Below are 144,179 nucleotides of genomic sequence, written 5' to 3'. Positions count from 1 at the left end.
AGATGCTGTCTGACCGGCTGAGTTACTCCAGCTTTTAGTTTTCATCTTCGGTTTAAACAAGCATCTGCAGTTCCTTAATACAATACAATACAATTTATTTGTCATTTGAACCCCATTGAGGTTCAAACGAAATGTTGTTTCTGCAGTCATACACACAAGAAAGAACCAAGACACAACACAATTTACACAAACATCCATCACAGCGCATCTCCTCCTCGCTGTGATGGAAGGCAAAGACTTATCTCTCCCCTGCACTCTGCATTCTCCTCCCGATGTCAGAGTCAAAGTCAAAGCCCCCGGCGGGGGATGGTAATTGTCCCGCGGCCATTTACGCCGCCGGGTGATGCAAGGCCGAGCTCCGGGTCTTGTTGTTGGAGCCCCCGGCGGGTGCTAGCAAAGTCCCCCAAGCCGCGCGGGGCGATGATGTAAGGCCCCGCTCCAGGTAATCTTCAACCCCACAACTTGGGCGGGTGAAGTTGCCGTTGCGGAAGCCCCGAAAAGAGGTCTCCCAGCAGGGACCCGCAGGCTCCCAGTGTTCCTGTCTGCCAGACCTGCGGTTGGAGCCTCCGAATCCCCGGGGTCGGGTCGCAGCAGCTCGCCACCACCGCTCCTCCAGCTCCGCGATGGTGAGTAGGTCCGCAGGCTCCGTGACTGGAGCCCCAGGACGTTCCTGCTGGAGGCTGCTCCACGGTGCTAGGCCCCAACGACAACGGAGACCCGACAGAGAAAAGGTCGGGTTCTCCATGCAGGGGATATATTTTTAAAGTTTCCCCACCCCCCCCCCCCCCTGCCCCCCACACACATACCTACACACATACACACAAAAAACTTCCAACACAGATACTGTAAATATAATATGTTACAGACCACTATCATAAACAACAAGAAGACCTGCAGGCAACAAGAAGTTTAAGGTTGTTCCAAGGTTATTTTAAGAATAATGAGTAAGCCATTTAGAACGGAGATGAGGAGACACTTTTTCACACAGAGAGTTGTGAGTCTGTGGAATTCTCTGCCTCAGAGGGCGGCGGAGGCCGGTTCTCTGGATACTTTCAAGAGAGGGCTAGATAGGGCTCTTAAAGATAGTGGAGTCAGGGGATATGGAGAGAAGGCAGGAACAGGGTACTGATTGTGGATGATCAGCCATGATCACATTGAATGGCGGTGCTGGCTCGAAGGGCCGAATGGCCTACTGCTGCATCTATTGACTATTGTCTATTGAAACTAAACATCGATGCTTTACAAACCCATTCTACAACCCAGCAAATTGTGTTTTTATTTTAGGTGTTTCTGGCACCTGTGCTTTTATTTTGTGGTTTACCGATCAGAAGCAGCGTACAAATCTTGTTTTTTTTTAACTGTTGAGTGATTACTGTGAATGACACTTGCTCATTTGTTCGCCCGGCAGAGAAAAAAATGCGGCACGGTGGCGCAGCGGTAGAGTTGCTGCCTCACAGTGCCAGAGATCCGGGTTCGATCCTGCCTATGGGCGCTGTCTGTACGGAGTTTGTACATTCTCCCCGTGACCGCGTGGGTTTTCTCCGGGATCTCCGGTTTCCCCCACACTGCAAAGACGTGCAGATTTGCAGGTTAATTGGCTTGGTGTAATTGTAAATGTTCCCTAGTGTGTGTGTGTGTGTGTGTGTGTGTGTGGGATAGTATTAATGTGTGGGGATCGCTGGACAGGGTGGACTCGGTGGGCCGAAGGGTCTATTTCCGTGCTGTATCTCCAAACTAAAATAAACGTTTAAGAAAGAACTGCAGATGCTGGAAAAATCGGGGGTGAAGAAAAATGCTGGAGAAACTCAGCGGGTGAGGCAGCGTCTATGGAGCGAAGGAATAGGCGAGGTTTCGGATCGAGACCCTTCCTCAGACTGATGAAGGGTCTCGACCCAAAACGTCACCTACTCCTTCTCTCCATAGATGCTGCCTCACCCGCTGAGTTTCTCCAGCATTTTTGTCTCCCTTAAACTAAGCGAAAAGTAATTTGAAAGATTTCCAACGTTTCCTTTGTGCCAGTAACGTGGGAACAATGAGGCTTCTCCAATCTATTTTAAATTCACCCTCGGCAGTGTCGAAGTCTGAAAGAAAAGCACAGCCTTGGATTGACCAATTAGGTTAAATCTAAATATATTATAGGCTGCTGCAGATGTTCCATTGAAATCAGTGTAACTAAGTAGTGGAACCAGAGGTGACTGCCAGATATTGTCATATGGTGCGTTCGGCATGAGGAACAGATGACGCATTTCTACCCCCATTTAAATCTCCTACCAACGTCACATTGAACCAAACAAATTCGAACCAATACATTAACCACAACAACGGTGGCGCAGTGGTAGAGTGTTGCCTTACGGCGCCGGAGACCCGGGTTCGATCCTGACTACGTGTGCTCTCTGTATGGAGTTTGCACGTTCTCCCTGCGACCTGCGTGTCTTCCTGCCACGCTCCAAAGACATACAGGTTTGTAGGTTAATTGGCTTGGTAAAATTGTAAATTGCACCTAGTTTGTGTAGGATGGTGTTAAGGTGCGGGGATCGCTGGCCAGCGCGGATTCGGTGGGCCGAAATCTCAGCGAATTAGATAGAAGCATTTGGCCCTTCGAGCCATTCAACATGATCTTTGCTGATCACCCAAAATCAGTACACAGCTCCTGCTTTTCCCCCATATCCCTTAGCCCTAAGAGCTAAATATAAAGGGCCTGTCCCGCTTATGCGATTTTTTTCGGCAACTTGCTGGCACCCGCCATAGTCTCATCAGCTTGCCGGAAATTTTCAACGTCGAAGATCCAGCAACGACCAGAAAAAGGTACGACTCTTTGAGGCGACTACTCACGACCAAACAGGTGACACGGGTCGACATGTCGCGTGGTGAAGGCTGCATGGTCGTGAGTAGTCGCCCAAAGAGTCGAACCTTTTTCTGGTCGCCGCTGGATTTTCATCACGTTGAACATTTTCAGCCACCTGCTGCAACTATGACGGGTGCCGGCAGTCGCCGAAAAAAATCCCGCAAGTGGGACAGGCCCTTGACTCTCTCTTGAAGACATCCAGAGAATTCCACAAATTCACACCCATCTGGGTTGTGGACAACCCACACCATCCGGCCCGCACACCATCAAGCCAGCACCACCATTCAATGTGATCATGGCTGATCATCCCCAATCAGTACCCCGTTCCTGCCTTCTCCCCATACTGAAGCACCTGTAACAAATGCCGTTTTATGCTGTGGCCATTTTCTGATCAAGAGTGTTTTATTGTCATGTGTCCCAGATGGAACAATGAATTTCTTACCTGCTGAAGTACAGCAGAATTTGTAATCATATTAAATAATGTAACAAAACTAAAATAAAACAAACAATAACAGTGCAATAATAATAATAATAGGCTATTGGAGTTCATCGCTTATGAGGTTTTGGTGTTTGTAGGGTTTGTAGGTCTGATGGTTGTGGGGAAGAAGCTGTTCCTGAACCTGGACCTTACAGTTTCCTGGTTCCTGGTGGCAGGGGTGAGATGAGTGTGTGGCCAGGATGGTGTGGGTTTTTGATGATGTTGGCAACCTTTTTGAGGCAGCGACTGCGATAGATCCCTTCGATGGTGGGGAGGTCAGAGCCAGTGATGGACCGGGCAGTGGTCACAACTTTCTGTAGTCTTTTCCGCTCCTGGACGTTCAAGTTGCCGAACCAGGCCACGATGCAGCCAGTCAGTTTGCTCTCTATCGTGCACCTGTAGATGTTCAAGAGAATCCTCTTAAACAGAACAGCAATTATTACCAATGTGGCCCAATCTAATTACCCGTTTTGTGTTTGATGCTTTGAATGCAAAGGGCAGCATGGCGCTCCAATTACTATAAATACTTTCAAAGGAATCTTAAATGAGCTGCCTTCAAAATGCAGCGTTTCATAGACAAATCAAAACTCCTGGAATCCTGCTAAGTTTCCAAATAGAACACTGAGATTCTAACACTAAAAGTGGAAGTGTAGTAATTTATGCTCTTAAAGACTATTTTGCTGTTCAGTCGGGATATAGGCACTTAAGAAGAAAATGGAATATTGTATTGAAGGGAGACGCAAGATTGCTGGAGCAACACAGTGGGTGAGGCAGCATCTGTGGAGAGAATCAATAACCCGTGCCAGCCTTCTCCCCATATCCCTTGATTCCACTAGCCCCTAGAGCTCTATCTAATAGCCCTGTCCCACGGTAAGAGTTCATTCCAAGAGTTCTCCTGAGTTATCCCTGATTCGAACTCGGAGATTTACGGTAATGGCCGCTTGTCGGTAATCGGGGCTCTCGTGGACATTTTTCATCATGTTGAAAAATCTTACCTGCCGTTAGCGAGTCTTCCTGTGTACCTGCCGCTAGCGTTACGAGCCGCGACGAGACGTCCCCGAGCTCCGACGTACCCGCTACGTTCATTATAGGGGGACGTTTCTTGTTGATTTCTATAGTGTACTGTTCTGTGTCTTTTTTCTTTTTCTTTTTTATTTTGTATGGATTTATTGACATTTAATCTATTCAATTAGTTTAATCAATCTCTGTAAAGCACTTTGGTTCAAAGTGATTTTGTTTAAAAGTGCTATATAAATAAATATTATTATTATTATTATTATTATTATTCTCCGTGCATACCACGAGTTTGATTTTTTTTTTAACTCGGGAGAGCTCTTGAATGAACTCGTACAGTGGGACAGGACTTTAACTCGATAGAAACATAGATGCTGCCTCACTCGCTGAGTTACCCTCAGGTCTCGACCCGAAACGTCGCCCATTCCTTCTCTCCAAAGATACTGCCTCACCTGCTGAGTTACTCCAGCATTTTGTGTCTACCTTTGATTTTACCAGCATCTGCAATTCTTTCTTACACAGAATATTGTAAGGAGTAGATTATTGAGAAAGTTGCATAGAGTGTAGATGACATTTTGAAGTCGGAAAGATTTAAAAAAAAATTGGTGTTGAAGTTGATGAAGTCCATGAGTTCTGCATGGATGCAGGAGGTAGCACCAATGCAGTCATCAATGCAACGGAGATAGAGTTCGGGGATTGGGCCAGTGTACTCCTGGAACAGGGGTTGTTCAACGTACCCTACAGAGAGGCAGGCATAGCTGGGGCCCATGCGGGTTCCCATAGCTACGCCTTGGACTTGGACGAAGTGGGAGGAGTCAACGGAGAAGTCTGAAGAAGGGTCTCGACCCGAAACGTCACCCATCCCTTCTCTCCAGAGATGCTGCCTGTCCTCGCTGAGTTACTCCAGTATTTTGTGTCTAACCAATATTTTGATGCAAATTCAATTGTAGATAGACACAACATGTTGGAGTAACTCAGCGGAGCAGCCAGCATCTCTGGAGAGAAGGAATAGGTGATAAGTTTTGGATTGAGACTCTTGTTCAGACTCATGTGGACTTTCCAGTCCCCCCTCACACCCCACCCCCCCTCCCTTCTCCCCTTCTTCCCTATACCCCATCTGGACTCGCATCCATCCCCCCCCCTTTCCCCCTCAATCTCCAGACACCGTTGTGGGCTCCATCTTTCCTCGATCATCGTTACTTTTTGCGTATCTTTCATTCATCTCTTCTATATCTCTCCACATCACCGTCCATATCGCTTGTTCCCCTCTCCCCTGACTCTCTGTCCGAAGAGGGGTCTCGACCCAAAACGTCACCTGTTCCTTCTCTCCAGCGATGCTGCCTGACCCGTTGAGTTACTCCAGCATTTTGTCCATCTCCAGTGTAAACTGGCATCTACACTTCCTTCCCACTGATGTAGTTGTACTTGGATTGTCTTCATTTGAGCAGTTGTACTTCATTGACTATCATGCATGGTTAAAAATAAATGAATTTTACATTTCTGTTTGTCTTCCATTTTAGTTGGTCTTATTCAACGCTTCCTTGTGCTACAGCTCTGTGTACCAGTGGGACAAGACTTCTCGACAGAATTGCTGTAAGCATGAACCTTGCTCAATGTTTTATGTGTTAAGTCGGTTAATAAGTTTCACCGCAAATAGTGTTCATTAATTGTAAAGTGGTATCTCCATTAATAATGACTTGGGCTGGCTTCAAGTAATTAAACTAATTTAATTCTTGGTTTCAACAACTGGTACATTGCGCGCTGTCTTGGGGATTGAAAGCACAAAACATCTGTTATTGCAGTTACTTTCTTAATTACAATGGTTCATAATGTTTATGTGAATAAAGAACTGTCGTCTCTGCGTGCGTTCGAGGAAAGCAGCGCTAAAAAGTTCTCAATGCAGAAAAGCTGATGAATAAATTGTGAAATGCTTCACATGTTTATATCCGTAAATAGATGGGAAGAATTTGATAGGAGACCATGGGGTAACTTTTTCACACAAAGGTGGTGGGTATAAGGGGTAAGCCATTTAGAATGGAGACGAGGAACCACTTTTTCTCACAGAGGGTGGTGAGTCTGTGGAATTCTCTGCCTCAGAGGGCGGTGGAGGCAGGTTCTCTGGATGCTTTCAAGCGAGAGCTAGATAGGGCTCTTAAAGATAGCGGAGTCAGGGGATATGGGGAGAAGGCAGGAACGGGGTACTGATTGGGGATGATCAGCCATGATCACATTGAATGGCGGTGCTGGCTCGAAGGGCCGAATGGCCTCCTCCTGCACCTATTGTCTATTGTATATGGAACGAGCTGCCGGAGGAAGTAGTTGAGGCAGGGACCATCCCGGCGTTTAAAAAATAGTTAGACAGGAACGTGGATAGGACAGGATTGGAGGGACATGGACCAAGAGTAGGTATGTTACAAAACCTACCTGAATCGTCATTGGGAATCTGCCCACAGCCAGGTCCGCGATTTTGGCGCTGTTTGGAGGGGGCGGGTTTAAAACGCGATTTTTACTAGGCTGTACTAATCGCAGATGTTCAGCCTAGTAAATCATTAACGAAAAATCGCTGCAAGACCCGGTCGCAAAAGGTATTATTAGTTTTATAGGCCTTGATAATATAGTTCTAATAGTTTTTAAATTACTCTCTGATTCCGCAACCTCTCGCAGCCCCAGGGTTTTATAAAGCAAACAATTAAAGGTATGTACCTTATTTTTACATTAAATGGGGCATATATATAACCCTGAATATCAAGTTATCTATAGCGAGTAGTTCATTTTGGGCTTTTTATATCCCCCAGTATTTTTCTCGGCATTTGAGGGCACTAATCCAGCGCTATGTCAACATTCTAAACCAGCGCGTTCACAGAAACCCACTAGAAAGCCGATTTAAATGGGCATTTATTTACAGCAATTGAACACTAAATTCCTTCCATTTGGCCTATAAATTAATGTAAATTAGATATAAAAATCATGTTATATTGTGAATTATTTGTGAATAATCTTTGGACACTTAGGCTATTTAAAAATGTTAATCTTTCCTTAAGAAATGGCCTGTTGACAATCCAAGATCACAGCTTTTTTGTAATGTCCATTGAAAATCAATAGGGAACAAGATGCTAATTTCCGAGTATGAAAATGGCCATAACTTTTTTAATACTTGAGATATGAAAGTGAATTTGGTGTCAAATTAAACTTGTTATGCTTTATCTGATGGGATAAATTGCAGACTTGATTTTTAAAATCTCAAAATTTTGTAACATTGCTACCAAGAGCGGGGCAGGTGGGACTAGTAACGTCCAGGTTCAGGAACAGCTACTTCCCCACAGCCATCAGGCTATTAAACACAATGAATAAGCTCTGAGCTCTGAACTGCAAAAGACGATATTATTATTTGTTATTTGCACTATATTTGTTATTTATTGAACTTTTTCTTTTTTTCCCCCCGTTATATACAATGTGTACATATTCACATATTCTGTTGTGCTGCAGCAAGTGAGAATTTCATTGTTCCCTCCGGGACGTATGACAGTAAAACACTCTTGACTAGTATAGATGGGGCATGTTGACCGGTGTGGGCAAGTTGGGCTGAAGGGCCTGTGTCCACACTGTACCACTCTGTGACTGTAATTTTCTCCCTGATAACTTGCTTAGATTTCCTCACAATGGTATTGATGGATGACATGACCGATTTAATACAACATTTAGAATATGTAACGGAATCACTGGGTAAATACATATGGTAGATACAAAATGCTGGAGTAACTCAGCGGGACAGGCAGCATCTCTGGAGAGAAGGAATGGGAGACGTTTCGGGTCGGGTCGAGACCCTTCTTCAGAATGGTGTCGGGGAGGGGGCAGGGATGGGGAGAGGGAAAGCAAGGGCTATCTGAAGTTGGAGAATGTTATCATGGCTGATCATCCCCAATCAGTACCCCGTTCCTGCCTTCTCCCCATACCTCCTGACTCCACTATCTCTAAGCCCTATCTAACTCTCTCTTGAAAGCATCTAGAGAACCGGCCTCCACCGCCCTCTGAGGCAGAGAATTCCACAGACTCACAACACTCTGTGAGAAAAAGTCTTTCCTCGTCTCTGTTCTAAATGGCTTACTCCTTATTCTTAAACTGTGGTTCTGGATTCCCCCAAAATCGGGAACATGTTTCCTGCCTCTGGCATGTCCAAACCCTTAACAATCTTATATGTTTCAATAAGATTCCCTCTCATCCTTCTAAATTCCAGAGTGTATAAGCCTAGCTGCTCCATTCTCTCAAGGATGACAGTCCCGCCATCCCAGGAATTAACCTGGTGAACCTACGCTGCACTCCCTCAATAGCAAGAATGTCCTTCCTCAAATTAGGAGACCAAAACTGCACACAAAACTCCAGGTGTGGTCTCACCGGGGCCCTGTACAACTGCAGAAAGACCTCTTTGCAAGTGGATATGGAAAGGATGTTTCCACTGGTGGGAGAGTCTAGGACCAGAGGTCACACCCTCAGAATTAAAGGGCCCTCTTTTCGAAAAGGAGGTGAGGAGGAACTTCTTTAGTGACAGGGTAGTTAATCTGTGGAACTCGTTGCCACAGTCGGCGAATGGAGGCCAAGTCGGTGGATATTTTTGAAGCAGAGATGGACAAGTTCTTGATTAGAACGGGTGTCAAGGGTTACGGGAAATGGGATTAAGAGGCAGAGATCAGCCTTGATTGAATGGCGGAGTGGACTCGATGGGGCCCAATGGCCTAATTCTACTCCTACAACTTGTGAACTTGTGAATTACCTTCGTTGCTTCACCATCCCTAGGTTGAAGATGCTGGTGAGTGATGGTGAAACTGTGACATGGTGAAAATGCCATGTCATGGTGAGGACACCATTACTTTAGCCGAGCCCCAGCCAGGAGCAGCCAATCAGTTTTGATGGCGCTCATTTTATTGCATAATAAACCATCAGATTAATCAGTAGCGTTGACCACATGTGGATTTCATGTCGTGCCTGGAAGACTCATTAAACCCAATCAATTAGATGAATTAAGAATCTTTAGACACAAGGCAGATTATTCAAATTTCAATGCCGGCAAATAGAAATCCCTCGGTGTTGACGGCTGGAGACTAAATAAGCGATTATTTAAATGCAGTCCCAGCAGATTTGGGAGTTGCTGAGGGCAAGGCGGGGGCTGCTTTGTTGATGAATGAAACAATGAATGAAAGATACGCAAGAAAAAGTAACAATGATAAAGGAAATAGGCCATTGTTGGCTGTTTGTTAAGTGGTGCGACTCGTGTGGGGGAGGGATGGAGAGAGAGGGGGAATGCCGCGGCTACCTGAAGTGAGAGAAATCAATATTCATACTTCAAATTTGCGTTTAGACAATGGAGGAGACTGAGGACAGAAAGGTCAGTGTGGGAATGGGAAGGGGAATTAAAGTGTTGAGCAACCGGGAGATCAGGTCGGTCCAGGCGGGCTGAGCGAAGGTGTTCAGTGAAACGATCGTCCAGTCTACGTTTGGTCTCGCCGATGTATAAGACCAAATGCTTTAACGGCCTGTCCCGCTTGGTGATTTTTTTTCGTCGACTGCCGGCATCGTTGACTGACGTAAATGTCGCGGCGTGACGCAGCGTGACGCGTGCCGTTTTCTCCGTGTGTCGCAACTTTTTTTTGTCGCCGCTGGATTTTGAAATGTTCAAAGTTTTTTACCGACACTGATATGACGACGAAAAAAATCGGCGCGTGGGGCAGTCCCTTAACTGGATCTGAGACCAAAAAATGTGGTGAGACCATTGCACACCAACGCACCAACCGGCCAATTAGAAAAATCTTCGTCAGCCTGCCACGTTCAAACAATAGTCTGTTTCTCTGCCTTCTGCCATATGCTTAGTGCAGTTACTTTATTGGCATTACCAGGAGTGACATAAAATATAATCCCTCTGCATCACTTATTCTTTTAATGGAGGAGCTCCACTGTGACATGGGGAACTAACTCAGCATTCAGCAGTTAAAGTGTTGTAGTAGAAGCTTGACAAGATTTATCGCTGTCTCAGCACAGTGGAGACTACACTGACAAGACAGATTGTGATTGCCTGTAAGTGGATGCTTTATCCAGAGAATTTCAGTGGAAAACTCTCGTCGCGGAGCGGGCCAGCCCTCGCCGGAGGGGAGCGCTCCGTTCATTGGACCGCGGCAGCCTGAAGCAGCGATCTGCGGAGTTCCAGCTGGCGCGGCGTCCGCAGCCTGGGATCCCTCGTTGGGGACCCGGGAGGAGAACAGCTCCGACCGACGGCCCGCGGCCAACTTCTACCGCGGGCGTGGCGGGGAGTTACCATCAGGAGCGGGGTCCCTCGCCGGGGAACCCTGGAGAGGAGCTCTGACCGCTGGTCCTGCGGTCTGCGGTGCTTCAGGCTGCGGCCCGGCGGGAACTTTAAATCTTCGACCTGCGGCCTGCGGCCTACACCAACCTGAAGCCACAGTCTCCGGTGGGGAAGCAACGATTCAGGACATACCTGGACTTTATCTGGACTTTGCCTTGTCTGGACACCCGCAGCGATGGCCGCGGAGGGTTGAGGTCCCGACCACGGGGGAAAATGGAGGAGGACTGGCAAAATGTTGTGCCTTCCACCACGGTAGGCGGCGCGACTCTCGTCAGCAGCGGCCTCTGGACACCCGCAGCGATGGCCGCGGAGGGTTGAGGTAACTTTTAAATCTCTCCCTGCACGGGAGACCCGACCTTTTCTTTGTCGGGTCTCCGTTGTCGTTGGGGCTGCAACGAGGAGCAGCCTCCAACAGGAAGACCGGGGGCTCTGGTGCCGACTACTCACCTCACCGTCGCGGAGCTGGCCGAGTCCAGAGCGGGTGGAGCGGTGGTGGAGCGCTGCTGCTGCTGCTGCGGCCCGACCTCCGGAGATTTGGAGGCTGCAACTGCGGGTCTGGCTGACGGCGGCACCGGGAGCCCGTGGGTCCCTGGAGGGAGACCGCTTTTCAGGGCTCCCGCAATGGCGACTTCTCCCGCCTGAGTTGCGGGGCCTTACAGCACCGCCCCACGTGGCTTGGAATGGTTGCGGGACTCTGCGAGCGCACGCCGGGGGCTCTAACATCAAGAACCCGGTGTGCGACCTCGCATCACCCGGCGTGGCTTTAATGGCCGCGGGAGAATCGCCATCGCCAGCCGGGGGCTTTGACTTTGACTCTGACATCGGGGGGTGGGGGGAGAGAGTGCAGTGGAGTGATAAGTTTTTTTGGCCTTCCATCACAGCGATGTGATGGATGTTTATGTAAATTATGTTGTGTCCTGGGTCTATTTGTTTGTAATGTATGGCTGCAGAAACGTCATTTCGTTTGGACCTCAAGGGGTCCAAATGACAAATAAATTGTATCTTGTATCTTGTAGTGATGAATGAATGCTGTGGTGGATGTTTGTGTTAAAAAAAATGTTATTGTGTTTTTGTGTGTTCTTTATCATTGTACCGCTGCTGGCAAATTCATTTCACTTGCACTTTATGTACAAGTGACGAATAAAACTGATATTGATTGATATTGATATATTACTGATTTGTTCCAAGCTTGGATGTATGCAATGGGGGCTTTGGCAACCCAACATCGCACATTTAAAAACATTTGCTTTGTTTTAATGTAGGGGGGTGATGAGTGGTCAGGGAGGAGGTGGGTTTGAGGACTATCGTGCAGGTGGGGAGGAGCTGGGGTCACGTGGTTTAAGGGGCACCAAGTCCACGCCGACCCTCGATCACACTAGTTCACACTAGATCTATGTTGCCCCACTTTCTCATCCACTCCCTACACTCTAGTGACAATTTACAGAGACTTCTTCAGAAGGAGGATCTCGACCCGAAACGTCACCCATTCCTTTTGTCCTGAGATACTGCCTGACCCGCCGAGTTACTCCAGCACTCTGTGCCTATCTTCGGTTTAAACCCGCAACTGCAGTTCCTTCCCGCACACGAACTTAGATCTTGTTTGGTGAGAAGATTTGAAAGCGCACGTCTCCACCTCCAGTGTGAAATCCATGAGAGAAAAAAGCGAATGGGGCTTGGAGTTGCATTCGGACACAATCGCAATTATTATTTAATTAGTCGTGTGGGACGATGCTGCATCAGACCGCACTCCCAGGGTTTTCCACATCACCAAGTGATGGTTGCGGTTGGGATAAATTACTCATACTTGATGTTGAAACTCAGCATGTTTGAAGTCTGCATCATCAAAATTGTCCAGTGTGTATCCAGGCGTCGCTCAGATTAATTAAATTGACCACTAACTCGTTTTCATTTCAACAGTTGCGTTACAACTCCTGAACACCCTGTGGATTAAGGTCTGTAATAAAACACATTAGCTTTCAAAGCTGTGAACTCGCAGTGGTGACCCAGTGAGCAAGGGCCTCCTTAATGCCATAATAGTTTAGGCACGGTATTTAATTGCAAGCAAGTTTTTTTTTTTCCGAAGGAACACTGCCACTATGCACTAATAGTCGAACGATAATCAGAAAACCATAATCCTTCCTTAGTATGTTTTCACTATTTTGACCCAAATGGACTATACAAGTATTTTAGATTCTAGCTTACAGGAGAGCATTGGATGATCAGCAACGTTTGAATCATTTTTATGAGACCATACGATAAAGCCAATAAAAAGTAATTGAGTGCTTCTAATTGGTCTTTTACAAGTTCTGAATTCCTGATCCAACAAATTAAGTAGTTGTTATTACCAGTACCTGGCGGAATGTATTATGCATGCGATTGTTACATTCAACTTCAAGCAAGATAATCGCTTCATTTCTCGGCCAGCAAAGCACTAATGAAGTAAAAGGACAGCACTTTTCCTCTCGTCGTTCTCGATTCCAGCGGGGAAACTGGGGCCGACTCTTGCAAAGGGATCTCCGTCATTTCACGTCCCCTTCGTATGTTCACGTTCAAGTTCGCGTTGATTGTCACTTAACCAGCTAAGGAACAGTGAAGGTAGACAAAAGTGCTGGAGAAACTCAGCGGGAGCGGCAGCATCTATGGAGCGAAGTGGCCATTACCGTAGTTCGAATCAGGGCAAACTCGGGAGAACTCTTGGAATGAACTCTCACCGTGGGACAGGGGTTTTACACTTGGATGGAGAGTATCATAGTATGAAGTATCTGTGCTTTTTTAATGTAGTCTGTGATGGATTAGCGGTGTATGTAATCATGAAAGGAGGTGGAACGTGTTTCTAGCTTCAGGTTCCTGGGAGTCAACATCTCCGATGACCTCTCTTGGACCCACAATACCTCTACTCTGATCAAGAAGGCTCATCAGCGTCTCTTCTTCCTGAGGAGACTGAAGAAGGTCCATCTGTCTCCTCAGATCCTGGTGAACTTCTACCGCTGCACCATCGAGAGCATCCTTACCAACTGCATCACAGTATGGTATGGCAACTGCTCTGTCTCCGACCGGAAGGCATTGCAGAGGGTGGTGAAAATTGCCCAACGCATCACCGGTTCCTCGCTCCCCTCCATTGAGTCTGTCCAAAGCAAGCGCTGTCTGCGGAGGGCGCTCAGCATCGCCAAGGACTGCTCTCACCCCAACCATGGACTGTTTACCCTCCTACCATCCGGGAGGCGCTACAGGTCTCTCCGTTGCCGAACCAGCAGGTCGAGGAACACCTTCTTTCCGGCGGCTGTCACTCTACTCAACAACGTACCTCGGTGACTGCCAATCACCAACCCCCCCCCGGACACTTATTATTATTTATTCAAATCGTTTGCTATGTCGCTCTTCCAGGGAGATGCTAAATGCATTTCGTTGTCTCTGTACTATACACTGACAATGACAATTAAAATTGAATCTGAATCTGAATCTGAAAGATATAGAATGAATGCACAGCTTCAGCTGGGATGTGAAGTCAAAACCTTTTACAAGAGAATAATAGGAAAAGGGTTTGGGAAGCCTTGCGGGGCTTTGCATTTGAGACCAGACGGCATGCACGAGTGCTGACACAAAAAAGAACAAGGCTGCTTTCCAATTCAACAGGTAAAGAGAGAAAGAATAAAAATCTTGCATCTTTTGCTCATTTAAATGGAAATAGTACTTAAAAAATAACTCACTTCAACATTAAAGCAATTCCGTAGGAAGGAACTGCAGATACTGGTTTAAACCGAAGATAGACACAAAAAGTTTGAGTAGCTCAGCGGGTCAGAGAGCATCTCTGGAGAGAAATAATAGTGGCGCTTTGGGTCGAGACCTTTCTTCAGTCTGGTCTTTGTTTAATAAATTGCCCAATAAATAAGGGCTATTGAACGAATGAATATTGTAGGACCAACATTCATGAATTTTAAAAAAGGACACAAAGTGCTGGAATAACTCAGCAGGTCAGGCAACATCTCTGGAGAACATGCAGATGGTGATGTTTCGGGTCGGGACCTTTCTTCCAAACTGAAGTCAGACAGGAGGCTGAAGAAGGGTCCTGACACGAAACGCGTCCTATCCATGTTCAAGTTTAGTTTATTGTCACGTGTACCGAGCTACAGTGAAAAGCTTTTGTTGTGTGCTAACCAGTCAGTGAAAAGGCAATACATGATTACAATCGAGCCATTCACAGTGTGCAGATACATGATGAGGGAATAACGTTTAGTGCAAGGTAAAGCCAGCAAAGTCCGATCAAAGATAGTCCGAGACTCTCCAATGAGGTGGAAAGTAACGCACTGCTCTCTGGTTGTGGTAGGATGGTTCAGTTGCCTGATGACAGCTGGGAAGAAACTGTCTCTGAATCTGGGGGAGCGCATTTTCACCCTTCTATACCTTTTGCCCGATGGGAGAATGGAGTGACCAGGGTGCGACTCAGCCTTGGCACATCCTCGGTGCATTTGTGTTCTCCAGAGATGATGCCTGACCCGCTTAGTTACTCCAGCACTTTTTGCCATTTTTTTCTAAATCTGCATCTGCAGTTCCTTGTTTCTACATTCAGGAATTAAAACGATCTCGTATCAATTATAAGGACAATTCACATTTACAGAATTACATGAAGCGGGGCAGTGCAGCGGTAGAGTTGCTGCCTCACAGCGCCAGAGACCCGGGTTCGATCCTGACTACCGCGGCTGTCTGTACGGAGTTTGCACGTTCTCCCTGTGACCTGCGTGGGATTTCTCCAGGTGCTCCGGTTTCCTCCCACACTATTAAAACGTGTAGGTTTGAAGGTTAATTGGCTTTGGTAAAATTGTAAATTGTCTCTAGTGTGTAGGATAGTGCTCGTGTACGGGGCGATCGCTGGCCGGCACAGACTTGGTGGACTGAAGTGCCTGTTTCCACGCTGTATCTCGTCAAAAGTAAAGTATTATTTAACTTTGTCGTTTGGAAATCAGGACCTAGTCCGCAAATGCTTTTCCAATGTGGCGTAAACCTATTTCTGATGTGTGACATACCATGTCGTTATACCAGAAGTAATATACACGTCTTATTAATAATGAAGAGAGCTGTTCAATTCTTCCTAATGTTCTGATGTTCCCAGCTATTTATTGATGAAATGTCGCAAGAACAGAGAGTAGAAACTCTGCAGCAGCAATTTACAGAGATCTAGTGGCAATGTGAGGAGCTGGCATCAAACAGGAGATGGTGGAGGTGGAGATGATATGATGCCACAGTGGTGTAGAGTGTGTTCACCAACCTGCAGGCAACTGTACAGGAAGGAACTGCAGATGCTGCTTTACACTAAAGGCAGCATCTCTGGAGAGAAGGAACGGGTGACATTTTGGGATGACACCCTTCTTCAGACTAATTTAGCTACTGCAAGTTCAAGTTCATTGTTGTCGCCTGTACCAGAGTGCAGTGAAAAGCTTTCTTCTGCATGCTGTCCAAAAATATAAGATAATACTTTATATAGATATAATAATATTATAACATCTTTATATTCTAGGCCTCTGAAAGCGATTGTCAAAGCTGCCACAGCCAGACATAAAAACAGTTTTTATCCACGAGCAGTTGCTCTACTCAACAGCCAAAAATCTGTAGCCTCCCTTTTGTAGATGGCTAGTGCATGTGCCTTTAACATAGTGACCTCACCACTACTAACCACTCCCCTTGTTAGATGTATAATTGCAACCTCCCCACCCATAGTTCTCTCTCTCTAGCTCTGGTGACAGACCACGTACAGCTAGAACAGCAATGCTTGTGAACTATCAATAAACAATTAGTAAAGACACGATGTGTTGGTGAGACTTCTTTACACCTTTGATCTGGTGTTTTATCATTAATGTTTTATTATTATTAATGTTTAGTGTTTTCTGAGTCATTCGTAACTGTCACTGTATGTCATGTTGTTACTTGCGGGTGGACAGTGGCGTAGGGTGGGTTTTGAGCGCCCGGGGCAGTTTAAAATATTGCGCCTCCTCATTAGCGGCTAGCCATGGCCCATGAGCTGTTATAAATCCAAGGGGGGGGGGGGGGGGCACACGTTTTTGGTCTCTTCCTTCGGGGGATGCGACTTCTTTTGTCGTATCCCCCGTCTCCGCCTGCGCCGAGGCCTAATGGCGGAGCTGGCGGCCTCGGAGCTGGGGCAGCGGCGCGGCGACCAGAACTCGGAGCTGGGCAGCGGCAGCAGCAGCGGCAGCTTTGACAGCGGCAGCGGCTGGGACGGCGGCAGCGGCAGCGGCAGCGGTGGCCTGGCCTCGGAGCGGGGAGCAGCGACAGCGACCACACGGCATCGGAGCCGGAGCAGCGGCAGCGGCGGCCTGGCCTCGGAGCTGGGGCATGTTCCGGCGGCAGCGGCCACTCGACCCGACCGCGGGCCCAGTGGAACGACAGCGGCGGCTGGGACAGCGGCAGCGGCCTCGGTCGGCGCAGAGGGAGAATAAGAAGGGATGAGACAAAGCCTTAAGACTTTTTAGGGACGCAAAAAAATTGTTGGATAAAAAAAAATTATAAAATGGCAAAACAAAATTACATTTTATTACAATAATTCAGGGGCAGGCTGCCAATGAGGTGCAGTGTGCCTTTAGAACAAAATATTTTGCCTTTTTATAAAAAAATGTTATCCAACAATTTTTTTGCGCCCCTAAAAATTTAGCGCCCGGGGCAACCGCCCCTCTGGCCCCCCCCCCCCACGCTACGCCACTGCGGGTGGAGCACCAAGGCAAATTCCTTGTATGTGGGCCAATAAACCTACTTACTTACTGTAGTTCAGTGGAGACACCACGACATCCCTTCAGGTGCTGCAGTCTAGAGTGAGCTCTAGATGTGACTGCCCCGACATGGCAGGAGCCAGCTGTCAGGTGGAGTTCAGGGAATCAATTAGTAGCTTTCTCCGTTGTACCTGCCTGTTCTCCTTTGTTGAGTTATTCTTACATAATCTGGCTCGCCCCGTGGCAACAGTCTCAAAGTTTATAAAAAGACACACAGGCTACAATTAACAGCAAATTACTGAATCTTTTTAACTGTTGCACCTTAGATGTGTTCTTTATTTCAGCTCCTGTTTTAAATGCACCATATGAGTTTAAAATGTTAGCAGCCAGAAGGTGTGAATCTCATCAGAAAGCTTAATGAAGGCGTGAACAGATGGCTCCCACACAAAGAGTGGGTGGCAAATGCAGAGCAGGAATGAAAGGTTGACAATGAGAGCAACACTTCAAATGTATTTCTTAAAATTAAGTATCTTTTTATACACCCATTACCAAAGATCCAATAGCGGAGCAAGATCGACCACTCCTGCTAAATGCAATGGGCTGACGTGTAGTACGCAACGGAGCGGAACGTGGACCTTTTCTTCATCCATTTCAGTAACGCGACCCGACCTGACTCACAGTGTAATCAACATTGCAGGGGAACAGTTTGTGTTAATAAATTAAAATTCTGAAAATGAGGAGAAGATTTTTACCAAAGAACTTTTATTGTTACGAGGATGTTTCCGTAACCGGGTTCCGTCTCCGCACTAGTATCTTTGCTCCGCTACGGGATCTTTGGTGCGGAGACGGAAGCCGGTTACGGAAATGGGGCCGAAAATGACCCACGAATCTGCCCATGACCGTACTATGTTTTTTTCGTCGAGTGATCTATCTTGCTCGTTGTAGGATCTTTGCCCATTACTTCACTGTATCTGGAGGTGTGCGTTTTCACACTTCTGTACCTCTTGCCTGATTTGAGAGGGGAGAAGAGGGAGTGGCCGGGGTGCGACTGGTCCTCGATGATGCTGCTGGCCTTGCCGAGGCAGCGCGAGGTGTAGATTGAGTCAGTGGAAGGGAGGTTGGTTTGCGTGACGATCTGGGCAGCGTCCAATTTCACAATTTATCGTGGACCTTAGCCAAGTTGTTGAGAACAAGAAAATTGTTGACATGTAATAGCTGTAATTCTCATACTTATCCCAACTTGTTAAACCTTGAATTCAAACACATACAACGCCGGTATATTGCACAGCAGTTTTTTTAATTCTTTGTGGGATGAGGGCAGCATTAGCAAGTCTAGTTTTCAGTTTGAGAACGCTATGAACTGCTGCAGTCCATATTTAGTCTAGTTTAGTTTAGAGATACTGCGCGGAAACAGGCCCTTCAGCCCACCAAGTCCGTGCCGACCAGCGATCCCCGCACATCAACACTATCCTACACACACACACTAGGGACAATTTGTTTTTGCATTTAACACCAAGCCAATTAACCTACAAACATGCACGTCTTTGGAGTGTGGGAGGAAACCGAAGATCTCGGAGAAAACCCACGCGGTCACGGGGAGAACGTACAAACTCCAGACTGCAGCCGCAGTCGGGATCGAACCCGGGTCTCTAGCGCTGTAAGGCAGCAACTCTACCGCTGCGCCACCGTACCGCTGCGCATTTTCAAACTTCTGTACCCCTTGCCTGACGGGAGAGGGGAGAAGAGGGAGTGACCGGGGTGTGAGACTGGTCCTTGATTATGCTGCTGGCCTTGCGGAGGCAGCGTGAAGGACCTCTGTGTCATTGCAATGTTACGCTGTGCACTGAAGAAGAAAAAACGAGTCGGTTATATTTCATACCATAAAATGTCTGGCGGTTGCAAATTTGCTATATTGTGCCGTGCCTGCCACACCGTGAAAAATGACGAGACTGAAGATTTGGAAGTGTCGTGATTCACGTTGTGATTCATGTTCTTATTCAAAATGGTTGTAGCGGGCGTCCTCTCCCCATTCTCCCGTCTCATTATCCACACAGAGAGCCATCTGACGACCATCTGCAAATCCATTATCATGGACGGATTTGCGGAGATCATTTCTGTTTTCAAGAGCACAGAAACCAACAAAGCGTTTGATGACGTATCAATCAAATCTCTCTAATTGAGATGCATCATTTGTATCATTATCATTGCTGTTCCACTACCGCCATTGTGTCCGGCATTTAAGTATTGTTGGCATCACAAAGAAATCGCACCAGTGAATTATCTTGTACCGACCGCTGTGTTAAATTCTAATTATTCCCGCTCTGATGTCTAAGAGATGATTCATCGAAAGTACAATTTCAAATTGCACTATTGAGTATAATTACATTCCGGAACTCTGCACCGGGGTATTGTGCAGAATCGCACGCAGTTCCTCTTTTAGATTTCTAGCGACTGTAGTAAAAATACAGTGATTGTAGCTAGCCGATTACATCACTAGCTCTCACTGTAGCTGTGAAATCTGTCCGCAATGCTTTCATACTTCACAACGACATGCATGCATTGAGAGATTAAACTTTAAAGAGATCTCTGGAACTCTCTGCCACAGAAGGTAGTTGAGGCCACAGTTCATTGGCTATATTTAAGAGGGAGTTAGATGTGGCCCTTGTGGCTAAGGGGATCAGGGGGTATGGAGAGAAGGCAGGTACGGGATACTGAGTTGGATGATCAGCCATGATCATATTGAATGGCGGTGCAGGCTCGAAGGGCCGAATGGCCTACTCCTGCACCTAATTTCTATGTTTCTATACAACAGCAATAATGCTTTCCCAGAGGCGGTGTCAGTTGCAGGGCCGACACAAACCTTTCAGTTCGGGGGGAAAAGTGCCAGAGGCTGCGGAGGGGTGGGTGGGAAGAATGGTGCGGCGCGGTGGTGCAACTGGTAGAGTTGCTGCCTCGCGGCGCCAGAGACTTGGGTGCGATCCTGATTTGGATAGGCACATGGATGTACGGGGAATAGAGGTGTATGGATCATGTGCAGGCAGATAGGTTATAGCGTTGGCATCAATTTCTGCCTGGGCCAAAGGGCTTGTTCGTGTGCTGTATTCTTCTACGTTCTAACTGTATAGTCAAGGGCCTGTCCCACTTACGCAATTTTTTTCGACAACTTGCGGCACCCGTCGTAGTCACAGCAGGTCGCCAAAATGGTTCAAAATGTTGAAGATCCAGCAGTGACCAGAATAAGGTACGACTCTTTGAGACGGCTGTTTGGTCGTGAGTAGTCGCCCAAAGAGTCGTACCTTTTGCTGGTCACCTCCAGAGAATTGGCCTCCACTGCCAATCCACTCTTGAAGATAGCAGAGTCAGGGGATACGGGGAGAAGGCAGGAATGGGGTACTGATTGTTGATGATCACATTGAATGGCTTGAAGGGCCGAATTGCCTACTATTGTCTATTGACGATTCACGACTCTCTGTGTGGAAAAAGTGTTTCCTCGTCTCCGTTCTAAATGGCTTACCCCTTATTCTTAAACTGTGGCCGCTGGTTCTGGACTCCCCCAACATCGGGAACATGTTTCCGGCTACGGGAAGAAGGCAGACAAATGGAATTGACAAGGAAAATAGATCAGCCATGATCCAATGGCAGAGCAGGCTGGATGGGCTGAATGGCCTAATTCTGCTCCCATGTCTCATGATCTAATGATCTGGGCCAAACAATCGCCAATGTATCTCCGGTGTGAATCTGGCACTGGAAATTGCAGATTGTTTCACACCCAAATGAACAATACCTTTTTTCTTTCAAAATCTGTAACTCAATTCCTTTTGAAGCTTTAAATATTTGCTGGATTTTGCTGGGGACCAGTTATTTACCACAGGGTAACGATGACGTACGCTGATGGCCACTTTTGGACGTTGCTGCTTATCTGAGCACGAATGACTAGCTTTAAGTCCGTTCATCTCAAATGATTGAGTTGCAAATCTGCTGCGTTTTCGTCTCGGTTGAGAAAAGCTGTGAATGTCCTGGATGGGATTTCTACCTTAATCCTATTTCCATTAGTTTAATACTACTGTTGAACATTCATGATGAATGAATCGCTCTCTGCACTCCGTACAGTTGTTGCAAAATAGAAAGTTATTGATCTCAGGGACATTTGCAGCATCTTCGGCACCAAGGGGAATGGGCAGTTTATTGCCATTTAAAGTCACGATGATGAACCATCAGACACTCTGATGTATAATACCCATAACTTCCACTATTATGGAATTCAATGTTAATTGTTCAATTGCTGTTCTGGTGTCATTTACTAAAGTCTAACATCATTTAAATTGTGTCGGACTAGAATCTTATTATCTTGGATTGAGTGAAACATTTATGAAAATGACATGTATTGTAAGCTATACTAATCAAAGAAAATGCTTCTGTGCCACTTGTTTTCAGTCTATGCTTAAAGAAAAACCTACTTAAGTAACACAGTCATCTTTCGAGATGGGAGCAACAATTAGTTATAATTTTATTCGTGTGGTTTGTGTAATGAAGCCTTGGGAGGTGAAGCTTCGTCACCCTCAAAGTGTAGAAACAAAGAACTGCTGGTTTATACCACAGATAGACACACAGAGTGCTGGAGCAACTCAGTGGGTCAGGCAGCATCATCTCATGGAGAGAAAGGTGCATGGTAGGCCATTTGACGTTTCGGGTTGGGATCGGATGGATCTCCAACTCAGTATCCCGTACCTGCCTTCTCTCCATACAGATCCCCTTAATCTAACTCCCTTGTTAGCCAGAACTGGCCTCAACTACCCTCTGTTTCCAGAGATTCACCGAAAAAAGTTCTTCTCATCTCGGTAGATGCAAAGCTGTCCCCCCTTGTCTGGAGTTCCCCCCTCTCAATATCCTAACATAGTAAAAAAGTCTATCTGTCTAATAATAAAAAAGTTTCAATAAGATAATATAAAGATTCTAATAATACCATATATTTTTTTTCATCATTGCAAGCCAGTGCAATGAGATTTAGTATGCAGCCCCAACCGATGAAAAAGAAAGCCCCAACCGATGAAAAAGAAAAGTAAAATAAATAAATAAGCTGTGTGTCGTGACCATCCGAGGGAGACAGTCCAGGGGGGATGGGGGGCACTCAGCAGGGACGGTTCAGAGCCGCTATAGCTCTGGGAATAAAGCTGTTTCTGAATCTGGAGGTTCGGGCGTTAGAAGGCCTTGTAACGTCTGCCGGAGGGAAGTAGTTCAAACAGTCCGTTACAGGGGTGTGATGAGTCTTTATGGATGCTGACGGCCTTCCTGAGGCACCGTGTGTGGTAGATGCCCTCCAAGGCTGGTCGCTCTGTCCCAATGATCCTCTGCGCTCTGTGGACGACGCGCTGAAGAGCTCTCCTCTCCGCCTCCGTGCAGCTGAGATACCACACAGAGATGCCATATGTTAATATGCTCTCTGTGGTGCAGCGGTAGAACGTTGTCAGCAATAATAATAATAATAATATACTTTATTACAGACTCAAGGTCCAGACAAAGGGCAACATTACATTAAAAATGCATTGCATATCAAATATCATAAATATATATAAAATCATGGTATATCACATAAAAATATCATAATTTATATTTAACAAAAACCCACAATACTTAAGTTAAAAATCCAGATTAAAAGATGATCAGTGTTCTACAACGAGACAATGATACCAGTGTCTCCACAACTGGGATTCGTAGCGTGCAGTGCTAACCCTTATGTTTGTCAAGGCCACAATAAGCACATTTTTAGAGTCATTTATCCTGCAAATGAATTTATACATGTGGTGTCTTAGGATCGCTTCTAAACTACTGACTCCTGCAGCCACAAACATATTACTGGCACTACACCATCTAGATTGCCTTAGCAGTGTTCTCATGGCATCGTTATATGCCACCTTTAGTCTCTGCATACTTGTCTTTAAATAGTTCGACCACAGGTGCGCAGTGTAGAGTGGTGTGCAGTATGCTCTAAATAGCGACATCTTCACCACATCTGCACACGCACCAAATTTACGCAAGAGGATATTTGCCTGTACATACAGCATGCGCATTACTATTGGTCTATCGTTCTTTTAATGTTATGGCTGCACGGTAACTCAATATATCACTGTACCTTAAGGAAGGGTGGTGCATGTGACAATAGCATTTTGTGTCTGTCTTTGGGGATGTGGAATCTGAAACCAAAGATCCTATAGCGGAAGATAGACCACTGGGCTCTCGACCCGAAAACGTTGGGTCTTTTTTTCACCTATTAACCTCTGGGGGGGGAAGGTGTTAATAAATTAAAATTCTGAAAATGGAAGCATTTTACCAAAGAACTTTTATTTTTACGAGGATGTCGTAACCACCGTCTTAGTATCTTTGCAGCTACTGAAGAAAGCGTCACCCGAAAATTACCCATGACCCTACTACGTCTTTTTTATCGAGTGATCTGTCTGCTCTCCTTTGGGTGAAACAACTAGGAGGGCGACGCTGCGGGACCCTCCCAGGCACACCTGAAGTTCACTCCGGCATTTTGTGTGGCTCTATCTTCGATTTAAACCTCGCAACTGCTTGTTCCGGCTCCAACACATGAATCCAACAGAGCAGCTGTCTCAGCAGAGACATCCATCTGGATTCTCAGAACCACTTTGATAGCTGGTGCTCTTTGATCACGGTCGCTGATCAGGGTAATATTTCAAATGGCTTTGATGTTCACAAGCGGGCAGTAACATTTGGACCATTAATTAAAAATGTAATTAAACATGATGTCATTTCAACAATGGTGGGGGGGGGGGGTGGAGGTGGAGCGGTGCAACTGGTAGAGCCGCTGGGACCCAGGTTCGATCCCGACCTCGGGCGCTGTCTGTCGTAGAAACATAGACAATAGGTGCAGGAGTAGGCCATTCGGCCCTTCGAACCTGCACCGCCATTCAATATGATCATGGCTGATCATCCAACTCAGTATCCCGTACCTGCCCTCTCTCCATACTCCCTGATCCCTTTCGCCACAAGGGCCACCTCTAACTCCCTCTTAAATATAGCCAATGAACTGTGGCCTCAACTACCTTCTGTGGCAGAGAGTTCCACAGATTCACCACTCTCTGTGTGTAAAAAATGTTTTTCTCATCTCGGTCCTAAAAGATTTCCCCTCTATCCTTAAACTGTGACCCCTTGTTCTGGACTTCCCCAACATTGGGAACAATCTTCCTGCATCTAGCCTGTCCAACCCCTTAAGTTTCTATAAGATCCCCCCTCTATCTTCTAAATCCTAGCGAGTACAAGCCGAGTCTATCCAGTCTTTCTTCATATGGAAGTCCTGACATCCCAGACATCCAATGTCTGTGTGGAGTCCGCACGTTCTCACTGTGACCGCGTGGGTTTCCTCCCACGTGCGGGTCTGTAGGACGCTCGGTCTCTGGATTCAAAGACTGCGTCAAGGAAAACCTCCAGCGTGCGGGCCTAGCCCCAACAGAACCCCCCCTCCGTGCCCGTGACCACTGGGAAGGCGACTGGTCGGCAGTTTCGGAGATAATTGGTGCCAGAGACAGGAGGAAGACTGCAGCCCTAAATCCCCCCCGCTTCATGTACCCACCCCCCCACTGCTCCTGCATGTGCGGCGCGCACACATCGGACTCACGGCCCACGCTCAATCTTCACAAGACACGAGACTGCGCAACCATGATGCCATCGTCTACCACGGGCAAACACCACATTGCTCCTGGTGTGTAGGGAGTGGATGAGAAATGGGACTAACACAGAACCAGTGTGAACAGGTGGTCGATGGCCGGCATGGACTGGGTGGGCCGAAGGGCCTGTTCTCATGCTGTATCGTGTTAATGCTCCAATGATACTCAGAGGCTGGGTGATATAAAAGTTTGGTTTGGCCACATTTGTGTGCAGTTTGTAGTCCCCTAATTTGAGGAAGGACATTCTTGCTATTGAGGGAGTGCAGTGTAGGTTTAAAAGGTTAATTCCCGGGATGGCGGGACTGTCATATGTTGAGAGAATGGAGCAGCTGGGCTTGTATACTCTGGAGTTTAGAAGGATGAGAGGGCATCTCATTGAAACATATAAGATTGTTACAGACTTGGACACGCTAGAGGCAGGAAGCATGTTCCCGATGTTGGGGGAGTCCAGAACCAGGGGCCACAGTTTAAGAATAAGGGGTAAGCCATTTAGAACGGAGATGAGGAAACATTTTTTCTCACAGAGAGTGGTGAGTCTGTGGAATTCTCTGCCTCAGAGGGCGGTGGAGGCCGGTTCTCTGGATGCTTTCAAGAGAGAGCTAGAAAGAGCTCTTAACCTGAAGACTAGAGAGCACAGTCTTCAGGTGAAAGAAGGGCAATGTTTAAAGGAAATGTATGGGTAAGTCTTTGTTCACACAGAGGGAGGTGGGTGCGTGAACACTCTGCCAGGGTGTGGAGATGTGGCAGATACAACAGTGACGTTTTCAGAGGCTTTTAGATGGGCATACGGAACCCGTGCAGTCACAGGTGAAAATGTGCAGACTCCACACAGCCAGCTCCCCGGGTCAGGATCGAACCCGGGGCTCTGGCGCCGCGAGGCAGCAGGTGTACTAGCTGCGCCACCGTGCCACCTTTTTTTCCTGAAATTAATAAGTTCGGTATTCCAACTGAGCATGCCCGGGTCATAGGTCATTCGAGATAAACATTCTCGGCAGCTGAGCTGCTGCGTGTGTACAAACCTGCGTTTCATCCGTAGTCAGGATCGAACCAGGTCTCCGGCGCTGCTCCAACTCCCGATGAACCCGTTCCCCGACTGGCCGGGGCCAGTCAGCTGCAACTCTTGTCCAGCGGCTGCCGGTTAACCGCGTCGGGGCCAGCGAAAGCCGAGCACCGGTCATCGACGGGGGTTCACACAAAATGTCGCAGTAACTCAGCGGGTCAGGCAACATCTCTGGAGAAGGGTCTCGACACCGAAACGTCACCTATTCCTTCTCTCCAAAGATGCTGCCTGTCCCGCTGAGTTACTCCAGCACGTTGCGTGTACCTTCGGCGTAAACCAGCATCTGCAGTTAAAGGCGAGGCGGCGAGAAGAGGGATGGGGGGAGAGGAACTCACTATCACGGCTTCACTGCAGGTCCCGGACACTTTTTTTTCTCGAATGAACTTTGACAAATCCCATGATTCCTTGCGTTTTTCGGAATAACGAACTCGCTTATTGAAAATTGAACTGTTTTCTAAAAGAAATGGAAAGACAGCAAAAACAAATGCATCTTAAAACTCCTCACGTTAGTTGAAGGTCATTATATTGTTCCACGCACAGGAGATCCTTCCTCCCTGTGGCTATCAAACTGTACAACTCCTCCCCCTTCTGTCGTGGGGTAGACTGAGACTGAGACTGACTCCCCCCCCCACCCATCACTCCCCTCCTATACAATCTTTGCACATCCCCCCAGATCTTTTCACTTGTCATTTTAATTTCAAGTTTCATGTATTTTCAAGATTCAAGAGAGTTTATTGTCATGTGTCCCAGATAGGACAGTGAAATTCTTGCTTTGCTTCAGCACAACAGAATACAGAACAGATCAGTGTGTCCATATACCATTGTATAAATATATACACACATGAATAAATAAAACAGATAAAGTGCAAATAAACAGATAATGGGCTATTAATGTTCAGAGTTTTGTTTGAGTTGAGTTTAATAGCCTGATGGCTGTGGGGAAGTGGCTATTCCTGAACCTGGACGTTGCAGTCTTCAGGCTTCTGTACCTTCTACCTGCAGGCAGCGGGGAGATGAGTGCGTGGCCAGGATGATGTGGGTCCTTCATGATGCTGCCAGCGACTGTGATAAATCCCCTCGATGGTAGGGAGGTCAGAGCCGATGATGGACTGGGCAGTGTTAACTACTGTTTGTTGTCTTTTCCGCTCCTGGGCGCTCAAGTTGCCGAACCAAGCCACGATGCAACCGGTCAGCATTTTTTTAATGACTGTTGGCAGATCAATTTCCCTCCTGGGATGAATAAAGTTCTAGCGTATGGTATTGTATGTAGCAGAGTACTAAACTAACCTTGTGGGTGTAGTGAAAAAGATAATGCCATCAATCCAACGCCTGATATTGTGTGTGAGCTGTGTGTTATTTAGTGGCAAACCCATGCAGCTCTGCTGTATAAGTCTTCTCAACAAATTTCACTTGTGCTCACGTGTAAAATGATAGTTTGTAACTCAAGCAGTCAAGGTCAACGCAATGTGATGAATGGGAGGTGGGGAAATAGACTTTAATTGGAATTTCTACCCAGCCGCATAGCACGGAATTAAGCACTAGGCATCTTCAAATGCTCATTATATTGTGGGGAATGGATTGGGTGTATAAGAAGACAAACTGAACCGGTGAGGTATTTTATCTTCCAAGTACTGTAAATGGGGAAATCCGCTGAAGATGTCACCTGCAGACGTTTGAGCCCAAGATGATGAACAGCATGAAGCTTGTTATTTACCATAGGATGTAATTTGATATCTATCAGATACTTCCAATGTCCGTATATTCCTATACATCAACTGGGAACCAAGATACTATTCTGAAAGTATGAGTTTCTGAAAGATATCTGAGGATCATTTTCAAACTAAATGCAGCAATCCCTTGATTTTATGTGAGAAGAAACGAAATATGATTTGAAAGTTACAATTTTATAAACTGGTCCAAATGTGTACCAACCAGGGAACGGTCACGGTGGCGCAGCGGTAGAGTTGCTGCCTTATAGCGCTTGCAGCGCCGGAGACCCGGGTTCGATCCCGACTACGGGGTGCTGTCTGTATGGAGTTTGCACGTTCTCCCCGTGACGGCGTGGGTTTTCTCCGAGATATTTGGTTGCCTCCCACACTCCAAAGACTCCAAAGGTTTGTAGGTTTAATTGGCTTGCTGTATGTGTAAATTGTCCCTAGTGTGTGTAGGATAGTGTTAACGTGCCGGGATCGCTGGTCGCTGTAGACACGGTGGGCCGAAAGGCCTGTTTCCACGGAGTATCTCTGAACTAAATTAAACTAGACTAAATATATGCTGGTACCTAAAAATAAGACACAAAGTGCTGGAGTAATTCAGCGGGTCAGGCAGCATCTCTGAAGGACATGGAGAGGTGATCTATCGGCTCGGGACATTCTTCGGACATGACCCTATCTGTGTTCTGCAGAGATGCTGCCTGACCCACTGAGTTACTCCAGCACTTTGTGTCTTGTTCAAGATTCTAGCATCTGCAGTTCCTTTTGTCTCCAAATGTGACCAATGAAGTGTATTGTGCATTTGTCATAGCAACGTTGACACTTAATCTTTTTTAAAACATTGAATACATCATAGTGCTACCTACGACAAGTTATATTTCAAATATTTATCTTTTAATATATTTCTTGTTAAGCTGACTTTCATAACTGATATTTCGTATCAGTCTGAAGAAGGGTCCCAACTCGAAAAGTCACCTATCCACTTACATCCTTCCTGTAATGAGGCGATCAAAACTGCACGCAACACTTCCGTACACGCACAGCCTGTTTCCTTTATCATCGTTACTGCGGCAAGCGCGACCTGACGTGGTCGCTTGAGCCGTACGGCCTCGCGGGGCCGGTACCACTTGGATGGCCGGAGCCGTGTGGAGTTGCGCGGAGCTGGTCCCGAAAAACTGACCGTGTTCAAAAATTCTGCACGGCAACGGCCTGCCGGCCCGCAGCCACCTCGACCCCATACGTCACGCGCGAACTTCCCGCAGACTTCGCTCGAACTTCATGTCACTCACTCGACCTCCGCGCGGCCCCCGCTTCTGGTTTGGTCGCGTTTGCCGCATAGAGTCGCATGCTCGTGGGACAGGCCCTTAACACTATCCCACACCCACTAGGGACAATTTTTTACATTTACCAAGCCAATGAAACTACAAACCTGCACGTCTTTTGGAGTGTGGGAGGAAACCGAAGATGTCAGAGAGAAGCCACGCAGGTCACGGGGAGAACGAACAAACTCCGTACAGACAGCACCCGTAGTCGGGATCGAACACGGATCTCCGGAGCTGCATTCGCCACAAGGCAGCAACTCTACCGCTGTGCCACCGTGCTGTGTATTTTTCATTCATTTAAGATATGATAGAATTTTATTTATCCCTGGAGGGAAATTGTTCTTTATCTCTCCATATCACTGCCTATATCTCTGGACTTCCTTTCCCCTGACTCTCAGTCTGAAGAAGGGTCTTGACCCGAAACGTCACCTATTCCTTTTTTCCGGAGATGCTGCCTGACCCGCTGAGTTACTCCAGCTCATTGTGTCCATAATTCAAATGCAGCTTAACCATAGCCCTGTAAAGCTACATTGTAATTCAGATTCAGATTCAGATTCAGATTCAGATTCAACTTTAATTGTCATTGTCAGTGTACAGTACAGAGACAACGAAATGAAGTTAGCATCTCCCTGGAAGAGCGACATAGAATATGATTTCAATAAATAAATCTTTTTACATGTATACAGACATAGTGTTTTTCCTGTGGGAGGAGTGTCGGGGGGGGGGGGTGGGTGGTGATTGGTTGTCACCGAGGTACGTTGTTGAGTAGAGTGACAGCCGCCGGGAAGAAGCTGTTCCTCGACCTGCTGGTCCAGCAACAGAGAGACCTGTAGCGCCTCCCGGATGGTAGGAGGGTAAACAGTCCATGGTTGGGGTGAGACAGTCCTTGGCGATGCTGAGCGCCCTCCGCAGACAGCGCTTGCTTTGGACAGACTCAATGGAGGGGAGCGAGGAACCGGTGATGCGTTGGGCAATTTTCACCACCCTCTGCAAGGCCTTCCGGTCGGAGACAGAGCAGTTGCCATACAGTTGTGATACAGTTGGTAAGGATGCTCTCGATGGTGCAGCGGTAGAAGTTCACCAGGATCTGAGGGGACAGATCCTGGTGAACTTCCTGCAGGGTATTTTCAAAACACATTTGCAGAACACACCATTTTTATTTAGCGTTACAGAGTTTCTTGACCCAGCCAATGTAACATTAGATATTCACATCAACTAAATGGGGAATCATCCACTTGATATTTGTGGATGATCTTCCTTGGTGATGGTGCAAATATAGACATTATACACTGCAAACATTCAAGGGGTTAAGACAAATTTTAGGGAAAATGTGAAAAATTATTTTTACTATTGCACAGGCAATGTTTTAAGCCATTGGTATTCTTTAGAGATATTTTAGGGCGTAGAAACACTGAGCCCGCTCCGACCAGCAATCACCCCGTACGGATACTAACACAATACACCACAAACTAGTCACAATTTATTTTTTTACACAGAAGTCAATTAACCTATAAACCCTGTAGCGTGGGAGGAATCGGCAGCCCTTGGTTTAGAATTCCTGCTAGAATTCCTTTCTCTTAACTGTCTGTCTCACATGCAGTGTTAGTTCATGGTGTACATGGTACCTGCCCGTTTCACAGCTAATTAGGCTATCAGCTGGAACCGACTCCAAGAAATTGCTGTCATTTGACTCCTAATTAAGGATTCCAGTGTCATAAATATGTGTAAAAACCTGCTCATCTTGCGGGTTTTCACAAGTATATATTTTTCACCAAGCATTAAGAACAGGGCTTGGCCAGAAAGACAGGGAGCTGTCGCTTGGTATTTAAGGGGAAGAGATTAGCAAGTCAATTACAATTATATATAGTCGCCAATGTAAACTTTAATAGCCCTGTCCCACTGTACGAGTTCATTCCAAGTGCTCTCCCGAGTTAAAAAAAAAATCAAACTCGTGGTAAGCACGGAGAATGAACGTCGCGGGTACGTCGGAGCTCGGGGACGTCTCTTAGCGGCTCGTAACGCTAACGGCAGATACTCGGGAAGACTCGCTAACGGCAGGTGAGCACATGTTGAAAAATGTCCACGAGAGCCCCGAGTACCGACGGGCGGCCATTACCGTAAATCTCTGAGTTCGAATCAGGGCAAACTCGGGAGAACTCTTGGAATGAACTCGTACAGTGGGACAGGGCTTTAACTCTGAAACTATTGGGCCTGTCCCACTTACGCGACTTTTTCGGCGACTGCCGGCACCCGTCACAGGTCGTTGCAGGTCGCCGAAAATTTCCAACATGTTGAAAATCCAGCGGCGACCAGAACAAGGTACGACTCTTTGGGTGACTACTCACGACCGTACAGGCTTCACCCCCGCGACATGTCGCCTGTACGGTCGTGAGTCGTCTCCTCAGTCGCCCAAAGAGTCGTAGCTTCTTTCTGGTCGCCGCTGGATTTTCACCATGTTGAAAATTTTTGGCAACCTGTAACAACCTATGAGGGGTTCCGGCAGTTGCCGAAAAAGTTGTGTAAGTGGGACAGGCCCTTTAAGGAAGCAAGTTCTTCGGAGTAACAAAATAATGAAGTTATCTGCACAGGTAATCGGGCAGATATACAAAGTTTTCTTAGATTGCAGTTTACAGAATGGTCACTGTGTCCTATCGCTTGGAATTGCTTGGTCACAGTGTGGAAACAGGCCCTTCGGCCCAACTTGCCCACACCGACCAACAGTGTCCCAGCTGCACTAGTCCCACCTGCCTGCGCTTGGTCGATATCCCTCCAAACCTGTCCTATCCATGTACCTGTCCAACTGTTTCTTAAACGATGGGATAGTCCCAGCCTCAACTACCTTCTCTGGCAGCTCGTTCCATACACCCACCAGCCTCTGTGTGGAAAAGTTACCCCTCAGATTCTTATTAAATTCTTTCCCCTTCACCTTGAACTTATGTCCTCTGGTCCTCGATTCCCCTACTCTGGGCAAGAGAGTTTAGTTTAGCGATACAGCACGGAAACAGATCACCCACTCACAGCTGTCCTGTGTTATCTCAATAGACAATAGACAATAGGTGCAGGAGTAGGCCATTCGGCCCTTCGAGCCAGCACCGCCATTCAATGTGATCATGGCTGATCATCCCCAATCAGTACCCCGTTCCTGCCTTCACCCCATATCCCCTGACTCCGCTATTTTTAAGAGCCCTATCTAGCTCTCTCTTGAAGGCATCCAGTTGGAATACCGAACTTATTAATTTCAGGAAAAAAAGGTGGCACGGTGGCGCAGCTAGTACACTTGCTGCCTCGCGGCGCCAGAGCCCCGGGTTCGATCCTGACCCGGGGAGCTGGCTGTGTGGAGTCTGCACGTTTTCACCTGTGACTGCATGGGTTTCCTCCGTATACCCATCTAAAAGCCTCTGAAAACGTTTCTATTGTATCTGCTACATCTCCACACCCTGGCAGAATGTTCACGCACCCACCTCCCTCTGTGTGAACAAAGACTTACCCATACATTTCCTTTAAACATTGCCCTTCTTTCACCTGAAGACTGTGCTCTTTAGTCTTCAGGTTAAACATAGAAATTAGGTGCAGGAGTGAGGCCATTCGGTCCTTCGAGCCTGCACCGCCATTCAATATGATCATGGCTCTTTCTAGCTCTCTCTTGAAGGCATCCAGAGAACCGGCCTCCACCGCCCTCTGAGGCAGAGAATTCCACAGACTCACCACTCTCTGTGAGTCTGTGGAATCTGTGCATGAGGGATCTCATTTCCTCATCCACTCCCTACACACGAGGGAGCCGATTAACCTACAAACCTGCAACTCTCTGTGGCATGTGGGAGGAAACTGGGAAGAAACACGTGGTCTCAGGGAGAAAGTACAAACTCCACATAGACAGCAGCCGAGGTCAGGATCGAAGCCAGCTCTCAGGCGTTGTGAGGCAGTGGCTCTACCAGCTGCACCACCGTGTCACCCAAGAGTTACCTGCGACCAGGTGTGTATGTGTGTGCAAGCATGCATAATTCCATAGATTCCTGCTGAGCAGTCCTGAACTACCATCTACCTCATTGGAGACCCTCAGACTATCTTTAAAGAAGGGTCTCGACCCGAAACATCACCTATTCCTTCGCTCCATAGATGCTGCCTCGCCCCGTGAGTTTCCCCAGCATTTTTGTCTACCTTCGATTTTTCCAGCATCTGCAGTTCCTTCTTAAACACTCAGACTATCTTTGATCGGACTTTACTGGCCAAATCTTGCACTAAATATCATTCCCTTGCCATGTACACTGTGGATGGCACGATTGTAATCCTGCAGTGTCTTTCCGCTGACTGCTTAGCACAAAAGCTTCTCACCGTATCTCGGTACACGCGGTAATAAGCTAAACAGGGCACCTGTGAATCCGATCTGGAACTGTATCTCCAAGAACTAAAACAGACAAAAATGTTTTCTGCCAAACTTTGATCCTTTATAAAACGTCAGGTATGTTTTTGAGAATGAAACTACACAACATTTTTTTAAATTTAGCGACACTTTGACATGAAAATTGAACTGTAAAAACAGGCAGGTTTATCAAAGCTTTGTTCATTGTGTGTACAGATTGAATTTCCCCCTCAGTTGTGGACTAGTAAAATCCTGTATCAAGCACAGATATGAATTAGCATGTAAAGTGGTTCCATTATACAGAGGCCTATGGCCACCAAGTTTTGAATGGGGGAATGAAAACTCATTACTTATCTTGTAAAAAGGGGTTATTTTTAAATTCCATTTTCCCATCTCGGCTCTGAATGACCGGAATATAAATGACGGAAATGCAGGCAGTTCTCTTCAGAAAAAAATCCGTCGGATTGACAACGTTTTTCTGATTTCATTCTTTTCAGGATTACTGATTTGGGAAATATCAAGAGACGACTGTATTTATCCACCATCCACAAGGAGTTTTCTACAACTCCACTCCATGCAAAGATCCCACTCAGTATCATCAAACGCAAAATTGTAAGTCATTGTTAAAAATAGTGATTGCTGCAAAATTGTACTGGTTGTGTCTTAATGGTTGCATATATTTCAAGGATAGCACTGAGGGGCACAGGCTCCATACCTTTTTGGAAAAGCTATCTCTCAGATGAATGTTTAAAAAGGAATCCAGCTTGGCGATTTACACTTAATTATCGAAAGTTGGGCTATTCACAGTAGTTATAGTTTCTTGCAGCTTCCTGCCAGCATTGAATCCTTATATACTCTCAATTTTGGAGTTGGACTAGGTTTTTGCTGCATGGACAATAGACAATAGGTGCATGAGTAGGCCATTCGGCCCTTCGAGCCAGCACTGTCATTCAATGTTTAAAAAAGAACTGCAGGTGCTGGAAAAATCGAAGGTAATAATAATAATAATAATAAATTTTATTTATGGGCGCCTTTCAAGATTCTCAAGGACACCTTACAAAAATTTAGCAGGTAGAGGAAAAAAATGTAAGGGGAATGAAATAAATAGTAGAGACATGACTAGTACACAAAGTAAAGACAGAATTCAATTCAAAACACAATACAAGGCAATTAGTGCACAGATGAAAAGGGAGGGGGACGTGGGGCTAAGGATAGGCAGAGGTGAAGAGATGGGTCTTGAGGCGGGACTGGAAGATGGTGAGGGACACGGAATTGCGGATCAGTTGGGGGAGGGAGTTCCAGAGCCTGGGAGCTGCCCTGGAGAAGGCTCTGTCCCCAAAACTGCGGAGGTTGGGCTTGTGGATGGAGAGGAGACCGGCTGATGTGGATCTGAGGGACCATGAGGGTTGGTAGGGGGAGAGGAGGTCAGTGAGATATGGGGGGGCCAGATGGTGGAGGGCTTTGTAGGTGAGGACCAGGATTTTGTAGGTGATCCAGTGGGAGATGGGAAGCCAGTGAAGTTGTTTGAGGACTGGAGTGATGTGATGCCAGGATTTGGTGTGGGTGATCAGTCGGGCGGCTGCGTTCTGGACCAGTTGGAGTCGGTTGATGTAGGTGGAGCTGATGCCAAGGAGAAGTGAGTTGCAGTAGTCCAGTCGGGAGGAGATGAAGGCACGGATGAGTCTTTCAGCAGCGGGAGGTGTGAGAGAGGGTCTGAGTTTGGCGATGTTGCGGTAGACAGTGTCGGACAGAGAGAGGAGTGAAATGTAAAGCCGGAGGGAGGGACATTGGTGGAAGGGGATGGTGAGGAGAGGGGTGGGGGATGCGAAGAAAAAGATTGGTGGGATAGTCAGAGGAATGGGTTGGAAATCGGGAGATGGGGATTCACTGTTTATCGTTGGAAAATTCAGGGTTTGGACTTTAATCTTCATTTTAGAGATATAGAATGGACAAGAGTGGAAACAAGCCCTTTGTCCCACAGAATCCACGCCACTCATCGATCGCCATACACTAGTTCTATCTTATCCCACTTTTGTAATCTACACACTAGGGGCAACTTACAGAGGGCCAATTAACCTACACACCTGCACATCTTTGGGATGTGGGAGGCAACCAGAAAATCCGGAGAAAACCCGTGCATTGGCATGGAGAACGTGCAAACTCATCACAGACAGCACCCATAGACATGATCAAACCTGGGTCTCCGGTGCGGTGAGGCAGTGGCTCGACCCACTGTGCCACTGTGCCGCACTCACGGTCGTTCACAGACTCGACAGCCGCCTGCCACTGTTGCGGGCTGGCAGAGTCTGCGTTCCACGTGTACATGGAGTGTGTGAAGCTGCAGCCCATTTTCCATTATCTAAAGGGGGCTGCTCCTTGCCCCCTGGCTGCACTTCACACCCACCACCACCATCCCTGGACACCCTGTACATAGGGGAGAGGGCAGGGTCGAAGATGTCCTTGTCGGGTTGCTGCTCCTGGGCCTGGCCAAGCTGGCCATTGATTTGATTTGATTGATTTAATTTATTGTCATTGTCTTCAATGAAGAGACAACAAAATTATTTTCCCTTACAGTCGTACAAAAAAAACATTTTTTTTAAATAAAATTTAAAAAGAGACACAAAACACAGAACATCCACGAGTCACGGCGCCAGGCGGTGGAGGTCTCTACCGGAGCCTTTTCCGGGGTTACGTCCGTGCCCGGGTGGTGTTAGAGAGGGACTACGCACTGTCCACGGGCAACCTGGGGGATTTCCGGGACCACTCACTGGTCACCGTGGTGGTTGAATGTATCCTTGACATAGTTCTATAATAGCTTATAGTTTGTTGTGTATGGTGGTGGGTTTACATTTTTCAAATATAAAAATAACCCCTTTTTACAAGATTAAAATAATCTAATGTATATATTATTTTAATAATTTTAATAAATATTTTTGATTCAAACATTTTTTTTAAACTGTGCCACCCTGATTGTAGTTCATTATCTGGGAGTTTTACCGTGTTAGCTGCAGCCCGCGTTATAACCATATAGCCATATAACAATTACAGCACGGAAACAGGCCATATCGACCCTTCTAGTCCGTGCCGAACACATAATCTCCCCTAGTCCCATATACCTGCGCTCAGACCATAACCCTCCATTCCTTTCCCGTCCATATAACTATCCAATTTATTTTTAAATGATAAAAAACTAACCTGCCTCCACCACCTTCACTGGAAGCTCATTCCACACAGCCACCACTCTCTGAGTAAACAAGTTCCCCCTCATGTTACCCCTAAACTTTTGTCCCTTAATTCTCAAGTCATGTCCCCTTGTTTGAATCTTCCCTACTCTCAGTGGGAAAAGCTTATCCACGTCAACTCTGTCTATCCCTCTCATCATTTTAAAGACCTCGATCAAGTCCCCCCTTAACCTTCTGCAGCTCCAAAGAATAAAGCCCCAACTTGTTCAACCTTTCTCTGTAACTTAGTTGCTGAAACCCAGGCAACATTCTAGTAAATCTCCTCTGTACTCTCTCTATTTTGTTGACATCCTTCCTATTACTAGGCGACCAAAATTGTACCCCATACTCCAAAATTGGCCTCACCAATGCCTTGTACAATTTTAACATTACATCCCAATTATCATGTGCGAGATGCTAAGGGATCAGCTACAGACCGGCCAATTCCAATGAAACCAAAAGTATCTTCTCTTTGCAGTGGAGCAACGTTTGCATTGACATGGTCTCGTTTGCCAGCGCCGCTTTCAAAGGTACGGGCTTCCAGTTCCTGGACAGGATCATTGTCTCAGCTAATTGCAAACTTCGGAAGATATTCACAATGAAGTTCCAGCCACTTGATACTACATTTGAGGATGGTACGTATTTTTTTGGGGAAAAATATCGACATCCACAATGCTAAATTAAGGATGATACGCGCAAGAGTCGCCCAAGATGATGCCCAACCCTGGCGACTCTCTGCATGCTCGTCACCGAAGTGGATCCGCAATCACACATAGAAACATAGAAACATGGAAAATAGGTGCAGGAGGAGGCCATTCGGCCCACCGAGCCAGCACCGCCATTCATTGTGACCATGGCTGATCGTCCCCCATCAATAACCCGTGCCTGCCCTCTCCCCATATCCCTTGACTCCACTAGCCCCTAGAGCTCTATCTAACTCTCTCTTAAATCCATCCAGTGACTTGGCCTCCACTGGCCTCTGTGGCAGGGAATTCCATAAATTCACAACTCTCTGGGTGAAAAGGTTTTTTCTCACCTCAGTCTTAAATGACCTCCCCTTTATTCTAACACTGTGGCCCCTGGTTCTGAACTCACCCATCATTGGGAAAAAAATTCCTGCATCTAGCTTGTCCAGTCCTTTTATAATATTATATGTTTCTATAAGAACATCCCCTCATCCTTCTAAACTCCAGTGAATACAAGCCTAGTCTTTTCAATCTTTCCTCATATGACAGTCCCGCCATCCCAGGGATCAATCTCGTGAACCTACCATCTCTCTTACCTACTTGCACATAATCGTAGGATCATAAGTGATAGGAGCAGAATTAGGCCACTCGGCCCATCAAGTCTACTCCGCCATTCAATCGTGGCTGATCTATCTCTCCCTCCTAACCCCAACCTCCTGCCTTCTCCCCATAACCCCTGAGTCTGAAGAAGGGTTTCGGCCCGAAACGTTGCCCATTTCCTTCGCTCCATAGATGCTGCTGCACCCGCTGAGTTTCTCCAGCACTTTTGCCTACAAGTGTGTACAATCTCTCCCTGTAGCTAATACCCCCTAATCCAGGCATCATTCAGATAAAACTCCTCTGCACCTCTCTCCAAAGCCTCCACATCCATCCTATAATGGGGCGATCAGAACTGCACACAGTACTCCAAATGCGGCCTAACCCAAGTCCTGTAAAGGCGACCACATTACTTCACGGCTCTTAAAATGGCCCAATGTATAAAAGCAAGTCCACAAGTCTTCTTAACCATTGCACCTACTCATGTTGCCACTTCCAGGGAGTTCTGGATGTAGACCTGTACATCAATGCTGTTAAGTATCATGCCATTAATTGTATATTTTTCCCTTGCATTTGACCTCCCAAAGTGCAACACCTCATACTCACTCGGGTTAAACTTCTCCTCCCATTTCTCCGACCATTTCCGTACATTGTAACCTAAAAGTAACTGTATCTGGAAAAAAGGAACTGCAGGTGCTGGATTACAAAAGAAAACGACACAGAGTGCTGGAGTAACTCAGCGGGTCAGGCAGCATCTGTGGAGAACATGGATAGGTGACGTTCTAGGTCAAACTGGAGAAGGGTCCCGACTGGAAATGTCAGCTATCCGTGTTCTCCAGGGGATGGCGAGTGTGCGTGCGCTGCTGGAGAGTTAGTTTATTAATGCTTCATTGACTATTTCAACAATTGCATGAAGCTGGGTACATGTCGATACATCTGCTGGGGATGTTATTGCAGCCTGGCCCTGTACATTAAGGACATCTTTCCCTTCCCCAGACATGTACTCCCTGCAATGTATCTCCGATGGACCCACAGACATGATCCCCAAATGCTGCCAGCTGGCCATTGACATTGATCAGGTCACACAGCTTCTGAACGTGGTGAAGCTCAAACGAGGAGAACTACGCATCGGGAGCCAACAGCTCGCTTCAGCGGACTTGGGTATGATTGCAGAATTCAGTTCAAAAGTTTTGCTATCACTTATGATCTTAAGTCAATTTGAATTGATGTAATTTGGCTTGTAGCATTTATGTTTCGTGTAGTTTTCGAACTGCCGATGCTGGGAAAATCGAAGGTAGACAAAAATGCTGGAGAAACTCAGCGGGTGAGGCAGCATCTATGGAGCGAAGGAAATAGGTGACGTTTTGGGTTGAGACCCTTCTTCAGACTGATGTCGGGTCGGGTGGGGAGGGGCGGGAAGAAGTAAGGAATAAGTGGCGGGGGAGCTGGGAAGGGGAGGGGAAGGAGGGAGAAAGCAAGGACTACCTGAAATTGGAGAAGTCAATGTCCCTGCTTTCTCCCTCCTTCCCCTCCCCTTCCCAGCTCTCCCACAACCCACTGTCTCCGCCTCTTCCTTTCTTCTTCCCGCCCCCCCCCCTCCCCCCAGTCTGAAGAAGGGTCTCGACCCGAAACGTCACCTATTCCTTCGCTCCATAGAAGCTGCCTCACCCGCTGAGTTCATTCATTATTTGTGGTAGATGGTCTGAATCAATCTGAGCAGCATGAGGGTTCCAAAATTATTAATTACTCCAGATCCAGAAGGGTGGCTGGTAGTGCCGCTGCCTCACTGCGCCAGAAGCCCATGTTCGACCCTGCCCTCGGGTGCTGTCCATTTGGAGTGTGCACGTTCTCCCTGTTCTCCCGCGTGGGTTTTCTCCGGGCGCTCCGGTTTCCTCCCACATCCCAAAGACGCGCGGGTTTGTAGGTTAATTGGCTTTTGTAAATTGCCCCCTCGTGTGCAGTGAGTGGATGAGAAAGTGGCTTCATGTAGAATTCGTGCAAACGGGTGATCGACGGTCGGTGGGCCGAATGGCCTGTTTCTATGCTGTATCTTTCAATAAATTAACCAATCTCTGACAGGTTAAAATTGTTTAGTTGGTGTTCTTAATCTTAGTCGTGTAGGTGTTCATCATTTTACAAAATATACGGAAAAGTCAGGAAATTTCACGTTTAATTTTGAGGCGAACATTTGCCATAATATCCTGAACAATCTGTGCAACTTAAATTTCACAACATGTGTGTTAGAAATAACCCAATATGCAGATCCTAATCTGCTAGTCGGTATTTGAGACGTGCTTGAAATTCAATTGGAGGTGGGCAAAAATGCTGGAGAAACTCAGCGGGTGCAGCAGCATCTATGGACCGAAGGAAATAGGCAACGTTTCGGGCCGAGAGGTGTCGCCTGTACGGTCGTGAGTCGTCTCCTCAGTCGCCCAGAGAGTCGTAGCGCCTCTTTCTGGTCGCCGCTGGATTTTCAACATGTTGAACATTTTCGGCGACCTGCAATAGGCCCTTTAGTCGGAGAGAACGATCCTCGGATGGAAACCCACTTCATGGCAGATCTGTAACCAGTCAAATTAATTTGCATTCGTGCGTGTGCTGCTGCAGTCAGGCAATTATTTAAAAATGGAAAACCATCCCTCACTGTCTGGCAACAATCACAGTCTGTTTTTGAGCATGTGGCAAGGAAACGCATGACACAAACGTCTTTCCTAATCAACATTTATATCAAATAGAAAGTTTCATTCATCAGAGGGCGGTGAATCTGTGGAATTCATTGCCGCAGGCGGCTGTGGGGGCCACAAGTCAATGGATATTTTTAAGGCAGAGATAGATTACTGATTAGTGCGGGTGTCAGGGGTTACGGGGAGAAGGCAGGAGAATGGGGTTAGGAGGGAGAGATAGATCAGCCGTGATTGAATGGCGGAGTAGACTCGATGGGCCGAGCGGCCTAATTCTGCTCCTATCACTTATGACCTTATGAAAGGCTCTCAACCCCGAGAATCAATGGAGTGAAAGAAAGAAGATGTAGTTTGAGCATTGGTTAAAGATTACATTGTAGTGCCCGCTCTGTGGATGAAGTTGGTTTGGTTTAAGGGCCTGTCCCATTTGGCCATTCTTTCGGCGACTGTCGGCATCATGGATTGATGCATCAGGTCACCGAAATAGTCGCGGTGTGATGCGGTGTGATGATGTATTAACATATTCCTCAAGTGTCGCAACATTTGAGGAATATCCGTCGCTGAATTTTGAAAACCCTTTAGGGTTTATGATTGTCACGTGTGCCGAGCTACAGTGAAAGGCTTTGTCACGCATGGCTATCCAAACAGACCAGATGTACCATGCATAGATATAATCAGTTCAAACGCAAGTCCAACAGGTGGAGCAAAGGGGAAGATACAGAGTGCAGGATATAGTTCTCAGCATTGTAGCGCACCAGTTCCACAGACAAAGTCCAATGTCCCGCAATGGGGTAGAGGTGAATCGGACAGTGCCCTAGCTTATGGATGGAGCGTTCAGAAGCCGGATAACAGAGGGGCGAAGTTGTTCCTGAGTCTGGTGGTGCGCGCTTTCAAGCCTCTGTACCTTCTGCCGGACGGGAGCGGGAAGGAGGAGGAATGACCGGGGTGGGACAGGGACAAGTCTCTGATTATGTTGGCTGCTTTTCTGAAGCAGCGTGTAGTGTAGACGGAGTCAACAGTGGGATGACTGGACTGTGTGATCATGGGATTGTGTCCATGTGTTCATGGGCTTGGAGCTGCCTGTGTCTTTTTGTAGTCAGTCTTCTTAAAATGCTTAAATGCGGAAACAAAGAACAGCAGATGCTGGCTTCTCTCAAAGATGGACACAAAGTGCTGGAGTAACTCGTTGGGTCAGGCGGCATCTTTGGAGGAAGAGGATAGGTGATGTCTCAGATCGGGACTCTTCTTCAGACTGAAGTACATCTGAAGAAGGGTCCTGACCTGAAATGTCGCCCATCCTTTTCCTCCAGAGATGCTGCCTGACCCGCTGAGTTACTCCAGTGTCCATCTTTGATATATTGCTTGTACCTTTATCCTGTTTCTGTGAGGCACCTGTACTCCTGAAATATTTGCCATGTCTTATTCCCAATCTGTATTGCCTCATCATTCAAAGCCTGACTCTCAAAACCTCTATACAAGTTCTGACTTTTTAGTTTTTAAGTTTAGTTTAGAAACAAAGAAACATAGAAAATAGGTGCAGGAGTAGGCCATTTGGCCCTTCGAGCCTGCACCGCCATTCAATATGATCATGGCTGAGCACCCAACTCAGTATCCCAAACCTGCCTTCTCTCTGTACCCCCTGATCCCTTTAGCCACAAGGGCCACATCTAACTCCCTCTTAAATATAGCCAATGAACTGGCCTCAACTACCCTCTGTGGCAGAGAATTCCAGAGATACCTTCTGATACAGCGGGGAAGCAGGCCCTTTCGGCCCACCGTGTCTGCACCGACCAGCGATCCCCGCACATGTCCCACACACACTAGGGACAATTTGACACCTACACCAAGCCAATTAACCTACAAACCTGCACGTCTTTGGAGTGTGGGAGGAAATGAAAGATCTCGGAGAAAACCCACGCAGGTCACGGGGAGAATGTACGAAACTCCGTACAGACAGCAACCCGTAGTCGGGATTCGAACCCGGGTCTCCGGCGATGGCTGCAAGCGCTGTAAGGCAGCAACTCTACCGCTCTGCCACCATGGCCGCCCTGACTGCTCAAGATATCTGTGGGGTTTAATTTGTTTTGAGCTTAATGTTTCTACTTCAATGATATCAGAACAATTAATTCTAGTTCAGTTATGTGTGTCCCAGGTGGGTACATTGCTCATGTCCACACTTATGTTTATTTGACAGCAGTAATTTTTCAGACATTGCCTGTGCTCAGTGTCTGATTTGATCTGCTATTCTTCCTCATTTTGGACACCTGTTTATATTTGGTTCTGCCGTTTAGAACAGTGGCATGAATTGAATTAAGATTGGCATGTTGATATAGTCGCCCGCTTTTAATTAACTCGCGGAAGTGCTAAGCGGTTAAGTTTGTGGGCGGCAGGAGGCGGCGAGTTATCGTGAGTTCAGCGGAGCATGTTTCTGTTTTACTGCAGACCAGCCGTCCAGCCGGGGCATAGTCAGTGCACGCAGTGTCAGGAACCAAGATATTTCACACATTGCCTTTGGATCAAAAGTACCTGGGCCACCACCTGCCATCAGCAAAAAGGTTGGGACAACAGCACCTAAAGACGTAAGTAGCCAGAAACTCCTAATAGTTCAAATACTAGTCATACAGCATGGAAACAGGCCCATCAGCCCAACTTGCCCACATCGACCAACATCTTATTGAAGCATATGAGATTATTAAGTGTTTGGACATGCTAGAGGCAGGAAACCCTTGTCTACCCTTGTAAGGGTGGGAGTATTGTGTGCAGTTTTGGTCCCCTAATTTGGGGAAGGACATTCTTGCTATTGAGGGAGTGCAGCGGAAGTTTACAAGGTCAATTACCGGGATGGCGGGACTGTCATATGCTGAGAGAATGGAGCATCTGGGCTTGTGCACTCTGTCTGTAGTTTAGAAGGATGAGAGGATATCTTATTGAGACATATAAGATTATTAAAGGTTTGGACACGCTAGGGGAAGGAAACATGTTCCTGATGTTGGGGGAGTCCAGAACCAGGGGCCGCAGTTTAAGAATAAGAGGTAAGCCATTTACAACGGAGATGAGGAAACACTTTTTCACCCAGAGAGTTATAAATCTGTGGAACTCTTTGCCTCAGACAGCAGTGGATGCTTTCAAGAGAGAGCTAGATCGTTCTCTTAAAGATAGCGGAGTCAGGGGATACGGGGAGAAGGCAGGAACGGGGTACTGATTGGGGATGATCAGCCATGATCACATTGAATGAAGGCTGGCTCGAAGGGCCGGATGGCCTACTCCTGCACCTATTGTCTATTGTCTACATTAGTCCCATCTGCCTGTGTTTTGCCCATATCTCTTATAAACCTAATCCATCCATGTACCTGTCTAAATGACCTCCTCTAGCAGCTCGTTCCGTGAACCCATCATCACCCTTTGTGCAAAATGGGTTACCCTTCATGTTCCTATTAAATCTTTCCCCCCTCACCTTAAACCTATGTCCTCTCGTTCTCCATTCCCCTACTCTGGGCAAGAGACGCTGTGCGTATACCCTATCGATTCCTCTCACAATTTCGTATGCTTCTACAAGATCACCCCTCATCTTCCTGTGCTCCAAGGAATAGGACAAGAGGCCTTCGTGATCAAGATAAGACTCTAACATTTTTAACAACCCTGAACTTGAAGGGTACAAGCTAGTGCTGGAAGCATGGTCAAAGCCCTGACCCATTGTACGAGTTCATTCCAAGAGCTCTCCCGAGTTTAAAAAAAATCAAACTCATGGTAAGCACGGAGAATGAACGTAGCGGGTACATCGGAGCTCGGGGACGTCTCTTAGCAGCTCGTGACACTAACGGCAGGTACTCGGGAAGACCTGCTGATGGCAGGTAAGCACGGGAAGACTCGTGAAGATTTTTCAACATGTCGAAAAATGTCCACGAGAGCCCCGAATACCGACGAGCGGCCATTACCGTAAATCTCCGAATTCGAATCGGGGCAAACTCGGGAGGGATCTTGGAATGAACTCGTACTGTGGGACAGAGCTTTAACTCCTGTGTGCTGCCTCAGTGTAATCTACCATCTTACATTCTTGTTCTTAAGTATGATTGTGCCTGTGTATATGCGAGATCTTTACTGAACTGAATGCAGAAAAACAATGTCACTGTTTGGATGTGTACGTGAGAATAGAGTACCATTGAAACATTTATTCTGATAAAGAACTATACAAAGAAATAAAAGCAGCCCTTGAGTTTGGTTTTGTGATACTGTGCGGAAACGGGCGCTGTTGATGCGCTGATTCCGCGCTGACCAACGATCACCCGCACACTAGACGGCAACCTTTCCCGCAATGCCAGCAAGAGGAAGGAGATAGTGGTCGACTTCAGCAAGTGACGTCTCAGCCAGTATATATCGATGGCGCCAAAGTAGAGATTGGTTGAAAGTTGTTGAGTTCCGCAGAATAGATATCACCAGCAACTTGTCCCGGACTCATGAAATCAAAGCAACGATCAAGAAAGTGCCTCTACTTCCTCACACGGCTTCGGAAGTTCGGCATGTCCCCCACCAACTCTCACCGACTTCTACAGATGCGCCGTAGAAAGCATTTTATCGCGGCGCATCACAGCACGGGTTTGGGAACAGCTCCGTCCAAGAGCGCAAGAAACTGCGGAGCTTCACGCAAACCTGCCTTCCACTGACTCCATCTACACACCACGCTGTCTCGGCAAGGCCGCCAGCATAATCAAAGACCGGTCTCACCCCGTGTCACGCCCTCTTCTCCCCCACTTCCCCTCAGGCAAGACGTACAGAGGTGTAAAAACCCCCAACCTCCAGATTGAGGGACAATTTCTGCCCAGCTGTCACCAAGCAATTGAACCATCCTATCAACATCTAGAGAGCGGTCCTGAGCTACCATCTACCTCATCGGAGACCCTCGGGACTATCTTTAATCAGACTCCACTGGACTATCATCTTGCGCTTAACATTAACATTATTCCCTTTGGCCTGAATCTGTACACTGTGGACGGCTCGATTGTAATCATGGATGGTCTTTCTGCTGACTGGATAGTATGCAACAAAATAGCTTCTCGGTACACGTGACAATAAACTGAACGATATTATCACAAAACTACAAACCTACACATCTTTGGGATTTGGGAGGAAAAACCCAGGTGGTCACAAGGAGAACGTGCAAACTCCACACCGACAGCACTCATAGTCAGGATCCAACCCAGGTCTCTGGCGCTACTGTTGCGCCACCATGCAGCTTGCATTGTGAATGTCAGGAGTATCTTTACATAAAACATGTCAATGTTATTAAAGACCTTATTTTCTGTGAAGTAATATGTTTGATGCAGTGCGTAAAGTGCCCTCATCTGAGACTGAAGGCTGTGAATTGAGACAGTGCTCCGCGGATTTCAAAGCATATTCTGCGCCGTTAAATCAGTGTTGTATTGAGAAACGCTGCTCGTTCTATTATGCTGGGGCTTTTACATGAGGCGCTAAAGTGCTTGTTGCCTTGCTGAGTGCGAGCAATCTCCGGGCACCATTTGGGAAAGAGATGGATTGTTCTTCCTGTGTACTTGGCATTTTACCCCGACACCGAACATGACGAGAACAAATGATCTTGTAATTTATCTAATCTCTGTTTGTGACGCAACGCTGTGCTGTGCAAGCATCTACAGTCACGCTTTGCTAGATGCATGCTTCAAAAATACTTAATTATCTTGGGAGATCTCCGACGAAATAATCTCCGAAGGACATTCTTGCTATTGAGGGGGTGCAGCGTAGGTTCATCACATTAATTCCCGGGATGGCGGGACTGACATATGATGAAAGAAAGGGTTGTCTGGGCTTTTATTCATTGGAATTTAGATGGATGAGAGGGGATCTTATGGAAACATATTAAATTCTTGGAGGATTGGACCGGGTAGAGGCAGGAAAAATGTTCCCCATGTTGGGGGAGTCCAGAACCAGGGGTCACAGTTTAAGAATTAAGGGGGAGGCCATTCAGGACCGAGATGAGGAAAAACTTTTTCACCCAGAGGGTTGTGACTGTGGGATTCTCTGCCTCAAAGGCAGTGGAGGCCAATTCACTGGATGTTTTCAAGAGAGAGTTAGATTTAGCTCTTGGGGCTAACGGAATCAACGGATATGGGGAGAAGGCAGGAATGGGGTACTGATGTCCTCCACCGCCACTGAGGGCCATGTCCGAACCGCTCTCTCGTCCCCGGCCTCTGTGAGGATCTCCAGCGGAGCCCGACACACGCGATCCCCCGGCTGGATGCAGGGCCTCCAGTAGCCCCCCCCCCCCCCCCACACCACCCCTCCACCCACGACTTGACCCTCCCCTCCCCTCCCTCCCCTCCCCTCCCCTCCCCTCCCCTCCCACAGCCCCGACTCTGCAGATGTTGCAATCTTGAGCCAAATAAACAAAGCGCTGGAGGAACTCGGTGGATCAGGCAGCATCTGTGGAGGGAATGGACGGGCAACGTTTCAGGTCGAGACCCTTCTTCAGACTGTTCACATGAGTTGTGAGAGAGATCTGGAAAATGAAAGCTTTGACCATTTTTGCATAACTCAAGGTGCCGTTGCTACGGGAGAGAATATTTGCTCTGTATGTTGGAAAGGTTGTGATGAAACGCTTAAGGAAACAAACGCATCTTTTGACTGTGCAACTCTTTGCATGGTCCGCTCTGTTTCAACGGATGCAATCAACCCGGCGGGCACAATCAAATACGATCAAATAGAACAAGTTGTCCTACGACTTTAGGCTGTTCATGCCATACGCAAGAAGAAGAAGAAGATGCAACTCTATAGAATCAGAATCAGATTTTATTCGCCAAGTATGTTTTGCAACATACGAGGAATTTCACTGGCCAGGTCACTCATACCATTAAAAGCAACAGATCACTCAAAAATACATTTTAACATGAACATCCACCACAGTGACTCCTACACATTGCTCACTGTGATGGAAGGTGAAATAAAGTTCAAGTCTCTTCCTAGAAAGATAGAAAATAGGTGCAGGAGTAGACCCTTCGAGCCAGCACCGCCATTCTAAATACTAAATGCATATGCTAAATGCATTTCATTGTCTCTGTACTGTACACTGACAATGACAATTAAAATTGAATCTGAATCTGAATCTGAATTCAATATGATCATGGCTGATCATCTAAAATCAGTTCCCCATTCCTGCCTTTTTTTCCCAATATCCTTTGATTCCGTTAGCCCTAAAAGCTAAATCTAACTCTCTCTTGAAAACTCTTATCATTTGTGAACTAGGAGACGTCCCCTGGGTAATGCAAACACACGCCACTTTTAACAATACATCCAGCTGTAATGTTTCGTATTATTACAATCCATCTTTGAACGCTGGCTTTGTGAGCCAGATCCAAATGTAACACAGTTCACTGGACATTCTCTTTAAATTTACTGATGAATAATGAATACCCTTGAAAGCCTTCGTTCTCAAGTTGTGTGGCATTTCTCGTGCCATTTACCTTATCATGAGCAGTTCGGCAAGGCTGCGTTTCCATCACGTTTCAGTGAGCAACTTCCTGACTTTGTCAAAACTCCGGCGCGCAATTTCAGTTTTTTTTTGCTATTCCCGTTTTTGGAATGTTTCTATTTCGTGTTTGGTTTCTCAGGCTCTGCTTTGAGGCACAGTGGCGCCCGTCCACACAAACGGCCCCAAACGGAGAGGGTTTAAGAAGGAACTGCAGATGCTGGAAAATCGAAAGGTAGACAAAAATGCTGGAGAAACTCAGCGGGTGCGGCAGCATCTACGGAGCGAAGGAAATAGGCAACGTTTCGGGCCGAAACCCTTGGGTTTCGGCCCGAAACGTTACCTATTTCCCAAGGGATTCGGCCCCGAAACGTTACCTATTTCCTTCCAAGGCCAGCAGCATAATCAAGGACCAGTCGCACCCCGACCACTCCCTCTTCTCCCCTATCAAATCAGGCAAAAGGTACAGCGTTGTGGAGTCAGTAGGAGGTCGGTTTGAGTGACGGTCTGGACATTGTGGGCCAAAGGGCCTGTTCCTGCGCTGCACTGTTCTATTTAAGTATCTCGGACCACATTTCGCGGAAATCCACACCAACGGTTCTGTTTCTCGTGCGTGGTTAAGGAAATCGCTCTGTCACGAGCCCTAATGAATAGCAAGATGATTTTCGCTTTGGGCTGATCATTTGAACCCTGTGGCTGAGCGATTAGAGTGTGACATCTCTCCTTCTTTTTGCCTACGACACGATTTATTTTCATCGATGGCCGCTGGTCGGCGCGGACTCGGTGCGCTGAAGGTCCCGTTTCTGCGCTGTATCTCCAATCTAAACGGATTACGCAATATTCAGATATTTTACTTGCAATTTGCTGGATTTATTATACGTTTTGACACTGAAACTTGGAATGGATGAAAATGCCTTTTAATTTTTCAGGTACCAATCCTGTCGGACAGTAAGACACCCAAGTCTTCCGGTCAGCCAGGCTGCAATAAAGAAGAACTCTCAGACAGGCTGATCCACAGGGCAGAAACGCAAGGTTCAAGTCAACCAGAACCAACTAAACAAACAAGGCAGGAGAATATGTGCTTTCCAAAGCACACAACGGAGGCTATAACTTCAGGTAAGAAGCAAAGATAAACTCATTGAACCCAACATGAAGCAAGTGGCTTAAACATAGAAACATAGAAATTAGGTGCAGGAGTAGGCCATTCGGCCCTTCGAGCCTGCACCGCCATTCAATATGATCATGGCTGATCATCCAACTCAGTATCCCGTACCTGCCTTCTCTCCATACCCCCTGATCCCCTTAGCCACAAGGGCCTCATCTAACTGCCTCTTAAATATAGCCAATGAACTGGCCTCAACTACCCTCTGTGGCAGAGAGTTCCAGAGATTCACCACTCTCTGTGTGAAAAAAGTTCTTCTCATCTCGGTTTTAAAGGATTTCCCCTTTATCCTTAAGCTGTGACCCCTTGTCCTGGACTTCCCTAACATCGGGAACAATCTTCCTGCATCTAGCATCTTAAAGGGCCTGCCCCGCCATCACGACCTAATTCACGACCATTTGTTACTCGTGGATATTTTTCATCATGTTGAAAAAACGCCCCGACCTACTTGATGCCACAAGTACCTACGACTAGCATCACGACCTACCTACGACCTCCAACGACCATGCTGCGAGTATGAGTCAAGGGCAAACTCGGCAGAGGTCGTGAATTAGGTCGTGAAAGCGGGACAGGCTCTTAATGTTGCTGAGTTTTTTATTTTATTAACAATATATCACCTATCTTTGGATTCCTTCCTCCATTGCTATCATCATTTCTGCTCGCAATAACTACCTCTTCTGTAACCGAATTAAATTGAAAATTGATTAATTCAGACCGAAGAATTATTGCTCATTTTCAGGGTTTTTTTTTTTAGCATTGATTCCGTTAGTTCATCTTCATGTAGTTTAGAGATACAGCCTGGAATAAGGGCCCTCGTCATGCCTTGTCCACACTGGCCATCGACTACCCCTAGTATCCCACTTTTTCATCCACTCCCAACACGCTAAAGAAACATTTCCGGAGGATAATTAACCTACAATCCCACGCGTCTTTGGAATTTCAGAAGAAACCGGAGGAGGAAACTTCCATGGTCACAGAGAACTTGCAAACTCCGCACAGACTCAGCACCTGATGGTCAGCTGCGAACCCTTGGTCTCCGGCGCTGTGAGGCTGCACAACTGTGCCGCTCCTTTTTGCCATTCCTGTTTTTGATGGCTACAGTGTCTTTTCCATAATGTTTTTTTTTTTAATTTAATTTTTTTTTAATATTTATTTTATTCGAAGCAATTGTACAAGGAGAACGTAATCGGCGTAACACTTATACAATTTCCGTACGGCTTCAGTTTTAACGTTTTGTAAACTAATAAGTGAATCGGAAGTAAAAAAAAGTAAAAAAGGAAGAATGAAAAGGAAGAAGAAAAAATCCCTGAACTAACAAAGAAGTGGAGAAAAAAAGTGGAGAGATATCCCACCACCCTTCCCTCGACCACGCCCGCTCACCCGATCCTAGCGTCAGTTTTGAATTTGTGTTCAACCATTCTGTTGTTGAAAAAATTCAATGAAAGGAGACCATATTTTGGAAAATTGGTCTGATTTGTCAGACAAAACAAGCCTTATTTTTTCTAAATGTAGTGTCTCGGTCATTTCTGTGATCCACATCTTCACTGTGGGGACTGTTATCTTTTTCCAGAATTTAAGTATAAGTTTTCCATAATGTTGACTTGTTCTGAGCACCTGCCTTATGTCTACTGCTGAGAATAGACTTGACACTTGCTCCCTAATTCATCAAATCCCACATCACTCATTATAAACCTTCCAGCTCTGGTGGCTGCTCCAGGTCACCTCCTTAAATCCCCCTGCCTATCCACCGACATCTCCTCTAGAGATGACCAACATTGTGGAGGAAGCAACTGCAGATGCTGGTTTAAACCGAAGATAGACACAAGGTGCTGGAGTAACACTGCGGGACAGGCAGCATCTGTGGAGAGAAGGAATGGGTGACGTTTCTGGTCGAGTACTTTGAGTAATCTCAAAAGTATCTTGAAATGGCTCATTGTTTAAGAAGGAACTGCAGATGCTGGAAAATCGAAGGGAGACAAAAATGCTGGAGAAACTCAGCGGGTGAGGCAGCATCTATGGAGCGAAGGAAATAGGCGACGTTTTATTTCCTTCGAGACCCTTGGTCGCCTATTTCCTTCGCTCCATAGATGCTGCCTCACCCGCTGAGTTTCTCCAACATTTTTGTCGACCTTTGAAATGGCTCAAATGGGTTTGAAAAATTTTCTGCTTGAAGGCAGAAGTCACAAGTTAATTATGCAGGCTGTTTTTTGTCCTGTCTTACTGCTTAGTAGCTCCAAGACGCTGCATTTAAAAAATCTTTTCCGTGTTTTCAAATCCCTCTCTCTGTTGAGCTTAAAAAATGTCATTGAAATTCTCCAGTCATTTGACGTCCAAAACAGTTGTAGACGTAAACAAAATGGTGACCAACAGTAAGAATCATCCATGATACAAGGTCATGTTTGATGAAGATTCAATGTTGTTGTCCCAAATGTGCAGGGAAGACTCCAAACTCCGTCTGCAATTGAGCCCAGATCCACATGTATGGGATATTTTTGGCCTGAAATACAATAGACAATGGACAATAGGTGCAGGAGTAGGCCATTCGCCCCTTCGAGCCAACACCACCATTCACTGTGATCATGGCTGATCATCCACAATCAGTATCCCGTTCCTGCCTTCTCCCCATATCCCCTGACTCCGCCATCTATAAGAGCCCTATCTAGCTCTCTCTTGAAAGTATCCAGAGAACCGGCCTCCGCCGCCCTCTGAGGCAGAGAATTCCACAGACACACAACTCTCTGTGTGGAAAAAGTGTTTCCTCGTCTCCGTTCTAAATGGCTTACCCCTTATTCTTAAACTGTGGCCCCTGGTTCTGGACTCCCCCAACATCGGGAACATGAAGAAGGGTCCCGACCCGTCCATGTTCTCCAGCGATGCTGCCTGACCCGCTGAGTTACTCCGGCACTTTGTGTATTCTTTGCTAAGCCAGCATCCGCAGTTCCTTGCTTCTAGCAATCACACTTGTTGAGGAAGCAGAAATCAATGTTCTCCTGTCACGGCTAATCAGAGAAACTAGTCCAAGGCACTGGTCCTCATCTTCTATGTGAATGCCTTGAGAAACTTAATGATCTAGAGCACATGCTCCGTGTGGAACGGTGCAGCAGGAAGATCAGTGAGAATTGTCCAGGAAGCTCTAACGAGTCAGCACATCGGAGAGATGCTGCACTTTCACAATAAGCATTGATTAGGAAACTCTTACTCAACTCCCGAACAATGCAGCAATCCACGACCCATTACATGTCCGCTGAGTTACTAATGTGCAGAAGGGCTCGATTGATAATTGAGCTACGTGGAGGCAATTCTTGAGAGGTATAATACTTACGAGACAATCACCTGCTGAAACTCCTGCATGTATGAATAAGTCGAGCAGCAAACACGATAAGTTTCAATGAAACTTCACTATGATTCTCAGTTGCAATCAGACAGAGTCCAGACAAAACCACCACTCTTTAATTTAAGGTGGACAAAAATGCTGGAGAATCTTAAATGTCACCCATTCCTTCGCTCCATAGATGCTGCCTCACCCGCTGAGTTTCTCCAGGACTTTTGTCCGCCTTCGATTTTTCCAGCATCTGCAGTTCTTTCTTAAACACTGTTTAATTTAGTTTAGTTTAGAGATACAGCGCGGAAACAGGCCCTTCGGCCCACCTGCTCCGCGCCGACCAGCGATCACCCGCTCAGTAACACTATCCTACACACGCACACAAGGGACAATTTTACATTGATACCAAGCCAAATTAACCTACAAAGCTGTACGTTTGTGGAGTGTGGGAGGAAACCGAAGATCTCGGAGAAAACCCACGCAGGTCACGGGGAGAACGTACAAACTCCGTGCAGACAGCGCCCGTAGTCGGGATGGAACCCGGGTCTCTGGCGCTGCAAGGCAGAAACTCTTCCGCTGTGCCACCGTGCCACCCAGTAGATTGTTCTCATCTGTATGCATAATTTCACTTCATTTATTTTGTTGCGATTCACTGCACATTAATTTTGAGGGTGAGATATATGAATCGTAGATGATTTGAACATGAATTCATCAACTATAACCTTCTGTGGTTTTGTTAGCCAAGAGCCACTGAACTCCTGCGACACTGAGCAAATTGAGTCTGAAGAAGAAGGGTCCTGACCCAAAACATCACCCATCCCTTTTCTCCAAAGATGCTGTCTGACCCACTGAGTTACTCCAGCACTTTGTGTCTCATCTCCTTTGAAACGTTGTCCCTATCACCTCAACACTGTGCCCTCTAGATGTATCATGTCACCTCGATGCTGTGCCCTCTAAATGTATCTAGTCACTTTGACAAGATACCCTGTAATACTGGAATGTTAAGCATTGTGTAAACTTGCCAGCGAATAACTATCCAGTCTAAGAAATGTGTAAAAAATTATCAATAACTGAATCACTTTTCTCTCAACAATTGCTTCTCTGCTGTGTTATTTTCTCAATAAGTAACAGGAAGAAAGAGAGAAACAGAACAGTTCAGTTTAGTTTAGAGATACTGCGCGGAAACAGGTCCTTCAGCCCACCGTGTCCGCGCCGACCAGCGATCCCCGCACCATTAACTCTATCCTATACCCACTACGGACATTTTTTACATTTACCAAGCCAATGAACCTACAAACCTGTACGTCTTTGGAGTGTGGGAGGAAAGCGAAGATCTCGGAGAAAACCCACGCAGGTCACGGGGAGAACGTACAAACTCCGTACAGACAGCACCCGTAGTCGGGATCGAACCCGGGTCTCCGGCGCTGCATTCGCTGTAAGGCAGCAACTCTACCGCTGTGCCACCGTGACCTCACTAATATTAACCACATTGCTTAATTTACTCTTTTTGTAACATAGATGAGCATGGCATTTTCTTAAAAGAAACTCAAATTGGCCAGTCTCGTCTTCCTCATAAGTTGTCTTGCAATAATTATAGGAAGTTGGGTGTTGGCATCGGTAGTAAATCGAGGCACGGCTTAATCAGTGGTAATGGTTTTCATTCTTCGAGTTTTGGTTTCACCCTTGTAATTTATATTTATAAATGTTACCTGCTGTCTGAAGTAGGGTCTCGACCCGAAACGTTACCTTTTCTCCGGAGATCCAGAACAAGGGGTCATAGTTTAAGGATAAGGGGGAAATCTTTTAGGACCGAGATGAGGAAAACTTTTTTCACACAGAGAGTGGTGAATCTCTGGAATTCTCTGCCGCAGAAGGTAGTTGAGGCCAGTTCATTGGCTATATTTAAGAGGGAGTTAGATGTGGCCCTTGTGGCTAAAGGGATCAGGGGGTATGGAGAGATGGCAGGAACAGGATACCGAGTTGGATGATCAGCCATGATCATATTGAATGGCGGTGCAGGTTCGGGGCCGAATGGCCTACTCCTGCACCTATTTTCTATGTTTCTATGCTGCCTGACCAGTTGAGTTACTCCAGCATTTTGTGTCTATCTTTGGTGTAAACCATCATCTGAAGTTCCTTCCTACACAACCACTGTGTAAAAACAGTCATGCCCCACACATCTCCCACTCACCTTCAAGCTATGCCCTCTAGTCTTGGATATTTACTTGATAATATAATCATTTATTCAATTATACTTGCAAACGTTAAGAAAGATGCTTTTCTAAGATTTATATTTCTGACATGATACTGCTGTGCGTAGGAAACTACATTTTGCATGCCATCTGTACCTTGATGGCTCTGGGAGTAGTAGATTTATGACAGGGAAAGTAAAATAATAGTTAACTATTTAACTGCTCAGCGTGAGTTTATTTATTGAACATGGAAGTAGCATGTTTGCACCTTCTTGTTCCTTTAATTTTAACCGCAGAGCAATGATTCTTCCAGCGACCCCAGTCCCCATTAACACCGTGAGTGGATACATACCACGACACCAAGGCCACAGGGAAAACGTGCGCACTCCACACAGACAGTACCCGAGGTCAGGGTTGAACCAGCATCTCTTTCCTGCTTTTGAATCTAGCAAGTCAATCCAACTTTATTTGCCACCTACACATAGAAGATGTGCAGTGAAATGAAAGTGGCGATGCCTGCGGGATTGTGCAAAAACTACAGAACAGAAACAGTATTTACATTTTAGGGAAAAAAAGGACACACCACAGTAAATTATTCCCCGGTGAGATTAGAGTTTACAGTCCTGACGGCCTGTGGGAAGAAACTCCGTCTCATCCTCTCCGTTTCCGCAGCGTGACAGCGGAGGCGTTTGCCTGACCGTAGCAGCTGGAACAGTCCGTTGCTGGGGGGGTAGGGGTCCCTCATTATGTTGCTGGCTCTGGATCGGCACCTCCTGGTGTATAGGTCCTGCAGGGGGGCGACTGTAGTTCCCATGGTACGTTCGGCCTAACGCACTACTCTCTGCAGAGCCTTCCTGTCCTGGGCAGAGCAGTTCCCAAACCAGATCGTGATGTTTCCGGACAAGATGCTTTCTACAGCACCAGAGTAGAAGCACTGGAGGATCCTCAGAGAGACTCTGAATTTTCTCAGCTGCCTGAGGTGGTAAAGGCACTGCCTTGCCTTACTCAACAATGCGGCAGTGTGTGATGTCCATATCAGATCCTCTGTAATACACTTTTTTTGCGATAAGGAACTGCAGATGCTGAAATCTTGAGGAAAACACAAGGTGCTGGAGTAACTCAGCGGGTCGAGCAGCATCTGCACACACGGCGCCCAAGGTCAGGATCGAACATAGGTCCCTGGCGCTGTAATATTAGACCATTTGGCCCATCAGGTCTACTCCGCCATTCAATCATTGCTGATCTATCTCTCTCCCTCAACCATTCAACCCCATTGTCCCACCTTCCCCCCCATAACCCCTGACACCCGTACTATTAAGAACCTATCTATCTCTGCCTTACAAATACCCATTGACTTGGCCTCCACAGCCGTGTGTGGCAATGAATCCCACAGATTCACCACCCTCTGAAATTCCTCCTCATCTTCTTCCTAAAGGTACGTCCTTCTATTCTGCGGTTATGAACTCTGGTCTTAGACTCTCCCACGAGTGGAAGCATCCTCCCCACGTCCCGCTGCGCCACTGTGCCGTCCCTGGATGTTGCGCTAGATGGCACTATTTTAATGCATGATGAGGAACATTTTGTCCAGCGCTTACAGATCGGCTGCAATCTCAGCAGGTGTAACTTCTGATCAATGTTGCAAATGCAGGAAATGAAAAAGTCAGGATGGTGGAATAAGGAATGTGATAAAAGTGAAATTAATGATGTGATCACATTACCGGGCGTGAGTTGTTCATCATTTTTCTCAGATAATGAGGTGACCTCACGTTGAATGTGTATTGGGTTCAGTGAGATCTGGCTGAATAATCTATCTATAACATATAACCATATAACAATTACAGCACGGAAACAGGCCATCTCGGCCCTACAAGTCCGTGCCGAACAACTTTTTTCCCTTAGTCCCACCTGCCTGCACTCATACCATAACCCTCCATTCCCTTCTCATCCATATGCCTATCCAATTTATTTTTAAATGATACCAATGAACCTGCTTCCACCACTTCCACTGGAAGCTCATTCCACACCGCTACCACTCTCTAAAGAAGTTCCCCCTCATGTTACCCCTAAACTTATGTCCCTTAATTCTGAAGTCATCTAAGATGAACATATCTCCTGGCGTTCACTGTGGCGCAGAGTTAGAGTTGCTGCCTTACAGCGCTTGAAGCGTTGGAGACCCAGGTTCAATCCCAACTACGGATGCTGTCGGTATGGAGTTTGCACGTTCTCCCCGTGACCTACGTGGGTTTTCTCTGAGATCTTTGGGTTTCCTCCCACACTCCAAAGACGTACGGGTTTGCAGGTAAATTGGCTTGGTATAAATGTAAATTGTCCCTAGTGTGTGTAGGATAGTGTTAGTGTGCGGGGGTCACTGGTCAGTGTGGACCCGGTGGGCCGAAGGGCCCGTTTCCCTTTTTATATCTAAACTAAAACTAAAAAGCTGGAGTAACTCAGCGAGACAGACAGCATCTCTAAAAAAGTCTGAAGAAGGGTCTCGACCCGAAACCTCACCCATTCCTTCCCTCCAGAGATGCTGCCTGTCCCGCTGAGTCACTCCAGCATTTTGTGTCTATCTTCGGTGTAAACCACCATCTGCAGTTCCTCCCTGAATATTCTATCTGACAGGAATAGCTACTACTAAACCGTTGGGTCCCATGTTCACACAGGAGGGCTGGTCCCCCAACGCAATGTTCCACCTCTCCACCAATTCCAATATTGGTGGCCAGTGTGGGGGGGGCTTTCTGGAGCGCTAGTATGGGTGTTGTGGGTAGAAGGGACTGGTTTCCAGAGGGCTAGTATAGGCATTGTGGACCGAATGGATTCTTGGGCTGGCAGCTCAGTCACTGAGGCCTGGTGAACTAGCAGCTCAGTCACTCAAGCCTGGTATGCTGACAGCTCAGTCGCAGAAAATTCGATTTCATAGCATTTCAAACAGAGTGCAGGCCAGCAAATTCAATTTCATAGCATTTCAAGCAGAGTGCAGGCCAGCAAATTGCCAAACAACTCATTGCATTGTTAATAAGGGCTAACAAATAATTTATTGCAAGTACATTGCAGACTCACAGTTCAGTTGATTCACAGCTTAGAATCACAGTTGTGGACTCTCCCTCGCGATCTTCCAGAGTGACTGACTCCAATGAGGTAGATAGTAGTTCAGCACTGCTCTCTGTTTGTGGTAGGATGGTTCAGTCGCCTGATAACAGCTGGGAAGAAAACTGTTCCCGAATCTGGAGGTGTGCGTTTTCACACTTCTGTACCTCTTGCATGATGGGAGAGGGGAGAAGAGGGAGTGGCCGGGGTGCGACTGGTCCTTGATGATGCTGCTGGCCTTGCCGAGGCAGCGTGAGGTGTAGATGGAGTTAGTGGAAGGGAGATTGGGCTGTCTGATGATCTGGGCTGTGTCCACAACTCCCTGTACTTTACTGCACCCTTGGATGAAGCCATTTCCAATCTATGCTGTGATGCATTTACAAAGGGAACCATTTTCTCGTGTTGGGTTTAAAAGCACATTTGAGGGTATCCAATAACAGAGAGCATTTGCCAGTCAAATAAAATATATAGTTGATAAAATAGACTCTACAGCAAAAATGTAAATATTCTGTCAAAGCTGCAGTGTGGCATAAACAGCAGGTGATTACTTTCAAGTTTAGAATTTGGCAATTATATACACTAACTCTGAGTCTCCTTTCCCAAGGCAGTGCCCTAAACTATGGATAAAACTTCCCCTTTGAATAAGATCTTAACAATTCAGCAGTTTTTTTAGAATTTGTTCATCATTTAATTCCTAAGGAGTTTAATGTTTACAAGATGTCCCCTACATAACCCATTACAGTAATTCCGCGATGCTGTGTGGAAACAAGGAACTGCAGATGCTGCTTTACAAATAAAAAGGAGACAAAGTGCTGGAGTAACTCAGTGGGTCAGGCAGCATCTCTGGAGAACATGGATAGGTGACGTTTTGGGTCGAGTCCCTTCTTCGGACTGGAGAACTTCTCGCAACCTGAAACGTCACCTATCCATGTTCTCCAGGGATACTGCCTGACCCGCTGAGTTACTCCAACTCCTTGTGTCCTTTGAACATGTTTCTTTCCAAATAACCATATAACATTATAACAATTACAGCACGGAAACAGGCCATCTCGGCCCTACAAGTCCGTGCCGAACAATTTTTTTTCCCCTTAGTCCCACCTGCCTGCACTCAGACCATAACCCTCCATTCCCTTCTCATCCAAATACATTTATTGAGTTAGATTGCAGATTGTTAATCAAAATACACACTTTAGGCCCAGGTCACCATACACATTTAGTTTCCAAGTCTAAATGCCTTGAAAATATAGAACACAAAGACAATGCTACATGTTATCCAACGGGACAGGCACCAGTCACTTTTAGTTGCCCCAAGTGTTGTGGAAACTGGCACTGCAGTATTCCAAGTGTCACGCCTACACAAATAGTTCTGGTAAGTAGGATCCCATGTTTACGCACCCTACGCTGCCCCTTAAACTAGGGGGACATCTTGGACCGTGGACCAGCAAACAATTAACCTTTTCAACCTGCACCTACTTTATAGAGCTGTTCAAGAAGGAACTGCAGATGCTGAGAAGATCGAATGGTACACAAAATTGTGATTCGTGTGAGAAACTCAGCGGGACAAACATGGTAATCTCATCAGGATGGAGCAGAAGGAAAATAGGCGACGTTTTCACGCTGCCGAAACCCTTCTTCAGACTTTACGGCCCAGTGTGGTTGCGGTGGGGGATGTAGGCATCCAGAGGAGGAACCAAGGCAGGTCATCGAACGGGTCCCCCCGCCCTTTTTTTTGCAGAACTCCGCCTACAGACTGAGCCACCATGCCGACAGCACCATGAGAATCAGGATGGAATGGTAGACCGTGAATGATGGAAATTAATGCAATCGTTTCGGCAGAAACCAGCGTAAACCCTTCTTCAGCACTGATGGCGGGCAGATGGGGGGGATCAGCGGCAGAAGGGAAACCACATGTCAGGTGCCCTGGACCACGTATCTTCAATGCGGTGGCGCCATGCACTTCTTCAGGCCAGCAAGCTACTACCGGGCCTGCGCATGGCAACCTGTGCCGACAGAGCTCATTGCAAATAAAGTTTCCGCCAGTGCCCGACAGTTTCGCTTTGTGCTCATTCGAATATAGTACTCCTTGGATACCTAAGTTTCTCGCGTTTTGCTTCTTACTTACGATTTTGCTCCGCCACCGAATATCGGCCGTCCTGCTAATCCAATTCCCGCCCTTTTTGTTCTTCCCCAGTTTGCTTGGTGAATTCAAAGACTGTCGTGCGTGTTCCCCCTCTGGTGTCAAGGAACTGCAGACTTACCCCTCGTGACCTGACACCTGGGCCCCTCCGAGCGATGCATGGACATGATGCTCTTTATGTACTCCACCACATCATCAGATGAAGATGTGAATGTGAATTCAACAGCAGCTTCAGCCCCATGCATCTTCATAGCATAGGAGGGTGAACACCTTTGATTTCACTAGGCTTCCGGGCTGCCCCGACATATGGAGAACTGCAGGATGCTGATTTACACCCAGGAAACCAAAGTAGGGCTGCAGCGTAAGGTGTGTGAGTTAGTGCAGTGTGTCAATTTCGGGGGCATTTCTGTTTGTTTATGAGCTCATTCATAGCCAAAACATATTCTGCCGTAATGTAAGGAGCATGGTACGGTGATCTGGGTGGGCCAATGCATTGCCTGTATAGACGTATGAACGAACTGCACCGTGTTCCATGAGATTGAGTTAGAGTAGCGATCCCACCAAATCGCCATTTAGTTTCATTGCATTGCTCCCGAGCGTGCTTGGTAGCCTGATCCCGCGTGTCCCAACGAAGGAGCACAGAGTGAGACATTGGTGGCCGCTGGAGAAAGAAAGATTAGGAGATCCTCATCTTCTTGTTGAGGTCCACCACCCAAGATTAGAACGGAGCTGTTGAACCAGCATAGTGAACTAGCACAATTCTCAAGTCATCTGGCATACAATGACTAGGAAACTAGGAAAGGGGAGAGATTGCAGCCACGCCCTGGGTGTCATGGTACACAGTATGAGTCAGGCATGAAGTAGGCATGCACGGTTTTGCAGGGCATGCAGGCCAGAGCGAAAGCGAATGGTACTGTTAACTTCATTGCAAAAGGATTTGAGTATAGGAGCACGGGAGGTCTACTGCAGTTGACTACATGGCGTCTTGGTGGTGAGACCACACCCTGGAGTATTGGCGTACAGTTTTGTCTCCAAATCTGACAGGACGCGACATTATTGCCATAGAGGGAGTGCAGATAAGCGGTTCACCAGACTAATCCCAGGGATGTCAGGAGGTCTGTCTTACTGCCAAGCAGCTGAGATTCGACTGATCCGCTCTAAGTTTAAGGCATGATTCTAGAATCCTTATTCGGTTCTTCTTGATTTCCTCGAAACTTTACAAAATTCTTAAGGGGTTGGAACACGTTTTTTTCCGACAGGCTAGATTCAGGAAGAACGTTGCTCCCGATGTTACCGGACTACAGTACCTACCTCCAGGACACATTCCGCTCACTTGGTGCCCGTTCCTCCGCAGATCCTTTGGGGACCCCCTCCCCTTTTCACTGAGATGAGAGTAGAACTTTTTTCACACAGAGAGTGCCCACAACGACTCTGATTAGAATTCGTGCCACACCGGAGTTTTAGTCGACTTATCAGTCAGTGCCTTCAATGCTATATGGCTGGTAGTTTGTTAGATGTGGCCCTTGTGGCTAAGGGGATCAGAGGTATGGAGATGAGAAGACAAGATAGGAGATCGGGATACTAGAGTGGGATGATCAGACCTCCATGATCATATTGTCAATGGCCGGTGCAGTGGCTCGAAGGGCCGAAATGGGTCCTAAACTCTTGCACCTAATTTCTATGTTTCTATGGGAGACGGGTGAGACAGGCAAGAGTGGACATTGGGCCGCTGCGAGACTGAACAAGGCATTTCTCTTCTTTTTTTTGTCGATCTCCCCACCAAGATTAGAGGTCTCCGTTTGAGTGAGTCTATCACAGAAGTGAACACACTTCCATGCATCTTCTCATACAATGGCTATTGGCTAGTCTCTTATTGTTCTCCAGTTATTGCGTTGGAGCTTGTCCGGGTTGCGGAGGAGATCTTAGTTTAGCGGATACAGGGCCCGGCGACAGGAATGCCCACTGAGTTTCCTTCTTTACCCCATGAAGGATGGGGTAAAGCGGGGTAGTTCAAGAAAGACAGAGGAATTGAATAAACTTTGCATCAGTCTTCACAGAGGGAATCTCAGGATACTTCCAGTTCCCAGCCATGCGACGTGGACACTTCTGCTATGAAGCCTTTGTACCAGTACGTCTTTGGAGTGCTCTCATTAGTAATTCAGGACTGCTCCACAGGAGATGTAATGGTAGAAACATAGACAATAGGTGCAGGAGTAGGCCATTCGGCTCTTCGAGCCTGCACCGCCATTCAATATGATCATGGCTGATCATCCAACTCAGTATCCTGTACCTGCCTTCTCTCCATACCCCCTGATCCCTTTAGCCACAAGGGCCACATCTAACTCCCTCTTAAATGTAGCCAATGCACTGTGGCCTCAACTACCTTCTGTGGCAGAGAATTCCACAGATTCACCACTCTCTGTGTGAAAAATGTTTTTCTCACCTCGGTCCTAAAAGACTTCCCCCCTTATCCTTAAACTGTGACCCCTTGTCCTGGACTTCCCCAACATCAGGAACAATCTTCCTGCATCTAGCCTGTCCAACCCCCTAAGAATTTTGTAAGTTTGAAGTTTGAAGTAAGAAGTTGTAACGCAGCTTGAGTATTTTGTTGGTTCACATGCTTGATCAATGGTGTTTTATCATTAATGTCTTATTATTATTAACGTGTAGTGTTTTCTGAGTCATTCGTTACTGTCATGTTGTTACATGGGCGGAGCACTAAGCCAAATTCCTTGTATGTGAATACTTGGCCAATAAACATACTTATATTTTCAGACAAATGGCTCTTCTCCGACCAATCGGAGGAAGGTTTCCAGTCCCGTTCCTCTCATCACTCCACACCCAAACAACGGCACGCCAGAAACAATGCGCGTTCAGACGTAAGAGGCCGCAGCGCGGAGAACGGACGCGTCTCAACATGTTTCAGTGACGATGATGAAAGGGAGGATGAATTAAAACTGAAGGACGTGTACACATATTCATCTCAGCCAAGGTCAGCTCCCCGCGGCAGGTTGCACAATGCTTCATCGCAGGGCATCATGTGGACTGTGGAAATGAAGGGTGATGAAGAGCAGGACATCGCAGATGAGAGAGAAGCTCCAATGGAGGAAGATTTCCATGGAACTTACAGCAGTGAGGAGGTACGTTCTATTTGAATCTTGCTCACATTTATTTCGAGAAGGATGAAATGCTGAGAGTGACACAAAATGCTGGAGTAACTCAGCATCTGGGGACAGGCAGCATCACTGGATAGAGGTATGAACATTGACTTTAACTTGAAGTTACCCTTTGCTTTCCCTCTTTCTCCATCCCTCCCCCTTCCCAGTTCTCTGACCAGTCTGACTGTCTCCGACTACATTTTATCTCTTGTTTGCTTTGTGTGTGGAATTCTCTGCCTCAGATGGCGGTGGAGGCAGGTTCTCTGGATACTTTCAAGAGAGAGCTAGATAGGGCTCTTAAAGATAGCGGAGTCAGGGGATATGGAGAGAAGGCAGGAACGGGGTACTGATTGGGGATGATCAGCCATGATCACATTGAATGGTGGTGCTGGCTCGAAGGGCCGAATGGCCTCCTCCTGCACCAATTGTCTATAGTCTATTGTTTTTACCTTCTCCCAACTAACAGCGATCTATTCTACATGTTCCTTGATCTCCATCCCATTTGTCCCGTTTTCACACCTTACACTTCCTTATCTATGTACCTCCCTCTTCCCTGACTTCAGTCCCAACCCAAAACGTCACCCATTCCTTCTGTCCAGAGATGCTGCCTGACCCGCTGAGTGACTGCAGCATTTTGTATCTATCTTCAGTTTAAATTAGCATCTGCAGTTCCTTCCTACACATGTAATGCCAAGGCTATGCAAGGCGCTGATCAGACTACATTTGGAATATTGTGAGCAATTTTGTGCCCCATGTCTGAGAAAGGATGTGTTGGCTCTGGAGAAGGTCTTGAGGAGGTTGATGTGAATGATCCCAGGAATGAGTGGGTTAACATATGATGAGCGTTTGAAGGCACTGGGCCTGTACTGTTAAAATTGTACAAGGCATTGGTGAGGCCAATTCTGGAGTATGATGTACAATTTTGGTCGCCTAATTATAGGAAGGGTGTCAACAAAATAGAGAGAGTACAGAGGAGATTTACTAGAATGTTGCCTGGGTTTCAGTAGCTAAGTTACAGAGAAAGGTTGAACAAGTTAGGGCTTTATTCTTTGGAGCGCAGAAGGTTAAAGGGGGACTTGATAGAGGTCTTTAAAATGATGAGAGGGATAGACAGAGTTGACGTGGACAAGCTTTTCCCACTGAGAGGAGGGAAGATTCAAACAAGGGGACATGACTTGAGAATTAAGGGACAGAAGTTTAGGGGTAACATGAGGGGGAACTTCTTTACTCAGAGAATGGTGGCTGTGTGGAATGAGCTTCCAGTGAAGGTGGTGGAGGCAGGTTCGTTTTTTTTTTTTTTTTTTTTTTTATCATTTAAAAATAAATTGGATAGTTATATGGATGGGAAGGGAATGGAGGGTTTTGGTCTGAGCGCAGGTATATGGGACTAGGGGAGAATACGTGTTCGGCACGGACTAGAAGGGTCGAGATGACCTGTTTCCGTGCAGTAATTGTTATATGGTTACTCGCTGGAGTTTAGAAGGATGAGGGGGGGGGGACTTCAGTGGAACTTACAGAATAGTGAAAGGCCTCGATAGAGTGGATGTGGAGAGGATGTTTCCACTAGTGGGAGAGTCTGGGACCAGAGGGCACAGAATTAAAGGATGTTCCTTTAGGAACAAGAGGAGGAGGAATTTCTTTAGTCAGAGTCAAGTCAAGTCAAGTTTATTTGTCACATACACATACGAGATGTGCAGTGAAATGAAAGTGGCAATGCTCGCGGACTTTTGTGCAAAAAGACAAACAACCAAACAAACTATAAACACAATCATAACACACATACACCTTTACATAATAAATAATGGAAGGAAAAACGTTCAGTAGAGTTAGCCCCTGGTGAGATAGGCATTTACAGTCCGAATGGCCTCTGGGAAGAAACTCCTTCTCAACCTTCTCAACCTCTCTGTTCTCACCGCATGGCAACGGAGGCGTTTGCCTGACCGTAGCAGCTGGAACAGAGGGCGGTGAATCTGTGGGATTCATTGCCACAGATGGCTGTGGAGGCCAAGTCAGTGGATATTTTTAAAGCAGAGATCGATAGATTCTTGATTGGTACGGGCGTCAGGGGTTATGGGGAGAAGGCAGGAGAATGGGGTTAAGAGGGAATGTTAGATCAGCCATGATTGAATGGCAGAGTAGCATTGATGGGCCGAATGGCCTAATTCTGCTCCTATCACTTATGAACATGAACTTATAAGCCCCAGCAAAACATTTCTAATATACATCAGAATGTATTGGGGAAACATCATCCTTCAGAAAGGGAAGAGATTTGCATTGACAAACCTTACACAACATTTCCATATCATCTCCTTAAATATGATCCTGAAGATATCCTTAGTTATCATAATTATTGTAAAGAGTGAGTGAAATTCAAAGCAGCAGAATTCATTTTTCATGTTGCAATTTATATACACCAAGAGCAATTGAAACTAGATTGGAAAAAAGTTCAATAACTTATTTAATTTTGAAAGGAATTACTTTGGTGAATCGCATGCACTGCGTTGTGTAGTAATTGCTTTAACATGCCATGGTGATGGTTGCAGATAAAATAATTTTTAGTTGTATGAAAACATTGTTATTCATTCTGGCATTCATTTTATCACAAAGATTATTTTTGCTTCTACGAATTAGCAGCATTCCCTGAATAACAAGTGAATATTAGCTTCAAAGATTAAATGTAGCAACAATGAACTGCAGATGCTGGTTTATGCAGAGATAAACACAAAGGGACCCTACTTCAGACCCACCTCACATCACGTAGGAAACGTCACGTATCCGTGCTCTCCACAGATGCTGCCTGACCCGCTGAGTTACTCCATCACTCTGTGAAACGTCACCTATCCATGTTCTCCACAGATGCTGCCTGACCCGCTGAGTTACTCCAGCACTCTGTGAAACGTCACCTATCCATGTTCTCCACAGATGCTGCCTGACCCACTCAGTTATGGTGCAGCAGCATCTATGGAGCTAAGGAAATAGGCAACGTTTCGGGCCGAAATCCTTCTGGAAATAGGCAACGTTTCGGGCCGAAACCCTTAAGGGTTTCGACCCGAAACGTTGCCTATTTCCTTAGCTCCATAGATGCTGCTGCACCCGCTGAGTTACTCCAGCACTCTGTGAAACGTCACCTATCCATGTTCTCCACAGATGCTGCCTGACCCGCTGAGTTACTCCAGCACTCTGTGAAACGTCACCTATCCATGTTCTCCATAGATGCTGCCTGACCCGCTGAGTTACTCCAGCACTCTGTGAACCGTCACCTATCCATGTTCTCCACAGATGCTGCCTGACCCGCTGAGTTACTCCAGCACTCTGTGAAACGTCACCTATCCATGTTCTCCACAGATGCTGCCTGACCCGCTGAGTTACTCCAGCATTTTGTACCTGTCATTAGCTTCAAAAATTATCTTATTCGGAATATAATTTCAGACCACGACAAGAAGGTTTGCACTTTCTAATTATAATGGGTTACTGCCAGCTTAGGAAATCCCAACTGAATGCTTGGCCATTTTCCTTAGTTCAGATTTCATTAAAGCATTTTGACTTTTTGACAGCATAATTCACAGGGCTTGCATAGTTTTAGACTCATGACTTGATATCAGCATACTGATGCGGGTGCATTGAGGAATATTGGGAAGCTTGAGGCATATATATATATAACACCACATTACACACATATACAAGTTCATAATTGTGTGGCACGGTGGCACAGCGGTAGAGTTGCTGCCTTACAGTGCCAGAAACCAGGGTTCGATCCTGACTTGTGGTTGTATGTCTATGGAGCTTGTACATTCTCCCCGTGACCCACGTGGGTTTTCTCCGAGATCTCCAGTTTCCTCCTACACTACAAAGAGGTTTGTAGGTTAGCTTGGTCTCATTGTAAATTGTCCCCAGTGTGTGTAGAATAGTGTTAACATAGGATAGTGTTAATGAAATTCTTAAGGGGTTGGACAGGGCTAGATGCAGGAAGATTGGTCCCGATGTTGGGGAAGTCCAGTACAAGGGGTCACAGTTTAAGGATAAGGGGGAAATCTTTTAGGACCGAGATGAGAAAAACATTTTTTACACAGAGTGTGGTGAATCTCTGGAATTCTCTGCCACGGAAAGTAGTTGAGGCCACAGTTCATTGGCTATATTTAAGAGGGAGTTAGATGTGGCCCTTGTGGCTAAAGAGATCAGGGGGTATGGAGAGAAGGCAGGTACAGGATACTGAGTTGGTTACAAGATACATTTACTTGTCATTTGGACCCCTTGAGGTCCAAACGAAATGCCGTTTCTGCAGCCATACATTACAAACACATAGACCCAAGACACAACATAATTTACATAAACATCCATCACATCGCTGTGATGGAAGGCCTAATAAACTTATCTCTCCACTGCACTCTCCCCCCCCGATGTCAAAGTCAAAGTCAAAGCCCCCGGCTAGCGATGGCGATTGTCCCACGGCCATTAAAGCCACGCCGGGTGGTGCGAGGTCGCACACCGGGTCTTGCTGTTAGAGCCCCCGGCGTGCGCTCGCAGAGTCCCGCGGCCATTCCAAGCCGCGCGGGGCAGTGATGTTAGGCCCCGCTCCAGGAGCTCTTCAACCCCGCAACTCGGGCGGGAGAAGTCGCCGTTGCGAGAGCCCTGAAATGCGGTCTCCCTCCAGGGACCCGCGGGCTCCCGGTGCCGCCGTCCACAGACCTGCCGTTGGAGCCTCCGACTCTCCGGTAGCAGCAGCAGCAGCAGCAGCAGCGCTCCTCCACCGCTCCACCCGCTCCGGACTCGGCCAGCCCCGCGACGGCGACGGTGAGTCGTAGCACCTGAGTCCCCGGCTTCTTCCTGTTGGAGGCCGCTCCTCGTTGCGGCCCCAACGACAACGGAAACCCGACGAGAAAAGGTCGGGTCTCCGGTGCAGGGAGAGATTTAAAAAAAGTTCCCCCCCCTCCCACCCCACCCCACCCCCCACCCCCCACACACACACCCCAACAAAAAATAACAAAAACTACATTTAAACACAGACAGAAAATAAGAAAACGCGGACAGACTGCAGAGGCCGCTGCTGACCAGAGTCGCGCCGCCCACCGGATGCGAGAGCCCTGAAAAGCGGTCTCCCTCCAGGGACCCGCGGGCTCCCGGTGCCGTTGATCAGCCATGATCATATTGAATGGCGGTGCAGGCTCGAAGGGCCGAATGGCCTACTCCTGCACCTATTGTCTATGTTTCTAATGTGCGGAGATCACTGGTCGGCACAGACTCAGTGGGCCGAATGGCCTGTTTCCATGCTGTATCTCTAAACTAAACTGATCTGAACTCTGGGAGCAGAATCTTTCCCCTACAACCCCTTTCTCCTGCCTTTTCCCCATATCCCCCGACACCCGTACTGATCATGAACCTATCAATCTCCACCTTAAGAATATCCAAGCTTGGCATCCACAGCCGTCTGTGGCAGAGATGGTGAAAGGAAGGAAAGAATTAAAATAACTGTGTAACAAATAGACAATAGAGGGATGAATTAGCTAAAGTAGATTTAGCTAGTTTATAGATAGACGTCAACAAAGCTAGCAATGAGAAGTGAAAAGAATAAAAAATATTGTAAATTAATGAGGGAATTACAGCATAACGAATAACGCAAATAAAAAGGCAGTGAATTTATGGGTGTTTGCCTGAGTAATGAGGTTGTAATTTAATCTTGAGGTTCGTATTCATTCTCATGGTTTTTTGCATGCAGACTGAATCTTGAAATTAGATTGTAGCCTTTAATTCAGGATTTATCATCTGCTATTTTTGTTGCAAGTTATGTGGTGTCAGTCGAGTGGAAGTGGTATTAATGAAGGTGAAAAGTAGTGCAGAAATGCCATTGATTGAGGAGAGGGCCAGACACTGGTGACAATTGTGACGTTAGTTTCAAATAATACTGCCACGCGTTTCACACGAATCTTCTTTTTACCATCGTGTACACTTTAGTTGTCGCATTTTGTTCGGCAGATGAAATTAAGCCAATTATATTTTAAGTTTTAAAAGGCTTAAACCCCCTGTCCCACTGTACGAGCTCATTCCAAGAGCTCTCCCCGAATTTGCCCTGATTCGAACTCGGAGATTTACGGTAATGGCCGCTCGTCGGTACCCGGGGCTCTCGTGGACATTTTTCAGCGCGTTGAAAAATCTTCACGAGTCTTCCCGTGCTTACCTGCCGTTAGCGAGTCTTCCCGAGTACCTGCCGTTAGCGCTAAGAGACGTCCCCGAGCTCCGACGTACCCGCTACGTTCATTCTCCGTGCTTACCACGAGTTTGATTTTTTTTTTAAACTCGGGAGAGCTCTTGGAATGAACTCATACAGTGGGACAGGGCTTCTACGAACATTTTTTTAATATGGACCAAATTACAACTGTTTTATATACACCTTCATCGATGCATAATTCTTTTCCTGACATTTTTAATAATTCTCATAAAGTGGATTAATATGAAGGCAATTTGATTCAGTGCTGAATTAGTGCATCTAGTCAAAATTCTATTCCCCTCTCTGATTAAAGCTGTCGTATAATTCAAAGGCAAGTATGCTGGGCGCGTTATTTCCCAGTCAAGCAAGCTGTTGAGAAGATTAAAGGAAAATAGTCTGAAGTATCAAAGATTTTTTTTTGTCATTTGTTAGGCCCTTTCAGCAGTATTCAGAAGCAAGAGTAATTAGTAGCATTTCCTAAGGTGACAGCTTCGTTAGATGTTCCTTCAAAAATGTTTGGGTTGTTCTTAGTACAGTGGCTCCTTGGGTGAACAGATGTTTTTTGATCAGCAGGAAAGGATTAAGTCCATGCAGCTCCATTAATTATAGTCATACAGCGTGGAAACAGGCCCTTCGGCCCAACTTGCCCACACCGACCAACATGTGGAGGAAGGAACTGCAGATGCTGGTTTAAACTGAAGATAGACACAAAAATGCTGGGGTAACTCAGCAGGTCAGACAACATCTCTGGAGAAAGGGAATAGGTGACATTTCTGGTCAAGACCCTTCTTCAGACCAATATGTCCCATTTACACTAGTCCCACCTGCCTGCGTTTGGCCCATATCCCTCCAAACCTGTCCTATCTATAGAAAAATAGATACATAGAAAATAGGTGCAGGAGGAGGCCATTCGGCCCTTCGAGCCAGCACCTCCATTCATTGTGATCATGGCTGATCGTCCCATATCAATAACCCGTGCCTGCCTTCTCCCCATATCCCTTGATTCCACTAGCCCCTAGAACTCTATCTAACTCTCTCTTAAATCCATCCAGTGATTTGGCCTCCACTGCCCTCTGTGGCAGGGAATTCAACAAATTCACAACTCTCTGGGTGAAAAAGTTTTTTTCTCACCTCAGTCTTAAATGACCTCTCTTTTATTCTAAGACTGTGGCCCCTGGTTCAGGACTCGCCCAGCATTGGGATCATTTTTCCTGCATCTAGCTTGTCCAGTCCTTTTATAATTTTATATGTTTCTATAAGATTGCCCCTCATCCTTCTAAACTCCAGTGTATACAAGCCTAGCCTTTTCAATCTTTCCTCATATGACAGTCCTGCCATCCCAGGGATCAATCTCGTGAACCTACGCTGCACTGCCTCAACTACCTCCTTCAGCAGTTCATTCCATACAGACACCCACCCATTGTGTGAAAACGTAACCCTTCAGACGCCTATAAAAACTTTCCCCCTTCATCTTCAACCGATGTCCACTGGGTCTCGATTCTTTCTCGATTAATTATTTTAACCCAATTCGGTCAAACCACAATTATATTTGGATCCTGTCTCTATAGTTGACCATCGAATCATACAGCACAGAAACAGGCCCTTCGGCCCAACTTGCTCCACCTACCTACACTAGTCCCATCAACCAAGATGCCCCATCTACATTAGTCCCACCTGCCCGCATTTGACCCATAGCCCTCAAAACTGATAAGGCACAGACAGGGTAGATGGTCAGTCTTTTGTCCCAAGGTGGAAATGACAACTACAGGAGGGCATAGATTTGAGGCGGGAGGGGAAAAGTTTAAAGAAGATTTGTGACCCAAAACGTCACCCATTCCTTCTCTCCAGAGATGTTGCCTGTCCCACTGAGTTACTACCTTTTCTGAGGAAAGTCATGTTAGTGAGAGGTGCCTGAAACTCACTGCCGGGGGGTTGAGGAAGGGAGGGGGGGGGGGGGGGGGGGGGGGGGGAGAATGGGATGGGGAAAGAGTGGGGGGGGGGGGGGGTGTGGGATGGGGGGAGAGTGGGGGGTGGAGAAAGAGTGGGGGAGAGTGGAGGGGGCAGGGGGGAAACATAGAAACATAGAAATTAGGTGCAGGAGTAGGCCATTCGGCCCTTCAAGCCTGCACCGCCATTCAATATGATCATGGCTGATCATCCAACTCTGTATCCCGTACCTGCCTTCTCTCCATACCCCCTGATCCCCTTAGCCACAAGGGCCACATCTAACTCCCTCTTAAATATAGCCAATGAACTGGCCTCAACTACCCTCTGTGGCAGAGAGTTCCAGAGATTCACCGCTCTCTGTGTGAAAAGGAGATACAACAGCAACATTTAAGAGGCAGGGGATGGAGGGATATGGGCAACATGCAGACAGTTTCAATGGGCATCACGGCTTGCACAGAACAATGGGCTGAAGGGCCTGCTCCAATGCTCTACTCTTGTGTGTCCTTAGACAGGGAGAAACTATATCCTTGGCAAAAAAGGGCTGATAACCAATTGTCATCAATGTAAAAAAACGGGAAAAATGACAATAAGGAATTTTGGACATGACCCCTGACCTCTGCTGCAGCATTTTCAGATCCAATTTCAGATTTCCAACATGAGCGTAATTATGCTTCTGATTATTTTTTTTTTGTTGCAATAGTATTGGACACAAAATTAAAAAATAGCAGAGTCACTTTTTTCCTCTCAATATTTCAATGAAAGCAGCAATTCATTTATCTACACAGCTCAGCTCTTTGAATGCCAATAGTCCGCTGCTACAGCTGTTACCTATTCTTGTTATCGATCTTGGTTCATCCTTTGTGCGAGTCTAACCACTTTTACAGATGAGTAGAGTTAACCTCCCTGTCTGTATCCCACAGATACACAGGTCAGTGTTACCTTGTCCAGGGGTAATCATCATGCCTGTAGAAGGGTCTCGACCCGAAACGTCACCCATTCCTTCTTTCCAGAGATGCTGTCTGCCCCGCTGAGTTACTCCAGCTTTTTGTGTCTATCTTTGATCTCAATTCATTTTAATTTATTGCCCTGAGGGGGGATCTTATAGAAACATATAAAATTATAAAAGGACTGGACTAGATGCAGGAAAAATGTTCACAATGTTGGGCGAGTCCAGAACCAGGGGCCACAGTCTTAGAATAAAAGGGAGGCCATTTAAGACTGAGGTGAGAAAAAAACTTTTTCACCCGGAGAATTGTGAATTTGTGGAATTCCCTGCCACAGAGGGCAGTGGAGGCCAAGTCACTGGATGGATTTAAGAGAGAGTTAGATAGAGTTCTAGGGGCTAGTGGAGTCAAGGGATATGGGGAGAAGGCAGGCATGGGTTATTGATAGGGGACGATCAGCCATGATCACAATGAATGGCGGTGCTGGCTCGAAGGGCCGAATGGCCTCCTCTTGCACCTATTTTCTATGTGTACCGAGATACAGCGAGAAGCTTTTTGTCGCTTGCGAACCATTCAGCGTAAAGACAATACATGATTACAATCGAGCCATTTACAGTGTAAAGATACATGATAAGGGAATAACGTTTAGTGCAAGCTAAAGCCAGCAAAGTCCGATCAAGTGTAGTCCGAGGGTCACCAGTGAGGTAGATAGTAGTTCAGGACCGCTCTCTGGTTGTGGTAGGATGGTTCAGTTGCTTGATAACAGCTGGGAAGAAACTGTCTCATGGTTCAAAGGGAGGTTGGCCAGACTTGAATAGATGCAAAATGCTGGAGTAACTCAGCGGGACAAGCAGTATCTCCCTGCATAGCCATTATTGTCTGAAAAGCTATTATTATATCTACCTCCACCACCACCCCCGGCAGTTCATTCCAGGCACCCACCACTCTCCGCGTAAATAAAAACTAGCCCCGCACATCTCCCTTAAACTTTTCCCCTCTTAAGCTGCACTCTCGTCTGGAGTGAAAGGTTCTGACTGTTTACCCTATCTACGCCTCTCATAATATTATGGGGTTGTCCCACTGTACGAGCTAATTCAAGAGTTCCTCTGATACAAACTCGGAGAATTACGGTAATGGCCGCTCGCAGGTACTCGGGGCTCTCGTGGACATTTTTCAACACGAGTCTTCACGAGCTTACCGCGTTTCCCGGGTACCGTTAGCGTTACGAGCCGCTAAGAGACGTAGCCGCTACGTACATTCTACATGCTTAGCACGAGTTTGATTTTTTTTTTAAACTCGGGAGAGCTCTTGAATTAGCTCGTACAGTGGGACAGCCCCTCTACTGCCTCACAGCACCAGAGACACGGGTTCCACCCTGACTACAGGCGCTTGCCTGTACAGAGTTTGCACGTTCTCCCCGTGACCTGCGAGGGATTTCTCCAAGATCTCCGGTTTCCTCCCACACTCCAAAGACGTGCAGGTTTGTAGGTTAATTGGCTTAGTATAAATGTAAATTGTCCCTAGTGTGTGTAGGATAGTATTAGTGTGTCGGCGCGGGACTCAGTGGACCGAAGGGCCTGTTTCTGCACTGTATCTCTGAACCAAACTAAACTAAACTAGTAGAATATAACCCAACTCCCTACTACCTAGTCGCCTGGACGTCTAGGGATGTGCAGTCAGAATCATTCAATGGACCTCGTTGTACCATGAGGCCCAGGCTGGCGGCAATGAGATCAAGCCCAGAGCTTGAAATTAGAAAGTCCAACCCATATTCCTACTCTTGCAACTTCACAAGGTCCCGTCCATATTCAATAACTTACTACCTCTGAATTATCGTTCGGGGAGAGCAACCACTTTTCAAGTTATGCTCCAAGAAGAATTTATTTGCATTATCCGTTGTAAAGTTTCCTTCAGTCTTAGCACTCGAAGCTCCAGAGGGAAATCATTCTCATTGTCACAATAAGTACATGACAGAACAATTATTCTTACAAAATTGATCAATATTCCTGGCAGAAATCAGCATCTTAATTTATCCATGGTTGATATAGATTTTTTTCCTGCTTGTATTTGTTGGACACAGAATGGTGGAGTAACACAGCAGGGCAGGCAGGCAGGCAGCATCTCTGGAGAGGTAACGTTTCGGGTCGGCACCCTTTTCCTGACCCCTGGCATGAACCAGCATCTGCAGTTCCTTCCTACACAACAGACAATAGACAATAGGTGCAGGAGTAGGCCGTTCGGCCCTTCGAGCCAGCACCGCCATTCAACGTGATCATGGCTGATCATCCCCAATCAGTCCCCCGTTCCTGCCTTCTCCCCATATCCCCTGACTCCGCTGTCTTTAAGAGCCCTATCTAGCTCTCTCTTGAAAGCATCCAGAGAACCGGCCTCCACCGCCCTCTGAGGCAGAGAATTTCACACACAAAGCAAACGAGAGATAATGTGTACATTTTCGATGAGAAATGGGTTGATGTAGACTTGTCAGGGAGGAGAGGAAAGATTGATAAAATTGACTTGAATAGAGAGGCAAAAATAGATAATACTAGTTATTATATTAATTACACGTCCATGTCATAAGTAATTCATTCTGCCTCTAATTGATTTTCAATTTTAATCAAAATTTGCAATAAGCAACGAGATTTTATTTTTTTAAATACAGGAGGATTCACTGAATGGAATGACCAAACTACCTTTGGAAACTCTGACGAGTACAGAAGTCTCGGCGGTCGAACACACGTTGGGACCTTTGGAAGCAAGGTCTGCTTCAGTGGAGCGACCCTCGTGGGCAACTCCTGCTCTTCCCAAAATGGACTCGCAACAGTTTCCGAGCAGTTTCACTCCAGTCCAGAGCAGGTCTCCCACCATGCTGGATGTTCCAGACGCTGAAATCAACTTGACAAAGGGGAAAGATGCCCAACCCAGGACTATGGTCAAAACATCTCTGAAAGAAATTCCCAAGGAAGACCCAAGACTAACTACAGAGACATGTGTAAGTTTTTATTTCTGATTTCATTAGATGAATGGGCACTGATATAAAGTTTGGCTCCATTGATAACTTTTTATTTAATAAGTATTTTCATATGGTTTTTTTTTTAAAAGCATTAGATTAGCAAGTTGAAATGTCTTAGGAAGGAACAGCAAATGCCGGTTTACACTGAAGATAGCACACAAAATGCTGGAGTAACTCAGACTGATATCTGCAAGAATAATAGTTCTGTGCTCATTTGTTCTCATCTCTTTTGTTTTCTTCGTTAAAAAAAAAAAAATTAAATTCAGAAAGAATAAAAGCAAGCTCCAATAAGATGGAAATATTTTAATGATCAATTTATTTCGATAATTTGTTGGCAATTTTGCATTCATAATATCTTTCCAGACCAATTTGAAACTTTTATGGCTCTAGTTAATTGCATATTGCTGCTTCACCAATCTTCTGATGCATATAATTTTCAATCGTGTACAGTTATGAGGCCCAGATCTCTTGTAAACTAATACTACTTGTAATCAAGATTAGTGAAACTATGATTTTATTTACTTTCTTATGAAAAGAAATGGCAAAGTAATTACAAAATAAAATGTGACTCAAATAAAACAGCTGGAAAATAGGAGTAATAACAACTGAGGGAACCGTCTGAATGATATGTGGACCCAAGGATCGAGATGTGTAGTTTAGAGAAGCAGGCCCTTCGGCCCATCGAATCCATGCTGACCAGCGATCCCCATACACTAATGGCCCTGTCCCACTGTACGAGTTCATTCAAGAGCACTCCCGAGTGTTAAAAAAAAATCAAACTCGTGGTAAACATGTAGAATGTACGTAGCGGGTGCGTCGGAGCTCGGGGACGTCTCTTAGCGGCTCGTAACGCTAACGGCAGCTACTCGGGAAACGCGGTAAGCTCGGGAAGACTCATGAAGATTTTTCAAGATGCCCTTCTGCCCCAGCACACGGCAGTGAAGAAGATGGCACTGGCCACCACCGACTGGTAGAAAATCTGCAGCATCTCACTGCAGACATTGAAGGAGCGGAGACTTCTCAAAAAGTACAGGCGGCTCCGTCCCTTCTTGTACAGGGCCTCAGTGTTCCTGGACCAGCCCAGTTTACCGTCCAGGTATACTACAAGGTATTTGTACTCCCTGGTAAATTACACATCCACAGCATTGATGGAGATGGAGAGGGATTCCCTTCCTAAAGTCCACCACTAGCTCCTTAGTCTTGTCGGTGATGAGCTGCAGGTGATTCAGCCCACACCACTCGACAACGTTGTTGAACACACCTCTGTATTCAACTTCCACTGATGCAGCCCACAATTGCAGAGTCGTGCAGAGTTACAGAATTGGCCCTGTGTAAATTGCCCTTAAGGCCCTGTCTCACTTGGCGATATTTTTGGCGACTGCTGGCATCATTGACTGACGTTTCAGCTCACCGAAAAATTTGCACATGATAATAGACACTAGACAATAGACAATAGGTGCAGGAGTAGGCCATTCGGCCCTTCGAGCCAGCACCGCCATTCAATATGATCATGGCTGATCATCCCCAATCAGTACCCCGTTCCTGCCTTTTCCCCCATATCCCCTGACTCCGCTATTTTTAAGAGCCCTATCTAGCTCTCTCTTGAAAGCATCCAGAGAACCAGCCTCCACCGCCCTCTGAGGCAGAGAATTCCACAGACTCACAACTCTCCGTGAGAAAAAGTGTTTCCTCGTCTCCGTTCTAAACGGCTGACTCCTTATTCTTAAACTGTGGAACCTGGTTCTGGACTCATCCAACATCGGGAACATGTTTCCTGCCTCTATTGTGTCCAAGCCCTTAACAATCTTGTATGTTTCAATGAGATCCCCTCTCACCCTTCTAAACTCCAGAGTGACGCGGCATGATGACGTATTGACGCCCGCTGTTTTTTCAAGTGTAGCGACATTTTTTTTGTCGCCGCTGGATTTTGAAATGGTCAAAATCTTTTGGCGACCCTGATATGACGCTGGCAGTCGCTGAAAATAAATCCACCAAGTGGGACAGGCCCTTAAGTGTGTGGCGAGCGGGTGTGGGATGACAGATGGCGCAATGGGCTAAGTGTTCGGCTGGCAACCGGAAGGTAGCCGGTTCGAATCCCGCTTGGAGTGCATACTGTCGTTGTGTCCTTGGACAAGACACTTCACCCACCTTTGCCTGTGCGTAAAATGTAATGTAATTATGTGAAGCACTTTGGGGTCAATGCAAGTTGACTAAAAATGTGCTATATAAATAAGATTATAAGATAAGATATAAGAAGGTGGTGATACCGTGGGACCGGTGCGAGCGGGAGATCGTGACGTTTTTTTTCTTTCATTAACTCGCTAGGAATATGACTGGCTGAAATACCAGCCCAAGGATATGAGTGAATCTGACGAAGCGAGGATGCTGGCCAGCTTACGGAGGCAGCAGCTGGAGGAGATGGAGGACGACGGGAAGACGAACCACCTGAACGCGGTTCAGCTGGGAGACTGCGCCTATGGTGACGACAGCATCAGCACGAGCAGTGATGACACCAGTATCTGGATCGCCCAACACACTGGGCTGGTGAGTCCCACAGCACAGCCACAACTGCTCCCACTGTCCACCCACAGACATTGTTTGTTCGGAGAATGAGCCCAGGCGCAGTGGTGCACTCGCGCGGCACGTGCAGGCACGACGCAGAAAAATGGAAGGAAAGGCATGCATTTCCTTTCCGAAGAGCTAGATAGGGCTCTTAAAGATAGCGGAGTCAGGGGATATGGGGAGAAGGCGGTACTGATTGGGGATGATCAGCCAGGATCAAATTGAATGGCGGTGCTGGTTCGAAGGGCCAAATGGCCTACTCCTGCACCTATTGTCTATTGTCTATTATCCCGAGGTCAGGATCGAACCTGGGTCTCTGGCGCTGTGAGGCAGCAATTCTACCCCCTGCAGCCACCACGCCACACAAGTGGTCTTGACTTGGAAATGTATGAAATAATCCTATATTTGACATCAGTGAACCTGAATCTCTGAACAGCACTGAGTACCTTCACCAAGAAGTGCCTCACTACCAACATCTCAAGGACAATTAGGGATGGGTAATGATAGACGACACAAAGTGTTGGGGTAACTCAGCAGGTCAGGCAGCACCGCTGGAAACTGGCTGTAGGTGGGCGGGGGGGGGGGGGGGGGAGGGGGGGAGGGGGGATGAGGGGTGGGAGGGGGGGGGGGGGGGGGGGGGGGGGGGGGGGGAAAGAAAGAAAGATGGAAGAGAGGGACGCTGCCTGACCTGACCCGAATGGCACCTATTTGCTATGTTTCTAATTGTATTTTAATTGAACACTTTAAGCATTTTGATATTTTGGTAAAACTAGCAAATAACTTCTGTCCAAACACAAAGTGCTGGAGGAACTCAGCACGTCAGGCAGCATCTGTGGAGGGAATAGTTCAGGGTGGGACCCTACCTCAGTCTGGACATTGAAATAATCTGGGATATTTTATAATTTCAAGATATTTAACCACATTATTCATAGCTGCAGATTGAGCCAAAGTGGCTCAATCTGCAGCTATGAATAATGTGGTTAAATATCTTGAAATTATAAAATATCCAAAATTCCATTAAAGTTTTTTTTCTTCTGATCAGCAGATTCTCACCCATATTACCAAAATCTTCCAAGTTGAATGTGTCACAGAATATGGTTTAATGCAAGTGAGAACGCATCAATTACATTTTAAACTGTCCATTTGCTGGTTTGTGGAAGATTTTATGAGTCATTATCGTAATGAGTTGAGCAAGCAGTTGAATGAGTGCTTCAATTCATAAAAACAGTCCCGCTTTCACCTGGAATATGGAGTGTACTCAATGTCGAAACTTGAACAGCAAAAGGATGATTAAACTATTTACAATTTAAAACATAGAAACATAGAAAATAGGTGCAGGAGGAGGCCATTCGGCCCTTCGAGCCAGCACCGCCATTCATTGTGATCATGGCTGATCGTCCCCAATCAATATCCCGTGCCTGCCTTCTCCCTTGACTCCACTAGCCCCTAGAGCTCTATCTAACTCTCTCTTGAATCCATCCAGTGACTTGGCCTCCACTGCCCTCTGTGGCAGGGAATTCCACAAATTCACAACTCTCTGGGTGACAACGTTTTTTTCTCACCCCAGCCTTAAATAACCATATAACCATATAACAATTACAGCACGGAAACAGGCCATCTCGACCCTTCTAGTCCGTGCCGAACACGTATTCTCCCCTAGTCCCATACACCTGCGCTCAGACCATAACCCTCCATTCCTTTCCCCGTCCATATAACTATCCAATTTATTTTTAAATGATAATAACGAACCTGCCTCCACCACCTTCACTGGAAGCTCATTCCACACAGCCACCACTCTCTGAGTAAAGAAGTTCCCCCTCATGTTACCCCTAAACTTCAGTCCCTTAATTCTCAAGTCATGTCCCCCTGTTTGAATCTTCCCTACTCTCAGTGGGAAAAGCTTATCCAAGTCAACTCTGTCTATCCCTCTCATCAAATGACCTCCCCTTTATTCTAAGACTGTGTGGCCCCTGGTTCTGGACTCGCCCAACATTGGGGAACGTTTTCCCTGCATAGGTTTCCTGCAAAGGTTTAAGAAAGAACTACAGATGCTGGAAAAATTGAAGGTAGACAAAAAATGCTGGAGGAACTCGGCGGGTGAGGCAGCATCTATGGAGAGAAGGACTAGGTGACGTTTTGGGTCAAGACCCTTCTTCAGATTGATGTCGGGGGGCCATCAACATGAATCTGAAGAAGGGTCTCGACACAAAACATCATCTATTCCTTCTCTCCATAGATGCTGCCTCACCCGCTGAGTTCCTCCAGCATTTTTTGTCTACTTACAATTTAAAAATACATAGAAAGACATTTTTGATATAAATGAAGAACTGCATAGACAATAGGTGCAGGAGTAGGCCATTCGGGCCTTCGAGCCAGCACCGCCATTCAATGTGATCATGGCCAATCATCCACAATCAGTACCTCGTTCCTGCCTGCTCCCCATATCCCCTGACTCCGCTATTTTTAAGAGCCCTATCTAGCTCTCTCTTGAAAGCATCCAGAGAACCGACCTCCACCGCCCTCTGAGGCAGAGAATTCCACAGACTCACCACTCTCTGTGAGAAAAAGTGTTTCCTCGTCTCCGTTCTAAATGGCTTACTCCTTATTCTTAAACTGTGGCCCCTGGTTCTGGACTCCCCCAACATCGGGAACATGTTTCCTGCCTCAAGCGTGTCCAAACCCTTAACAATCTTATATTTTTCAATGAGATATCCTCTCATCCTTCTAAACTCCAGAGTGTACAAGCCCAGCATTGACGGGCCGAATATGGCCTAATTCTGCTCCTATCACTTATGAACTGGTGACCAATGGTTGGTGTGGACGTGATGGGTGGGGGGGGAGGGCCTGGTCCCATGCTGTATCTCTAAAACTGAAAGTGAAAGTCGGTAGATGTCAACTTCAGTGAGCACCAGGTTGGTGAAGATTTGCGTGAGTGAGGTGGGCAAGCTGAACGGTGCCTCCAGCCACGGTTCTGTACAAGCTCAGCCCCATCAGTGATGGTTAACGTCACCTGACTCTTCCACCTGAAGCAGATTTTCCACACCACCGCTTGCTGCTGCAGGACCTGCCCATTGTCACTGGCCCGTTAAGCAGGTGACAGACAGGGCGACAGCTGACAACGGCATGGATCCTGCCTCAGGTTTGATTCAACATTGACGGCATTCGTACTTTAGAAAGTGTTTGTCAGGCTTTTCAGACAAGTGAAGGGTGGGCTCCAGTGGACCGAGATGGGAGACCATCTCCGTGGATGTTGGCCAGAGGCATCATTGAACTTGCTCACCCAGAGATGCCAGTCCTCAATAGCATTGTTCCTCACAGCCCTTGTAACCAGGGCTATCTTCCCCAATCACAACTCTCTCAAACACAATTCTTCTCCAATTTGGCAGACCTGTAATGAGTCTATTCCAGTAGTTTTGTTACATGGATAGGAATGGTTTTGGAGGATATGAGCCACATATGGATGAGTGGGTCTAGGTTAGATGGGGCATCTTGTTCGGCATGGATGAGTTGGGCTGAAGGGCTTGTGGTGTGCTGTATGACTCAATATTTTTGCTGGTGTCTGATGGCTGCCTAGAGTTGACCTTAGTACATCTCTGCCTACACTGTTTCAACGTGTGAGGGATGGTTGATGGAATGTACTGGAAGGTTGATGGAATATAATGAATGCCTGATGGAATGTAATGAATGGTTGATGGAATGTAATGAATGCCTGATGGTAATGGATGGTTGATGGAATGTAATGAATGCCTGATGGAATGTAATGAATGGTTGATGGAATGTAATGGATGGTTGATGGAATGCAATGAATGCCTGATGGAATGTAATGAATGGTTGATGGAATGTAATGGATGGTTGATGGAATGCAATGAATGCCTGATGGAATGTAATGAATGGTTGATGGAATGTAATGGAATGGTTGATGGAATGTAATGAATGCCTGATGGAATGTAATGAATGGTTGATGGAATGTAATGGATGGTTGATGGAATGTAATGAATGCCTGATGGAATGTAATGAATGGTTGAATGTAATGAATGCCTGATGGAATGTAATGAATGGTTGATGGAATGTAATGGATGGTTGATGGAATGTAATGAATGCCTGATGGAATGTAATGGATGCTTGATGAAATGTAATGGATGGTTGATGGAATGTAATGAATGGTTGATGGAATGTAATGGATGGTTGATGGAATGTAATGAATGCCTGATGGAATTTAATACAGAAAAATGTGAGGTGTTGCATTTTGAGAAGTCTATCAAGGGCAGGACCATTATGGGAGCAAGAACCAATAAAGTTTCTGTTGCAGAGGAGGTAAGATGAGGTTTGAATTCCCTCATCGCTGTCTACAGTGAAATTGCCAGCAAGCCCACACACAGCACAGTGACATAGCTGGTAGAGGCCTGGGTGAAGCAGTGGACCCAGTGAGCACACATCTCTTGCCTCTCCGAGCAGGGCCATTCCATTTAACCCACCACTCACACCACTAATAGCCTTGCTTTCCCTCTCTCCATCCCTCCCCTTCTCAGTTCTCCGACCTGTTTTACTGTCAGGGTGCTGATTGTGGATGATCAGCCATGATCACAGTGCATGGTGGTGCTGGCTCGAAGGGCTGAATGGCCTACTCCTGCATCTATTGTCTATTGTCCCCGACTACATTTTATCTCTGTTTGCTTTGTTGTTAACTTCTCCCAGCTAACAATGATCTCTTCTACATTTTCTCCTTGGTCACATTCCCTTTGTCCTATTTTTCACATCTTACACTTCCTTACCTACAGTATGTACTGTATCGCCCTCTCCCTTGACATCAGTCGGAAGAAGGGTCTGGACCCGAAACGTCACCCATTCCTTCTCCCCAGAGATGCTGCCCGTCCTGCTGAGTTACTCCAGCGTTTTGTGTCTATCTTTGGTTCAAACCAGCATCTGCAGTTCTTTCCTACACATTGAATGTCGGCAGCCTGCCACCAACACTGGGGTCATCTCACTGAGGATTAGCAGGACAGGCAGAACCATCCAAAGACACAAAATGGCCACCAGGTTGGTTGGTCATTGTTCCTACACAATGTATCTCGTTGGAGCTAGTGAATGCTGTTCACGGCACTTGCTTTGATTTGACATATTTTTCCGTCGTGTCCAATTGATGGTTAACAACAGAGAAATGGTAGTGTTTAGAATTGTAAGTGAATTGTAGAGTCACAGGCCCATACAGCATAGAAACTGGCCATTCAGCCCATCATGACCGAACTGACGAGTGGGCACCTATGTGTTTGAATCCCATCCAGCTCTTGGTCCCTGGCCTTTCTTCTTCATAGACTCCCCTTCGGTCGTGGCTGACCACGGGTGTCTCCAGATTTGGAGGACGCCTGTGCCCCGTGACCTTGTTTAACGTGGGGAGACTGGTGCACAGACAGCCACCCCACGGTCCTTGACAGATCTGGGTCAGGATCCAGTGGCGTGGAGTCCAAGACGACCAGAGATCCTTTTCTGCTACAGCCTTCATCCGCCTTCCCAGCCGTTGTGACGCTCCACTAAGGTCAGCCATCGTCCTCCGCCTGTTCCACCGTTGAGGTCTTGGTTGGATTGGCTCTTTGTCAGAGACCTCCCCCTCGACCTTACCGCCATGGGTGGCCCTACCAGGAGCATCGCTCCAGACGGCATCGCTCTCAGGATCTCAGGACCACACGAGCTTCTCCACCACCACAAGGTGACGATCCACGGAGTCCCTGGCCTTTAATGCCAAGGCTTTAACATAAACTCCCATGTTCAGGAGCACCTTCTTCCCAACAAGCGACAGGCTATTGAACACTACAGACACCGGCTAAACTGCGAACTGCTAGAGTAACTCAGTGGGTCAGGCAGCATCCCTGAAGAACATGGTGACGTTTCTGGTTGGGACCCTTCTTCAGACAGAAACAATGAATCTGAAGCAGTGTAGTTGTGGCTGGGACTGTCACAGCGTTTAAGAAACAGTTAGACAGGTACATGGATAGGACAGGTTTGGAGGTATATGGACCAAGCGCAGGCAGGTTGGACTAGTGTAGCTGGGACATGTTGTCCAGTGTAGGCAAGATGGGCCGAAGGGCCTGTTTCCACACTGTATCACTCTATGACTATGACCTATCCATGTTCTCCAAGGATGCTATCCCACTCTTAATGTTCTTATTTTGAAAGGACACAAAGTGCTGGAGTAACACAGCAGCATCTGCCTGACCTGCTGAGTTACTCCAGCACCTTGTGTCTTTTTACCTTGTAAACCAGCATCTGCAGTTCCTTGTTTCTACTTCTGAACCACCAACTGTCTTGGTTGTTGGAGCGGGGCCTTACATCATCGCCCGGCGTGGCTTCAACGGCTGCGGGACTTTGCCAGCGCCCGCCCGGGGCTCCAACAACAAGACCCGGAGCGCGGCCTTGCATCACCCGGCGCGGCGTTAATGGCCGCGGGACAATTGTTATCGCCCGCCGGGGGCTCTGACTTTGACTCTGACATCGGGGGGAGAGGGAAGTGCAGGGGAGAGATACGTTTTTTTTGCCTTCCATCACAGCGAGGTGGAGATGCGCTGTGATGGATGTCTGTGTAAATTGTGTTGTGTCTTGGGTCTTTTTTTCTTGTATGTATGACTGCAGAAACAACATTTCACTTGAGCCTCTATGAGGTTCAAGTGACAAGTAAATTGTATTGTATTGGTGTCTTTATGTGTTTGTTTTGTCTTCCACTAATATTGATTTTTCTTTAATTTATTGACCTTTATTTTTAGTTTTGTAATATTATGGTATTATTATGGTGAGTATTGTGGTTACAGCCCCGTGATGCTGCTGTAAGTATGAATTTCATAGTGGCATTTCGGTACATACGACAATGAAACATCGTGACTCTTGAGTAGGTAGAACAGTGCCGCACCAGGTCAGGCCCTTCTACCCACAATGTCTGTGCCAAACAACCATGTCAAGATAAACTGATCTCCTGTGACTACACCTCATCCGTATCCCTCCGTTCCTGAAAAGCCTCTCAACGCCACTATCGTATCTGCCTCCACCACCACCCCTGGCAGCGCGTTCCAGGCACCCACCACCCTCTGTGTAAAATAGTCTTACTCCGCACATCTCCATTAAATGTTGCCCCTTCTTACCTTAAAGCTACGCCCTCTAGTCTTTCACATTTCCACCCTGGGGGGAGAAAGGGTCTGACTGTCTATCCTGTCTATCCCTCCCATCATTTAATGCACTTGCATTAAAGTCACACACAGAGTTGTGAGTCTGTGGAATTCTCTGCCTCAGAGGGGAGTGGAGGCAGGTTCTCTGGATGCTTTCAAGAGAGAGCTAGATTGGGCTCTTAAAGATAGCGGAGTCAGGGGATATGGGGAGAAGGCAGGAACGGGATACTGATTGGGGATGATCAGCCATGATCACATTGAATGGCGGTGCTGGCTGGAAGGGCCGAATGGCCGACTCCTGCACCTGTTGTCTATTGTCTACTGATATGGGGAGAAGGTAGGAGAATTGTCTGTTGTCTCCTCTCTAATCCAGGCAGCATCAATCCTGGTAAAATGTAATATTGTAAGGTTTGCAAGAGCCATGTTATCTGTTGCCATTGAGTCAGAGGGTGGTGAATCTGTGTAACGCATTGCCACAGAGGGCCGGGGAGGCCAAGTCAGTGGATATTTTCAAGACAGAGAAAAACAAATTCTCAATTAGGACAGGGGTGTCAAGGGTTATGGGGAGAAGGCAGGAAAATGGGATGAGGAGGCAGAGATCAGCCACGATTGAATGGCGGAGTGGACTCGATGGGCTGAATGGCCTAATTCTATTGTGAAATTGTGAAAAGATTGAAATATTTTCCATCTCTCGTAAAACAAGCACAATTTATTCAGTGGTTTGTTTAAATATTTGTAGCATAGAGTAGACACCCGTTGTGGAAACTCTGGAAGAATTGCATAAAGTTACATTCCAAAGTGCCGGTGACATCAATCACACATCCATTATCCTTGCCTTGAGTCAATTTGTACTCTCTGAAGTATTCTGCCTGGTCAACAGAAGTTTTATCTGTGCAAAGCTATTTGAAGCTCACTCTGTCTTGCAGTTGTTACCTTTCCTGTTTTGTTAATAATAGATGACAAAATTGAAAATGCATTGTGCCAACCCAACGCTGTTTGCTCTGGAGGAACTCTTCATGTTTTAATAACTCTGCTCGTTGCCAATGGTATTGGAGACGACAAAAACACAAGCCTAATTTTTTTCTTTTTAAATCAAATAAAAGGTTTATCTTAAGGGAAATCAATTTTGCATGTCGAGAGAAAGCATGATCTCAAAGTAAATTGTAATCTCAGTAATGAATGCACAAAACCCAGATGGCTAAGCTCATTAATCTGGAGGTATTCCTTAGCTGGAATCATCTGAATGACTTCACTTGCACTTCTATATCTGCAGAATATACTGACAGCTATCAATAATCACTAAGAAACTTTTTTTAATATGATGTGTGGCACGGTGGCGCAGCGGTAGAGTTGCTGCCTCGCAGCGCCCGAGACCCGGGTTTGATCCCGACTACGGGTGCTGTCTGTGCGGAGTTTGCACGTTCTCCCCGTGACCGCGTGGACTTTCTCCGGGTGCTCCGGTTTCCTCCCACACTCCAACGGCGTACAGGTTTGTAGGTTCATTGGCTTTGGTAAAATTGTAAAATGTGTGTAGGATAGTGTTAGTTTCGGAGGATCGCTGGTCGGCGCGGACTCAGTGGGTCGAAGGGCCTGTTTTCGCACGGTGTGTCTGAGCTTTAATGTAACTCTAGACTACTGTCTACCTCATTGGTGACCCTCGGACTCTTTGATCGGACTTTAGTGGCTTTACCTTCCATTAAGCATTATTCCCTTATCATGTATCTATACGATGTAAATGGCTCGATTGTAATCATGTATTGTCTTTCTGCTGACTGGATAGCAGGCAACAACAGGTTTTCACTGTGTTTAAGAAGGAACTGCAGATGCTGGAGAATCGAAGGTACACAAAAAAGCTGGAGAAACTCAGCGGGTGCAGCAGCATCTATGGAGCGAAGGAAATAGGCAACGTTTCGGCCCGAAACCCGAAAGGGTTTCGGCCCGAAACGTTGCCTATTTCCCAAGGGATTCGGCCCGAAACGTTGCCTATTTCCCAAGGGACTCGGCCCGAAACGTTGCCTATTTCCTTCGCTCCATAGATGCTGCTGCACCCGCTGAGTTTCTCCAGCTTTTTTGTGTACCACAGGTTTTCACTGTTCCTCGGTACACGTGACAATAAACTAAACTGAAAGTGTCATGAACAAGACAAAATAAGCCCTAGTGAGACCCCAGCGAGAGTATTGTGTGCAGTTTTCCTTAGCTGAAGAGGATGGACTGCTTTGGAATAAGAGCAGCCAAGGTTCATCAGGCTGGTACCTGGGAAGGCAGGTGTGTAAGACAAGGTAGCCTTGTGTTTTTGCGCAGCGCAGGGCAAAGTGGCAACGTTTCTGTCTCTGATCTCTAGCGGGAAACAGCAACATTCTTGACGAGAAAAAAATATTTATCTGAGAGAAGTGGCAGGACAATGCCTGGTAGATAGCACAGGTAGAAACCAGAATCTGCAATCCTTTGATAATCACAAAATGCTGGCGTAGCTAAAGGGCCTGTCCCACTTACGCAATATTTTTCGGCGACTTGCCGGCACCCGTCATAGGTGGCCAAAAATTTTTAACATGTTGAAAATCCAGCGGCGACCAGAAAAAGGTACGACTCTTTGGGCGACTACTGAGTAGTGGGACTGGCCCTCAAACGGGTCACCACCACCCGAAACGTCACCCATTCCTTCTGTCCAGAGATGCTGCCTGTCCCGCTGAGTCACTCCAGCATTTTGTGTCTTATCTTTAGAGTAAACCAGCATGCTTACAAAATTCTTAAGGGGGTTGGACAGGCTAGATGCTGGAAGATTGTTCCCGATGTTGGGGAAGTCCAGAACAAGGGGTCACAGTTTAAGGATAAGAGGGAAGTCTTTTAGGACCGAGATGAGAAAAACATTTTTTTACACAGAGAGTGGTGAATCTGTGGAATTCTCTGCCACAGAAGGTAGTTGAGGCCGGTTCATTGGCTATATTTAAGAGGGAGTTAGATGTGGCCGTTATGGCTAAAGGGATCAGGGGGTATGGAGAGAAGGCAGGTACGGGATACTGAGTTGGATGATCAGCCATGATCATATTGAATGGTGGTGCAGGCTCGAAGGGCCGAATGGCCTCTACTCCTGCACCTATTTTCTATGTTTCTATGTTTTGGGTCGAGACCCTTCTTCAGACTGGGATGTCTTGGCCTGAAACGTCACCCATTCCTTCTATCCAGAGATGCTGCCTGTCCCGCTGAGTTACTCCAGCATTTTGTGTCTTATCTTCAGTGTAAACCAGCATCTGCAGTTCCTTCCTGTACATTTCATCTGCAGTTGCTTGTTTCCGCAGCCTAGTATGTGATATTATTTCCAAAGAAATAAACAAATTGGACGGACTCATCTCTGACAGAGAACTATATCAGTATTTCTGGAGACATCCTTAGGCTACAAAACCTCCTCTGGAGAAGAGAAAGACTCGCTAACCTGAAATGAAAATACGATATTAAAGATTGCCGGCAACAGGCTGGCAATATTGGACACACTTTCCCTCGCTGACACCTCGGTCAACCTGCTGTAATAGCTGAAGGCTTGTAATGTTATTTCCCCGTTTTGTGCTGGCCGTGAGCTCGGATGAAAGATCGGTTTACGCTGTGAAAATGAAATAACCTTGAGAGGTCGAATGGAAGATTGGTGCCCGTGGCCGGGGTCGAGTCGTGGCAGCTAGGTTGTTCCTGCGACATCATCCCTCGGTTTGTCAGGAGGTTGTGTTCCCAGCTCCACCCTGCAGGGCTCAGACTTGTGATGTAGCGGCGTTTCACTGTGCGCGACACGGAGGCCCAGCGGTAGAGTTGCTGCCTCACAGCGCCGTAGGCCCGGGTCCGATCCCCGACTACGGGTGCTGTCTGCACGGAGTTTGCACGTTCTCACAGTGACCTGCATGGGTTTTCGCCGAGATATTCACACTCCAAAGACGTACAGGTTTGCAGGTTAATTGGCTTAGTAAATGTAAAAATTGTCCCTAGTGTGTCAATAGACAATAGACAATAGGTGCAGGAGTAGGCCATTCGGCCCTTCAAGCCAGCTCCGCCATTCAATGTGATCATGGCTGATCATCCCCAATCAGTACCCCGTTCCTGCCTTCTCCCCATATCCCCTGACTCAGCTATCTTTAAGGGCCCTATCTAGCTCTCTCTTGAAAGCATTCAGAGAACCGGCCTCCACCGCCCTCTGAGGCAGTGAATTCCACAGACTCACCACTCTCTGTGAGAAAAAGTGTTTCCAGCGAAGACATGAAAATGCTGGAGTGGACAGGCAGCATCTCTGGAGAGAAGGAATGGATGAAGTTTTGGGTCGAGACTCTCTCTCCGACGAGAGTTCAGCACTTCGCTCTCCCTAACGCTCCTGGCAACAGCCTCATAAATCTTTTCTGCACCCTGCTTGGAATCAGGCCCTTCGGCCCACCCACCGTGTCCATGCCGACCATCAATCTCCCATTCACTCTAGTTCTACATTATCCCACTTTCACACCCCACACTAGGGTCTGTCCCACTTACGTGATTTTTTTCGGCGAATTGCCGGCGGCAGGTTGCCGAAAATGTTCAACGTGTTGAAAATCCAGCGGCGACCTGCTGCGATTATGAAGCCTGTATGGGCGTGAGTAGTCGCCCAAAGAGCCGCACCTTTTTCTGGGCGCCGCTGGATATATCCCGGCACTCTAAGGTTGTGCGACATCAGCTCAACCCGCTGCACCACCGTATGAGTGAAACTAAGGTTTGGTTTAGTTTAGAGATACAGCGCAGAAACTGGCCCTTCGACCCACCGAGTCCGCACCGACCAGCGATCCCCGCACGTTAACACTACCCTACACATACTGGGGACAATTTACACTTATACCAAGTATACTAACCCAAGTCAATTAACCGACAAACCTGTACGTCTTTGGAGTGTGGGAGGAAACCGAAGATCTCGGAGAAAACCCACGCAGGTCACGGGGAGACATACAAACTCCAGTAGTCGGGATCGAACCCGGGTCTCCGGCGCTGCATTCGCTGTACGGCAGGAACACTACCGCTGCGCCACCGTAACCGCCCCGGGTTCTGTTTTCTACATAACAATGGCATTTCCTGGCATCGGAGAACAAAACAGCATCAATTAGTTTAGATGCAGGCATTTACTAACATTTTGAGGAACTCGGCTGTTAATGGCATCGCGAACATTTTAAAATTCAGCAAGGAGACTTCACGTTCCGTTCCTTTGAGCTGTTTTTGTAAAGGTGAATTACAGAATAAATGTCACTTACTGAGACTTGTACACACAATAGAGCCTTTTGTAATGGCCACTCATGTAATCTGTGGTTTATCTGACCACAGTCATTTCATGCATGGTCAGAAATGTAAGATTTCAGAAAGATTCAGTAATGTCACTGTGACCACACACAGGATGAAGCATAAAAATGGGCTTGCAGCCCCACCTAGAGGTGCCAGATGTACGCAAGTGAATCGCATCAGTTTGTTGTGAAGGAAGGAACTGCAAATGCTGGTTTACACCAAGGATAGGCTAGAGTAACTCAGCGGGTCAGGCAGCATCTCTGGAGAAAAGAAGCTGGCGACGTTTCGAGTCGAGACCCTTCTTCAGACTGAGAGTCAGGGAAAAGGAAACGAGGGATTATAGAAGGTAAATAGAACAAAGGAACGAAAGATGTGCAAAGAACAAAGATGAGATCCTGACTACGGGTGCTGTCTGTACGGAGTCTGTACGTTCTCCCCATGGGTTTTCTCCGAGACCTTCGGTTCCCTCCCCCACTCCAAAGATGTACAGGTTTGTAGGTTATTTCGCTTGGTGTATGTGTACATTGTTCCTGGTGCGTTAGTGTGCGGGGATCGCTGGTCGGCACGGACTCGGTGCGTCGAAGGGCCTGTTTCCGCGGTGTATCACTAAACTAATCTAAGCTAAACTAAACTAAATATACATGGTGGAGAACATAGTGCAACAACTCTCGAGAAGCTGCAGGTGGAATATACAGTAATTCTGTCAGTGGGCTGGTGATGTTTTGGCTTGGGATCTGACCTGAAACGTCACCTATCCATGTTCTCCAGAGATGCTGCCTGACCCGCTGAGTTACTCCAGCACTCTGTGAAACGTCACCTACCCATGTTCTCCACAGATGCTGCCTGACCCACTCAGTTATGGTGCAGCAGCATCTATGGAGCTAAGGAAATAGGCAACGTTTCGGGCCGAAATCCTTCTGGAAATAGGCAATGTTTCGGGCCGAAATCCTTCTGGAAATAGGCAACGTTACCTATTTCCTTAGCTCCACAGATGCTGCCTGACCCGCTGAGTTACTCCAGCACTCTGTGAAACGTCACCTATCCATGTTCTCCACAGATGCTGCCTGACCCGCTGAGTTGGTACTCCAGCACTCTGTGAAACGTCACCTATCCATGTTCTCCACAGATGCTGCCTGACCCGCTGAGTTACTCCAGCACTCTGTGAATCGTCACCTATCCATGTTCTCCACAGATGCTGCCTGACCCGCTGATTTATGGACCCGTCCCACATAGACGATTTGTTAGGCAACTACAGGCGACTAGTTTGTTGCCACGTGGTCGCCGTGAGTCGTCTCCTCAGTCGCGCAAAAGGTCGTAGCGTCTTTCTGGCCGCCACTAAATTTTCAACATGTTGAAAATTTTCGGAGACAGTGGGTTTGACGCCAATGTGCGTAGCTTGACTTCTCCTGACGTAGGAGCTGTCGTAGGTTGTCGCCGGGATAACGTACGTTGTCACCGGTTTTTCGGCTATGACAGTCGCCGGCAGTCGCCCTAAAAATCGCCAAGTGGGACAGGCCCTGTCGTCCAGCACTTTGTGTCCATTTTCAATCCCGCTTATACAGTTCCTTGTTTCTACTGCTATCATTCTGACAGTCTTAACATAGAAACATAGAAATTAGGTGCAGGAGTAGGCCATTCGGTCCTTCGAGCCTGCACCGCCATTCAATATGATCATGGCCGATCATCCAACTCAGTATCCCATCCCTGCCTTCTCTCCATACCCCCTGATCCCTTTAGCCACAAGGGCCACATCTAACTCCCTCTTAAATATAGCCAATGAAGTGGCCCCTGACCCACTTTCACGACCTAATCGGTGGCCTCTGCCGAGTTTTCCCTTGACTCATATTCGCAGCATGGTCGCCACGAGGTCGTAGGAGGTCTTCGTAACTCTTCCTCACGCTCATGAGTGGTCTCCGCGCACCCGTGGCCTCAAGTAGGTCGCGGCGTTTTTCTTCCAGCCTGATAAAAAATGCCCACGAGTTAAAAAAAAAAAGGTCGGCATGGAAAAAATTGATACTTTTTACTCGTAGGTAGGTAGGTCGTAGATAATCGTAGGTCGATAACTGCCCCGAGAAAAAAAAAATGCAAACATGACATCATTTTATCATGTGAGCATTTCCACTCGTAGCTAGTCGTAGTTGGTCTTAGGTGTGGAAGACTGAGAGGGGGATCGTAGGTGGTCGTAGACATAGTTGTAGGAGGTCTTTTACTTCGGCGAGTTAACACGACATTTTTTCAACTCGTCTGGGGTCTTCTAAACACGTGGATTAGATCGTGCAAGTGGGACAGCCCCTTCACAATTGAGATTTAAAAGAGTAGTATAATTATAAAGAGTAGAAAGAACTATCAGAAACGGCAGCATTTATTAATGAAATATTAATTTAACCATGCAATAATGAACTGTCCACAAGACACTAATGTGATAAATTGTAGTGATGAATGAAACAGTTCTGGCTGTCATCCAAATATAACTGATTACAAATATGTGTTGAAACAATAATTGACTTGAAATATTAAACATTAATACTGATAAGATCAAGGATATCATGTTACAGATAACATAATGTTATATTATGTTCCAGGTAACATAGTTATTGAAGGAACTGCAGATGCTGGTTTACACTGAAGATAGACACAAAATGCTGGAGTAACTCAGCGGGACAGGCAGCATCTCTGGAGAAAAGGAATGGGTGATGTTTCGGGTCGAGGCCCTTAAGGGTCTGTCTCACTTAAGGTGTCGCCACATGGTCACGCCTGTATTGTCGTGAGCCGTTGCGTCAAGTGTCGTGGCTTTTTTTCTTGTCGCCACTTGGTTTTGAAATTTTGAAAACCTCTGGGCGATAGTTAGCTTGACGTTGCGTGACTTCTCCTGGCGTAGGTGCTGCCACCAGGTTGGCGCCCTCTGGCGTTGGCTGTTGCCAGCTGCTGACTTCGGTGAATTCAAGTGGCGGCAGCCTCCGTCAACCGGCGACAGTATTGGCGTGACGGGAAGTCACGTTGCGTCATTTGGAAAAAAGTGCACCGCTCCGCCTGTCTTCAGTCGACGCCATCAGGGTCGTAGCTTGTCGTAGCGTGTCGCGGGCTGACGTCTATATTGTCGTAGGCTGTTGTGGGTGTTGTCGTGGGTTGATGCCGCGTGGCGTGAAGGATTGGGACGCTAGTTGACGCAGCTTGTCGTAGCTTGACGTCCACTAGGTGGCAGCCGGTCGTGGACATTGACGTAGGGAGCCGGTTTCTCACGCCACGACAGTGACTGTCTCCGGAAAAGTCGCCTAAGTGGGACAGGCCCTTTAGTCTTCAGACTAAACATTGAAGCTTTTGGTAAACAATCCTCCATTTCTATGAAGAAATGGTCGCGTATGCCTTCTGCTTGTTAAATACAATTTAGTTTAGTTTAGCCGAGGTACAGTGAAAAGCTGTTGTTGCGGCCTCTCCAGTCAGCGGAAAGACTACATACGTGATTAGAGTCGAGGCGGCCACAGTGTACAGATACAGGATGACGAACAGTATAGGCGGCCATGGTAGAGTTGCTACCTTACAGCGCTTGAAGCGCCGGAGACCCGGGTTCGATCCCGACTACAGGTGCTGTCTGTACGGAGTTTGTACGTTCTCCCCACGGGGTTTTCTCTGAGATCTTCGGTTTCCTCCCGCACTCCAAAGACGTGCAGAATTGTTGGTTAATTGGCTTGGTGTATGTGTAAAATTGTCCCTAGTGTGTGCAGGATAGTGTTAATGTGCGGGGATCGATGTTCGGTGTGGACTCGCTCGCCTGTTTCCATGCTGTATCTCTAAACTAAACTAAAGTAAGAAAGAATTGAATTGTTCTGCTTCGAGACTTGTGACAATAAAACACTCGTGATAGAAGCTGGCAACTCACAGAGTATAGCAACTTACTGATGAGTGTTCTTTAATTCCCTTTTGCACTGTGGGTTGCATTGGCACGGCAATCATTTACCTGCATTTCCATTCACTTCCTTGCTACATCACCACTGACCGTGTGAAGACGGTTCTCTTGCCTTGGTGTCGGGAAGGTAATTCCAGTATCCTCACTCACTCACTCACTGCGAGGAATGCCCAAGGGACTTTATTGTTGTGTGAATCTGAGGTAAACGTCGAGGTGATTGCTTTCCACTGTCCTCTCTCTCTCCTCCTGTCCAGTGCGCCGAGAATCGTACACTTTGTGGCAGAAGCATCTTTGTGATTTTCTTCATCACAATCAGAATAGTACGTGCAACATACAAGGAATTTCATTTGCCGAGTCAGTCATACCAATACAAAACAACGGAGGCCACCAAATACATGTTAACATAAACATCCACCACAGTGACTCCTCCACATTCCTCACTGTGATGGAAGGCGAGAAAAAAGTTCAAATCTGTTCCCTTCTTTGCTCTCCCGGGGTACTGATTGGGGATGACCAGCCATGATCACATTGAATGGCGGTGCTGGCTCGAAGGGCCGAATGGCCTACTCCTGCACCTATTGTCTATTGCCCTTCAGCTAAGAATTGTGTTAAAACTGCAGCAGATCGAGCTGTGAGAAGTCTGTACCTTCCTATTTGGTTATTTGTTTCTATTCTAATTGCTAAATGTGCTTTTCCTCCCCTTTTTAATAACCTAGGATGTTGTAGCTCGCAGTACTTGCCTGGTAACTAATTCCATTTGAAAGATAATGAGTTTCCCAAGTCCCGTCACCAGAGAGAGAGTGCAATTAGATATTAAATAAACTCATCTCACCAGAACTCAGCCCAGGACAAAGGCGAGGATTTTATATTCATCTTCTTCATAAGTCCTTTAGGAAGACTCCCGTCTCCAGACTTGACTTACTTGATTAAAATACAGTATCAATTTATATGAAATGTCATTACCTTACGAATGTCTCTCCCTCCCACAGCCCGCCAACCAAGGCCATCACTACCAGGATGAGATGCTTTTGACCCTGTCTCAGAAAAAAATGAACCCGCTCTTTCTTTCCAACCCACGGTAAGACCAGATAATCAACGCATGTTTCAGTTTTCCAACTGTGTTATCAAAGCGTCATCTTAATGTGTTGCTAATTCTTGCTGATGTGTCATTTGTTCCTGAGCTACCACCGACCCGACTTGTACTTCTGCGTTCTTCTATTGGTGTACTCCACCCGCAGGTGGCACAGCGGGTAGGGCTGCTGCCTCGCAGCGCCGGAGACCCGGGTTCGATCCTGACCTCGGCTGCTGTCCATGTGGAGTTTGCACGTTCTCCGGGTGCTCCGGTTTCCTCCCACATCTCAAGGACGTGCGGGCTTGCAGGTTAATCGGCGCTCCGTAAATTCCCCCCCCCCCCCCCCCCCTAGTGTGTAGGGAGCGGATGGGAAAGTGGAATAATATGGAACTAGCGCGTGAACGCACGATGGATGGTCGGCGTGGACACGGTGGGCCGCGCACAGCGGGGCTTGTATCTCTGCCGCTGCTCCAATACTAAAACTACAACACTTCACTATCGGGCAGTTTGTCCCTGAGAAAACTACAAGCATCAGGTTTGTTACGTGAGCTACATAGAACGCGTGTGAACAGGTAGACACAAAATGGTGGAGTAACTCAGCGGGACAGGCAGCATCTCTGGAGAGAAGGAATGGGTGACATATCGTGTCAAGACACTTCTTCAGACTGATGTCAGGGGAGGGGGCTGGGCAAAGATAGAATGTAGTCGGAGACTGGTGGGAGAACTGGGGAGGGGAGGAGAAGCAGAGAGAAAGCAAGGGCTATCTGAAGTGTGAACTGGTGCTCTGTGGGGAATTGGGGGTGGGGTGAAGGGCCTGTTGCCATGCTGTATCATATCAATTCAAATCAATGTTGCAATTTTGATCTTATTTCTGTTTCAGCTTGCTCCCTTGAAATTCCTCGTTCATTCTCAACCGAGGAATGCAGAATGTTTAAATATTTGGCATGCGTGAAGAGTTGGCCTTTATAGGCCGGGGTGGCGGTTATCACAATATTGCTATGCCTGGGGAAAAGAGACCCTTCTCTCCGCAAATGTTTGTTTGATATTTAATACGCTTTTCTTCCCAACGTTATTGTGAGAAGTCTCTGTAACAGTTAAAGCTGCACATTCAGCACACATCAGTAAGCGGAGAATATAGTTGGCAAGGTATAATCTGCCTGGAACTCTAATGGCTGTTGCTGGCATAGCCCCTGTTCACTAACCTCATTACATGCTTGTGGTGACGCTTATGCAAAGTTTATGGTAATTACTGCAGGTTTAAGGTTTCTACCTGCTGTTAGATGCAGCTGCAGTGAGTTAGGCCACACTGGCTAAAAGACCAATTAAACTCAATATTACAGTCGACCGATTGGAAAATAACTGCAGGTTTCGTATTTTGTTGTTATCTAATAAGTATAACATCAAACAGGAAGTTTCCTAACTTTAAGCTCATAACATGGATTATATAATTGTATTTATATATATATATATGGGTGTGTAAATACATATATGTGTGTGCGCGTATTTATATGTGTGTGTGTGTGTATATATATATATATATATATATATATATATATATATATGTATGTATGTGTGTATATATATATACTCAGCAAAATCAATAACCCCACTCTCACCATCGACGGCACCACTGTCTCCCCATCTCCCCAGGCCCGCAACTTTGGCGTGATCTTTGATTCCACCCTCTCCCTTGAGCCTCACATCCGCCATGTCATTAAAACCTCCTTCTTTCACCTCCGCAACATCGCCAAAATCAGACCCTCTCTCACACCTCCCGCTGCTGAAAGACTCATCCACGCCTTCATCTCCTCCCGACTGGACTACTGCAACTCACTTCTCCTTGGCATCAGCTCCACCTACATCAACCGCCTCCAGCTGGTCCAGAACGCAGCCGCCCGACTCATCACCCACACCAAATCCTGGCATCACATCACTCCAGTCCTCAAACAACTTCACTGGCTTCCCATCTCCCACTGGATCACCTACAAAATCCTGGTCCTCACCTACAAAGCCCTCCACCATCTGGCCCCCCCATATCTCACCTCCTCTCCCCCTACCAACCCTCACGGTCCCTCAGATCCACATCAGCCGGTCTCCTCTCCATCCAGAAGTCCAACCTCCGCAGTTTTGGGGACAGAGCCTTCTCCAGGGCAGCTCCCAGGCTCTGGAACTCCCTCCCCCAACTGATCCGCAATTCCGTGTCCCTCACCATCTTCCAATCCCACCTCAAGACCCATCTCTTCACCTCTGCCTATCCTTAGCCCCACGTCCCCCTCCCTTTTCATCTGTGCTTGAATTGCCTCATATTGTGTTTTGAACTGAATTCTGTCTTTAATTTGTGTACTAGTCATGTCTCTACTATTTATTTCATTCCCTTACATGTTTTTCCTCTACCTGCTAAATTTTTGTAAGGTGTCCTTGAGACTCTTGAAAGGCGCCCATAAACCATATAACCATATAACCATATAACAATTACAGCACGGAAACAGGCCATCTCGACCCTTCTAGTCCGTGCCGAACACATAATCTCCCCTAGTCCCATATACCTGCGCTCAGACCATAACCCTCCATTCCCTTCCCATCCATATAACTATCCAATTTATTTTTAAATGATAAAAAACGAACCTGCCTCCACCACCTTCACTGGAAGCTCATTCCACACAGCTACCACTCTCTGAGTAAAGAAGTTCCCCCTCATGTTACCCCTAAACTTCAGTCCCTTTAATTCTCATGTCATGTCCCCTTGTTTGAATCTTCCCTACTCTCAGTGGGAAAAGCTTTTCCACGTCAACTCTGTCTATCCCTCTCATCATTTAAAAAAACTCTATCAAGTCCCCCCTTAACCTTCTGCGCTCCAAAGAATAAAGCCCTAACTTGTTCAACCTTTCTCTGTAACTTAGTTGCTGAAACCCAGGCAACATTCTAGTAAATCTCCTCTGTACTCTCTCTATTTTGTTGACATACTGTTGAATCCATCTTGCTACTCCACCATTAATACCCAACCATTGAACCTTCTCAACCAACCTTCCATGAGGAACCTTGTCAAAGGCCTTACTGAAGTCCATATACACAACATCCACTGCGTTACCCTCATCAATTTCCCGAGTAACATCTTCAAAAAATTCAAGAAGATTAGTTAAACAAGACCTTCCAGGCACAAATATAAACAAGACCTTCCAGGCATGGTCCTTCAACTCAAGCCGATCCCAAGCGTAAGATTCCAGCATTCCCCTTGCCAACCTTGGCAGCGATTTAAAAAAAAAATTCCAATTGAACTTGCCCTGAGCATTTCAATAGCAATTCGCCCTCCCCCTGCTAGTCTATCCATTGTGACGTCATCAGTTAAAGCCACCATTGTGACGTCATCCGTTGAAGCTGGTCAGTTAGAAATTGAAGGTATTTTGATTTTTTTTAAATATAATCGGTAATAGGTTGAGAAATAAAGCGTAAAATGTTCAATCAAAGTGATCTCTGCCTAGAGGGCAAAAATGTGAATCAGAAATATGTAAAAATCTTGTGAAAGTTGGCATTTTTAAAGCTTTAATCGCGAATAACATGTCAAATATGGGATGAAATCTTCATTCATGCTGGCCTCTGCTTGCTGAGCCATTGTGACGTCATCATTTGAAGCTGTTGTTTTTCATTTCAAAGTCTTTTGATGTTTTTAAACATTAATCAGTAATGTCAAGAAATAAAGCATGAAACGTTCACATAAGGTGATCCCGGCCTCGACGGGAAAAATGTCAACCGGAATATATAGAAATGTTAAGTGTGTGGGGGAGGGGGGTGTGTGGGCGGGGGGAGATGTGGGGGGAGGGGTGCGGGGTGGGGTGTGAGTGAGCTCGGAGAAAAGACGGCCATGGGGAGAGGGGGGCATCATGGGGGAGGGGGGGCGGAGCCAGCGAAGGGGACCAGAGGGGGTAGTGGCGGGAATTGGCGGAGTGATGGGGACTCACAGCGGGTGCTGGTCAGGGCCGGATTTAGATGAAGAGAGGCCCTAAGCTGTTCCACTTGTGAGGCCCCCTCCGCGTTGGTTTTCAGCGCTGGCGGCGAGGCAGCGACCGGACAGCCATGGCGGCCAAATCTCCCACAATTCAAAGCGAGGGAGAAAGTGCCCAGCGCCGACCAGTTGCCGTTGCAGTGCGCATGCGCAGGGCGGCCAATGATGTGCTGGCCGTGGTTGTGCGCATGTGCAAGGCGGCCTGCCGTGCCGGCGGATGAGGAGCGAGCGGAGCCCGGCGGCCCGGACACGGATAGCGGGGGGGAGATGGCGAGAGAGAGAGAGATAGTGAGGGGGCTCACCCAGAGTTGAACGGTAGGTGTTCTGTCTTGGCCGGAGGCCCCCCTAGATTTCGAGGCCCTAAGCTTAAGCTTGTCTAGCGTATAGGTAAATCCGGCCCTGGTGCTGGTTGCCGTTCATTCTCCTCCACCGGGATCAGAGTGTCCACTTTCTGTTTGGCAACATCTCCGACGCTGGGCTGGGCTGCTTGGGGCTGGGCTGCTTGGGGCTGGGCTGGGCTGCTTGGGGCTGGGCTGCTTGTGGGGCGGGACTGCTTGGGGCTGGGCTGCTTTGGGTCCCCCCCGAAAGTCCGGTTGGAAACCTCCGCCGGCCATCCTCAGCTCCAGTAAAGATGTGATGGCGCAGGAAGGGGCGGACCGTCCCGGGGAGTGACAGGGGAAGAGACTAATCCGCGTGGCGCCGACCGGCAGGAGGAGAGATCGATCTGCACACGCGCGGTTTTTAAGATCTTTAAACCTCGCTAACTTTTACGACATTCCACCGATCGGAACGAAACTTGGTGGAATCGCAGCACAGCAGAACGGTGAGTGAACTGGCGAACATAGCGCTGTCGCAAACTGTTTTTGCGCAAATAGCACGACCGCCAAACCGGAAGATAACAAGATCAGAGTTTTAGTTATGCATAGATAGATAGATAGTAACAGGTTTATTAAATGCCAATAATTCCAGGCTGAACTGGCAATGTTTTTCTGCAGGGGAGAAAAGGCAGGAGAATGGGGTTAGGAGGGAGAGATAGATCAGCCATGATCGAAAGGCGGAGTAAACTTGAGGGGCCTAATTCTGCTCCTATCACTTATGATCTAATGCATAAGCAGCACCGATTTCAGGATTCCCATCCAACCAGCCGGCCTGTGTTCCGCTGTTACAGGAGTAGTAAGCGTATTCAATACACTGGAGGTTAATGTACAATGATTTTAATTAATTAATGAGAAGTGAGCGGAAATTATCATTAATAAAACAAATACAGGGGGGGGGTGGGGGGGGAACTGTAGAGTCAATAAATCCATCGGGTCTGGTGACCCTTAGATCCAGAAAGAGGTTTAAAATAAAATATCTCCATTTGAGAATCTTCTGTGAATAAAATATACTTTTTAAAGTGGAGCTGAACACAAGGGCGGCAGGATGGCGCAGTGGTAGAGCTGCTGCCTCCCAGCACCAGAGACCCGGGTTAGATCCATGTACAGTCTTTGACTGGATAGCAGGCGAGCAAAAGCTTTGTACTGTACAGATAGCAACACCACTCACACAGTTCCGGCTGTTTGGTCTCTGCAGCCTCCGACCTTATCGTTCCCCAGCCCCGCACACCCCACTTTTACCTACTTCCCAAAACCCACAGGCAGAAATGCCCTGGCAGACCCATCGTTTCTGCCTGCTCCTGCCCCACTGAAATCATTTCCCCGTACCTCGACTCCATCCCATCCCCCCCCGCCCCCGATCTCGTCACACACACAAAAAAAAATAGGTGTCAAGAAACGTCACCTATTCCTTCTCTCCAGAGATGCTGCCTGTCCTGCTGAGTTACTCCAGCATTTTTGTGTCTATCTTGTGTCTATTTTTAGCCACACATACTTACGGGCCTGTCCCACTTACGCGACTTTTTCGGCGACTGCCGGCACCCGTCATAGGTCGCTGCAGGTCGCCGAAAATGTTCAACATGTTGAAAATCCAGCGGCGACCAGAACAAGGTACGACTCTTTGGGCGACTACTCATGACCGTACAGGCTTCACCCCCGCGACATGTCGCCTGTACGGCCGTGAGTCGTCTCCTCAGTCGCCCAAAGAGTCGTAGCGTCTTTCTGGTCTCCGCTGGATTTTCAACATGTTGAATATTTTCAGCGACCTGCAACGACCCATGACGGGTGCCGGCAGTCGCCTAAAAAGTCACGTAAAAGTGAAACTGGCCCTTAACTTTTATCCAATGACCATTTATTTTGTCCAACTGGGTTTGGCTTTTTGTCAAGCAACCACAAGTTGCGAGTCACCATATATATTAGTGTGTGATTTACCAGCATGTAGCACCACTGTACAGCAAGTCACACTCATTAACAAAGACCGAGTGAGGCTTTTCAAGTTGTCGAGCTGTTTCATTTACAAGATTTGATTGAATATTGGCTGGAGGGATTTATCTACCAATGCTTTTAGATCATCCCAGCATAACTTGTATTTTACCGCAGTGACTGCAGTCTCCACAAGATGTGGGCTTTAAAGAACAAAGGACTCCGATGAGTCGAGGACAACAGTGCAGCTGCTTAGTTTAGTTTACTTTATTGTCACGTGTAACGAGGTAGAGTGAAAAACCTTTCTGGTTGCGTGCTATCCAGTCAGCGGAAAGATGATTACAATCGAGCCGTCCACAGTGCACGGATACAGGATAAAGGGTTTAACGTTTAGTGCAAGATAAATCCCAGGAAAGGACAAGTCTAGGATTATGTTGGCTGCTTTTCCTGGTGGGTAGATAGAGTGATGCAGTGTGGAAACAGGCCCTTCGGCCCAACTTGCCAATGCCCCAGCTACACTAGTCACATCTGCCTGTGCTTGGTCCATATCCCTCCCAACCTGTCCTATCCATGTACCTGTCGCACTGTTTCTTATTTTTTGGACCTGATACCCCAATAATTAGTTAGTCACAAAGTACTGACAAGTGATCAGTAACAGCTGACCCACACCCCCCCCCCAAAACCCACCCTGATGTGGCCACAGAGAATGAAAACCAGTTTTACACACAAATTATTACTCGAACTCTTTGCACTGCGTAGATTCTCACCCTCTTCATTTCTCTCGTCCCGTTGCGTAAATATGTCTTTCGTTTCAAGCGAAGGTTATTTTAGTTGGAGACCCTTTAACTAATTATATCAGGTCTTGAATTAACAGCTGCTAAAGATGGAAGTGCCAGAATATTCAAAGCAAAAGTGTGTCCTGTGGTTTCTGCATCAAACTATTAATACTGCAAATGAAGAATCAAATGAATGAAATGCGTTACTTGATATTAAAAAAAAGCCTGAGGAATACAGCAACTCCACATAAAAAAATGATTTTCAAAAAAATGTTTTATTGGAAATAGGGAGAGAAAATTGGTGCTTACCATATCAGCTATGAAATATGTGAAGTCATGCATTTGTTTATACGTACCTTATCCTCATTGAGCTATTTAATCTATGATTGGAAGAGGTGAAATCTCAAGAGGCCAGCGCGTACATAGATACATTTTCTGGATTATACTGCATTTAAAAACAAATATCTCCGCTTGGGAACCTTCTGTGAGTAAAACATATTTTTTAATGAAAAGCTTAACAAATATAAGACCAGCGAACGGTGGCGCAATGGGTAGATCCGCTGCCTCACAGCCCCAGAGACCCGGGTTCGATCCTGACAATACACAATAGACAATAGGTGCAGGAGTAGGCCATTCGGCCCTTCGAGCCAGCACCGCCATTCAATGTGATCATGGCTGATCATCCACAATCAGTGCCCCGTTCCTGCCTTCTCCCCATATCCCCCTGACTCCACTATTTTTAAGAGCCCTATCTAGTTCTCTCTTGAAAGTATCCAGAGAACCTGCCTCCACCGCCCTCTGAGGCAGAGAATTCCACAGACTCACCATTCTCTGTGAGAAAAAGTGTTTCCTCGTCTCCGTTCTAAATGGCTTACCCCTTATTCTTAAACTGTGGCCCCTGGTTCTGGACTCCCCCAACATCGGGAACATGTTTCCTGCCTCTAGTGTGTCCAAGCCCTTAAAAATCTTCTATGTTTCAATGAGACACCCTCTCATCCTTCTAAACTCCAGAGTGTACAAGCCCAGCTGCTCCTTTCTCTCAGCATATGACAGGACTGACTTCGGGTGCTGTCCGTGCAGAGTTTGCACGTTCTCCCTGTGACTGAGTGGGTTTCCTCTGGGCGCTCGGGTTTCCACCCGCGTCACAAAAGGCGGGCGGGTTTGCAGATGAAAAAAAGAGCGCAAGGAGTGGATGCAAAACCGGGATAATAAGAGATTAGTTTACCACAGCGTTGTGTACAGCATGGACATTGTGGGCCGAAGGGCCTGTGCTGTTCCGTGTTCTAAGTTAGGGGAGGGTTGGGGGGGGGGGGTGAATAAAAAAAGAGAAACGGAAGAATGCTGAAAATGCAAAATCCCCAAATTTATTCCACTCAATATTAAATCTGGAAGGCAGCGCAGAGCTGAGATAAGTGCGACAAAATTTAAAAGGTTGCAGGTGTCCCATGCGGGCAAAAATAACAGGGAAATGTGAGTAGCACAGATGGCGAGAGGAAGGGCTCGCTGAATGGATCAGCGCCAGGTTCAGTTCAACAACTCTGGCTGTTCTTCTCAAGACCCAAGAGCCAAGAGGACCATCTATGAGCCAGCCAGCTGCCTGTCCTGTCTGGCTGGGCACTTTCATTTTTGTCTTAGATTATGCTAGGACTCCACAGTTAATACATTCCAATTGAATGATTGCTAAATTATTCCATCCTCACATTTTCACGCTGAATCTTTGGCAAGTCCCAGTAAAAAAAAATAATAATAACTGGGCTGAGTCTTTCATTTCCTGCTTAATAATTATCTCCTTAACTGAATATCAAACTCTCAAAATAAATGGGTATTTGGAGATGAAAACATGAAGGGAAACATAGACAATAGGTGCAGGAGTAGGCCATTCGGCCCTTCAAGCCTGCACCGCCATTCAATATGATCATGGCTGATCATCCAACTCAGTATCCCGTACCTGCCTTCTCTCCATACCCCCTGATCCCTTTAGCCACAAGGGCCACATCTAACTCCCTCTTAAATATAGCCAATGAACCGGCCTCAACTACTTTCTGCGGCAGAGAATTCCACAGATTCACCACTCACTGTGCGGAAAAAAAATGTCTCATCTCGGTCCTAAAAGACTTACCCTTATCCTTAAACTGTGACCCCTTGTTCTGGACTTCCCCAACATCGGGAATAATCTTCCTGCATCTAGCCTGTCCAATCCCTTAAGAATTTTGTAAGTTTCTATAAGATCCCCCCTCAATTCCTTCTAAATTCCAGCGAGTACAAGCCGAGTCTATCCAGTCTTTCTTCATATGAAAGTCCTACCATCCCAGGAATCAGTCTGGTGAACCTTCTCTGTACTCCCTCTATGGCAAGAATGTCTTTCCTCAGATTAGGAGACCAAAACTGTACTCAATACTCCAGGTGTGGTCTCACCAAGACCCTGTACAACTGCAGTAGAACCTCCCTGCTCCTGTACTCAAATCCTTTTGCTATGATCAGTTCAATTCAGTTCAGTTTCATTTTTCTCTATTGTTACGTGTACCGAGGTACAGTGAAAAGCTTTTGGGTGCGTGCTAACCAGTCAGCAGAAAGGCGATACATGATTATAATCGAGCCATTTGCAGTGGACAGGTACATGATAAGGAAATAACGTTTAGTGCAAGGTAAAGCCAGCAAAGTCTGATCGAGGATAGTCCAAGGTTGACAAAAATGCTGGCGAGCAGGTGAGGCAGCATCTATGGAGCGAAGGAATAGGTAACGTTTCGGGTCGAGACCCTTCTTCAGATAGTCCAAGGGTCACCAATGAGGTAGATAGTAGTTCAGCCCCGCTCTCTGGTTGTGGTAGAATGGTTCACATAACAGCTGGGAATCACATAGAAACATAGAAAATAGGTGCAGGAGTAGGCCATTCGGCCCTTCGAGCCTGCACCGCCATTCAATATGATCATGGCTGATCATCCAGCTCAGTATCCTGTACCTGCCTTCTCTCCATACCCCCTGATCCCTTTAGCCACAAGGGCCACATCTAACTCCCTCTTAAATATAGCCAATGAACTGGCCTCAACTACCTTCGGTGGCAGAGAATTCCACAGATTCACCACTCTCTGTGTGAAAAATGTTTTTCTCATCTCGGTCCTGCCATAAGTTGCCAAGAGCTGAGAATTGACACTGGGTATACTGAGTAACATGCAGCACAAAGGCCGACCACTTGTTTTATCAGCTTCCAATTTATAATAATGGAGAAAAAAGCTAGAATTACTGAAATCAAAGATACTAGCTTAAAAATTGTATTGACGTCTTAATCCCCAACTCTGCCGTTTGATATATCTGCAGATGCTGGTTTACAAAGTGCTGGAGTAACTCAACGGGTCGGGCAGCATCTGCAGATGCACAGACTCTGTAGTGACAGTCTGCGCCAGATTCCTAGCCACGGACCCGCCCCAGACTACGTATAAATCCCACCCACATAATTACTGGCAGATAAAATTAAAGGTAATTGGATATAATTATAATATACTGCGTTCAGCTAAATGGCTGCTGCAGACTCAGTTACTCCAGCACTTTGTGTCATTTTGTGCATCTGCAGTTCCTTGTATCTCCTCTTTACTGCTCCCCTGTCAAGTCGGCTCAAGGCTATATACCTACTTTGAAGAAGGTCTCCCCCTCTCTCCAATCAGTCTGACCCGATGCATCACAGCTATCCATGTTCTCCAGAGAGGTTGCCTGATCCACTGAGTTACTCCAGCACTCTGTGTCTTCTTTGGATATATCTCATTGTTTCTGTAATGTCCGAATATGTACAAATTGTTGATGGGATGTGAATTTGTATTTCAAAAATAATAATTTTAGACCAAATTCTCACTTGCCAGCTTTAGGATTCAACAAGTGATGTGAGATTTCTGCTCACACATGGTGGTCGATGATGATAAACTGGTATCATATCGTACAACGCATAACATGTCCACGTACTGTGCGTGTGTCCGTGGGAATGTGCTGAAGCTCTACGGCAAAAGAACTAGTGATCAATAATAATATTAATAATAATAATATCTTGTATTGTCATTGCACAGAGGTACAACAAGATATGGTATGCAGCTTCCATCCGATGTAATAACTTAATGAACTAAAAATTTAGACACCCAGAGAAACAAGATTAAAAAATACCCCAAAAAAACCCCCAGTAAAACAGTATAAAGTGCAAATAGGTCTGTGCCGGGTCAATGTGTGACATGACCATCTGAGGGAGATGGGGGGAGGGGGCACTTCAGCAGGGCCGGTTCAGAGCCGCTACAGCTCTAAAGGTGAAGCTGTTCCTAAGTCTGTAGGTGCGGGCGTAGAAGGCCTTGTAACATCTGCCGGATGGTAGAGGTTCGAACAGACTATCGCAAGGGTGTGAGGAGTCTTTGTGGATGTTGACGGCCCTCATGTATAGTAGATGCCCTCCAAGGCTGGTAGCTGTGTCCCAATTATCTTCTGCATGGAGAAATACATGGAAAAATATCAGGATATCAAGTGGTAAAGATAGGGTAGATAGTCAGAACCTATTCTCAGCGTGGCAATGTCAAAGACTAGAGGGCAGAGCTTTAAGGTGAGAGGGGCAAAATTTAAAGGAGATGTGTGGGGCAGTTTCTTTCTACACAGAGGGTGGGGGGTGCTTGGAAACGGAGTGCTGGTGGTGGTGGAGGCAGATATGATCGTAGTGTTTAAGAGGTTTTGTGTGCAGTTTTGGTCCCCTAATTTGAGGAAGGACATTCTTGCTATTGAGGGAGTGCAGCGTAGGTTTACAAGGTTAATTCCCGGGATGCCGGGACTGTCATATGCTGATAGAATGGAGCGGCTGGGCTTGTACACTCTGGAGTTTAGAAGGTTGAGAGGGGATCTCATTGAAACATATGAGATTGTTAAGGGTTTGGACAGGCTAGAGGCATGAAACATGTTCCCGATGTTGGGGGAGTCCAGAACCAGGGGCCACAGTTTAAGAATAAGGAGTAAGCCATTTTTAGAATGGAGAAGAGGAAAACACTTTTTCTCACAGAGAGTGGTGAGTCTGTGGAATTCTCTGCCTCAGAGGGCGGTGGAGGCAGGTTCTCTGGATGCTTTCAAGGGAGAGCTAGATAGGGCTCTTAAAAATAGCGGAGTCAGGGGATATGGGGAGAAGGCAGCAACGGGGTACTGATTGGAGATGATCAGCCATGATCACATTGAATGGCGGTGCTGGGTCGAAGGGCCGAATGGCCTACTCCTGCACCTATTTTCAATTGTCTATTGGTTTAGGTTGAGCACATGGATATGCAGGGAATGGAGGCATATCCTACAGGTAGGAACAAAGAACTGCAGATGCTGCTTAACACACCAAAAAAAAAGACAGGGTCTGAAGAAGGGTCTCGACACAAGGCACCACCTGCCCATGTTCTCCAGACATGCTGCCTGGCCTGCAAGGGTCGCTCCAGCATAGATAGACACAGCAGGTCAGGCAGCATCTCTATAGAGAAGGAGCGGGTGACGTTTCGGGTCGAGACCCTTCTTCAGACTGAGAGTCGGGGGAAAAGGGAACAAGGGAGATATAGACGATGATATAGAGAGACACAGGACAAATGAATGAAAGATATGCAAAAAAAGTAACAATGACAAAGGAAGCAGGCCGTTGTTAGCTGTGGGCTAGGTGAGAACGAGTTACAGACACCCAGATGTATTTTGTTTTGTTTTGTTTATTGTCATATGATTAGTGTGTGTCTATTAGTTCGACAAGCCCTGAAAACAGAATTTTTTTCTCCCTGAATAAAACAAATTTGTAAAAAAATATGCAACTTAAATATTGCTACAGATATGCTGCTGTTTTTATTATATAACATAAGGTGTTACAGAATCCCGCTGAAGAGATATTAGACAAGGTACACCTGAAGTTTTTAATTATCTATCGTAAACAAATGCGTTGTCAGCCATTGAACTCAGAAGAAAATAAAGCAGCCAGGGCTTGGAGCTCCTCACATTACAGAAGACAAATGACTGGCTTAATTCAACCATAACTTGTTAAAAAAAAAACACCCTCCGGTCTCACATTAAACTGATAGGAGTCCTGGCTTTGATTTGCTGCAAAATAATTGCTCTTTTCCATTTGTTCTTTCGATGCATATCTGAAGAGCTCGATGTTATGGAAATAAAAAAGTATTGATATAATCGACGAGCTGATAATTGCGACAGGATTCTTGATTAATATGTCGTGTAACAATGAAGAAATTAATGGAGCCTATTCTCTCTTCAACATCAGTGCTCCCAGTTTCCTCCCACATCCCAAAGGCGTGCGGGTTTGTAGGTTAATTGTCCCTCTGTAAATTAGCCCTTGTATGCAGGGGGCGGAGGGGAAAGTAGGATAACATGGAACTAGTGGCAAGGGGGTGATGGATGGTCGGCCTGGACCCGGTGGACTGCTGGGTTTGTTTCTCTGCTCCATCCTTCGATCAATCAGCAACTAAACACAACTCAAAGTGTGAGTGAGCCCTACTGCCTCAAAAGGGCTGTCCTGCCGTTCTTGATGATCACGTGTGATCTTTTTCCTGTAAGGCACCGACCGTGTCAACTACAACAAAACGGCAAAAGGCTGTCGGTCTCCGCGTACTCAGCGACTGGTCTTATTTATGTCGGTGGTGATGCTGGTTTACGCCGAAAATAGACGCACGGTGCTGGAGCCGCTCAGCGGGTCAGGCAGCATCTCTCGGGGGGGGGGGGGGGCACCCTAGTTTTGAGAATCCTCTGCCCTGGGGATAGGTCTGTGTTTGTTCTGGGTGAAGTCGCTGTGCACATGGCAGGCAGGCAGGCAGACATCAGTCGCTTGTCTTTTATTTTATTTTTATAATTTAAATTTAATTGTAATTTCAAGTTTTCACGTACCTCGTGTGTTGGGACAGTCGGCAGAACAATTTCCCTCCGGGGATGAATAAAGTTCTATCATATCGTATAGGAATCATTCCATCCACTGGGGTGGGAGATTGCAACCTTCACGTGGTCCGCCCTGTTTCGACGAATGCAATCAACCCGGCGTGCACAGTCAAATAAGATCAAATAGAACAAGTTGTCCTACAACTTTAGGCTGTGCATGCCATACGCAAGAAGAAGAAGAAGGTCCCATCCACTGAATTAAAAAAAATACATTGAAAGATGTTAATAAGTAAGTAAGTTTATTGGCCAAGTATTCACATACAAGGAATTTGCCTTGGTGCTCCGCCCACAAGTAACAACATGACATACAGTGACAGTTACGAATGACTCAGAAAACACTAAACATTAATAATAATAAAATATTAATGATAAAACACCATTGATCAAACATGTGAACCAACAAAATACCAGATCAAAGGGCGGCCACAGATTTTTGGCTGTTGAGTAGAGCAACTACTCGTGGATAAAAGCTGTTTTTATGTCTGGCTGTGGCAGCTTTGACAGTCCGGAGTTGCCTTCCAGAGGGAAGTGATTCAAAGAGTTTGTGGCCAGAGTGAGAGGGGTCGGAAATGATCTTGCCCCGGAAATGATAGATGTTAGTAATGTCTGAAGGAGGGTCTCGACCCGAGACATCCCCTATTCCTTCGCTCCATAGATGCTGCCTCACCCGCTGAGTTTCTCCAGCATTTTTGTCTACCTTTCTTTTAAAATACATTCCTTGTTTTCTCTCATCTTTGCCCAAACAGATGTTCTTAGACAAGAACAGTCTTCATTGATTATACCCTCATTATTATTCGGGCTACCCCTCCCCAACATCAAGCAAAACACTAAGTGTTGGAGGAACTCAACGGGTCAGGCGTCATCCGTGAAGGGGAATGGACAGACATTTCGAGCCTGGATCCTTCTCCAGATACATTATGGATTTCACAGGCAGCAGCAGCTTCAACATAATGCTTTTTTTTAAATCCAGCTAAAAAATATTGTGGAAATTCAATTTGTCTGACCTTAACCTGTGTTCAAAATCACACAATCTCACCATCACCAACCAGTTTCACCATTTTGAGGTGAATTGAAAAAATATAGCATAATAGACTAAAAATGTACCAGCCAACATATTAAGAGTTTATTTTTTAAAAAACAGTTTCATTTTCCCATCATTATCTCTCCTCTAGTTTTCTTTCCCGATAACATTAAGCAGTCTGCAGTCTTGGATATCCGTATTATTAGCTGAAAAATAAGTCTCTGTAGAAGATGTCTTCCTTACCAGGTTCATAAGGTCATAAGGGATAGTAGATTAGGCCATTTGGCCCATCATGTCTACTCTGCCATTCAATCATGGCCGATCTATCTCTCCCGCCTAACCCCATTCTCCTGCCTTCTCCCCATAACCTCTGACACCCGCACTAATCAAGAATCTATCTATCTCAGCCTTGAAAATATCCACTGACTTAGCCTCCACAGCTGTCTGTGGCAAATAATTCCACAGATTATTGGTGTAAAAAAAAAAGCCCAATATCCCTCATGCTGTAATTCCGGTCCTAATCTTACCCCCCTAGTCTGGTTCAGTCAAACACCGAATATGAGCACTGGAAATCAAACTGGCGTTATTGTACAATACCATGGATCTGATCCTTGTCTCTACTCATTCGACCTCATCAGCCTCGTGCGAATGGAGCAACCCCAGAAGGTCAGCACACTCCAATGTGCTCTCCCCTCTTTTATACCTTTACAGGCCCTCGGCACGAAAATACATCAACCCGAAACGTCACCCGATTCCTTCTCTCCAGAGATGCCGCCTGTCCCGCTGAGTTACTCCAGCTTTTTGTGTCTACCTTCGGTTTAAACCAGCACATGCAGTTCCGTCCTACACATCCTAAAACAGTACCTCCGTTCCTGCTTTCTCCCCATATCGCTTGATTCCGTTAGAGTAGAGGCGTTGATGGCCTTTGTTTATGATTGCATCAATGTGTTGGGCCCAGGACTAGATGCCCAGGAAGTAGAATGAAGGAAGAATTGATGATGGAAGTTTCATAGATCCTTTTTTTTGAGCTTTAAGAAAAAGATAGAAGTAAAGAAAGTAAAGAAAGTGCGCAAGAGTCGTGAAGTGCAAGAGTGTTGGGAAAAGAAAGCCCCTTAGAAAAGAAGTTAGAGAAGGAAGTAAAGTGAGAAAGTAGACCCTAGAAAAGAAAGAAAAAGAAAATAGGAACAATCGCTCTATTATAACATTAAACTCCGCAGAAAGGGGACTACCAACCAAGTCTGTTTTTGTTGTTTTACCTCCCGTTACCCAAAAAAAAAAATGAAGCGGTACAAAAAATGTATTAAGATATATGTGTTGTGTAGTATTGTAATTTACCGTACTTCTAATTTAAAAAAAAAAAAAAAAAAGGGAAGTTTCATAGTTCCGTGGCCTCCAAAGTTGACAGTCGGTTTATTCGTATGGCTGTATGGTAACTCAAATGTCACTGTACCAATTGGTGCATGTGACAATCAATGTAACCTGAACTTGAACTTGGTTCCTTGGTTTTATTGATGTTGACAGCAAGGTTGTTGTTCTGGCACCATTCAATCAGATGTCCGATCTCTCTCTTCTACTCCGACTCATCGTTACCCCTTGAAATTCGTCCAACAACAGTAGTGTCGCCGGTGAATCTAAAGATGGAGTTGGAACTGTGCTTGGCTACACAGTCGTGTGTAGAGTGAGCGGGGCAGAGGGCAGAGGGCAGAGGGCTGAGCACGCAGCCTTGAGGAACCCCTGTGCTGATGGGTACCTAGGAGGAAGCCTTCTTCCTGAGGAGACTGAAGAAGGTCCATCTGTCTCCTCAGATCCTGGTGAACTTCTACCGCTGCACCATCGAGAGCATCCTTACCAACTGCATCACAGTATGGTATGGCAACTGCTCTGTCTCCGACCGGAAGGCATTGCAGAGGGTGGTGAAAATTGCCCAACGCATCACCGGTTCCTCGCTCCCCTCCATTGAGTCTGTCCAAAGCAAGCGCTGTCTGCGGAGGGCGCTCAGCATCGCCAAGGACTGCTCTCTCACCCCAACCATGGACTGTTTACCCTCCTACCATCCGGGAGGCGCTACAGGTCTCTCCGTTGCCGAACCAGCAGGTCCAGGAACAGCTTCTTTCTGGCGGCTGTCACTCTACTCAACAACGTACCTCGGTGACTGCCAATCACTTATTATTATTTATTCAAATCATTTGCCATGTCGCTCTTCCAGGGAGATGCTAAATGCATTTCGTTGTCTCTGTACTGTACACTGACAATGACAATTAAAATTGAATCTGAATCTGAATCTGAATCTGAAGCGTTGCCAATTGGTACTGATTGTGGCCATTTGATGAGGAAGTCGAGGATCCATTTGCAAAGGGATGCGCGGAGACCCAGTGCCCTGAGCTCAGTAACCAGTTCGATGGGGATGATGGTGTTGATCGCTGAGCTTTTTATGCCCCTGTCCCACTTGGGGGAATTTGTAGGCGACTACAGGCGACTAGGCTGTTGCCACATGGTCGCCGGGTGTCGCCTGTACGGTCGTGAGTCGTCTCCTCAGTCGCCCAAAGAATCGTAGCGTCTTTCTGGTCACCGCTGGATTTTGAAATGTTCAAAACTTTTCGGCGACAGTGGGTTTGATGCCAATGAGCGGAGCTTGACTTCTGCTGACGTAGGTTCTGTCGTAGGTTGTCGCCAGGTGCCGACTTTGTTGTTCAAGTAATGATTCTATTTCAAATGTCGAAGGGGGCTCCAGTCTCCAGTTTGTCAGCCACCTGCTACGACTATCACAGTCACCGGCAGTCGCCTAACAATGGCCAAAGTGGGACAGGCCCTAAACTCAACCTCAATGAACAACAGCCTGAGGGACTGCGTTCTTATTATCCAAGTGGTCCATTGCAGAGCGGAGAGCCAGCAAGCTGGCATCCCCCGTTGATCTATCGTGGCAGTAGGCTGTAGATAAGCTTCCAATCAAGTCGAATGAATCACAAGTTGTATGCGTTGGTATTTAGTATTGATTAGGTATTGGTTTATTCGTGTCATAAGTGCCGAGGTACAATGACAAGCATTGTTTTGCATGCAACCCAGTCAAACCCTAACAAGTATGAGTACAACCAAACCACAAACAAGTGCAACAAATAGCGCAAAGATAAAAATACCGGCGTGCAGAGTTCAATATTACAGCGTTGTAGCGACACAGTCACAGAGGGAAAGTCTAAACACCCAGTGCAGACTACAAACACTACATTTGTGTGCAGTTTTGGTCCCCTAATTTGAGGAAGGACATTCTTGCTATTGAGGGAGTGCAGTGTAGGTTTACAAGATTAATTCCCGGGATGGCGGGACTGTCATATGCTGAGAGAATGGAGCAGCTGAGCTTCTACACACTGGAGTTTAGAAGGATGAGAGGGGATCTCATTGAAACATATAGGATTGTTAAGGGCTTGGACATGCTAGAGGCAGGAAACATGTTCCCGATGTTGGGGGAGTCCAGAACCAGGGGCAACGGTTTAAGAATAAGGAGTAAGCCATTTAGAACAGAGACGAGGAAACACTTTTTCTCAGAGAGTGGTGAGTCTGTGGAATTCTCTGCCTCAGAGGGCAGTGGGGGCAGGTACACTGGATGCTTTCAAGAGAGAGCTAGATAGGGCTCTTAAAAATAGCGGAGTCAGGGGATATGGGGAGAAGGCAGGAACGGGGTACTGATTGGGGATGATCAGCCATGATCACATTGAATGGCGGTGCTGGCTCGAAGGGCCGAATGGCCTACTCCTGCACCTATTGTCTATTGTCTATTTGCAATTTGTCTTTTGACCACATCATAATGTTTAATTAACAGTAAAACTTACAAGGTGCAAATTAAAAGGATTTGAGTATAGGAGCAGGGAGGTTCTACTGCAGTTGTACAGGGTCTTGGTGAGACTACACCTGGAGTATTGCGTACAGTTTTGGTCTCCTAATCTGAGGAAGGACAGTCTTGCCATAGAGGGAGTACAGAGAAGGTTCACCAGACTGATTCCTGGGATGTCAGGACTTTCATATGAAGAAAGACTGGATAGACTCGGTTTGTACTCGCTAGAATTTAGAAGGTTGAGGGGGGATCTTATAGAAATGTACAAAATTCTTAAGGGGTTGGACAGGCTAGATCAGGAAGATTGTTCCCGATGTTGGGGAAGTCCAGAACGAGGGGTCACAGTTTAAGGATAAAGGGGAAATCTTTTAGGACCGAGATGAGGAAAACTTTTTTCACACAGAGAGTGGTGAATCTCTGGAATTCTCTGCCGCAGAAGGTAGTTGAGGCCAGTTCATTGGCTATATTTAAGAGGGAGTTAGATATGGCCCTTGTGGCTAAAGGGATCAGGGGGTATGGAGAGAAGACAGGAACAGGATACTGAGTTGGATGATCAGCCATGATCATATTGAATGGCGGTGCAGGCTCGAAGGGCCGAATGGCCTACTCCTGCACCTATTTTCTATGTTTCTATGTTTCTAAACAAAGCCACTTGCTTCAGCACAGAATGTTAATATCTGTCTTGCAAGAATTATTTGGAGATAAGACATTTTCTGGCTGTTTTATTTCAGGCTATGTAAATAAACTTCAGAATAAAAATTGAATAATGTTTTGGCATCACTTAAAAGGCAACTGTTAACAAGATATCTGTATTATTCATGGAACAAATGTTCCATTGTAATAGATCGCAGAGCTTGCAGCGGTTTAGCTAATCACTTATTGCCCAAATAAAGTCTTCATTGAAAAATGTACTTAGCACAGCTATTGGTTTAAAAATGTTAGATGATTTTTTTACATAATGATGTAATTTATGTAATTTGAATGTGTATCTGGTATTGATACTTAATATTTAAACACAATTTTGTTTTTTCTTTGTTGATTATTTAATGATTCATAATCTGAGTTCCATTAAGTCATCGCATGTAGTTAATAAATCATTCATCAAGGTTAACTAACATAATTATTAATTCACATTGTTTTTGAAGTCGTTAGAAAGCAGAAGTATATGAAATTAAGGTAGAGTTGCTGCCTTACAGCGCCAGAGACCCGGGTTTGAACCTGACTACAGGTATATTGTGTTCAACTTATTGTCATTATCTCATAAGAGATAATGAAATGGATTTTCCTTACAGTTAAGTAACATTAAAAAAAATATTTTAAAAAAGCACAAACACAGAAGTCCATGACACAACACAACCCCACAGTGGCACCAAAGTTGAGGAAGGTACCATAGTCCAGACAGCCTCCCCGCCGATCTTCCCAGATGTTCATCCGTGGTCGAGGCCTCCCGAGCACCCGCAGTCGCCGCCACGGGCGGCCCGATGCTCAGACCCTCACGCCGGGAACGATGGAACGCCGACGCCGAACCCCGACGGAGAACACCCTCAGCGGCCTGGACCTCCAGATCAGCCGCCTCCCACCGGAGTCCGCGGCTCCCGAAGTCCACAGGCCAAGCCGGGCGGAATCGCAGGACTCCGCGATGTTGGTCAGCGCCGCCCGCGTTGGGAGCTCCGCGAACCACAGCTCCACAATGTCGGTACTCCGGGGCTCCAAACGGCAATCCCCGGTAAGGCATCGCCCGCCCCGCGATGTTTCCAGCGCTGCGCCGCTGGGGGGGGGGGGGGGGGAGGGAGTGACTGAAGGACGCTATCCCCCTTACTGCACCCGCTTCCCCCACATAAAGACATTAAAAAACCCCATTAAAAAACGCTCTTCAAACATAACAAAAAAAAACAAAAAGATACCGGGCTGAAGGCGGAGGCAGCTGGCAACAGCGCCACCAGATGTCCTGCTTGTCTGTGCGGAGTTTGTACGTTCTCCCCGTGACCTGCGCGGGTTTTCGCCGGTTGCTCCGGTTTCCTCCCACACTCCAAAGACGTACAGGTTTGTAGGTTAATTGGCTTGTTAGTATAATTGTAAATTGTTCATAGTGTGTAGGGTAACGCTAGTGTACGGGGATCGCTGGTCGGCACAGACTCGGTGGGCCGAAGGGCCTGTTTCCGCACTGAATCTCTAAACTAAAAAAACGAAGACATCGAGTGTGACAAATAAAAAAGCCAAACTAAGGGATGATGACCAGAGATAGGACCACAGGTATGTTTGCCTTCATCAGCGGAGGCTTGGGGTATAATTCAGTAAGTCATGTTGCAACTTTATGGGACTTTGGTTCATCTGCATTTGGAGTATCGCGTGCAGTTCTGGTCACTCCGTTACAGGAAGCATGTCGGGGCTTTGGAGAGAATGCAGAAAGGGTTTACCAGAATGTTGCCTGGGTTGGCAAGCATTAGATATCGGCAGAGATTGGACAGTGCTAGATTGTTTTCTCCGGACTGCCAGAGGCTGGGAGGGATTTTAATAGAGGTATATAACATTAATGAGAGGAGGCATGGATGTGGTAGACAATCAAAACCTTTCTCCCAGGCTGGAAATATCAATGGCTAGAGGGCAAAGCTTTAAGGTGAGAGGGCCAACGTTCAAAGGAGATGTACAGGGCAGGTTTTATACACAGATTCCTGGAACACACTGCCAGAGGAGGCAAAATACATCAGTACATTTAAGAGGCTTTTAGCTTCTAAGAGGCACATGTATATGCAGGGAATGGAGGGATACATGCAGGCAGTGAAATTGGCATCATGCTCAACATGGACATTATGGGCTGAAGGGCCTGTTCCTGTGCTGTACCGCTCAATATCTGTGTTTTGAGTAGGTCCACGTGCATTCGACTCTTCCCTGCTGTTTAACAAAATTCTGCTTTAATTTCCACCGCAGTGCCAGAGAGTCATAGAGTGATACAGCAGGGAACCAGCCCTGTCGGTCCAACTTGCCCACACCAGCCAACATGTCCCAGTCACACTAGTCCTCACTGGATCGCTACTATTTCCGCTTCCCTTTTTATCAATTCCCCCATCTTTGTAGATGAAGGATTCCCCTCCCCCCCCCTTCCCCTTACCTGCATCCTCCCATCACTCGCTGAAAACAAGGAACTGCGGACGCTGGTGTACAAGAAAACACGCAAAGTGCTGGAGTAACTCAGCGGGTCAGGCAGCATCTGTGGAGAACATGGATAGGTGACGTTTCACAGAGTGCTGGAGTAACTCAGCGGGTCAGGCAGCATCTATGGAGCTAAGGAAATAGGCAACGCATCTATGGAGCTAAGGAAATAGGCAACGTTTCGGGCCGAAACCCGTAAGGGTTTCGGCCCGAAACGTTGCCTATTTCCAGAAGGATTTCGGCCCGAAACGTTGCCTATTTCCTTAGCTCCATAGATGCTGCTGCACCATAACTGAGTGGGTCAGGCAGCATCTGTGGAGAACATGGATAGGTGACGTTTCACAGAGTGCTGGAGTAACTCAGCGGGTCAGGCAGCATCTGTGGAGAACATGGATAGGTGACGTTTCACCGAGTGCTGGAGTAACTCAGCGGGTCAGGCAGCATCTGTGGAGAACGTGGATAGGTGACGTTTCGGGTCAGGACCCTTCCTCCAGCTGTGCAAACTCAGCACTATCGATCCGGTCCCCGATAGCCTAACATACAACATCTTAATTAAAATTTAGCGTGTACGAAATGAGAGCAACGAATAAAACGGAGGCACCTTATTCTTAGCCCACACTTCATCAAGTCAGCAATTCATCTGAAATAGCTCGTAAAATGGAGACGTTGGGTTTTATGAGGGGACTTAAAACGGTGGAAGATTGTTGCGCGCTCTTTGATACACTCTTTTCCCGACGTAATGATGGGTTCATTCTGGAGCTGAGTGGGCAGTTATGTGACTTGCGACCCATCAGACAGCGCAGGATGAATGTATTTGTAGTAAATTTTATAATTACGGAGCCTGGCACGCGTTGACAGTGAACAAGCATTAATCAATCTTTCCCGTATGAAACTTCGCAAGCTATTATACTTGGTGCGAGAGGGGTCAGAGTAAAGTGCTGCTGTCAACAGGATTGCATAAATATCATTTAACCTGCGGAAATTAACGCCTGCTGAATCTGAGTATTGCTGAGTATTGTCCAGTATCTTGGTCAGGCTGCAAGCAGGACCGTTGCTGAGAGAGAAACATAGAAAAAATAGGTGCAGGAGTAGGCCATTCGGCCCTTCGATCCAGCACCGCCATCCAATATGGTCACGGCTGATCGTCCAAAATCAGGATTTAAGAAGGAACTGCAGATGCTGGAAAATCGAAGGTAGACAAAAGTGCTGGAGAAACTCAGCGGGTGCAGCAGCATCTATGGAGCGAAGGAAATAGGCAACGTTTCGGGCCGAAACCCTTGGGTTTCGGCCCGAAATGTTACCTATTTCCCAAGGGATTCGGCCCCGAAACGTTGCCTATTTCCCAAGGGATTCGGCCCCAAAACGTTGCCTATTTCCCAAGGGATTCGGCCCCGAAACGTTGACTATTTCCTTCGCTCCATAGATGCTGCTGCACCCGCTGAGTTTCCCCCAGCACTTTTGTCTACATCCAAAATCAGTACCCCATTCATGCTATTTTTCCCCCATATCCCTTGATTCCGTTAGCCCCAAGAGCTATATCTAACTCTCTCTTGAAAACGTCCAGTGTATTGGCCTCCACTGCCTTCTGAGGCAGAGAATTCCACAGATTCGCAACTTTCCGGCTGAAAAAGTTTTTCCTCATCTCAGTCCTAAATGGCCCACCCCTTATTCTTAAACAGTGACCCCTGGTTCTGGACTCCCCCAACATCGGGAACATTATTCCTGCATCTCGTCTGTGCAAATCCTTTGTATGTTTCCACAGGATTTCCTCTCATCCTTCTAAATTCCAGTGAATACAAGCCCAGTTGACCCATTCTTTCATCATATATCAGTCCCGTCATCCCGGGAATTAACCTACGCTGCACTCCCTCAATAGCAGGAATGTCCTTCCTCAAATAAGGAGACTAAAATTGCACACAGGTGCGGTCTCACCAGGGCCCTGTACAACTGCAGTAGGACCTCCTTGCTCCTATACTCAAATCACAGAACATCAAATTCTGTAGGAGTGTGAGCTACAGGTTCTGATGCTCAGAAAGAATTATCTCACAAGAACTTACTGAAGGATAAGATATGAAACAGAGAAACTTTACATTGGATTAAATTATAAGGTCACGTGATAGGAGTGGAATTAGGCCATTCGGCCCATCAAGTCTACTCCGCCATTCAATCGTGACTGATCTATCTCTCCCTCCTAACCCCATTCTCCTGCCTTCTCCCCACAACCCCTGACACCCGTATTAATCAGGAATCTATCTATCTCTGCCTGAAAAATATCCACTGACTTGGCCTCCACAGCCTTCTGTGGCAATGAGTTCCACAGATTCACCACCCTCTGACTAAAGAAATTCCCCCTCATCTCCTTCCTAAAGGAACGCCCTTTAATTCTGAGGCTATGACCTCTGGTCCTAGCTTCTCCCACTAGTGGAAACATCTTCTCATATTCAATTTTAATTGTCATTGGCAGTGTACAGTACAGAGACAACAAAATGCATTTAGCATCTCCCTGGAAGAGCGACATAGCAACTGATTTGAATAAATAATAATAAGTGTCCGGGGGGGGGGGGGGGGGTGGTGATTGGCAGTCACCGAGGTACGTTGTTGAGTAGAGTGACAGCCGCCAGGAAGAAGCTGTTCCTCGACCTGCTGGTTCGGCAACGGAGAGACCTGTTGGGGTGACAGCAGTCCTTGGCGATGCTGAGCGCCCTCCGCAGACAACGCTTGCTTTGGATCTCCACATCCACTCTATCCAAGCCTCTCACTGTTTGAATTATTTCGCTAAGCATAGGATGATTCACATTCGGAATGATTTAGGAATGGCCAAGAAGTGTGAGGTTCAGAGGTCACTAAATCAACTCACTAAACAACCAGGCCCGACATGATGAAGATAGTAGAGTTGGCATTTTGAAAGGATGAAGTGGTCTCGCGATCTATCGTTGGGAATAATTTACACATGATGAGCGTTTGATGGCACTGGGCCTGTTCTCGCTGGAGTTTAGAAGAATGAGGGGGACCTCAACGAAACGTACAGATTAGTGAAAGGCCTGGATGGAGTGGATGTGGAGAGGATGTTTCCACTAGCCTGTCCATGTTCTCCAGAGATGTTGCCCGACCAGCTGAGTTACTCCAGCACTTTGTCTCTTTTTGCTGTAAACCAGCATCTGCTTAAAGGAAGCCGGGGTCTTTCATTGGCTGGGATTTGTTCAAAAGTTTCATTTTTCTCTTTTATTTAACATAAACAGCAAAGTCTGAAAATACATATTTTGTCACTAATTTGTAGTTCCATCATTGTGATGAAAGACACAGTCCGGAAAGCCACGATTAATGGCGTTTTACTGTCCTGCTAGATTTCAAAACTCCATTTTCAGAGTTAGATTTAAATACATATCTGCAGTTGATCACTTATTTCTTCTGAATACTATTATAATATTCATGCTTTCCTTCAAGTGATACATTAATATTTTCTTCAAATTTCCTGTGGTTAATTTTCACTATGCAAATGTTTAGATTTGCCAGAGAATAAGCTTTTTCAGCCAGAGAGTGGTGAATCTGTGGAATTCTCTGCCTCGGAAGGCAGTGGATGCCAATTCTCTGGAAACTTTCAAGAGAGAGTTATGGCCCTGTCCCATGGTGCGAGTTCATTCCAAGAGCTCTCCCGAGTTTAAAAGAAAATCAAACTCGTGGTAAGCACGGAGAATGAACGTAGCGGGTACGTCGGAGCTCGGGGACGTCTCTTAGCGGTTCGCAACGCTAACGGCAAGTACTCGGGAAGACTCGCTAACGGCAGCTAAGCACGGGCAGACTCGTGAAGATTTTTCAACATAGCGGAGTCGGGGGATATGGGGAGAAGGCAGGAACGGGGTACTAATTGTGGATGATCAGCCATGATCACATTGAATGGCTGTGCTGGCTTGAAGGGCCGAATGGCCTCCTCCTGTCTATTGTCTATTGGTTCAAATCAGAATCTACCAGATTCCCTTGAAATTAATGTCAATATGCAAACTTTGTGACTTTTTTTTAATATGAATGCAATCCTAAAACAAGTTTAGCAGCAGGGAGAGTTTGGATAAGTTTAGATTGTTTTCTCTGGAATGTCATTGGTTGAGGGGAGACCTGATGAGAGCTTGATGAGAGGTTTAGATAGGGTAGAGAGTCAGAATATTTTTCCCAACACAGAAATATCAAAGACTAGAGGACATAGTTTTTAGTTTAGTTTTAGAGATACAGCGCGGAAACAGGCCCTTTGGCCCACCGAGTCCGCACCGACCAGCGACCCCCGCACACTAACACTATCCTACACACACACTAGGGACAATTTACACATACACCAAGCCAATTAACCTACAAACCTGCACGTCTTTGGAGTGTGGGAGGAAACCAAAGATCTCAGAGACAGCACACGCAGGTCACGGGGAGAACGTACAGACTCCGTACAGACAGCACCCGTAGTCGGGATCGAACCCGGGTCTCCGGCGCTGCATGCGCTGTAAGGCGGCAACTCTACCGCTGCGCCACCGTGGTCGCCCGATGTTTAAAGTAAGAGGGGCAAAGTTTAAAGGAGATGTGCGGTGCAGGTTTTTTTTACACGGAGGGCGGTGAGTGCCCGGGACCCTCTCCCATCTGGCAAACGGTACGGTAGTATGAAAACGCACACCTCCAGATTCAGCGAGCATTTCTTCCCAAGTTATCAGGCAACTGAATCATCCCACCACAACCAGAGAGCGGTGCTGAACTACTATCTACCTCATTGGTGACCCTCGGACTATCCTTGATCAGAATTTGCTGGCTTTACCTTGCACTAAATATTATTTTTTTTATCATGTATCTGTACACTGTAAATGGCTCGATGGTAATCATGTATTGTCTTTCCGCTGGCTGGATAGCACGCAACAAAAAGCTTTTCACTGTACCTCGCTACACGTGACAATCAGCTGAGCTCAAACTCAGACAATGGAAGCACTTGGCATCTGAAGTTCTGCATTCTCAAAATTCCTCCAAAGTTCACACAACTCACGAGGACATTGCTTGCGAGTTCTGCTACATTGCAAGTGGGAAATGGATTGCAATCAATCAAATTATACAAGAAAATTATGCTGAGGGTAATGTTAAAATATAATGATAGCTTCAGCAGAAAGAAAATTGCAGTAATGGGCCCATGATGTCGCATCTGCAGATCCAAGCAAATAAATTAAAGTGGGCATCATCTATATGGGATGCTATTTGAATCAAATATCCTGGGGCTATGTATGATTGAGTGTGGTGTCGCAAGAGAAACAGAACACCATTTCCCTCGCCTTTAGAGAAGTCTTTGAAGAAATAAAGGGCCTGTCCCACTTTCACGACCTAATTCACGATCTTTTTTACCCGTGGACATTTTTCATCATGTTGAAAAAACGCCCCGACCTACTTGATGCCACGAGTACCTACGACTAACATCACGCCCTACCTACGATCTACCTATGGCCTGCAACGACCTCGTGACGACCATGCTGCGGGTATGAGTCAAGGGCAAACTCGGCAAAAGTCGTGAATTAGGTCGTAAAGTGAGACAGGCCCTTAAGGGAGAAATATGGATCAGAATTTTTGTGGATCTGGTGGGTTGTACCATTCTAACATGCAAGACAGACACAAAATGCTGGAGTAACTCAGCGGGTGAGGCAGCATCTCTGGAGATAAGATGCTGGGTGAGGCAGCATCTCTGGAGAAGGGTCTCGACCCGAAACGTCGCCCACTCCTTCTCTCCAGAGATGCTGCCTCACCCGCTGAGTTACTCCAGCATTTTGTGTCCACCTTCGATTTAAACCAGCACCTGCAGTTCTTTCTAACACATGCTAACATGCACGTTATTCATGCATAGCCTCAGAATTAAGGGGTCACAGCCTCAGAATTAAAGGGCGCTCTTTTTGAAAGGAGGTGAAGAGGAACTTCTTCAGTCAGAGGGTGGTTCGGCTGTGGAACTGCTCATTGCCACAGAGGGCTGTGGAGGCCAAGTTAGCGGATATTTTTCAGGCAGAGATAGATAAATTCCTGATTAGAACGGGTGTCAAGGGTTACGGGGAGAAGGCAGGAAAATGGGATTAGGAGGCAGAGATCAGCCATGATTGAACGGCAGAGTGGACTCGATGGGCTGAATGGCCTAATTCTGCTCCTATAACTTGTGAACTTGCAATGTGCAATCACTATTTCTATTATTATCTTTGAATTCACAAACTCTGATCCAAATAAAATGAGTTTCACCGGCTCGTTCATGAAATCCTCGAAACTCCACATTCATCAAACGGGACAACGTACTTGAGCAAAACATAACTCAGTGGGTCAGGCAGCCTCTGTGGAGGGAAATGAGCAGGTGAGGTTTCAGGTCGGGAGCCCTCTTGCAATCATTGTCTAAAACGTTTTTATCCTAGAACCAGCTGCCGCGTGAAGGCTGATCCTGACCATTCCCAAGCCCCAAAAAGCTGGAATGAGTAAACTGTAACCCACAATTCCCGGGATGGCGGGACTGTCATATGCTGAGAGAATGGAGCGGCTGGGTTTGTACACTCTGGAGTTTAGAAGGATGAGAGGGGATCTCATTGAAACATATACGATTGTTAAGGGTTTGGACACGTTAGAGGCAGGAAACATGTTCCCGGTGTTGGGGGAGTCCAGAACCAGGGGCCACACAGTTTAAGAATAAGGGGTAAGCCATTTAGAACAGAGATGAGGAAACACTTTTTCACACAGAGAGGTGTGAGTCTGTGGAATTCTCTGCCACAGAGGGCGGTGGAGGCGGGTTCTCTGGATACTTTTAAGAGAGAGCTAGATAGGGCTCTTAAAAATAGCGGAGTCAGGGGATATGGGGAGAAGACAGGAACGGGGTACTGATTGGGGATGATCAGCCATGATCACATTGAATGGCGGTGCTGGCTCGAAGGGCTGAATGGCCTCCTCCTGCACCTATTGTCTATTGTCTATTGTCTACTACTAACTAAAGTCAGGTACACTAGCACCATCCAACACACAAGGGAGAATGTTACAACTTACCGATGCCAGTTCACCTACACGCCTGCACGTCTTCACAGTGTGGGGAGGAAACTGTAGCACCCGGAGAAAACCCACGCGGGTCACGGCGAGAATGTGCAAACTCCAAACAGACAGCACCCGTAGTCAGGATCGAGCCCGGGTCTCTGGCGCTGTGAGGCAGCAACTCTACCGCTGCGCCACCGTCCCGCCCCCTCGCGTCTTATTGGGGTGAAAGAAAACGTAGACAAAAAACTGGAAAGTGAAGAAAAGCTACTGACTCATCGGCACTTAGGGTAAGTGTTAGGAGGATGTTAATAGAGAGGCAGGTAGCAATAATTGTAAGTGCCAGCCAGGCTTGCTTGTTACACTACATTAATGAAAGGTCAAACTAGATGTTACTGCTGTGTCAAACCTGGACTCACATTAAAATTCCGCGACAAATAAAAATGCGAGATTAATATTTTTCCTTGTTTCCTGCCCTCATATAAAAAAAATAAAATGTAACCTGTTCCCCTGTCTATTACATCAGGCAGCCCAGCCCAGTGGCACAGCAGTAGAGTTGCTGCCTTACAGCACCAGAGACCCGGGACTAGAGTCAAGTGTGTCTTATTATCATATGTCCCAGATAGGGCAATGAAATTCTTATGGGCCGGTCCCACTTACGTTATTTTTTTCCGGCAACTTGCCGGCACCCGTCAAAGTCACGGTAGGTCTCCGAAAATGTTCAACATGTTGAAAATCCAGCGGCGACCAGAACAAGGTACGGCTCTTTGGGCGACTACTCACGACCTCGCGACATGTCGCCTGTACGGTTGTGAGTCGTCTCCTCAGTCGCCCAAAGAGTCGTAGCGTCTTTCTGGTCTCCGCTGAATTTTCAACATGTTGAACATTTTTGGCGACCTATGACGGGTGCCAGCAGTCGACGAAAAAGTCGAGTAAGTGGGACAGGCCCAATGCTTGGTGCAGCACAACAGAATATGTAAACATAACGGGGGAAGAAATAAAATGTTCAGTGTGTGCACACTGTGTTCACATGCACACATACTCAATAAATAAACAAATACAGTGCAATAATAATATTAGGCTGTTGCAGTTCAGAGCTTATTTGTTGTTGCGTTCAATTGCCTAATGGCTGTGGGGAAGTAGCTGTTCCTGAACCTGGACGTTACAGTTCTCAGGCTCCTGTACCTTCTTCCCGATGGCAGTGGTGAGATGAGTGTGTGGCCAGGATGGTGTGGGTCTTTGATGATGTCGGCTGCCTTTTTGAGGCAGCGACTTCGACTGATCCCTTCGATGATGGGGAGGTCAAAGCCGGTGATGGACTGGGCACTGATCCCAACTACTACAGGCGCTGTCTGTACGGAGTTTGTACGTCCTCCCCGTGACCTGAGTGGGTTTTCTCCAGGATCTTCGGTTTCCTCCCACACTCCAAAGACGTGCAGGCTTGTAGGTTAATTGGCCTGGTACATAAGTAAAAACTGTCCCTATTGTGTGTAGGATAGTGTCAATGTGCGGGGATCGCTGGTCGGCGCGGACCCGGTGGGCCGAAGGGCCTGTTTCCACGCTGTATCTCTAAACTAAACTAAACTACATGCTAAAAAATTGTAAACATGTTGATGAAGAATACTTTGCAGTTTTGCACAAAAAAATGTTTGCATAATAATCATAGATTTGTAAATGATCAAACTGAGCAAATGACTGGGGCATATCGCCTTCTAGTTTGTAGCACGAGAGGTGATTCAAACAAACCACGTATAAAATCAATGGTTCTAAATGTATAAAGCCTGCCGTAATGCCTTTTGTCAGGAATTCAAAAGAATACAATGAAGTCTCAAACAACTTAGATCCTCATTTTTGAGTTGCTCACAGAACATCTGTCAAAGATGAATTCAAATGGACCAAAGGAATAACTTACTGATGTGTATAGAATCACTGTTATCAGTTTAGTCGAAGTTACTTCAAAGGAAGATTTCTCCTGGGCTCTTTAACTTTTATCATTTTCGCTAGGATGTTGGCGCGGAAGATTTGTGTGATCGCTGGGTCTCAGATGCTTCACTTAATTCGTGGCTTTCTGTCTGCTGTTTCAGAGTTTGGGGAATTTTTTTAGAGTGAAATATCTTTTTGATATTTTTCAAATGTTCCCATTTTGCTTGAGTGTTTCTCCCCTTCTCCTTGAGATGGGTATGAGACAGTTACGGTGTGTATGGAGTCAACGAGTGATACAGTGTGGAAACAGGCCCTTCAGCCCAACTTGCCCACACTGGCCAACATGCCCCATCTACACTAGTCCCACCTGCCTGCTTTTGGTCCATATCCCTCTAAACCTGTCCTATCATTGTACCTGGGGTAGACAAAATTGCTGGAGAAATTCAGCGGGTGCAGCAGCATCTATGGAGCGAAGGAAATAGGCAACGTTTCGGGCCGAAACCCTTTTTCAGACTATCCTTGTACCTGTCTAACTGTTTCTTAAATGATGGGATAGTCCCAGCCTCAACTACCTCATAAGACAATAACACACTTCTGACTCTCTCTTGATTCATGAGGAAGGGGGGATGGAGGTGGAAGGGGTCCATCCTCTGGCAGCTTGTTCCATACACCCACCACCCTCTGTGTGAAAAAGATACCCCTCAGATTCCTATTAAATCCTTTCTCCTTCACCTTAAACCTATATCCTCTGGTCCTCGATTCACCTACTATTCAATGCTGCAAACTATATTCTGCACTCTGTATCTTCCCCTTTGCTCTACCTATAGTAATTGAGTTGGACTTGATTGCATTTACTTATGGTATTATCTGATCAGATTTGATAACATGCATAATCTCAATAGATGTGACAATAGACTTTAGACCAGGGGTGGGGAACCTTTTCATGTTGGAATGCCTCATTAAATTAGCTGTAATCTAATAAGGCCGCACCCAAGAAACTTCAATTAGATAGGAGGGTTATGGTATGAGTGCAGGCAGGTGGGACTAAGGGGAAATTTTAAAAAAATTGTTCGGCATGGACTTGTAGGGCCGAGATGGCCTGTTTCCGTGCTATAATTGTTATATGGTTATATGGTTAGATATACTTCAAAATGTACATTATTTTGTTAAAATAGCCCTCATGACACTAATGTTTTAATTGTGGCCATCGGTCGGGGAAGATTATTTTGTTGAATCTTCTTTTACTCTTTGGAATTTTAAATGCGTTCATTTTAAGATTAAAATAAAAATAATAGACAATAGGTGCAGGAGGAGGCCTTTCGGCCCTTCGAGCCAGCACCACCATTCAATGTGATCATGGCTGATCATCCCCAATCAGTACCTCCGTTCCTGCCTTCTCCCCATATCCCCTGACTCCACTATCCTTAAGAGCCCTATCTAGCTCTCTCTTGAAAGTATCCAGACAACCTGCCTCCACCGCCCTCTGAGGCAGAGTTTTCCACAGACTCACCACTCTCCGTGAGAAAAAGTGTTTCATCGTCTCCGTTCTAAATGGCTTACTCCTTATTCTTAAAGTGTGGCCCCTTGTTCTGGACTTAAACATATTAGTAAAAATAAAAGGATTTGTTCTACAAAATTTGGATTAATTCCAAAAGGCCGCACTTAATGGCCTAGAAGGCAGCATGCAGCCTTAAGGCCTCAGGTTCCCCACCTCTGCTTTAGACTTTTACTTTCGACTTTAGAGATACAGAGCAGAAACAGGCGCTTCAGCCCACTGCATCTGCGCCGACCAGTGTTCGCCCTGTACACTACCCACGAGGGGCAATTTGCAATTTATACCAAAGCCAATTAACCTACAAAGTGGGACCTCTTTGGAGTGTGGGAGGAAACCAGAGCACCCGGAGAAAAACCCACGAGGAGAACATGCAAACTCCGTACAGACAGCGCCCATCGTCAGGATCGAACCTGAGTCTCAGTCGCTGTGAGGCAGCAACTCTACCGCTGCGCCACCGTGACACCCTAATGATAAAGCTGAACATAACGGTATTGACGGATGGTAAGATGTGGGGAAAGAGGATCTTCCTCCGCCAATCTTTGCTTCACTCAAGGGCAACAATCTCTCTTAATTTCAACACTGCCCTTCTCAAATTTAGCACAGAAAATGTAGAAGGCTGGGTAATACCACTAATAGAAGGCTGGGTAATACCACTAATACCACTAAGCTGTATATACCACTAAGCTGTATGTACCACAAATAATTACTTGGTAGACAAAAATGCTGGAGAAACTCAGCGGGTGAGGCAGCATCTATGGAGCGAAGGAAATAGGCGACGTTTCGGGTCGAGACCCGAAACGTCGCCTATTTCCTTCGCTCCATAGATGCTGCCACACCCGCTGAGTTTCTCCAGCATTTTTGTCTACCTTTGATTTTACAGCATCTGCAGTTCCTTCTTAAACTAATAATTACTTGGTGAAGATTAGTAAGGTATTTAAATCAGAAACAAAATCATAGTGTTACTGAAATGAATCAATGAAGCGAGTATCACAATTTACAGCCGTGTTTGATCCCGAATCTCAATCACCAGTTTACCTTGATCTTTAATCCTTGTATCTGTGAGATTGTGTTAACATCATAAACAAGAAAGCAGGAGGACATGTTTGGAACAGAAAGTAAAACACAATTGAAACACTAGACCAAGATAAACACGGAATATAATTACAAACCACCGCAGCTGAGCAGTGAGGAAGTTGAAACATTTCGCCCCAGCTAGAACGAGCGCAAAATATATCCTCTATATATATTGACCACTCTGAATAAAGCTTCATCCAAGCCGAAATTAAAAACTATTAGGAGATATATAGGACAGGGAGCCGCCCAGCACAAGAACAGGCCCTTCGGCCCACTATGCCAGTGCTGGGCATGATGCCGATACCAGCATTTATCTATGCGTAGGAGGGAACTGCAGATGTTGGTTTACACATGCAAAGACAAATAAACAGGATAATATGATATTGGAGAACAAAGAGATATCATCTACCACCAGCCCATACCCAGCCCAGATTCTGCCTGACCCGCTGAGTTCCTCCAGCACTTTGTGTGTTTGCAGCCAAGATGCTTCTGCTCAAAGCTGTGGAGTGAGAATTGAACACACAACCTTCTGGCTGAGAGATAAGAGTGCCTGCCCTGAAAGCACAGCTAATATCATTGTCACCGATCAATCTCATGATTAAATGAGTCGTCCTGCAGCCTGGCCATTATATTTCTGCACTTGTTGTATCCCTGGCAAAGTGTAAAAAGCTTCAGCAGCGGGGAGGGGGGGGGGGGGGGGGGGGGGGGGGGGAGGGAGGCTCATTATGTGTTTCGTGGGTTTGGATGAAGGTCACATTTCATTATATAAACGCGGCTCTCATCTGAATTGCAATTTATAAAATTGAAATTCCTTGGATAAAACCGTGTTAAGTACACCTTCACCTTTAGTCCCATGCGGTGGAGTAACGACAAATAAGATCTGTCTAATGAGCAGTCTTTCAATTCCTTCACTACACTGTGGGGCTTATGTGTCGTATTAGTGAATAAGCAGCCAGCTAACTGCCGGGGAAATGGGCATCAGCCGTAGAATAGTGCTAAAGGGCCAGTCCCACTGTACAAGCTAATTCAAGAGTTCTCCCGAGTTCCCCCTACGGTAATTACGGTACTGGCCGCTCATGGGTACTCGGGGCTCTCGTGGACATTTTTCAACATTTTGAAAAATTTCACGAGTATTCACGAGCTTACTCGCGTTTCCCGAGTACCTGCCGTTGGCGTCACGAGCCGCTAAGAGACGTCCCGAGCTCCGACGTACCCGCTACGTTCATTCTACGTGCTTAGCACGAGTTTGATTTTTTTTTAAACTCGGGAGAGCTCTTGAATTAGCTCGTACAGTGGGACAGGAAATGCGAATGCTGGTTTACACCGAAGATGTCTATCTTGAGAATAATGCTTCACTCGGGCGGCATAGTGGCGCAGCGGTAGAGTTGCTGCCTCACAGCGCCAGAGGCCCGGGTTCGATCCTGACTATGGGTGCTGTCTGTTTGGAGTTTGCACATTCTCGCCGTGACCCGCGTGGGTTTTCTCCAGGTGCTCCAGTTTCTTCCCACACTCCAAAGACGTACAGGTTTGTAGGCAAATTGGCTTTGGTAAATGTGTGTAGGAAAGTGTTAGTATGCGGGGATTGCTGGTCAGTACAGACTCAGTGGGCTGAAGGGCCTGTTTCCGCGCTGTATCTCTAAACTAAACTAAACATGTTGGTGGGTATATTAAGCTAAGGCACTTAAGGCAGGTGCTGTAACAACAATTAAAAGGCACTTTTGAAAAAATGAACTTTATTCAGAATGGAAAATACATACAAAACAAGAATTGTGTAAAAATATTTCCAACACTCTCCAGCACTCCAGTATTTTGTGTCCTCATTTGCTGCTAGTGTTTGGTTAGCGGTGATTTTTAACGTACAATATACATTACTGATGAACCACAGTCATCAGACATAAACCAGGTAACGTTTAATAGTAGGCAGACACAGATTGCTGGAGTAACTCAGCGGGACAGGCAGCATCTCAGGAGGAAAGGAAAAGGTGACGTTTCCGGTCTAGACATTGTGTTTAAGAAGGAACTGCAGATGCTGGAAAAATCTAAGGTAGACAAAAATGCTGGAGAAACTCAGCGGGTGAGGCAGCATCTATGGAGAGAAGGAATAGGTGACGTTTCGGGTCGAGACCCTTCTTCAGACTGATGTGGAGGTATGGTGGGGGGAAGAAGAAAGGAAGAGGCGGAGACAGGGGGCTGTGGGAGAGCTGGGGAGGGGAGGGGAAGGAGGGAGAAAGGAGGGTTTACTTGAATCTGAAATTTCAGGTCGAGACCCTTCTTTAAACCTGAAACGCCTCCATAGATGCTGCCTGACCCGCTGAGTTCCTCCAGAATTTTTTGTCTACTCTAAATTAGTTAGAGTAGTCATTTCCACCATAGATGCTGCCTGACCCGCTGAGTTCCTCCAGAATTTTTTGTCTACTCTAAATTAGTTAGAGTAGTCATTTCCTCCATAGATGCTGCCTGACCCGCTGAGTTCCTCCAGCATTTTTTGTCTACTCTAAATTAGTTGAGATCACCTAGGCATTTCCACCAGAGATGCTGCCTGACCCGCTGAGTTCCTCCAGCATTTTGTGTCGGTATTCGGTGTGAACCGGCATCTGCAGTTGCTTCCTGCACATAAAGTTTGTTGGTTGCTTTGCTGACGTAAGATTTTGTTTTTGTGAACTTCTGCTCTGTACGTGTACCAATCTCGCCCACAAACAAGCACGAGTCGGGAGATGAATGGTGCCTGGAAAGCAATACCTGAAATGGTGTGTTAATAAATTGTACGGGGGAATAGATTGGAAAAAAGAAACAGTGAAACGTCTAACAACTTGACTGACTCTTCTGTCACTTTCTCTACATATGGTTGTTTTCCTAATAATATCATGGCACAAATGTACCTTTCAGATTTATATTTAATGGATTTCAGCTGGGGTTAATGTAACGCGTAGGGTGATTGACCTCACAGCTGAGGCTTAAAGTCGTATTGAAACAGTACCATCTGTTTAACATGTTCCAACTTTCAAAGTCAGAAATTAGGCTATTAAGGAAGCGTGGTCTGCAATATTAGTGATTATTGTTTAGGCAATTAACATGGTTGAGTGGTATGTGTTTACTTTGGAGCTACTGCGCGGAAACAGGCCATTCGGCCCAGCGAGTCTGTACCCGACCAGCGATCCCCGCACACTAACACTATCCTGCAAGCACTATGGAAAATTTACAATTGTACCGAACCAATTAGACAATAGACAATAGGTGCAGGAGGAGGCCATTCGGCCCTTCGATCCAACACCGCCATTCAATATGGTCACGGCTGATCATCCAAAATCAGGATTTAAGAAGGAACTGCAGATGCTGGGAAATCGAAGGTAGACAAAATTGCTGGAGAAACTCAGCGGGTGCAGCAGCATCTATGGAGCGAAGGAAATAGGCAACGTTTCGGGCCGAAACCCGAGGGTTTCGGCCCGAAACGTTACCTATTTCCCAAGGGATTCGGCAGAGAATTCCACAGACTCACCACTCTCTGTGAGAAAAAATGTTTCCTCGTCTCCGTTCCAAATGGCTTACTAGCTTATTCTTAAACTGTGGCCCCTGGTTTAGGAATTAGCCTACAAACCTGTACGTCTGTGGAGTGTGGGAGGAAGCCAGAGCACCTGGAGAAAAAAACCCACACAGGTCACAGGGAGGATGTACAAACTCAGTACAGACAGGCAGGATTGAACCCGGGTCCCTGGCGCTGTGAGGCAGCAACTCTACCGCTGCGCCACCGTGCCGCCCTAAATGTAATTCAATTCAGTTTAATGTCATGTTGTTTCGAGGTACAGTGACAATATTTTGTTGCGTGCTAACCAGTCAGCAGAAAGACAATACAGTGTCATTTACATGATAAAGGAATAACATTTAGTGCAAGGTAATGTCCGATCAAAGATAGTCCGAGGGTCTCCAATGAGGTGAATGGAGTGGTTCCCGATCCAGGCGAGCCCCAGGTTCCTGCAGGGCCTTCCTCCGTGGCCCTTGACCGGATAGGCCCGTGACGTCCCTCTCCTCCCCTCCCCTCTCCATCTTTGTGTCCCGGGGGGCACCTCCTGCAGCCGACCGTCAAGGCGCTGTTTCGAAGGATGAGAGGGGATCTCATTGAAACATATACGATTGTTAAGGGCTTGGACACACTAGAGGCAAGAAACATGTTCCCAATGTTGGGGGGTCCAGAACCATGACCCACAGTTTAAGAATAAGGAGTAAGCCATTTAGAACGGAGACAAGGAAACACTTTTTCACACAGAGAGTGGTGAGTCTGTGGAATTCTCTGCCTTAGAGGGCGGTGGAGGACGGTTCTCTGGATGCTTTCAAGAGAGAGCTAGATAGGGCTCTTAAAAATTGCGGAGTCAGGGGATATGGGGAGAAGGCAGGAACGGGGAACTGATTGGGGATGATCAGCCGTGATCACAGTGAATGGCGGTGCTGGCTCGAGGATGTCTCCATTGCTTCTTGATCTCAGCTCCCACACGCCAAACACGTATAGGTTTGCCGGTTAATTGGCTTCTGTAAATTGTAAATCGTCCCTAGTGTGTAGTAGATGAAAATGCTGGAGAAACTCAGCGGGTGAGGCAGCATCGATGGAGCAAAGGAATAGGTGACGATTCGGGTCTCGAAAAAGTCTTAAAAAAGGCTCTCGACCCGAAACGTCACCTATTCCTTCGCTCCATAGACGCTGCCTCACCCGCTGAGTTTCTCCAGCACTTTTGTCGACCTTCGATTCTTCCAGCATCTGCTGTCCTTTCTTAAACACCTAGTGTGTAGTATATTGCTAGTGTGCAGGGTGGTTGGCCTGGACTCGGTGGGCCGAATGGCCCGTTTCAGATTCAGATTCAGATTCAGATTCAGATTCAGATTCAATTTTAATTGTCATTGTCATTGTCAGTACAGTACAGAGACAACGAAATGCATTTAGCATCTCCCTTGAAGAGCGACATAGCAAACGATTTGAATAAAAAAAATAAAAGTCCGTCCGGGGGGGGGGGGGGGTTGGTGATTGGCAGTCACCGAGGTACGTTGTTGAGTAGAGTGACAACCGCCGGAAAGAAGCTGTTCCTCGACCTGCTGGTTCGGCAACGGAGAGACCTGTAGCGCCTCCCGGATGGTAGGAGGGTAAACAGTCCATGGTTGGGGTGAGAGCAGTCCTTGGCGATGCTGAGCGCCCTCCGCAGACAGCGCTTGCTTTGGACGCTGTTTCCACGCTGTGTCTCTGAACTAATCGTTTTGTTTAGCTTGTGTTCTGAACTAATCCGTTTGCTGGTGTTTTACAGTGACTGGGGCGATATTTTCAGTCCACCCATCATTCTGCCCAGTGAACAGATGAAAGATCAAAGAAATATAATTTCACCAAGACAACCATCTGCTCTTCAGGATTTAACAAGTATGGAAGTAGCTTCATTATTGTGTTCAGTGATTTAATGGAACGAAAGGTCATAATCCATACATCAATGGAACAGAGTCTGTCAGGAAGTAAAATCATTTCCAATGGATGGGTGTTAATTACATAAACCACTGAGACTGTGTGTGTGCATGCAATCATTTTTAAACCTGTTAGAAACATAGAAACATAGAAATTAGGTGCAGGAGTAGGCCATTCGGCCCTTCGAGCCTGCACTGCCATTTAATATGATCATGGCTGATCATCCAACTCAGTATCCCGTACCTGCCTTTTCTCCATACCCTCTGATCCCCTTGGCCACAAGGGCCACATCTAACTCCCTCTTAAATATAGCCAATGAACTGGCCTCAACTACCCTCTGTGGCAGAGAGTTCCAGAGATTCACCACTCTCTGTGTGAAAAAAGTTCTCCTCATCTCGGTTTTAAAGGATTTCCCCCTTATCCTTAAGCTGTGACCCCTTGTCCTGGACTTCCCCAACATCGGAAACAATCTTCCTGCATCTAGCCTGTCCAACCCCTTAAGAATTTTGTAAGTTTCTATAAGATCCCCTCTCAATCTCCTAAACTCTAGAGAGTATGTTACATTAGGCCTTAAGACGGAAGAGCAGAATTAGGCCATTCAGCCCATCGAGTCTGCTCCGTCACTCGGTCTATATTTTTCTCTCTCAACCCCATTCTCCTGCCTTTTCCCCTGTAACCTTTGTCACCCTGTCCCACTGTACGAGGTAATTCAAGACTTCTCCCGAGTTTTCCCCTGATTCTAACTCTGAGAATGTCCGTAGGTGTTCGTGGATGTCCCGTGGCGGCTCGTACGAGTAACGGTAGGCACTCGGGAAATCCGGTAAACTGGCGAGGTTTTTTCAACGTGTTTAAGAAGGAACTGCAGATGCTGGAGAATCGAAGGTTACACAAAAAAGCTGGAGAAACTCAGCGGGTGCAGCAGCATCTATGGAGCGAAGGAAATAGGCAACGTTTCGGCCCGAAACGTTGCCTATTTCCTTCGCTCCATAGATGCAGCTGCACCCGCTGAGTTTCTCCAGCTTTTTTGTGTAACCGAGGTTTTTTCAACACTGCGAAAAATGTCCACGAGTGAAACATTACTCGTGATGAAAATTGTATTTACTTTTTTATTCGTACGAGCCGCTACGGGACATCCACGAACTCCTACGGACCCGCTTCGGACATTCTCCGAGTTTGAATCAGGAGAAAACTCGGGAGAACTCGTAAATTACCCCGTACAGTGGGACAGGCCCTTGACTTCTTCTTCTTGTCGAGTCCGCTCAAAAGATTAGAAGTTGCCCAGTCAGAGCTGAACACACACTTCACGGCATCTGCACACAATGCTGTCTGTCTTGTCGCCTCTTGTGCATCGGATGCATAAACTAATTAGTTGTAATCATTGCTAATGACTACAGTCTCCTTCAGTTGCTGGTAAGTGTTTTTGCTAAATAGCTTACCCCTTATTCTTAAACTGTGGCCCCTGGTTCTGGACTGCCCCAACATCGGGAACATGTTTCCTGCCTCTAGCGTGTCCGAGTCCTTAATAATCTTATTTGTTTCAATAAGATTCCCTCTCATCCTTCTAAACTCCAGAGTGTACAAGCCCAGCCGCTCCATTCTCGCAGCTGGCCTTGTATACTCTGGAGTTAGCTACAGGGAGAGGTTAACAGACTTAGATTGTTTTCTCTGGAATGCCTAAGGTCACCGCGAGACCTTTCTAGAAGTATATAAAATTATGAGAGGTGTGGATAGGGTAGACAGTCAGAACCTTTTTCCCAGGATGGAAAATTCAAATACTGTAGGGGCACAACTTTTAAGGCGAGAGGGGCAAAGTTTAAGGAAGATATTGTTACACAGAGGGTGGTGGGTGCCTGGAACGTGCTGCTGGGGGCAGGGCTGCTTTAACGCACGGACGCATGGGCAGTTGCCCGGGGCCCCACCAGCATAGGGCCCCCGTGCTAATCTATGTATTGTAGAATGTTATTGTATAACATGAAAACGGAGAAGAACATCGCTAGTGCATGACGGTATATTTGATTCGGCATAAAGAGACTGCAAGTGTAGGGGCCCCAGTACACTGCTTTGCCCGGGGGCCCATAATGCTGTTAAGACAGCCCTGGCCTGGGGTGGCAGTGGAGGCAGGGACAATGGTGCAGGCAGAGAAGAGTTGGTCTTGGCATCAAGAAAGGTCTCGACCCGAAACGTCACCTACCCATTTTCTCCAGTGATTCTGCCCGACCCGCTGAGTCTATCTTTGTTCTTGGCATCATGTTCGGCACAGACATTGTGGGCCAAAGAGCCTGTTTCTTGTGCTGTACTCCTCCATGTTCTCAATAGCTCCACATTATACAGAGGTAGGCAGAGATAAATAGATTCTTCATTAGCACGGGTGTCAGAGGTTATGCGGTGAAGACAATAAACAATAAGTGCAGGAGTAGGCCATTCGGCCCTTCGAGCCAGCACCGCCATTCACTGTGATCATGACTGATCATCCCCAACCAGTACCCCGTTCCTGCCTTTTCCCCATATCCCTTAACTCCGCTATCCCTAAGAGCTCTATCTAACTCTCTCTTGAAAGCATCCAGAGAACCAGCCTCCACCGCCCTCTGATGCAGAGAATTCCACAGACTCACAACTCTCTGTGTGTGAAAAAGTTTTTCCTCACCTCCGTTCTAAATGGCTTACCCCTTATTCTTAAACTGTGTGTCTCCTGGTTCTGGACTCCCCCAACATCGGGAACATGTTTCCTGCCTCTAGCGTGTCCAAACCCTTAATTATCTTATATGTTCCAATGAGATTACTTCTCATCCTTCTAAACTCCTAAAGGCAGGAGAATGGGGTAGGAGGGAGAGATAGATCAGCCATGATTGAATGGCGGGGTAGACTTGATGGGCCGAGTGGCTTAATTCTACCCCTATTCCTTCTGACTTTATTATACACAAAGAATATAAGGGATTATACACGCCTCACGAAATAAACCTTTGTGTTGTGGTTAACAGATGACACAGGGAATGTGATGGAAGACCAGGATGAAGTGTTGGATTTGTTATACGATCCTTGTTTGAATTGTTACTTTGATCCGAAAACTGGGAAATACTACGAGCTGGCGTGATTCGACAATGAAGGCCTTTGAAGATTCACCGTCGCCCGGCAACCGCTTGGATGTTACTTGGATTCCGGGAGCATTTTTTGTTTCAAAGTAAGTCCTGGCAGTGATCACAGCACAGGAACACAACAGGCAGAAGGCGGCTGGCTGCAAGATATATACGAGTTGAGAGACCCTACATCGGAGAACAGCAGCGATACTCCAGCATCAAAAGAAAGCACTTTGTCCTTCTTCAGTCACCAAACCTTGCGGCGGGACAGATTCCGCGGTTATATATTTTCATTGTTCGTGTTATTCCTCACGCTTCGCTGCTCGGTTCCAGCCATGCCTTATTTGGAATTCTCATTGAAAAAATAATTTGCGGGTACAAGATTATGCTTTGCAACCATTGTTCAAATTGTCACGTTGAAGACGGACATTGTCGGCAGGAACAAATATGACCGTTTGCTTTTGCTTCCAACTCTGGCATCAGCTGTTAAAAGACACGGGGCCAAGTCAGCGTGTTGTACTTCTCCCTCTCGGTCACTCCATGGACTGGTCACTCCCAGAGGCAGAGCTGAGCGCACAATGTGTTGACCTGTCCACCGTGTGGTTGGCGGTGCCGACCAGAGTGAAAAGTCTGGGCAAATGTACAAGCCCACATTTCACACCCCTCCTGCCACAACGAGACGTTCTGCTTCCATTGAAGCCGTCAACCTGATTGTTGCAAGATAGAGTTGAGGGAGGGTGCCTTAAACATTTGAGGTCTGAGCATCAATATTTCAACACAACCCACTTTTTGTTGACTGCGGTATCTATTCGACAGCTCTTTATAAAGGGGGATCTTTCAGGCAGCAAAACTCCAACTGAACAAAAGGCATCGTCTTCCAGATAATCACATGTAAAGTAAAATGTTTTTCGTAACTCCTCATTATTAGAAGTGGTGTTTTAAAAAGCGACGTCGTGCTAATTCCCCTCCATGATGAACGAGTGTAGAATAACGTGCTGATGTTCCACCCCTGATTCAGGCAGCCACAGCGAGTCAGTGGAGACACAGCGATGTTGGGAAGGTCCGTTGCCAGTTTCATCGGCGCGGCTTCCCCCGCATCGCCCCAGCGAGCGAGCGGCAGAAACACGTGAATTGCCCAGAACCGGTCGCCAGCGCAGGCGGGGAGAAGCTAGGCCGGCGGTATAGCCGAGCCGAGCCAAGCGTTCAAACACATCACGGAGAAGAGGTGTCAACTCCATCCGACTTCTCCGGGAAAGTCAAGAATGGAACTGCGGGAAAGTTGACTTCCCGATTTGGGAATTGGTCTCCAGAGATACTTTTAAGGATTTCCGACCAGGCTGCTGAAGACCAAAGGGGAGGCGTAGAGAAGGACCCACAGTGGACTCTAAGATTCTCAGCGGACACCCAGAACTTGTGCTGGTCACCAAGGTCAAGTCTGTGGGGTAGCAATGCTTCTGTTTCTCTGCCCAGCGTTACGGCAAAAACAACGTGTGAAGCGAGCAAACGTCACCCATCCACGCTACACACACACGTTACTTGGCCCGCTGAGTTACTCCAGCACTTTGTGTCCTAGATCAGTTATTGTATTTTAAATAAGATTTCAAATGCAATTAAATGCACAATTTTAAACATTTTTTGACTCCTGCTTAATATCAACAGACGCGTGAATTCATTCCACTCGGGTGCCTTGACGTCTTTATAGACCAGACAGCAGATAATTTACTCATTAATCCAGGTTTACATCAGTTTAGTGTTACATATTTAAGTATCCCGTTTGTCAGCCAGAGGCCTGGCAGTAAATTGTTTCCCAGTGGTTTAGAGAAACAAAATAATAAGAGCAAGTACAGAAAGCGCAAAGTGCTGGAGGAATTTGGTGGGTCAAGCTAGAGACCTGGGTTCGATCCTGACTACGGGTGCTGTCTGTACAGAGTTTGTACCTTCTCCCCGTGACCGGTTGGTTTTCTCTGGTGGCTCCTGTTTCCTCCCACACTCCAAAGACGTGCAGGTTTGCAGGTTACGTGGCTTCGGTAAAAATTGTAGATTGTCCCTAGTGTGTAGGATAGTGCTAATGTGCGGGGTGATGGCAGGTCAGCACGGACTCGGTGGGCTGAAGGGCCTGTTCCTGTATTGTATCTCTAAAGTTTAAAGCCTAAAGGCAGAATCTGGGGAGGGAAAGGACGGGTGGCCTTTGGGTCAGGATCTTTTCTTGAGACTTAAGGAAAATGAAGGCTCGTTTTCGATCGTGTCCAAAGATAGACTCGGCTTGTACTCGCTAGAATTCAGAAGATTGAGGGGGGATCTTATAGAAACTTACAAAATTCTTAAGGGGTTGGACAGGCTAGATGCAGGAAGATTGTTCCCAATGTTGGGGAAGTCCAGAACAAGGGGTCACAGTTTAAGGATAAGGGGGAAATCTTTTAGGACACGAGATGAGAAAATCATTTTTTACACAGAGATTGGTGAATCTGTGGAATTCTCTGCCACAGAAAGTAGTTGAGGCCACAGTTCAATGGCTATATTTAAGAGGGAGTTAGACATGGCCCTTGTGGCTAAAGGGATCAGGGGGTATGGAGAGAAGGCAGGGATGGGAGACTGAGTTGGATGATCAGCCATGATCATATTGAATGGCGGTGCAGGCTCGAAGGGCCGAATGGCCTACTCCTGCACCTATTTTCTATGTTTCTAACTGACGGACTGGATTGGTCTCACCCAGTCACCGTCCATACAAGAGCGTTGAACGGAATGAAAACCGAAAATGCCAAAAATACTCACCAGGTCAGGAAAGACAAGCAGGCTGCATGATTCAAGTAAGCGATCTTGCATTAGATCCAAATTGTCAGAATCCGCATCGGAAATCTAGTGCCTTTTGCTTCCATGGATGGACTGACTCTTCACAATAAACCCATTGCTTTCCTCTGAATAGACTTGACATACCTTTTTTATAGAAGGTCTTTTTTAAATATTATTCACTTCCAGCTTCATAGATTTGAGCTCATTCATCTCCCCTTGGCTCCACTCACAAGGTATGCCCCGTTACTGTTGCATAACTAATGTCTTCCTCCGCAACATGCTTTTTAATTCACTTGAATTTATTTCTGTGCATTGGTTCGTCCTTATATCCTTCATTTAGGAATGGTCTGCAGAAGACAACACAGTCTAGTATTGAAGGAATGTCTTTTCCATAGAAGCATAGACATAGACAATAGGTGCAGGAGTAGGCCATTCAGCCCTTCGAGCCAGCACCGCCATTCAAAATGATCATGGCTGATCATCCACAATCATTACCCCATTCCTGCTTTCTCCCCGTATCCCTTGATTCCATTAGCCCTAAGAGCTAAATCTAACTCTCTCTTGAAAACATCCAGTGAATTAACCTCCACTGTCTTCTGTGGCAGAGAATTCCACAGATTCACAACTCTCTGGGTGAAAAAGCTTTTTCCTCATCTCAGTCCTAAATGGCCGACCCCTTATTCTTAAACAGTGACCCCTGGTTCTGGACTTCCCCAACACCGGGAACATTTTTCCTGCATTAAGCCTGTCCAATCCCGTAAGAATTTTATATGTTTCCATAAGTAGTGGTTACCCACCTATGTGAAAAATATAAGACTATCTGGAAAACCATTTGTGTTACTGCTTAAGTTGTCTCATTGTTTTGTTCCACACGTATCATGTGTATGTCCCAAAAGTTAATCCATCTCAAAATGGTCCAGGCTGCAGATTAAAGTCAGTGCTGTAAATAAAGATTTCGATTTTTGACATTTGCAGAATTTAAAATGAACAATAATTGTTAATAAGAACTCGTACATGGTTAGATATACCATGATTTGAAATTGAAGTTTCACTGTTGCAAGCTGCCTTAAAGGGCCTGTCCCACTTATTAAAAATCCTGATTTTTTCTGCAACTCGCTGGCACCCGTCATAGTCGCAGCATGTTGAAAATCCAGCGCGACCAGAAAAAGGCGACTACTCGTGACCGTACAGGTGACATGTCGCGGGGTGATTTTTTTAATATGTTTTAAAGTATGTTTTTGATGTTTCTTTGTGTGTTTTGTGTGGGGGGGTGAGGGGGAAACCGTTTCAGCCGCCTCCTCCATGGAGAGGCGACTTTTTCCAGGTTGCTTCCCACGTGGCCTAACAACGAGGATCGGACGGCCTTTCCCGGAGACGCGCCCGGGGCTTCAGCGGCGGGCGCAGCGTGGACTCTCGGCGTGGAGCGGGCGATCCCTCGCTGGAGGGGAGCGCTCCGTTTCGCTGGCCCGGGGCAGCCGGCAGCCTGAAGCCGCGGTCTGCACAGCTCCAGCTGGCGCGGCGTCTACAGCCCGGGATCCCTCGTGGGGGACCCGGGGGAAGAAGAAGCCATCACTGCCGGCCCGCGGCCAACTTCTACCGCAGGCGCGGTGGCGACTTACCATCACCCCTGGAGGGGAGCTTCAACCGCCGGCCCTGCGGTCTGCGGTGCTTCTGGCTGCGGCGCGGCGGGGACTTTAAATCTTCGACCACCAGCCTGCGGCCTACATGAACTTAAAGCCGCGGTCTCCGGTGGGGAAGAGTCGACTCTGGACTTACCTGGACTTGTACCTTGTCCTTTTACCATCTGGACGCCCGCAGCAACGGCTGCGGAGGGTTGAGGTCCCGACCACGGGGGAAAATGGAGGAGGACTGGCCAAATTGTGTGCCTTCCACCACAGCGATGAATGCTGTGGTGGATGTTTATGTTAAATTTTTATTGTGTTTTGTGTGTGTTCTTTATAATTGTACCGCTGCTGACATATTCATTTCACTTGCACTTTATGTGTAATGTGACAAATAAACCGTATTGTACTGTACGGTCGTGAGTAGTCGCCCAAAGAGGCGTACCTTTTTCTGGTCGCCGCTGGATTTTCAACATGTTGAACATTTTCGGCCCTCTGCTGCGACCGTGACAGGTGCCGGCAGTAGCGGAAGAAATCGCGTAAGTGGAACAAGCCCTTTACAGTGGTGGTATACCTGTTGTGGGCTGTCACTCTTGCAATGGGTCATGTCTGTCTTTAGTTACTGAGGAGAGGTGAACAGTCGTATTCAGTAAAGTTTGTCATCTTTGTTGAATGCCTTCACGTTTTCTCCAAGGTTAGGATACAGTAGTTGGTACTTTGGACTGCTTTGCCCTTGATCAATACTAACTATCAACCTTTGAAGATCAATACAGATCTCATCCCATCTCATCCATGCTTTTGATTCCATCAGCCTTTTTTTGCAGTTCTTTCTTTCCCAGCGTAGTTTTTAATTAAACATTGCTACTTCTGCACATCTCTCCGCACAGGAAATTTGCCAATATTTGTGCGATTTCGGCAGCCTCCTCAGTCACAGCCATCATGTTTGCACTTCATCTGTTGAGTAGCTCAGTCGCTCAAACTGCCTCTACAAACTGGGGATATTCAACCTGGGACACAGCAGTAAAAACTTCCCATTTTCACATCCAACGTGTTTTATAATGCTGGGAAGCTAATCATTTTTAGTCATATGTAATTTAAAGTGCTGAACTTTCTCCTTATAATTCTTGTTGCAACTTGGTGGGAATAAAAGAGCAATTTCCACGTCAACGTGTTTCAGCCCAAACAATAAGTGCAGGAGTAGGCCATTCGGCTCCTCGAGCCAGCACCGCCATTCAATGTGATCATGGCTGATCATCCCCAATCAGTACCCCGTTCCTGGCTTCTCCCCATATCCCCTGACTCCGCTATCTTTAAGAGCCCTATCTAACTTTCTCTTGAAAGTATCCAGAGAACCGGCCTCCACCGCTCTCTGAGGCAGAGAATTCCACAGACTCACCACTCTCTGTGTGTGAAAAAGTGTTTCCTCATCTCCTTTCTAAATGGCTCACCCCTTATTCTTAAACTGTGGCCAGTTAAACCTCAGATGACCAGTAGAAACCTCCAACAAAAGGTATGTTTAATTACATTTAAAAAGATGAGAAGGGAAACTCTGATTCCAATTTAATCGATCGATTTGAAGGTTTGGGTTTCATAATATTGATGGCTTCAAATATAAATGCCTACCTGTCTGTTCAAATATAATTTGTGTGTATTTGATGCAGCACCAGACCACCGATAAATAGCGCCAGCATTTTTTACAATTGTTTATGTGAATAAGAAAATAATAATATTGATAAAAAAATATATAAATAGTTATTTGCTGCCATTTTGGTTTGCCTCAGGGAATAAGTGGAATATTTTTTAATTTAGTTTAGAGATAAGTAAGTTAGCAAGTAAGGGCTAATTGCTTAACAATAGACAATAGGTGCAGGAGTAGGCCATTCGGCCCCTCGAGCCAGCACCGCCATTCAATGTAATCATGGCTGAAACGAGCCCTTCGGCCCGCCGGGTCCGTGCCGACCAGCGATCCCTGCACATTACCACAATCCTACACACACTAGGGACAATTTTTTACATTTACACCAAGCCAACTTACCTACAAACCTGTGTTCAAGAAGGAACTGCAGATGCTGGAAGATCGAAGGTACACAGAAATGCTGGAGAAACTCAGCGGGTGCAGCAGCACCTATGGAGCGAAGGAAATAGGAAATAGGAAACGTCACCTATTTCCTTTACTCCATAGATGCTGCTGCACCCGCTGAGTTTCTCCAGCATTTTTGTGTACCTACCTACAAACCTGCACGTCTTTGGAGTGTGGGAGGAAACCGGAGATCTCGGAGAAAACCCACGCCGGTCACGGGGAGAACGTGCAAACTCTGCACAGACAGCGCCCGTAGTCGGGATCGAACCCGGATCTCCGGCGCTGCAAGAGGCAGCAACTCTACCGCTGC

General features: G+C 46.6%; 2 protein-coding genes across 2 annotated transcripts in view; both read left to right on the top strand.

Annotated features, from left to right (window-relative positions):
- Nucleotides 1-43,618, top strand: part of LOC129704478 (protein CFAP20DC-like) — a 66,812-nt gene extending 23,194 nt beyond the window's left edge. The window contains exons 4-8 of the mRNA XM_055647580.1: nt 5,858-5,930; nt 34,042-34,156; nt 37,244-37,400; nt 39,045-39,209; nt 43,172-43,618. Of these exons, the coding sequence (XP_055503555.1) occupies nt 5,858-5,930; nt 34,042-34,156; nt 37,244-37,400; nt 39,045-39,209; nt 43,172-43,407 (746 nt within the window). The 3' untranslated portion in view covers nt 43,408-43,618. The remainder of the gene's footprint in view (nt 1-5,857; nt 5,931-34,041; nt 34,157-37,243; nt 37,401-39,044; nt 39,210-43,171) is intronic.
- A 3,256-nt stretch (nt 43,619-46,874) lies between these two features.
- Nucleotides 46,875-139,321, top strand: LOC129704913 (protein CFAP20DC-like). The gene is made up of 8 exons (XM_055648323.1): nt 46,875-46,931; nt 49,133-49,319; nt 62,879-63,243; nt 75,014-75,343; nt 77,690-77,908; nt 95,245-95,333; nt 134,155-134,264; nt 137,282-139,321. Exons 1-8 carry the CDS (start codon nt 46,875-46,877, stop codon nt 137,392-137,394), a joined length of 1,470 nt encoding a protein of 489 aa, XP_055504298.1. The 3' UTR covers nt 137,395-139,321.
- The last annotated feature ends 4,858 nt before the right edge of the window (nt 139,322-144,179 follow it).

The sequence above is a fragment of the Leucoraja erinacea genome, chromosome 16 (genome assembly GCF_028641065.1).
Source record: "Leucoraja erinacea ecotype New England chromosome 16, Leri_hhj_1, whole genome shotgun sequence".
NCBI classification, from domain to species: Eukaryota; Metazoa; Chordata; class Chondrichthyes; order Rajiformes; family Rajidae; genus Leucoraja; species Leucoraja erinaceus.
This window is presented reverse-complemented; position numbering and strand designations above follow the sequence as displayed.

What these genes read in the sequence shown, in the direction of transcription:
- LOC129704913 (XM_055648323.1), top strand. Translation starts at nt 46,875, where the DNA reads ATGTCCTCCACCGCCACTGAGGGCCATGTCCGAACCGCTCTCTCGTCC. An exon ending in CTCTTTCTTTCCAACCCACG is followed by an intron (nt 95,334 to 134,154) that starts GTAAGACCAGAT and finishes GGTGTTTTACAG; the next exon opens with TGACTGGGGCGATATTTTCA. An exon ending in TGCTCTTCAGGATTTAACAA is followed by an intron (nt 134,265 to 137,281) that starts GTATGGAAGTAG and finishes TGTGGTTAACAG; the next exon opens with ATGACACAGGGAATGTGATG.